Here is a 101,645-nt window from a genome sequence, read left to right on the forward strand (position 1 = left end):
TGGTGATCACCTCACCTGCTGGATGCCACGGGTTATCAGACAGGTCAAGATGAGGAAAGTAGATGTCTGAAGAATGCTGGATTATATATTACTCTGTTATTTATGTCTGGGAGATAACTGCTTCCAATATTTTTACCGAAATTCCAACTCCGGTCTTGAAAAGACTTCCAGTCAGATAAAAAAATGAGAGAGGAACATTCCTCATAAATCCCATTATCCTGTCTCTCCAAGTTGTGCCAGCCAGGTAGACGTGATATTCAATATAATGAGTCATTACACAGCGGAGCTTGGCAGTAGGATCCAGTGGAGTTTATTATGGGAGTTCATTATTTTGGGAACTGGGAAAAGGAGATAGGCCTGTCACACTGGGCACACACTGGTTGAATCAACGTGGAATAGACGTTGAATTGACGTCTGTTCCCAGTGGGATGTTGTTGCCCGTAAAATTCTGATAGTGAAGAAAACTATGCATCTTCTCTTCATAATTCATGTGAGTCCAGCAGAACTTTTATGGAATTGAGTGAAGAAAGAGGACAAATCAAATCAAATACAATGTTTTTGGTCACGTACACATATTTTGCAGATGTTATCACGGGTGTCGTGAAATGCTTACATTCCTGGCTCCAACAGTGCAGTAATACCTAACAATACAAAACGATACACACAAATCCCCAAATTAAAATGAAAGAAATGAACAAATATAGAAATATTAGAACGAGCAATGTCAGAGTCCAGAATATAAATATATAGTATAGGATGTGGTATGTAGATGGTATGGACAGTATATGAATAGAAAAGGAGTGTACAGTCATGGCCAAAAGGTTTTGAGAATGACACAAATATAAATTTTCACAAAGTCTGCTGCCTCAGTGTCTTTCGGTATTTTTGTCAGATGTTACTATGGAATACTGAAGTATGATTACAAGCATGTCTTAAGTGTCAAAGGCTTTTATTGACAATTGCATGAAGTTGATGCAAAGAGTCAATATTTGCAGTGTTGACCCTTCTTTTTCAAGACCTCTGCAATCCGCCCTGGCATGCTGTCAATTAACTTCTGGGCAGCCCATTCTTGCATAATAAATGCTTGGAGTTTGTCAGAATTTATGGGTTTTTGTTTGTCCACCCGCCTCTTGAGGATTGACCACAAATTCTCAACGGGATTAAGGTCTGGGGTGTTTCCTGACCATGGACCCAAAATATCGATGTTTTGTTCCCCGAGCCACTTAGTTATCACTTTTGCCTTGTGGCAAGGTGCTCCATCATGCTGGAAAAGGCATTGTTCGTCACCAAACTCTTCCTGGATGGTTGGGAGAAGTTGCTCTCGGAGGATGTGTTGGAACCATTCTTTATTCATGGCTGTGTTCTTAGGCAAAATTGTGAGTGAGCCCACTCCCTTGGCTGAGAAGCAACCCCACACAAGAATGGTCTCAGGATGCTTTACTGTTGGCATGACACAGGACTGATGGTAGCGCTCACCTTGTCTTCTCCGGACAAGCTTTTTTCCAGATGCCCCAAACAATCGGAAAGGGGATTGACTTCACCCCAGTCAAAATGACTTTACCCCAGTCCTCAGCAGTCCAATCCCTGTACCTTTTGCAGAATATCAGTCTGTCCCTGATGTTTTTCCTGGAGAGAAGTGGCTTCTTTGCTGCCCTTCTTGACACCAGTCTTTGCCTCACTGTGCGTGCATATGCACTCACACCTGCCTGCTGCCATTCCTGAGCAAGCTCTGTACTGGTGGTGCCCCGATCCCATAGCCTGTGAAGCCCTTTTTGTGCAAAGCAATGATGACGGCACATGTTTCCTTGCAGGTAACCATGGTTGACAGAGGAAGAACAATGATTCCAAGCAACACCCTCCTTTTGAAGCTTCCAGTCTGTTATTTGAACTCAATCAGCGTGACAGAGTGATCTCCAGCCGTATCCTCATCAACACTCACACCTGTGTTAACGAGAGAATCATTGACATGTCAGCTGGTCCTTTTGTGGCAGGGCTGAAATGCAGTGGAATTTTTGGGGGGGATTCAGTTCATTTGCATGGAAAAGAGGGACTTTACAATTAATTGCAATTCATCTCATCACTCTTCATAACATTCTGAAGTATATGCAAATTACCATCATACAAACTGAGGCAGCAGACTTTGTGAAAATGTATATTTGTGTCATTCTCAAAACCTTTGGCCATGACTGTACAGCAGTAGTTATATAGGATGAGCCTCAACTAGAATACAGTATATACATATTGAGTAAAAAAGTATTATAATTTTTATTAAAGTGACCAGTTGTTAAATGACTATGTAAAGTACATTGGGCAGCAGTCTCTAAGGTTCAGTGTAGAGTATCGGGTGGTAGCCGGCTAGTAGCTGTGACTAAAGTTCAGGGCAGGGTACTGGGTGGAGGCCGGCTAGTGGTGAGTGTTTAAAAGTCTGATGGCCTGGAGATAAAGTGAGTCTACTGCCCAATTTGCACTTCATCAGGTACCCCAAAAATTTGTGGTGATGTTTTTCAATCTGAAAAGCATGATTACACACATGCATTATGTTATGATGCATAGAATCACTAGGAATTCTGTGTTTGCCAAAGCACTGCGATGGCAGCCTTGGATGATTACTCCTGTACATTTACTCGTTATTCACTTTTTTAAGTGTGTGTGTGGGGGGGGGGGTGATTCGATTTAGGAAGCGGATTAAGAGTAGGTTACTTTGATCTCGACAATCTGAGAATATATCCGTCTGATTCAAATTAGCTCAACAATGACAACCTGCACCTAAGTGATTGTAACATGCGTGGGAGTCTGTGGGGTGGCCCATGGAAGAGCCTGAAAGTGCTGCAGCCTTATATCAGTGACCAATGGGGCTTTGTCAGACCTAAGCCTCCCAATCCTTCGTCCCAACTCGAAGCACATGTGGAGCTAGCCTCATTCGGTGCGCAGCTCCACTCCTCATTAACATGTTTATTTTCTCGCACTTGGAGAAAATTGAGCATTAGGAGTGGTGAGAAGGCTAGCCTGGGTGTCAGCAGTCAGACCTGTTAGCTACACTCAAAACCCAAACTATAAGGTACCCCAACTTCAAGTGTTGAAAAGTACTTTAAATAAAAATACTTTAAAGTACTTCTTAAGTAATTTTGGGGGGGTATCTCTACTTTACTATTTTTAATCTTTGCCAACTTTTACTTTTACAACATTCCTCAAGAAAATATTGTACTTTTTACTCCATGCATTTCCCTGACACCCAAAAGTACTCTTTACATTTTGACAGGAAAATGGTCCAATTCACACACTTATCAAGAGAACATGCCTGGTCATCCCTACTGCCTCTGATCTGTCAGATTCACAAAGCACAATTTCTTTTGTAAATTAGTTTGAGTGTGCCCCTGGCTGTCTGTCAATAAAAAATTTAAATCGTGTCGTCTGGTTTGCTTAATAAGGAATATGAAATAATTTGTACTTTTACATTTACTTTTGATACTTAAGTATATTTAAAACCAAATACCTTTAGACTTTTACTCAAATAGTATTTTACTGGGTGACTTTCACTTTTACTTGAGTCATTTTCTATTTTGGTACGGTATCTTTACTTTTACTCAAGTATGACAATCAAGTACTTTTCCACCACTGCAAAACTTACCCCTTCCCTTATACCTACCTCATCTACCTACCTCACCTACCTCTTCCCCATACTGTTTTTATTTACTTCTCTGCTCTTTTGCACACCACTCCAGTGTTAATCTGCTAAATTGAAATTATTCGCTCCTATGGCCTATTTATTGCCCACCTCCTCATGCCTTTTGCACACAATGTATATAGACTTTCTCTTTTTTTCTACTATGTTATTGGCTTGTTTATTGTTTACTCCATATGTCATGCAGGTGAAAGAGGACCCAAAAGCGACTTGGCGAAAACAGAGTCTTTAATCCAGTAAAGTAAATACAAACAAAAAACACAACTTTCACTCGAAATGACGAGGACAAACTGGAGACTCGATCTTGAACAGCAGGTGAACAGCAGGTTGCCTCGGGAAGGCACTTGAACCAGACAGACTCAGACACCTGCTCACCACGCAGCATCTGAGGAAAACACGACACGACAGGGCGATACACAAACACAGCACGGTGAATTCTAGACAAGGAACCGACAGGACAGGAACGGAACACAAAGGAAGAAATAGGGACTCTAATCAGGGGAAAGGATCGGGAACAGGTGTGGGAAGACTAAATGATTGATTAGGGGAATAGGAACAGCTGGGAGCAGGAACGGAACGATAGAGAGAAGAGAGAGCGAGAGAGTGAGAGAGGGAGGGGGAGAGAGAGGGATAGAAAGAGGGAAAGAACCTAATAAGACCAGCAGAGGGAAACGAATAGAATGGGAAGCACAGGGACAAGACAAGATAATAAATGACAAAACATGACAGTACCCCCCCACTCACCGAGCGCCTCCTGGCGCACTCGAGGAGGAATCCTGGCGGCAACGGAGGAAATCATCAATGAGTGAACGGTCCAGCACGTCCCGAGACGGAACCCAACTCCTCTCCTCAGGACCGTAACCCTCCCAATCCACTAAGTATTGGTGACCCCGTCCCGAGAACGCATGTCCATGATCTTATGTACCTTGTAAATAGGTGCGCTCTCGACAAGGACGGGAGGGGGGGAGGGAAGACGAACGGGGGTGCGAAGAAAGGGCTTAACACAGGAGACATGGAAGACAGGATGGACGCGACGAAGATGTCGCGGAAGAAGCAGTCGCACAGCGACAGGATTGACGACCTGGGAGACACGGAACGGACCAATGAACCGCGGAGTCAACTTACGAGAAGCTGTCGTAAGAGGAAGGTTGCGAGTGGAAAGCCACACTCTCTGGCCGCAACAATACCTTGGACTCTTAATCCTGCGTTTATTGGCGGCTCTCACAGTCTGTGCCCTGTAACGGCAAAGTGCAGACCTCACCCTCCTCCAGGTGCGCTCACAACGTTGGACAAACGCTTGAGCGGAGGGAACGCTGGACTCGGCAAGCTGGGATGAGAACAGAGGAGGCTGGTAACCCAGACTACTCTGAAACGGAGATAACCCGGTAGCAGACGAAGGAAGCGAATTGTGAGCGTATTCTGCCCAGGGGAGCTGTTCTGCCCAAGACGCAGGGTTTCTGAAAGAAAGGCTGCGTAGTATGCGACCAATCGTCTGATTGGCCCTCTCTGCTTGACCGTTAGACTGGGGATGAAACCCGGAAGAGAGACTGACGGACGCACCAATCAAACGACAAAAGGAACGGTCGCCCCCTCCAACCACTGTCGCCATTCGCCTAGGGCTAAGCGGATGGCGAGCAGTTCACGGTTACCCACATCATAGTTGCGCTCAGATGGCGACAGGCGATGAGAAAAATAAGCGCAAGGATGAACCTTATCGTCAGACTGGAAGCGCTGGGATAGAATGGCTCCCACGCCTACCTCTGAAGCGTCAACCTCGACAATGAATTGTCTAGTGACGTCAGGAGTAACGAGGATAGGAGCGGACGTAAAACGTTCTTTTAGAAGATCAAAAGCTCCCTGGGCGGAACCGGACCACTTAAAACACGTCTTGACAGAAGTAAGAGCTGTGAGAGGGGCAGCAACTTGACCGAAATTACGAATGAAACGCCGATAGAAATTAGCGAAACCTAAAAAGCGCTGCAACTCGACACGTGACCTTGGAACGGGCCAATCACTGACAGCTTGGACCTTAGCGGAATCCATCTGAATGCCTTCAGCGGAAATAACGGAACCGAGAAAAGTAACGGAGGAGACATGAAAAGAGCACTTCTCAGACTTTACGTAGAGACAATTCTCTAAAGGCGCTGTAGAACACGTCGAACGTGCTGAACATGAATCTCGAGTGACGGAGAAAAAATCAGGATATCGTCAAGATAGACAAAAACAAAGATGTTCAGCATGTCTCTCAGAACATCATTAACTAATGCCTGAAAAACAGCTGGCGCATTGGCGAGACCAAACGGCAGAACCCGGTACTCAAAATGCCCTAACGGAGTGTTAAACGCCGTTTTCCACTCGTCCCCCTCTCTGATGCGCACGAGATGGTAAGCGTTACGAAGGTCCAACTTAGTAAAGCACCTGGCTCCCTGCAGAATCTCGAAGGCTGATGACATAAGGGGAAGCGGATAACGATTCTTAACCGTTATGTCATTCAGCCCTCGATAATCCACGCAGGGGCGCAGAGTACCGTCCTTCTTCTTAACAAAAAAGAACCCCGCCCCGGCCGGAGAGGAAGAAGGCACTATGGTACCGGCGTCAAGAGACACAGACAAATAATCCTCGAGAGCCTTACGTTCGGGAGCCGACAGAGAGTATAGTCTACCCCGAGGAGGAGTGGTCCCCGGAAGGAGATCAATACTACAATCATACGACCGGTGAGGAGGAAGGGAGTTGGCTCGGGACCGACTGAAGACCGTGCGCAGATCATGATATTCCTCCGGCACTCCTGTCAAATCGCCAGGTTCCTCCTGAGAAGTAGGGACAGAAGAAACGGGAGGGATGGCAGACATTAAACACTTCACATGACAAGAAACGTTCCAGGATAGGATAGAATTACTAGACCAATTAATAGAAGGATTATGACATACTAGCCAGGGATGACCCAAAACAACAGGTGTAAACGGTGAACGAAAAATCAAAAAAGAAATAGTCTCACTGTGGTTACCAGATACTGTGAGGGTTAAAGGTAGTGTCTCAAATCTGATACTGGGAAGATGACTACCATCTAAGGCGAACATGGGCGTAGGCTTCTCTAACTCTCTGAAAGGAATGTCATGTTTCCGAACCCATGCTTCGTCCATGAAACAACCCTCAGCCCCAGAGTCTATCAAGGCACTACATGTAGCACCCGAACCGGTCCAGCGTAGATGGACCGACAAAGTAGTACAGGATCTTGATGGAGAGACTTGAGTAGTTGCGCTCACCTGTAGCCCTCCGCTTACAGATGAGCTCTGGCTTTTACTGGACATGAATTAACAAAATGTCCAGCAACTCCGCAATAGAGGCACAGGCGGTTGGTGATCCTCCGTTCCCTCTCCTTAGTCGAGATGCGAATCCCTCCCAGCTGCATGGGCTCAGACTCTGAGCCAGAGGAGGGAGATGGTTGCGATGCGGAGCAGGGAAACACCGTTGATGCGAGCTCTCTTCCACGAGCCCGGTGACGAAGATCTACCCGTCGTTCTATGCGGATGGCGAGAGCAATCAAAGAGTCCACATCTGAAGGAACCTCCCGGGAGAGAATCTCATCCTTAACCACTGCGTGGAGTCCCTCCAGAAAACGAGCGAGCAGCGCCGGCTCGTTCCACTCACTAGAGGCAGCAAGAGTGCGAAACTCAATAGAATAATCCGTTATGGACCGTTCACCTTGGCATAAGGAAGCCAGGGCCCTAGAAGCCTCCCTACCAAAAACTGAACGGTCAAAAACCCGAATCATCTCCTCTTTAAAGTTCTGGAACTTGTTAGAGCAATCAGCCCTTGCCTCCCAGATAGCTGTGCCCCATTCTCGAGCCCGGCCAGTAAGGAGTGAAATGACGTAAGCAACCCGAGCTCTCTCTCTAGAGTATGTGTTGGGTTGGAGAGAGAACACAATCTCACACTGCGTGAGAAAGGATCGGCACTCAGTGGGCTGCCCGGAGTAGCAAGGTGGGTTATTAACCCTAGGTTCTGGAGGCTCGGCAGGCCAGGAAGTAACAGGTGGCACGAGACGTAGACTCTGGAACTGTCCAGAGAGGTCGGAAACCTGAGCGGCCAGGTTCTCCACGGCATGGCGAGCAGCAGACAATTCCTGCTCGTGTCTGCCGAGCATGGCTCCTTGGATCTCGACGGCAGTGTAACGAGCGTCTGAAGTCGCTGGGTCCATTCCTTGGTCGGTTCCTTCTGTCATGCAGGTGAAAGAGGACCCAAAAGCGACTTGGCGAAAACAGAGTCTTTAATCCAGTAAAGTAAATACAAACAAAAAACACAACTTTCACTCGAAATGACGAGGACAAACTGGAGACTCGATCTTGAACAGCAGGTGAACAGCAGGTTGCCTCGGGAAGGCACTTGAACCAGACAGACTCAGACACCTGCTCACCACGCAGCATCTGAGGAAAACACGACACGACAGGGCGATACACAAACACAGCACGGTGAATTCTAGACAAGGAACCGACAGGACAGGAACGGAACACAAAGGAAGAAATAGGGACTCTAATCAGGGGAAAGGATCGGGAACAGGTGTGGGAAGACTAAATGATTGATTAGGGGAATAGGAACAGCTGGGAGCAGGAACGGAACGATAGAGAGAAGAGAGAGCGAGAGAGTGAGAGAGGGAGGGGGAGAGAGAGGGATAGAAAGAGGGAAAGAACCTAATAAGACCAGCAGAGGGAAACGAATAGAATGGGAAGCACAGGGACAAGACAAGATAATAAATGACAAAACATGACACCATATGTAACTCTGTGTTGTTGTCTGTGTCACACTGCTTTGCTTTATCTTGGCCAGGTCGCAGTTGTAAATGAGAACTTGTTCTCAACTAGCCTACCCTGGTTAAATAAAAGTGAAATTAAAAATACATTTAAAAAATAAATACCTGTGGGGTACAGACTGGAGTTTACAGTTTAGTCGGCCAGCCATTTCCCAGTAGGTTGGGCAGCAGAGATATCCCTTAAATCCCAAACCAACTCCTATCTCCTACCTCCTTGACACTTGTAGAGATCTGAGATGACTCGATCCGTGTCCACTTCTACCGTCAGGAGACCCAGTGTGTGCACCCATAATCTATTCACAGGAGAGAAACGTACTTTAGAGCCCTTCCTTCTACACTGTAGAGGACAAAACACACACTAGCCTGACTATTCAAAACATGTCAGCTTGGTAGGCACTTAGGAGTACTATACCTCACACACTGTTTAATTAAATAAATGGTGGTCTTCAGTTTCTGTTGAAAGTATAGAGGCAAGGCCAAAGTGAAGGCTTACTTCAGTATTTGATACAAACAAATCATTTCCTGAGTAGGAATGAAGACTACAGTCCTAAAGCCCACTCGGTACTCTGCATGACAGCGAGCATAACCCACTACCCTCCCCTCCTTTAAAAAGTTCACAGCTAATAATCTCTCATCATAAAAAACAAGATGAGAAATGGTACCAATTTGTCTTCCAAAATAACAACCTAACGCCCACAGAGGTCAAGTCCCTTCCATTAAACCCAGTTGTGATTCATTGGGCTGGAGAGAGAGAGAGTTAGAGCTGTCATGGAAAAAGCCATGACCAGACGGAAAGGTAAAGCTTATACAATGACCCGACCGACCAACTCTTCCCCACCCTGTTTTGCACACACACACTATGTCGACTACGCCAACATCTGTCCGCAATCACAGGTCTCTCAAATCAAATTCAAATTCAGGATGACTATATGGCTAAAGTGTGTGTGTGTGTGTGTGTGTGTGTGTGTGTGTGTGTGTGTGTGTGTGTGTGTGTGTGTGTGTGTGTGTGTGTGTGTGTGTGTGTGTGTGTGTGTGTGTGTGTGTGTGTGTGTGTGTGTGTGTGTGTGTGTGTGTGTGTATTCAATATTATGTACGATGATACATTACTGTACCCATAAAAATAACGATGAGAGCGCAGAGAGATCTTCACTGAACTTTACTGGGGAAGTAGACTTGTATTTCCTTGTAGACTCTTTATTTTCTTCTTCCACAGATCAAGTGCTTGGCTAGATATGGCTACTCGGATCTGAGTAAAGGGTAAGGGCCACTTCTGGATTTAACAATGGGTTTAATCCCTTCCTTTCTCTGTGAACCAGACAACCCCGGACTTCCCCTCTCTGCCTCAAAGAGGAGTAAACACAAACAACGTGTAGCAAATGAAACGATGCCAAATCGCAACCTTCGGCAGCCATTTTGATTGGCGGTAAGCTCCTGTAACTGTTCCCAGACCTGTGTGACAGTATCAGATTTAGCTAGGTTGTTGTTGTTTCTCCACTAGTGCTGCACCCTTATAAGTACAGCACCAATTGACGGCTGGACAAGGCGGCCATCCAAAAGCTTGAGTTCTGATCTTCGAGCCAGTTGAGTCTTTTGAAGATCCAGTGAGTGTTTCCGTAAAATGAAGGGCGAGAGCAGAGAAAGACGTTATGCTCACTTCAAAAGAAGCATCATCCACACCAACTCGTCAGACCAGACTCCAACACTGTCAGAAGGCATCAGTATCAGGAAAACAGCAATGCTGTGAACATGAATAACCATGGTCAGTGGTTTTCAGATATACATATAAATGGATTGTGTAGAACGGTCATAGCGCCAAATTCCACGGCCTCTGTCCTTGTAAATTGCCGACCTGCCCTACAAGGGTTCTGGTTTTCACCTCTAGGGGCAGAATCCCTTGCTCTAATAAGAATGTAATGTCAGTCAATAACTGCAGGGTGAGCAGAGGGGACCAGGGGGGGTAGCTATTACTTGAGGGTAGAGACCAGGCAGCGAAGGTACATTTTCCACCTAATTCATGCCTCAAACCTATTAAATCAGAGTATTGTATTGGATACTCTGTCTCAGCTAATTTGTTTACATTTCCCATTGTTCAACCTAAACTGTCCTTGGTTACGAAACTCACAAACAAGTACATCTTAGTCCCTTCATGCCAACAAATACTTTGTGAAGGCAGATGACATATAAATGGCATTTTCTTTTGTTTTTCCTTCAAAGCACATCCGTTTTCTGAAGCACTATATCAAGGATTCAGGTACAGAAAGATGTGATCATTGAGAAGAATGCAAAATGACACAGCACTCATTTCACTTTATGAAGCTGGTTATAGAACTAAATGCTACCCAGTAAAGGTTCATTGAGTAACATTTCAAACTGTTTTCAACAGATTTACTAGTGTATTCAAATCACCTCTGTGTGTCTTGTTAAACACTATGGGAACAACCTTTGATTTGCCATCTAGAACTGGGAACTAACCACAGTTGCACCATGCCAATTTGTAAGTCGCTCTGGATAAGAGCGTCTGCTAAATGACTTAAATGTAAATGTAAATGTAATGTCCCCTGCCAAACAATATAAACATCACTGAATTGTATAACTCTAAATGTGCAATTCTTTAATTAGCTCATGTTAAGAGTGCAGTTTTGTTCATGTTGCGTGTTTATTTCTTGACATGTCAGATAGAGCTAAACTGAATCCTACCTTCACAATAACCCTAGAATTTGTGTCATACTACAGCTATTTTAACAGCATTTTATAAATCATATTTCAGATTGAAGTAGAATTTCAGATCTGAACTCCATCATGACAATAATGGAACCGTGCTTCAAATGAATGTCAAAACAGAGATGGTTTTTATCAACTCCATTTGTTCTCACTACAAACAGTCGATTCTTCATTTTAAATCATACAATTTACACGCCCTCTGCAATCTACATAATTACAGTGCTACCGAGACAGCTTCACTAACTAAGGTCTGTGTGTCAGTTTCCTGTATGTTATCCGGACAGATTCTCTTTATTTCAAGTCAAACTTTAATTTAACTGGATGTATTTCTGACCGTAAAAGTCATTTAATGGTGCCAGATTGTGGTACTTGTTATTGGTTTGTTTATAAGCACCAACAACAGTGGCTCTATGGTAACAAAATAGGTTTCCCCATGTGTTCATTTGTTCTTCGCTATGGCAGAAACGTTCCCTCCAGTGGCTATGACGGTGATTTCAAATACTTGCTTGGATGGGACCCTTTAATAGGCAGCTATGCCAAATGATTTCTGGTGAGTGCTGTTCATAGGGGGGAAACAGACGCAGAAAAACAGGCACAAAATAACCAACTGGTGTTAGCTCTGGAATTGCACTCAATTTAAGCCCTGTGTTTTTATCACTGTGTTTCTCAACATACATGTGTCACCATTTTTATTCAATTAAGCTTTAGGACCACAGTAATGTTGACTGATTTCATGCGCTCAAAGTTTCCATTAGAGTGTCAACCCCAATACATTGCTCCAGTCGACAATTGGGCAAATATTTTGTTGATATGTGGATCCACACATTAACAGTGGTTATGAAAGATGTAGGAACGCTATGTCATTGCCAGCAGCTGGATATATGAAGCCAAAACACATTGCGATTGACTGATTAATCAACAGGAACAAGAACAAGAGAGAACTTTTCAATCCCAATCCTCTATTCAGTGTTCACTGACAAGGTGTAGGAGTAAAGGGTGACAGATTGAACAGTAATGAAGGGTATAGATTGAACTCCTACTTTTTCAAAGACGTTAACTTGCGACCACGGCCAAGTCAAAGCTGTCAGCTATTCTGTGGTGTGCTTCACTGTCCTTTCTGTGGCTGTTTCTTTTTACTGACACTGTTTCAATGTGTGCGCTGCAGATGGTTCATGCTCCGTGGTCAATGTGGTCGGTCAGAGGCTGTGTGTGTTTTTCCACTCCCTGTCAGACAGCAACACCTGGGCGACCCAACCAAACCAATCACAGTCTGGGGTGTCAACATCACTGCAGCCTGAGTACAGGACATATCAACGTGTTAGCAAACATTGGCCTCCCTGGCCCAGTCCACATGGTGGGTCGTGGCAAAGTCATGATAGAATGAGGCTCTATTTTTTATTCTATCCTATTCTATTAGTTTCTATTCTATGTGATTATAATCCTGTCCCTTGTGTCTCCTTGAAGTTGTCGAATATTTACCCGTCCCTCTTGGCAGTGTTAATCATTCACTTCAGTTTCCCTCAGAATTGAATGATCCAATATGATCATGTCCTGGAAATACTGTCCTACTACTAGGATCCATTGGCCAAGCTAAGCCGTCACAGAGGAAAGAGGAGATGGAATAAAACAAGGCATTTTACAAAAACTGTCCATAGTTTGCAAGTGTATTTATTGGATTGTGGTTTGGGGAGTTTCAAAAGCACATGGACATGACAGCATTTCTTTGTTGAAATCAACAACAACAAAAAAACTCTCCAAGACAACCATAGGCAACCATTACCACGTTCATCATTGAACCAGAAGCAATAAGTCATCTTTATGGGAAGAGTGTCTGAAAAGCTCCCAGCATCATTGAACCATGCACAACCACATGGTAACAGGGTAATGGCAGAGCCCTGTAGCCCGGGAATACCTGGCTATCTATTATATACTATTGCATGGGAGAAAGTGGCTTTGGAAATGTTTGGTTGCCAAAGTTCATGCACTAACATAAACATGATCTGAAATTGTGTATATTAAAAATGTTTTAACCAGGACAATAGCCAGCATTTCAATTGAAATGAGTTATTGCACATAGCTCTGAGGGCGTTCTCCATGATATCAAAGGTTGCAAACGATTATGTAAGTACAATACGTACAGTTTGTCCTCGTTGTATATATCATAAAAAACTCCGCCTTTAAAGGGGCAATCTGCACTTTGTAAACCAATTTTTAAAATGTAAATGAATGATACTGTATATATATATATACTCATTGATTCTTGAATAATGTAATCTCTTGAGCTTAGTTCAACTGTCGTACTCCATCAGACCCAACATATAAGCTTGTTTTACTCTTTTGTTTGTAAACAATGTCATTAGAAACGATCAATCACCTCAAAACATGGTTACAACTATAATTTTGATAACATGGATACTCAGTCCTTGAGTCCATAGCGCTGTGCCTCTGTCTATGAATTTCAGAGTGGATACATTTCTCCAGCCCCATCCCTCAGATGTTTACCAAAACAGTGGCGGGGAAGAAATGCAGATTGCCTCTTTAAAGGTACATCTCTCAATTCAATTCAAGGGGCTTTATTGGCATGGGCAACGTATGTTTTAACATTCTCAAATCAAGTGAAGTAGATAATAAATAAAAGAGAAATAAACAATAAAAATTAACAGTAGACACAAAACTCTCTCTCTCTCTCTCTCTCTCTCTCTCTCTCTCTCTCTCTCTCTCTCTCTCTCTCTCTCTCTCTCTCTCTCTCTCTCTCTCTCTCTCTCTCTCTCTCTCTCTCTCTCTCTCTCTCTCTCTCTCTCTCTCTCTCTCTCTCTCTCTCTCTCTCTCTCTCTCTCTCTCTCTCTCTCTCTCTCTCTCTCTCTCTCTCTCTCTCTCATATTTCCTGAAAGCGCTTTGCACCAATAGCGAGCAGCCCCACTGTACCTGGTGCAGTGAACCAGCGCTCTGGATTGGTTCGAGCAGCAGAAAACGCAGCCTTTACGTTCGCCCAACTGGAGGAGTGTACAGTATGTTAATGCATTAGGGATGACAGCATAACAAATATATAAAAAAGGAAGGAGTCAATTGTGTTCGGTTCACGCACGACATTTCTAGCTGCTGTGCAGTTTGAAAAGTTTGTCTAACTTTTTACAATCAAAAAGCTATTTTGGATGTATCGGTCTGGTATACCAAGAGGAATAGTGTCTGCGCATATTTGGAGCTTCGACGTATGAGACGTTCTGTACATCGGAACGGAGTCCTTGTGGATATTTACATGATACGGAGCTTTATCAGGTCGTGTGTCTTCGAAAACTATCTGCAAGAATAAGAGGGAAACGTATTGGATAGTCTTATTCTGTAGACTTTCTTAGTGAGATAGATATACATCATGTTGGGGAGTACGGCGCAGTATGCAGCTAAGAAACGGAAGAAGCCTGTTCAGAAAATGTAAGCAACTCTGAATATAATTTTCAAGTTTAAAGATACGGCTAATTTGTGTAAAGGAAATATTACATTACATTGCTTCACTAAATCAAGTTACGCAAATAAGACCGATGTGCACGTTCACTGCCTTTTGTCATAATTTTATGGGTGAATGCATTTTTACGATACACACATTGATTGACGTGTTATGTATCAATCTACAATTGATCATATTCTATGAATAATATGCATATAATAATATGCATATTATGATACTGGTTTTGTGTTTAAGTTGTGCGTAAAGTTGGTATAGCTCTGGGTATCTGCAGTGATTCTGCAGATACAACGATGCCCGACTCATTTGAGACTACTGTCTCGTTCCAAACCATTTGTATTCGATTTGTTATCTATACAATCTCTATTTAAGTTCTCAGTATTTTCCACAATAGCCTGCTATAAATGCTTCCTCAAGTCTTTAGGGTTACCTTAAGATTGAGGTTTGGTGTGTAGTTATGGTCTGGCATGGAAATGGTAGTCTTGCATTAGTCATAATCAAGTTGAAAATGGTCTGCGCTCTCATGCAATAGTTACATGGGGGAGGGAGAGCAGGGAAAACGGGGTCGAAATTTTGTAATTTAATAGACCTGCGTTTTTTTTCCAGTCATGAGGAACAAACTTTTTTCCATTTAAAAAAAAATTCCTCTGCAAATTACCATATTTCGAAGTTACACAAAGTTATACAGTTGTATTCTCTGGCAAAATACTTGAACAATATATTGCACTATTCAGAACATTTTGGTCCCAAGATTCCAGCAAAAGTCTAATTTTAGTTAATCTGACTTTCATTTATCTGCATGTCCAGCCCTTATATTTACATAAAGAGTTGCATTTATGAGATGTCAATAAAAAAATAAGATCCGTCTAAGCATGAACTTATTGATTTAAAAAATGAATTTATATGAATGCTGTAAGTACATCAATTGTTTGCTCACTGGGAAATGAATATCCAACTTGTCAGTGACAACTGTATTTGGAGTTTTTGTCAGCAATTCATTGAGCATATTACAGTGTTATTGACACATTGTCAATGGGATTTCCAATGATCTTCTATATAGAAGAACCCCTTACCTTCTAATGACTCTTACGTAGCTTGGTGAGCAACATAGATCAAAAAACATGTGTGTGTGTTTGTGAGAGTCGTAGCGTTTCATAGAATGCATTTAATAGTTTGTAGCTCAAACCATTCGGACTCTACAGACATTTCTGCATAAAGAACCTGCCCCGGGCCCCTTCGGGTTCCGCCCTTGTCTCACAAATACTGCTCTAGCTCAGCCACCGGTAATCAAACAGACTAATGGTTGGTATTTACGGATGCAGGAGAATTAGACGATTCCAATGGTACAAGAAGACTGTAGCTCAGACGCACAATGTTTTAAAGGAGTTCGAAGTCCGAAACGCACCAGCGATACTGTGGGACCCATTGAGTTAATCATTATGAGTAATTACTTTATTATTACCTAGTTATAACCTTATGACCCTATTCAGCAAGTATTTTACTCCATTTTTAAAAAGTATTTTCTTCCTCCAATCTCCACACTTTCTACCAGCCCGATATGTAAACATGATCTTTTCATTGCTCTCTCCCTCTATCAGATTTCCAGAAGGTTGGAACAATGGCACAGGGTAACCTGTTGGCCTTTTATAAAGAGAAGATTGATGATATAACATTACCTACGGCAGGAGACAGTGTCTACAGTTCCATAATGTCCAATAGTTTGAGCTTTTTCTACCTCCACAATGATATCATTGTGTGGCTGCTGTGTGCAGACCAGGCTTAATCTGCCTCTCAAATGGCACTCTATTCCGTATACAGTATAGTGCACTACTTTTGACCAGGGCTCATAGGGTTCTCTGGTAAAAAAATGTAGTGTACTATATATGGAATAGGATGCCATTTGGGATGCATCACTAGTGTTTTAGTAGACATTCCTCTGAGTATGATACTCAGTCCGCCACTCTCACTAGGTCACTGACTTATAGTTGGTGATTTTCCGTTTCAGAACAGAAAAAGCCTGACTCTGTGAATCAAATGAGAGTGACAGACAGACAGACAGACAGACAGACAGACAGACAGACAGACAGACAGACAGACAGACAGACAGACAGACAGACAGACAGACAGACAGACAGACAGACAGACAGACAGACAGACAGACAGACAGACAGACAGACAGACAGACAGACAGACAGACAGACAGACAGACAGACAGACAGACAGACAGACAGACAGACAGACAGACAGCCTAGACCCTGGCTCTCCAGTCCACACCAGACCCTGGCCTGCCACTTGTCAGTGGCGTCACAATGCTACATTAACCGTAACGGACCTCACCAGAAGCTCATTATGGTAACACTTGAGCCGGAAGTGACTCGGCTATTTTCGGCAGCAAGTATGTCAACGGATTAATATGACTTTGATGGTGATGACCATGCATTCACATCCGCACATTTTAAAGATTTACTTTAAGGGACCCCTATTCCCCATCCACAGATGTGGCTACTACCTTCACCATTACTTCACAGACAGTGTCCTGGCAGTTTGGAAAGAATGTTAGACAGTATTTAGCTTGTCTGTTTCTCTTCTTTAGCAAACAGTTTAGAAAGAATGCTAGACAGTTTTGATGTACTTGTTATTTTAGACATAGAACCTAATCTTATTCAGGGGTTGTTGCTAGACTGACTCAGACAAAGTACCTTTGTTTGGGAGTCTGGGAAAGCAGTCTTGCAATAAGATGGTAAAACTCTGCCAAGATAGATAACATAAGACTACACATCCATTGTTTTAAGAATTGGACCTACAGCATGAGTCATGGTGAGATGGCTAGCGAGGTGGGCAAGGCGAACGCTCCAGGTTGAGCCATCCGAGTTTAATTCCAGTCTTGTTTTGTTGTGGTGGACCAGAGACAGATAGAGTTCTACTGGAGGTTATCAGGGTGGGAATGACCTTACCAGAGCCGGGCTCAAATAGTATTTGTGCATTTTCAAATACTTTAGCTGCCCTTGGTTGAGCTTGCCTGGCGCAAAGTAACCAATAGAATAGGCCCAAAAGGCAAAACCCTGCCCATCTGGCACTCCGTGATGGCTATGTCAAATGTTGAAAGTATTTGATGGAAAACAAATACTATTTGAATCCAGGCCTGGGCCCCGCTATTTCCAAACGTGCACAGGCCTCTCGTGTCATGTGTCGGTTACAACACTCAAAATCAGATGACCTAGATCTGGTTCCTCTATCACTCCCCCTCTGTTCAGCCATCAGGTTGACCTTTGGAAGACTGGCCTGTTATCTATTTAGGTTCAGATCTCGTCAGTCTGGTTTGAACTGTTTATGGAAAGGTTGGCCATTTTAATGATGTGAGCCAAAATGCTACAAGAAGCTAGCACTTATCTCATTATAAATACGTAAGTATGTAAACATCACTGTGTGGTCCTTGCAGTGATTAAGAGTACACTACTGTACCATTGAACTTCGTGCACCCGTATCAAAACATGCTAATGACACTTGGAATTTGTCATTAACATGTGATATCACCTGTGCTACAACAATGAAGGTACCTTTGTCTGTGTGAGGTATCCAAGATGTAATCCAAGATGGTGGACGGACAGAGATGGTCTGAATGAAGGGCCTATTGTCCCCAAAGCCAGTCTCGGGTGTCATCACTTTCCCTTGTTTTCTGGGAATGTATAATTTGGTTCCAAACCTCTGGCTTGAGTTACTGTTGAAATCCCTTCGGGTAAGCCCTTGGTGGTGAAAATACAGCGTTGGGTTACAACAGACCTCCATTTGACAACAATGGCTTGGTTTCTCAAGACAAGGTTCTCCCAAACATTGAACCAGGAAATTCTGAAGTGGGAGAACTTGATGGTTTTAAGGATTGGTAAGAGTAGACAATGACACACTATGTTAACAACATTATAAGGTTTAGGGTTTGAAATGTCATCTAAGTCTATGACAATTCATTTCTAATAAATTTTTCAGTTTTTCTTATATGTCTGAAAGTTCATTTCCGATAACATTTTTCACATAGTTGTTTTTGATGGAATAGATTGTTATGATGTACAGTATACTTGACACACAAAGCTATTATTGCCTTGCTTATCAAATGCCTAAAACAACTCTGACCAGCCTAATACAAGCTCTTGGACTTAAGGCCTATTGTTGTTAGTTGAACATTATAATGGATTAATTATGCTATTTGACAGTTTACAAAGAGAGTTAAGTACATTTCTAGGAATATGCCAGAGGGATTGCAGTAGCTGTGACCCAAAGGTGCTTGGTGAGACTTAATCTAAGACAAAATACCTGGTACACAGAGGCCTGTATTTGTGAGGAATCAGGATGACGTCGTACTGCACCAATGACGTGGTTCTTTACTTGAGGTTGAGAATCACATCTGTTTCAGCTACTCTTCAACTATCAATGGGGAACGAGTCTCTGTATGTATCTGAAATGACACCGTATTCCCTGTAGTTCACTACTTTTGATGCTATAGGCCCGGGGTGTCATACAAATGTTCCACGCGGGCCGCTTTCGATCTTCACCGAGGTCCGGAGGGCCGCAGTTTAAACTGAGCTTGGCGTCAAAATTGCTTTAAAAAACTTGTCCTCTACCTATCACTTTCGGAATGTTCGATGCTTATTGACTGTCAAGCTTTTGTTTCGATGACTGTTAGCTAGCTGGACAGAGTGAAGAGACTATTCTGTATGTACTGAACAAAACGTTAAGCGCAACTTATAAAGTGTTGGTCCCATGTTTCATGAGCTGAAATAAAAGATCCCGGAAATTGTCCACATGCACAAAAAAAAATGTCTCTCAAGTTCTGTGCACAATTTTTTTATATCCCTGTTGGTGAGGATTTCTCCTTTGCCAAGATAATCCATCCACCCGACAGGTGTGGCATATCAAGAAGCTGATTAAACAGCATGATCATTACACAGGTTCACCTTGTGCTAAGGGACAATAAAAGGCAACTTAAATGTGCAATTTTGTCGCACAACACAATGCCACAGATGTCTCAAGTTTTGAGGGAGCGTGCAATTGGCATGCTGACGACAGAAATGTCCATCTGAGCTGTTAACAGAGAATTTAATGTTAATTTCCCTAACATAAGTCGCCTCCAACGTTACATTTTTGGGGGAGGGCAGTATGTCCAACCGGCCTTACATCCGCAGACCACCTGTAACCACGTGTAACCATGCCAAACCCGGACCTCCACATCCGGCTTCTTCACCTGCGGGATTGTCCGAGACCAGACACCCAGACAGCTGATAAAACTGAGGAGTATTTATGTCTGTAATAAAGCCCTTTTGTGGGAGAAAAAACAAATTCTGATTGGCTGCGCTCCTGCCCAGTCATGTGAAATCCATAGTTTAGGGCCTAATTCATTTATTTAAATTGACTGATTTCCTTATATGAACTGAAACTCGGTAAAATTGTCGAAGTTGTTGCATGTTGCGTTTATATTTTTGTTCAGTAAATATATTTATTTACTCAAACCGCACGCTGGCCTTGAGTTTGACACATGCTATAGGGAATAGGGTGCCATTTTGTACATTTGTAAACTTGAGACATCTCTATAAAAGACAATTGTTCTTGGAGGTTTTGGGGCCTGGATCACATTTCATTTCCTGAAGTGGCCCTATGTATGTTTCTCAACAGCCTTAGAGTCTTCTTTAGTGCCAGAACTCACTTCAACAGAAACCCGACAGTGGACAGGGGAATACCCTAACCCGAATAGCACACAGCTAAACTCATAGAGTAGATCCACCTTCATTAAGGACTAAATTGATCAGGCATTTTCACATTACAATAAAAGGAAATCGGATTCCATGTAAGGTATGCACTACTATTCCATTTTCTTCTTTACCAAAATATTTCCAACAAGATGGTTTCATCATCACCAGAGAAACCAGACTGTTTAGCAGAGACCCGGGGCTGCTTGTCACACTTTCTACTCTTGTGTGTAATTCTCAGCACCAGTCTGTCTTAGAAGACTCTCTTCAGCAATAATAGAAAGACCAAGTTCTTGGGTTGAAAAACCCTGCATCAATTTTAAACCTCCATCAACGAACCGTAACTTATTTTTCTCTCTTTTTCAGTCCTAAACCCCCTCCTACAGATGGCATCAAATCGAATCCGTCAAAGCGCCACAGGGATCGTCTGAACGGAGAGCTGGACAAGTTGACCGGGCTGTTGCCGTTCTCGGAGGATGTACGTGCGAGGCTGGACAAGTTGTCTGTGCTTCGGCTCAGTGTGGGATACCTCAAGGTCAAGAGCTTCTTCAGTGGTGGGTGGCACATACTCTGACTCATAGATAAACCAACACTTTAGCTGCCTCATAGCCATAACTCTTACGACAGAGGTGAAGACTGTTAGATTGAGACCTGTTTGGTTTGAGGCTTCTTTTTCTCCCTTCTTTTCGCCTCGCTTCTCAACTCTGACTGCTAGTCTCTCTCTCTCTCTCTCTCTCTCTCTCTCTCTCTCTCTCTCTCTCTCTCTCTCTCTCTCTCTCTCTCTCTCTCTCTCTCTCTCTCTCTCTCTCTCTCTCTCTCTCTCTCTCTCTCTCTCTCTCTCTCTCTCTCTCTCTCTCTCTCTCTCTCTCGCTCTCTCTCTCTCTCTCTCTCTCTTCCTCTCTATTCTCTCTCTCTCTCTCTCTCTCTCTCTCTCTCTCTCTCTCTCTCTCGCTCTCTCTCTCTCTCGCTCTCTCTCTCTCTTCCTCTCTATTTCTCTCAGGAAACGGTTTATATCTGTGTTGCCGTGTTAATTGCACTTTGAGTCTCTGAGGCCGAGTGTTGAGTAGAGGACAGACAGAAATATTACCTCAGAGTGTCACATGGCCAGACGCAAGCTTCCTTTTCCTGTCGAGTGGCAACACATGTTGTAAATATCATCACACACACACCCATCCCCCCACAGCCCGGCCCCTCTTAACTTTCCGGCCCCTCTTAACTCCCAAAACAGCAGAGGATGTTCTTGTGGTCGGAGATGTTAGCTAGCACTGCACATACACGCATGCACATACACACCAGAAGGGTTGACTGTCCTTGCTAGTTTCTGCCACACATAACTTTTCCTCAAACAGTTCCTGCCCTGTCCAAAATAGCATCAATTAGAAGAAGACTGTAGTCTCGTTGCAAGCCAGGCCCTGACGAGAGCTAACAGACACTCCGACAATTATTATAATTTTTTTTGGTCTGGGCATCCACCGACATAGCAGTTAGCGATAAACACTCTACATCAACAACAAAGGCAAATCAGACAAGGCCCTTTGCATATTGTATGTTTTGGACATAACTTCCTTGGCAACCAAAGGTGTTAATTGTAACGAATGGAGACATGCGTTTATTGCGTTACTAAGTAAACGTTGCCAGGGCGATGGCCATACACGAGTAGTCATAATGAGCGAGTAGTTATGAGCTACAAGCCCCAAAGCAGTTAGGAGATCCCGTTTTGTTTTTCGAATCCTCTTTTACACCACAACAACACACACAGCAGCAGCAGCAGAGCCTCTCACCCTCTCTCTCTTTCTCCCCTCACTCTCTATCCTCCCCTCTCTCTTTCTCTTATGGAGCAACAGAGAGGGTCAGAAGGACAGAGAGGGTCAGAAGGACAGAGAGGGTGTGTGGAGGGAGCTGGAAATCAGGCGTTGAACTCTGACTCCACCCGCACTCTACTTCCTGTGCAACCCCTTACCCTCCTTTCCTTCTTCTGTTCCCTCCCTTCCTCCTTCCTCATCGGCCTGTGTGAAGTTCAAGTTCACAAACACCCCCTCCCCTCAAACAAACGCAACAGGATCCTAGTAGAGTGGTGTACTGTGCTTGCACAGCATGGTCCAAAAAGGAGTCGTCTTATACATTCTATATGAGCATTTTTACATTATTAGTTGCTATTAAAGATACTAGAACTTTAGTTCAACTCTATTTAAAGTGGGCTTTGTATATTTTATACACACATTTTCTCGGTGATGCAATTTTGGTCAACCTCAAACATGCTGTGGAGGTCACTGCCCTTTGGTCATCCTCAAACATGCTGTGGTGGTCACTGCCCTTTGGTCATCCTCAAACATGCTGTGGTGGTCACTGCCCTTTGGTCATCCTCAAACATGCTGTGGTGGTCACTGCCCTTTGGTCATCCTCAAACATGCTGTGGTGGTCACTGCCCTTTGGTCATCCTCAAACATGCTGTGGCGGTCACTGCCCTTTGGTCATCCTCAAACATGCTGTGGTGGTCAACTCCCCTTGTCCGCTTTTAATTTCATGACCGCAAAACGCTTTGGTCAGGCCTGAGCTATGTAGATGTATGGAGAGCTCAGAGTAGGTTGAAGTGGCTGGATGTTTGGCTCAGGAGAAAGAAACCTCTGTACTCTTGAGGTCCAAGCTGGACCTGCTCTTTTATTTTTTTATTTTTTATTTTAACTTGGCAATTCAGTTAAGAACACATTCTTATTTACAATGACGGCCTACCCCGGCCAAACCCGGACGACGCTGGGCCAATTGTGCACCGCCCTATGGGACTCCCAATCACGGCCAGATGTGATGCAGCCTGGATCGTCCCTGCTCTGTCTTGCCCCTTGTCTCAATCATAGACCACTGAAGGATGATGGGAAGGAGGCCGGCCTAGGTGAGGTGTCGCGGTTGATGAGAAAAGCCCTAGGGTTGTGTCCCACGCCTCCCATGGCGCTCCACATAAGCAGCACATTGCAGCTTCCCCATGATCGTCAACCTACTGGCCCACCAGGCCAAAATGTGCTCTCTCTCTTCCTGTCTGCTGAATGTACGGTGTTTTAGTCTCCCCCAGATGTCTGCTCTCTGCAGGGGCCCCACTGCTACACAATCTATCTGTTGTCCATCTGGGCCGCCCCCAGGTGATGAGGGTAGGAAACAACTCTCCACCCCGCTGATCCTCAACACTGGGGCCCCACAAGGGTGCGTTCTCAGCCCTCGCCTGTACTCCCTGTTCACCCATGACTGCGTGGCCATGCACGCCTCCAACTCAATCATAAAGTTTGCAGACAACACTACAGTGGTAGGCTTGATTACCAACAACAACGAGACGGCCGGAAAATAAACTCACACTCAACGTCAACAAAACAAAGGAGATGATCGTGGACTTCAAGAAACAGCAGAGGGTGCAACCCCTATCCACATCAACAGGACAGTAGTGGAGAAGGTGGAAAGTTTTAAGTTCCTCGGCGTACACATCACGGACAAACTGAAATGGTCCACCCACACAGACAGCATGGTGAATAAGGCGCAACAGCGCCTCTTCAACCTCAGGATGCTGAAGAATTTTGGCTTGTCACCAAAAACACTCACAAACGTTTACAGATGCACAATCGAGAGCATCCTGTCGGGCTGTATCACCGCCTGGAACGGCAACTGCTCCGCACACAACCGTAAGGCTCTCCAGAGGGTAGTGAGGTCTGCACAACACATCATCGGGGGCAAACTACCTGCCCTCCAGGACACCTACACCACCCGATGTCACAGGAAGGCCATAAAGATCATCAAGGACAACAGCCACCGGAGCCACTGCCTGTTCACCCCGCTATCATCCAGAAGGCGAGGTCAGTACAGGTGCATCAAAGCTGCGACCGAGAGACTGAAAAACAGCTTCTATCTCAAGGCCATCTGACTGCTAAACAGCCATCATTAACATTGAGTGGCTGCTGCCAACATACTGACTCAAATCTCTAGCCACTTTAATAATTAATAATTGGATGTAATAAATGTATCGCCAGTCACTTTAAACAATGCCACTTTATATAATGTTTAACTACCCTACATTACTCATCTCATATGTATATACAATACTCTATACAATCTACTGCATCTTGCCTATCGCTCATCCATATATTTATATGTACATATTCTTATTCATTCCTTTGTTATTGTGAAATTGTTTGATTACTTGTTAGATATTACTGCACGGTCGGAACTAGAAGCACAAGCATTTCGCTACACTCGCATTAACATCTGCTAACCACGTGTATGTGACAAATTAAATTGTACTTGATTTGATTTGGTCTCACCATGGTGGTTATCTTTAGTGTGGGACCCCAGTTCAGAGTAGAAGTGTCAACCAACCATTTCCACACTTGATATCGCTCAGATATCTTCTGATTGAGAATGAATAAGAATGTGCGTGACCTCACAAAACAGCTTGTAGTTGCAACATTATTCCTATATCAACAATATCCACACATGGGGAACAACGGTGAATGTTACTAGATGTGTGTGGCTGAGCTCACCATGCGTTCTCGACTGCAATATGAACCGTGGTCTTTCAAGGCCGTCTTCACACCACCTGCTTCCTATCTCTGTGTTTGACTCGGTGGACCCTGTGAAGTAAGGGAGTGTCAGTGATAGTGTGGGAATAGAGGTTTGACACTGTACGACTCAGGGCTGAGGGTCAGTAAAGTCGAAAGGTCACCAGCCGTGAATCCATGTGACTCTATGTTGACACAACAGACACACTGTATTAGTGGGGCCCATGCAGAGTGCAGAAACCCGGGGGAGATAAACACTGTGTGTGTGTGTGTGTTTGTGTTTGTGTGTTGTGTGTGTGTGCGTGTGCCTGTGTGTGTGCGTGTGTGCGCGTGCGCGTACTGTCAGCAGACAGGGAGAAGGCATACTGGGATCTAGTGGGCCAGTAATTCTGATCATGTTGTATCACTGGATCTATGGTTCCTGACAGTGGTCTTTGTTGATGACGAACAGCACTTCACCCAGAGAAGAACTCAGAGACAGTCGTGAAAAAAAACACACTGAAGCATCGCTTTTCCTTTATCCGTCACACACAACACACACATCCATCTTTCCACCTCCTCCCTGTGCGTTGTCTCCCTGCTGAGCTCTCTGGCCTCTGTCTCTGTGAAGCCTGTTTATCATCTCTGGGATCTGAGGCTGCCTGCCTGCTGGGCGTGGAAGGGTGGAGGGGCACGTTTGGGGAGGGAAGCTCTGGAGCATTGCTGGCTGGCTGCACAACCACAACACGAGGGACTGCTGTCGGAGTCAGCTGTGTTTGCCTAGTGATGGATCTGACATATATATTATTGGTAGGCTTAAACCCTGTCACATTCCAGCTCTACTTATTGGAGCAGTGTTTAAATAAAAACGAGAAATAGGCCGTGTCCCATTATAACTGAAATATACCTGTCGTGTTCTTCATGTTCCTGTGGACCTGCAAGGTGTGCAGGTTTCTGTAATCCTAGCATAGCACTACTAACAATCAACTCTTCATTATAAGTTGTATTTTAGTTGAATTTGTGTTGGTGCTGGGCTAGAGCAAAAGCCTGCACACCTTGTGGGTTCCTAGGAAACAGGTTTGAAGAGCACTCCTCCATTATGTAAAGTCCTATGAAATAAATCTGGGGCCATGCCTCCCAAATTTATCTCCGTTAGCGATGCCATTACCCCCCCCCTCGCTGAATCCTGTATTGGGCCTCTGTGACGATTTCACACACCTTCCCCCACCACCGTCCATGGCTTTCCCAGATGTTTTTCCAGCGTTGGGATTTTGCTTTGGGGAATAGGGAGTAGTGCAGGTTGGGTCGCTAGCATTCCCCAACAGAGAGAGGCTGTAAAACAGGCTAAACAAGCTACTGAGAGTCACCTTTGACCCCTCCATGCAAACCAATCTCACATTCTCCTGAGGTCATGATAAGGTTGTACTGAGGTTGTAATAAGGTTGGACTATGGCAACTATGATTCATTCCACTTCCCGTGTGACATACATTTGGTCGTATTTGTTATTATTCTGAACTGAAACCGTTTTTGAATGGATCTCTTTCAGTTACTGTTGTTTTGTTACGAAGTGTTGACAGAGTGACATGGAGCAGCTTGGCACTCAGGGATGGTGTTGAGTTGTGTGGGTGTTACTGTTGGTGAGATAGATACAACACAGGGTTGGACTCAACATTAGTGCAAAAAGTAGAAAGACAGGGCTGCCATTTTGCTGAGAAACAAATGCTCCCACGGAGACTAAACACACACTAAATGCTAAATCCTAAAACCAAAACAGAACAATATTGGGATAACACAGATTTTCCTAATCCGTGCACGGAGAAATCATGAAACAGATTCAGTATTGACACAGTTGTGACATCTCAGGCCCAGGTTAGAGAAGTATGTGTTTATATGTTCATACACTCAAATGACTGTAATGCACTGTCATCTCAACATTGACCTTGTATTTTAATTTTTTTCTGTATTTAACTAGGCAAGTCAGTTAAGAACAAATGCTTATTTTCAATGACGGCCTAGGAACAGTGGGTTAACTGCCTTGTTCAGGGGCAGAACGACAGATTCGTACCTTGTCAGCTCAGGGACTCGATCTTGCAACCTTTCGGTTACTAGTCCAACGCTCTAACCACTAAGCTACGCTGCCGCCCCGATACACCCCATATCCCTTTGTTGATTTTGAAGTCATCATAAATAGCTGCCAGAAGGATGGATGCAATTTGTAAAGTGCATGATCACACACCAGATCAATTTGCATTGCTATTGCCATTCTTCTAGCCGGTCTATGTGACGCCATTATAACTGCAGTGAGTAAGCTGTGTTATTGAATGGGATGGTGTCTGGACATGTTCAGCTGGGTAGTGTTTGACATTGTAGACACATTGAGGGCTACGCACACACACACACACACACATGCACGCACGCATGCACACACACGCACACGCACACACACACACACATGAACAAACACACACACACGCACGCACGCACACACACACACACACACACACACACACACACACACACACACACACACACACACACACACACACACACACACACACACACACACACACACACACACACACACACACACACACACACACCAACAAACACACACACAAATGCAAACACTGCTCCAGGACATAACATGATAAAATGGAGTGAGGAGAAGTCACAGAGACAGGGAGGAATGTTCCCTGTCACCATTAGCAGTGACCTCTAACCCCTGACCTCCCAGAACAACCTCACAGGCTCTGGCAGGCTCAAGGTTTTGACATGTTGTTGTTGACTACCTAGACACAAGGGTTTCCCAAACTCGGTCCTGGGGCCCCAGTCTGTCCTCTACCCAACACTCGGCCTCAGAGACTCAAAGTGTAATTGCCCTAACACTACATAGGTGATTCAAATAACCAACTCATCATCAAGCTTTGAATATTTGAAATCCTGTGTGTAGTGCTAGGGCAAAAAAAAACTAAACGTCCACCTGGAGGGTGAGGGGCCCCGGAGTGTCATGCAGGTGAATGAGGACCCAAAAGCGACTTGGCGAAAACAGAGTCTTTAATCCAGTAAAGTAATTCTACAAACATAAGACATAATTCCACTCGTAATGACGAGAACAGACTGGAGACTCGATCAAGAACTGCAGGTTGCCTCGGGAAGGCACTTAAACCTAGCAGACTCAGACACCTGCTCTCCACGCAGCATCTGAGGGACACACGACACGACAGGGCGATACACAGACACAGCACGGTGAACAATAGACAAGGATCCGACAGGACAGGAACGGAAAACAAGGGAAGAAATAGGGACTCTAATCAGGGGAAAAGATAAGGAACAGGTGTGGGAAGACTAAATGATTGATTAGGGGAATAGGAACAGCTGGGAGCAGGAACGGAACGATAGAGAGAAGAGAGAGAGGAAGGGAGAGAGAAAAAGGGGAACGAACCTAAAAAGACCAGCAGGGGGAAAAAGCAAAATGACAAGACAATCTAAGACAAAACATGACAGTACCCCCCCACTCACCGAGCGCCTCCTGGCGCACTCGAGGAGGAATCCTGGCGGCAACGGAGGAAATCATCAATGAGTGAACGGTCCAGCACGTCCCGAGACGGAACCCAACTCCTCTCCTCAGGACCGTAACCCTCCCAATCCACTAAGTATTGGTGACCCCGTCCCGAGAACGCATGTCCATGATCCTACTTACCTTGTAAATAGGTGCGCTCTCGACAAGGACGGGAGGGGGGGAGGGAAGACGAACGGGGGTGCGAAGAAAGGGCTTGACACAGGAGACATGGAAGACAGGATGGACGCGACGAAGATGTCGCGGAAGAAGCAGTCGCACAGCGACAGGATTGACGACCTGGGAGACACGGAACGGACCAATGAACCGCGGAGTCAACTTACGAGAAGCAGTCGTAAGAGGAAGGTTGCGAGTGGAAAGCCACACTCTCTGGCCGCAACAATACCTAGGACTCTTAATCCTGCGTTTATTGGCGGCTCTCACAGTCTGTGCCCTGTAACGGCAAAGTGCAGACCTCACCCTCCTCCAGGTGCGCTCACAACGTTGGACAAACGCTTGAGCGGAGGGAACGCTGGACTCGGCAAGCTGGGAAGAGAACAGAGGAGGCTGGTAACCCAGACTACTCTGAAACGGAGATAACCCGGTAGCAGACGAAGGAAGCGAGTTGTGAGCGTATTCTGCCCAGGGGAGCTGTTCTGCCCAAGACGCAGGGTTTCTGAAGGAAAGGCTGCGTAGTATGCGACCAATCGTCTGATTGGCCCTCTCTGCTTGACCGTTAGACTGGGGATGAAACCCGGAAGAGAGACTGACGGACGCACCAATCAAACGACAGAACTCCCTCCAAAACTGTGACGTGAATTGCGGGCCTCTGTCTGAAACGGCGTCTAACGGGAGGCCATGAATTCTGAACACATTCTCGATGATGATTTGTGCCGTCTCCTTAGCGGAAGGAAGTTTAGCGAGGGGAATGAAATGTGCCGCCTTAGAGAACCTATCGACAACCGTAAGAATCACAGTCTTCCCCGCAGACAAAGGCAGACTGGTAATGAAGTCTAGGGCGATGTGAGACCATGGTCGAGAAGGAATGGGGAGCGGTCTGAGACGACCGGCAGGAGGAGAGTTACCCGACTTAGTCTGCGCGCAGTCCGAACAAGCAGCCACGAAACGGCGCGTGTCACGCTCCTGAGTCGGCCACCAAAAGCGCTGGCGAATAGACGCAAGAGTGCCTCGAACACCGGGATGACCAGCTAACTTGGCAGAGTGAGCCCACTGAAGAACAGCCAGACGAGTGGAAACAGGAACGAAAAGGAGGTTACTAGGACAAGCGCGCGGCGACGCAGTGTGCGTGAGTGCTTGCTTAACCTGTCTTTCAATTCCCCAGACTGTCAACCCGACAACACGCCCATAAGGAAGAATCCCCTCGGGATCAGTAGAAGCCACAGAAGAACTAAACAGACGGGATAAGGCATCAGGCTTGGTGTTTTTGCTACCCGGACGGTAAGAAATCACAAACTCGAAACGAGCGAAAAACAACGCCCAACGAGCTTGACGGGCATTAAGTCGTTTGGCAGAACGGATGTACTCAAGGTTCTTATGGTCTGTCCAAACGACAAAAGGAACGGTCGCCCCCTCCAACCACTGTCGCCATTCGCCTAGGGCTAAGCGGATGGCGAGCAGTTCGCGGTTACCCACATCATAGTTGCGTTCAGATGGCGACAGGCGATGAGAAAAATAAGCGCAAGGATGAACCTTATCGTCAGACTGGAAGCGCTGGGATAGAATGGCTCCCACGCCTACCTCTGAAGCGTCAACCTCGACAATGAATTGTCTAGTGACGTCAGGAGTAACGAGGATAGGAGCGGACGTAAAACGTTCTTTTAGAAGATCAAAAGCTCCTGGGCGGAACCGGACCACTTAAAACACGTCTTGACAGAAGTAAGAGCTGTGAGAGGGGCAGCAACTTGACCGAAATTACGAATGAAACGCCGATAGAAATTAGCGAAACCTAAAAAGCGCTGCAACTCGACACGTGACCTTGGAACGGGCCAATCACTGACAGCTTGGACCTTAGCGGAATCCATCTGAATGCCTTCAGCGGAAATAACGGAACCGAGAAAAGTAACGGAGGAGACATGAAAAGAGCACTTCTCAGCCTTCACGTAGAGACAATTCTCTAAAAGGCGCTGTAGAACACGTCGAACGTGCTGAACATGAATCTTGAGTGACGGTGAAAAAATCAGGATATCGTCAAGATAGACAAAAACAAAGATGTTCAGCATGTCTCTCAGAACATCATTAACTAATGCCTGAAAAACAGCTGGCGCATTGGCGAGACCAAACGGCAGAACCCGGTACTCAAAATGCCCTAACGGAGTGTTAAACGCCGTTTTCCACTCGTCCCCCTCTCTGATGCGCACGAGATGGTAAGCGTTACGAAGGTCCAACTTAGTAAAGCACCTGGCTCCCTGCAGAATCTCGAAGGCTGATGACATAAGGGGAAGCGGATAACGATTCTTAACCGTTATGTCATTCAGCCCTCGATAATCCACGCAGGGGCGCAGAGTACCGTCCTTTTTCTTAACAAAAAGAACCCCGCCCTGGCCGGAGAGGAAGAAGGCACTATGGTACCGGCGTCAAGAGACACAGATAAATAATCCTCGAGAGCCTTACGTTCGGGAGCCGACAGAGAGTATAGTCTACCCCGAGGAGGAGTGGTCCCCGGAAGGAGATCAATACTACAATCATACGACCGGTGAGGAGGAAGGGAGTTGGCTCGGGACCGACTGAAGACCGTGCGCAGATCATGATATTCCTCCGGCACTCCTGTCAAATCGCCAGGTTCCTCCTGAGAAGTGGGGACAGAAGAAATGGGAGGGATGGCAGACATTAAACACTTCACATGACAAGAAACGTTCCAGGATAGGATAAAATTACTAGACCAATTAATAGAAGGATTATGACATACTAGCCAGGGATGACCCAAAACAACAGGTGTAAAAGGTGAACGAAAAATCAAAAAAGAAATAGTCTCACTGTGGTTACCAGATCCTGTGAGAGTTAAAGGTAGTGTCTCAAATCTGATACTGGGAAGATGACTACCATCTAAGGCAAACATGGGCGTAGGCTTGTCTAACTGTCTGAAAGGAATGTCATGTTTCCGAGCCCATGCTTCGTCCATGAAACAACCCTCAGCCCCCGAGTCAATCAAGGCACTGCATGTAGCACCCGAACCGGTCCAGCGTAGATGGACCGACATAGTAGTACAGGATCTAGATGAAGAGACCTGAGTAGTAGCCCTCACCAGTAGCCCTCCGCTTACTGATGAGCTCTGGCCTTTTACTGGACATGAATTGACAAAATGTCCATCAAATCCGCAATAGAGACACAGGCGGTTGGTGATCCTCCGTTCCCTCTCCTTAGTCGAGATGCGAATACCTCCCAGCTGCATGGGCTCAGTCTCTGAGCCAGAGGAGGGAGATGGTTGCGATGCGGAGCAGGGAAACACCGTTGACGCGAGCTCTCTTCCACGAGCTTGGTGACGAAGATCTACCCGTCGTTCTATGCGGATGGCGAGAGCAATCAAAGAGTCCACACTGGAAGGAACCTCCCGAGAGAGAATCTCATCTTTGACCACTGCGTGGAGTCCCTCCAGAAAACGAGCGAGCAGCGCCGGCTCGTTCCAGTCACTAGAGGCAGCAAGAGTGCGAAACTCTATAGAGTAATCCGTTATGGATCGATCACCTTGGCATAGGGAAGCCAGGGCCCTAGAAGCCTCCCTACCAAAAACTGAACGGTCAAAAACCCGAATCATCTCCTCTTTAAAGTTCTGGTAATTGTTTGAACAATCAGCCCTTGCCTCCCAGATAGCTGTGCCCCACTCTCGAGCCCGGCCAGTAAGGAGTGAAATGACGTAAGCAACCCGAGCTCTCTCGCTAGAGTATGTGTTGGGTTGGAGAGAGAACACAATATCACACTGGGTGAGAAAGGAGCGGCACTCCGTGGGCTGCCCGGAGTAGCAAGGTGGGTTATTAACCCTAGGTTCCGGAGGCTCGGCAGGCCAGGAAGTAACAGGTGGCACGAGACGAAGACTCTGGAACTGTCCAGAGAGGTCGGAAACCTGAGCGGACAGGTTCTCCACGGCATGGCGAGCAGCAGACAATTCCTGCTCGTGTCTGCCGAGCATGGCTCCTTGGATCTCGACGGCAGTGTTACGAACGTCTGTAGTCGCTGGGTCCATTCTTTGGTCGGATCCTTCTGTCATGCAGGTGAATGAGGACCCAAAAGCGACTTGGCGAAAACAGAGTCTTTAATCCAGTAAAGTAATTCTACAAACATAAGACATAATTCCACTCGTAATGACGAGAACAGACTGGAGACTCGATCAAGAACTGCAGGTTGCCTCGGGAAGGCACTTGAACCTAGCAGACTCAGACACCTGCTCTCCACGCAGCATCTGAGGGACACACGACACGACAGGGCGATACACAGACACAGCACGGTGAACAATAGACAAGGATCCGACAGGACAGGAACGGAAAACAAGGGAAGAAATAGGGACTCTAATCAGGGGAAAAGATAAGGAACAGGTGTGGGAAGACTAAATGATTGATTAGGGGAATAGGAACAGCTGGGAGCAGGAACGGAACGATAGAGAGAAGAGAGAGAGGAAGGGAGAGAGAAAAAGGGGAACGAACCTAAAAAGACCAGCAGGGGGAAAAAGCAAAATGACAAGACAATCTAAGACAAAACATGACACGGAGGGGCCCAGGACCGAGTTTGGAGAACCCTAACCTAGACCAAGGACAGGTACAGTCATTACAAAGCTTTAGTTCAAATACCTGTTTGAGAGGGATAACAATCGCTGCTAGTCTAACTCTATGACAGAATGAGGCCCCAGTCTTAGGACTGACGGTGTGTACTGAGTTTTACCTTAGATGACTAGTGCTCTCTCTGTTTCTCCCTCCTTGCCGCTCTCTTTCACCTTCATTTTCTCACTCTTTTTTTTATTCCACTCACCCCCTCGACCCGCTCTTTACCAAGCAAAGTATGAAAGCAGACCAATACCTGAAGCATTATAATGGGATTTCTATAACCGATTCAGGCAACGGTGAGACACGCCATCCTTTTTTCAGATGGGTAAATATCCTAGGACATGTGACAATGATGAAGCTGTTGTGTGAATCACACTGACAGAGTGGTTTATGAGCCTATAATGTCACAACCTGACTAAAACACAAGTCACTCTGTAAAAGTTGAAATCTGTTTTTGAAGAACTGGACTAGTCACATGAATTCTTTCACTATGACACATAGTTATAGTGTTGTAGGAATGTCCCCGTGGGCACCGCAATAAGAATAACAACAATGGTGATTATTTAACCACAGTGATATTACCAACCTCCACCCATTTAACACAACGATGTCAAGACCGGCTTGTGATTTACAGCCCAGTACACACTGAGTAAACCCCAAAAAAAGACATATCGCCATGAAAGCCAAACTTTAATGACATGCTCTTTTTCTCTTTTTTTTTCGACTGGAGTCGTTTTCTTCTCTCCGTTTTTCTTCTCTCTGTTTTCTTGTGGCACGGTGGGTCTTTGGCGGGTACTTTGGGCATGTTCCTACTTGAGCAGCTAGCCGCTTGCTGCTGTGTTTTGACTGGGGTTGTGCTGAAGAGGGTAAGCCAATAGTCATGGCCCTGTGCAAGCTGAGATGGCTAGGATGGAGTCCTGCATTGGGTGGGTTGGGTGGACCTGGAAAGATCCGGAAGAATCTAGCTTTGTACAGGAGTGCAGTTCAGTGGCTGCCACAGACCAAGGGCTCTGTAATTTACTCCATTGTTGCTTCATGCCCGTCTTGTTCATCTCGCTGGCTTGCTTAGATTGGGCACAGGGTGAACAGGCCCCACCCCTGCCATAAAAATACAAAATCCAATTTATTGAGCAACGCCCTCTCTGCAATGTAAACAAACACAAGGCCAAACAGTTGGTACATGTACAATATCTGTGTCTGGTTAGCGTGAGCTCCTCTACTTTCCAGATGGTGTCGAGGTCCTGTGTTTGAGTTATGATCATGTTCCATTGCAGGCGAAATGCCAAGACTTGAGGAATCTGCCACATGCCTACTAAGCCATATCACGAACCCAGCAGATTCCTCCAGGTATACCGACCGCTAGCTAGCTCTGAAATACTAGCCCTGTGCCGTATTTGAACTAAAATGTCACTGGAGTCTCTGCTCGTAGTTGGGATTGAGTTTAACAAGAGATTTCTATCTGTAAATTCCCCAAATAAAGAGTTATGCATTGTAAGGCATTGATTGCTACAATGTCTACATATGACATTTTTGAGTAAACGGTGGTCAGAGATGAGTAAGGGGAGGGTTACTGTTAGGGTTAACCTCTCTTGGGTAGGGGGCAGTATTTTCACATCCGGATAAAAAGCGTGCCCAAAGTAAACTGCCTGTTACTCAGTCCCAGAAGCTAGGATGTGCATATAATTGGTAGATTCCCCCCTTCCCATAAGAAGTTAAGGTGTGCATTGAACCAGTCACAGCAGTTGAGAGGTTTGTAGAACCAATCACAGGATGACCACAGGGGTCATAATGTCAGACAGTGGTAAGCAGCAGTCGAGTAAAGCTGTCTCAATCAGGCCAGGTTAAAGGTCACCATGCAGGACAGGTTGAGACTGGCCCTAATGACCTACAGCTTTCAATCTCTTTCAATTAATGTTCCTTGTAGAGCTCAAGCCCTATTTGTGTGTGTGTGTGTGTGTGTGTGTGTGTGTGTGTGTGTGTGTGTGTGTGTGTGTGTGTGTGTGTGTGTGTGTGTGTGTGTGTGTGTGTGTGTGTGTGTGTGTGTGTGTGTGTGTGTGTGTGTGTGTGTGTGTGTGTGCGTGCGTGCGTGCGTGCGCGTGTGCGTGCGTGCGTTTTTGTGTTTGAGTGAGTGGAATTTCCTTTTTTTCCACATAAGAAATTACTGTAAGAACTTTACAATTACGACAGAATGAATGACTCCAGCCAAAACAAATATTGATGTTCTGCCTCCCTCTGAAACGAACTGCCTCTTTTTTTCCTACCAACAATGGAGAAGCCGTCAAACTTTCTCTCTATGGAAGAATACAATGGTTGGAAAACAAATAGGCCCAGGAAAAGCAATGCTTGGGGAAGTCAATGTCAAAAGTTTCTTTTGTAATTTGAAGTAAGTAAGTAAAAGAAAAAGGGGTTTTCGTATTAGCTCCCCGCACTAGTTGAAAAGGAGTCATCTGTTGAGAGTGAAAGTCAAAAGGGGTTCTCATAGAGCAAGGGACTTGTAGGTCTACTCCTTATCATTTCCGTAGACCTACTCCTTATCATTTCTGTAGACCTACTCCTTATCATTTCTGTAGACCTACTCCTTATCATTTCTGTAGACCTACTCCTTATCATTTCTGTAGGTCTGCTCCTGTTTCTTTCTGTTGACCTACCCCTTATCATTTCTGTAGACCTACTCCTTATCATTTCTGTAGACCTACTCCTTATCATTTCTGTAGACCTACTCCTTATCATTTCTGTAGACCTACTCCTTATCATTTCTTTAGGTCTGCTCCTGTTTCTTTCTGTCGGTCTGCTCTTGTTTCTTTCTGTAGGTCCTACTCCTGTTTCTTTCTGTAGACCTACTCCTTATCATTTCTGTAGACCTACTCCTTATCATTTCTGTAGGCCTGCTCCTGTTTCTTTCTGTAGACCTACTCCTTATCATTTCTTTAGACCTACTCCTTATCATTTCTGTAGACCTACTCCTTATCATTTCTGTAGACCTACTCCTTATCATTTCTGTAGACCTACTCCTTATCATTTCTGTAGACCTACTCCTTATCATTTCTGTAGACCTACTCCTTATCATTTCTGTAGACCTACTCCTTATCATTTCTGTAGACCTACTTCTTATCATTTCTGTAGACCTACTCCTTATCATTTCCGTAGGCTTGCTCCTGTTTCTTTCTGTGGGTCCTACTCCTGTTTCTTTCTGTGGGTCCTACTCCTGTTTCTTTCTGTGGGTCCTACTCCTGTTTCTTTCTGTGGGTCCTACTCCTGTTTCTTTCTGTGGGTCCTACTCCTGTTTCTTTCTGTAGTTCTATTCCTGTCTTTCACTGAGTAATAACAGAAGCAGCTGCATGATAAGCACAAGAAAAGAGCAGCAGACAATAGGGCACTTTAGTCTACTATTACGTTGTTCTCTTTAGCAGACCTACACCAACCTGAAAGGTATCGGCTGGTCCATTACGTCCAGTTGAGTTGTTTTGATGCGTTTCCTTATTATTGAGAGATCGGATTGAGATTGGTGGGAACCGAGGGTATTAGGGGTTGTGTGGTTTTATAAGGGTGGGGGGGGGGGGGGGGGTTTGGTGAAACATCACTTCTCGTTTCTGATGCATGAGTTCAACTTCTGGCGAGACGCGAGGAAACGGAGAGAGACTTCATCACTCTGAAGGACAGCTGTTATGTTTTCGCCCTTTTTTATAAACCTCCAGTGTTATTCAGCTGTCACTGAGTCACACACTCTGAAACTAACAACCCCACAACAGAAGAGATAGTCTAGGAGGGGGGGGGGGAACGGTTCCTTTATTTTCATTGAATACACAGAGGATGTATAATAGAGTTCTCCTTTTACAATGTGTCATGAGAACGGTGCGAGTTTACAAAAGAAATACCGCTAGGGACCCCCCCCCCCCTTCAAGTCAAAACTAGTCATTTTGGCTCCAACATTCTAACAGCCTAATAAATACATTTCATATATTCCGTCGGAAAAATACTCCTTTGTTTGTGTTTTATGAAGGTCTTGGGTAACATTAGAATATGAAAAAAATATGTTTTTCAAAGAACACCATCATTTTCATTTGTTTATGTTACTGTAGGCCATCCGTTGCCACATGCTCAAGTGTGGAGCTCATGAAACAGTGGTTATTCTTGGAAAAGGTGTATTGTGAAATAAAGCTCATCTCTTACATTTTGTAAGAGTTCTTCGGAAATGTTAAGTGTTTTGGAAACGTCAGGACCTGCTCTTTCTTGATACTATATAGAAATGTCAAAATGTCTTACCAGCATGTGACTCTGTAGGAGGATTTGAAGAAGTCCTCTTCAACTGGTTAGAACACAAATTATGTTTGTGATATCGAAATGCTAACAACATATGTGTCTTTAATATAATTATTTTGGAAAAGTTACAGATGGAGGTGGGTCATGACTTTAAGAAATGGCATAGATATGTCAATTTGAAATTCATGTTAAGTCAAAATGACTCACTTGGCTTGTCTAGTGTTAAAGGAATTTGTTAGAATTAGTGGTTAGAATTAGTGTTAGAATTAGTGTAAGGGGAGTGGCGCAGCGGTCTAAGGCGCTGCATCGCAGTGCTTGAGACGTCACTACACCCCTTGGTTTGATCGGTCGTGACCGGGAGACCCATGGGGCGGCGCACAATTGGCCCAGCATCGTCCGGGTTAGGGGATGATTTGGCCGGCCTGGATTTCCTTGTCCCATTGTGCTCTAGTGACTTCTTGTGGCTGGCCGGGTGCCTTCAAGCTGACATGGTCACCAGTTGGATGGTGTTTCCTCCGACACATTGGTGCGGTTAGCTTCCTGGTTAAGCAAGCATTGCTGCTTTGCAGGCTCAGGTTTTGGAGGATGCATGGATTTCGACCTTCGCCTCTCCCGAGTCCATAGGGGAGTTGCAGCAATGGGAGAACACCATAACTACCAATTGGGGAGAATTGTTTATATTTTTTATAATTAGTGTAAGGATTAGATTTGGGGTTTTGAATGGAAATACATTTTAGGTCCACACAAGGATAGTAAAATGTGTGTGTGTGTGTGTGTGTGTGTGTGTGTGTGTGTGTGTGTGTGTGTGTGTGTGTGTGTGTGTGTGTGTGTGTGTGTGTGTGTGTGTGTGTGTGTGTGTGTGTGTGTGTGTGTGTGTGTGTGTGTGTGTGTGTGTGTGTGTGTGTGTGTGTGTGTGCGAGCGTTTGCTCAAGCGTCTGTGCCAGTATGTGTTAGTTGTGTGGCGCACAATTTGCCCTGGTTTGGCTGGGGTAGGCTGTCATTGTAAATAAGAATTTGTTCTTAACTGGCTTGCCTAGTTAAATACATTAAAGTATGTGTGTTTGTGTGTGTGTGCGTGCGTGCGTGCGTGTGTGTGTGCGTGTGTGTGTGTGCGCAGTCAGTTCTCAGGGGAAACCTGGTGAGCATGTTGAGTAATCTCCTTTATGTATACAGGAAGCTCTCTTTGTTCAGACTGAGTGGATCAACATAAGTCAGGCAGAATAGGAATGCCTCATTGATGCCTGGTGTCTCAGAGCAGCAAGGTGTCTGCTAACCTCCGCTCCAACCCTTCACCTCTGATCTAGCGCTGGCTCTCTCCCTGCTCTTCTGGCGAGAGACGGGGATTAGATGCAGGATGTCGGATGGTCATCCAGCTGGGCTGGATAGGACTGGACTGTGACTTTATTGTTCAGTTAGCGGCAGTTCTAATTGTGTCCCTCAGGTGATGACATGGCTCAGGAAGGGAATATCCATTTCCAACAGTCCACTTCCCTGAGTTTGTTCAAACAGCTGAGTGTGTTCCTATCCAGAAGACTGTTGAATAAGAATGTGCATCAGGATACATACCTGCAATGATAATTCATAAGAGCAGCGATGATCTAGTGTTTCTGGGAGGAAAAATATGTTTCCTGACTATGGCTGTATCACATCCAGACATCCAGGCTGTATCACAACCGGCCATGATTGGGAGTCCCATAGGGCGGTGCACAATTGACCCAGCATCGTCCGGGTTTGGCCGGTGTGGGCTGTCATTGTAAATAAGAATTTGTTCTTAACAGACTTTTCTAGTTAAATAAAGGTTAAATAGGGGCCTCCCGGGTGGCACTGTGGTCTAAGGCGCTAGCTGTGCCACCAGAGACCCTGGGCTCCAACGCAGCCGGCCGTGACCGGGAGGCCCATGGGGCGATGCACAATTGCCCTAGCATCGTCCGGGTTAGGGAGGGCTTGGCCGGTAGGGATATCCTTGTCTCATCACACACTACCGACTCCTGTGGCGCAGTGCACGCTGACCAGGTCACTAGGCGTACGGTGTTTCCTCCGACACATTGGTGCGGCTGGCTTCCATGTTGGATGCGCGCTGTGTTAAGAAGCAGTGCAGCTTGGCTTGGTTGGGTTGTGTTTCAGAGGACGCATGGCTCTTGACCTTTGTCTCTCCCGAGCCCGTACAGGAGTTGTAGCGATGATACAAGACAGAAACGACTAACAATTGGATACCACGAAAAAGGGGGTAAAATAAAAATAAATAAATGAAGGTTAAATAATATTATAAATGATAAAATAGGGCTGTGGCGGTCACAGTGTTGTCAGCCGGTGGTTGTCAAGCAAATAACTGTCGGTCTTAACTTAAACACATTTAGCATCTCCTGGCTTCCACACATAGCCTACAAGCCACAGATGCAGACCTCTGGAACATCTACATTTTAACAGCCCTCATTCAACTTCTTTTTTTTAATAAGCAATGTTTGCCTCTTCAGATTTTCTGAGTTTCTGAGAAATGTTTTCTCAGTTTCTTCCATGAAGACTTCCTTCTGAAACTCAAACACAGGTCTTTCTGGTAAATGGGAATTTTGCTTAAATTCATCAAAAAAGGTTAGTTTATAACACTGAACCTTTTTTTGTGGGAGACACATAAGGCAATTCAATGGAATTGCAACCCTCTGCATGCACAGTGCATTCTTCCATCACATATACAGCGGATTCTCAAGATCTTGCACACTAATGAGATGCTATTAAGCCCACAGTACTACACTGTCTGAGCCAAGGACTACATGCTTTCTGGTAAGTTTTGATTACCATACTGGGTGGGGTGAATATATTTTATATGACATACATGATTTTTTGTTGACTAGTAAATAGTAGCCTAAAGAAAAGTGTGTTTAAATCATTTCTAACTTGTTGACAATATCTGCTAGTTAGTTTTTGCTACCATGTGGGTTTTAGGTTGCTTGAGCCTGCTAACTGAGGAGTTTTATTTCACCTGTTTCCATATATGTTTCATTTTGAAACATTTATCTTACAAAGGAGTTGTTTAATCTAACTGCTTAACTATTTATCTGTACATGGAATTGTATTTGTTGTTTTTTTACTATTTTTTTTTCTAATCTTTACAGGAAAATTCCACGGTGTGGAGACATTTCACTGCAGCTAATGTAGAAGGAAAAGCTGTGTACATTTGCAAATACTGTGCCAAATCATATGAGAAGAATGCAACAAGATGCAGAATCATCTGGCCAAGTGCATAAAGTTCCCTCAGCGTTCACAACAAGAAACTTCTGACAAAAGTCACTCTACTTCTATTCGAGGTGAAAATGATGAATCAGACACCTTATCGATAGCAACAGCTCATGTTTTTTTTTACTCAATGGAGGAACATAGTCAGGGAAATGCTGATGAATTTCTTGCTTGAGCTATGTATGCAGCTGGTTCACATCTGATGCTCACAGACAATGTGTATTGGAAGAGATTTCTGAATGTTATTCGCCCAGCATACACCCCTCCAACCAGACATGCTTTATCTACTCATTTGCTGGATGCAGAGTTCAACAGAGTTCAAGTGAAGGTCGAGCAAATCATAGAGAAAGCAGACTGTAATTGCAATCATCTCTGATGGGTGGTCGAATGGTGGGCATGGAATAATTAACTACATCATCTCCACCCCTCAACTAGTATTCTTCAAGAGCACAGACACCAGGGACAACAGACACACCGGTCAATACATTGCAGATGAGCTGAAGGCAGTCACCAATGACCTTGGACCACTGAAGGTATTTGCACTGGTGAAAGACAATGCTGCGAACATGAAGGCTGCTTGGTCTAAAGTGGAGGAGTCCTACCCTCATGTCACACCCATTGGCTGTGCTGCTCATGCATTGAATCTGCTCCTCAAGGACATCATGGCACTGAAAACAATGGATACACTCTACAAGAGAGCCAAGGAAATGGTTATGTATGTGAAGGGTCATGAAGTTATAGCAGCAATCTACCTCACCAGGCAAAGTGAGAAGAATAAGAGCACCACATTGAAGCTGCCCAGCCTCACCCGTTGGGCTGGTGTTGTCATCATGTTTGAAAGTCTCCTAGGGGGGAATGAGTCTCTCCAAGAAATGGCCATATCACAGTCTCCCGATATGGACAGCCATCCTTGTTTGGGAACACACAAAGCACGCAACAGGCTAACCAATACAATGGTTGAAGAATTGGTGGCCATCCGGGCAAATGTGAGTCTTTGTGAGCCAGACAATGAGCCATCCTCAACAAGGCTGGAAAGTGACAGTGAAGATGGGGCCTCAGAGTCTGATGTTCAAGAGGTGGACTTTGAGGAGGTCCAGGGAGAAGACAAGCCTGAGAGAAAGACAACCAAAGCTTTTGTTTCTAGACTATCATTTTACAGATGTATGTTGAAACCGTTTTTGAGAGATGCAATGGATCATTGGGATCGTTCAATATTCCTTTTCTTTTGTGGTTCTGTGAACTCATCCCATGTGAAAGGTCAACTCATTTAATTAAAGTTCAATTCATTACTAAATGTTTAACTAAAATGTTTATTTGTATTTATATTGGAAGCATTTAATCATTTGCAATTATATAAGGTAAAAGGTTTATGTGTCTGTCTCCAAATGATATGGTAAATATTTCCAAAGCTAAACAACACCTACATTTAAATTGTATTAATATCAATTCCCATATAATCCCATTAATTCCCACGGGAACTTTCCACCTCTGAATATTCCCCAAAATGTGCAAACCTACTCAGTTCATCCTTTATTTGAGATTTAAAGGCCTAATATTTGACAATGTGTCATGAGCAAACATGAGCCTCGAGCCTGTCTGTTCTTCCAATGACACAAAATGACAGAACAGTTTCACCCACTGTCATGGCACGGACCACTAAACATGTTGCACCGGGCTGCACGTATCCCCTGAATGACTGTATACAGTACACTTCGAGCTCACCTGACACATCGTCAAGACACAGGGAAGTGATTTGGATTAACATCATGGTGGTGGAAAATTACTGGCAGGCATTCCCCTCCCCCGGAGTTGTGAATGAACATTTACATAGGCAGAGCCCCACGTGGGCTCTTAGAATAAAGAGGTGGAGAAGTGGAAATCTGTCACGAAGGTAAGAAGTAAAACATAACAAACCAGCCTGCATGTCTTGTCAGAATCCAATGTTTGTTTGTTCTACCCTCTTCCACCTCTCTCTCGTTCGCTGTCTTTGTTTGTCCCTTTTCTCCCTCTCCCCCTGTCTCTCTCTCCCCCTATCTCTCTCTCCCCCTATCTCTCTCTCTCTCTTCCATTCTCGCTCTCTCTTTTTCTCTGTCTTTCTTTCTCTCCCTTATCAAATATTTGCACCTCTTTCGCCCTATTCTGCTCGGTCTAACTAACGTCTTTGAAGTGAACACACTGACACTGAAAAACCTGTCGGAGCAGATTACAGAATTCCCCAGTGGAGTGTGATAGCTGTTTCCCGACATAGCGTTAATCTGTGTAATCAAAAGTCATAATTCATGGGGAAATGTACTTCTGTGGAAATAACACAGTATGGGCTTGTTGGGCAAAGATAATAGTTTATATTTCACTACCAAGCTTGTGTAAATGGATTGCGGTTCCCTGCTCTTGTTGCAGTACTATATCTCTTTTAAAAAGCAGAAACGTGAATTTTGGCTACCAATTTCCCCCTTTGCAAGAGTTGTGCAAAACAAACTTGAGGCAAACTTGAAGTAGAGAAAATAACTCCAGCAGCGACAATATGTGCAATGTAAGAAGTGACTGATGGATACTTAGAATGTCTGTTCTGCCAGAGAGAAACGCTTGCTTTTGCTCGGGCCACCGCTTCCTCAGCAGAATCACTCTGGACACCTGGTCATGTCCGCTCTCCACTCTTCTCTTCCTGTCTTCCGCAACCTCTACGCCCTCTTCAGTTTAATGTTCCCTTCAGACCAAGTCAGAGTCGTACTGTGCTGTGCTGTAGTGTCGTAGGGTGGGTTTTATCGGCGCTGCAGCGAGCGAGGCACACAGGAAGAGATAGGGCTCTCTTTCCTCTTGGCAGCCGTGGGTCCCCAGGGGAGGCATGCTTGCGTGAGAGCAGGGCCCGCGATCTGTCAGTGGAGCAGGGGCTGGGGAGGGGGGCGAGGAGGTGGGTGGGGTCTCTCAATCAGTTCTCTCTCTCTCTCTCTCTCTGCCTCTCAAGGTCTCCTGTGTTAGTGCTGGGAAGACACATAGACGAGGTGTCCTTGTCTGTCAGCGAACCTCAAGAACACACACGTGAATGCACACACACACACACAGCGCAACACAGGGTGTTGATGTCAGAAATCCAGGAGGCCCTTTTCAGCAGGGGTACTTGGTGTTGCTGGGATGTGGCGACAGGGAGGGTGTGTGTGAGGAGGGGTGTGTGTTCATTTCCAGGGCTCCCTTCTTCTTCGTCTTCTTCTTCTTCAGCTTCCTCAAGGACAGGTCCTGTTGGCTGTCACTGGAGGATGAGCGTTTTCCCAAAGGAAAACACACACCTAGAGGGAGAGACTGAGAGGGGGAGGGAACGAGAGAGCGAGGGAGAGGGAGAGAGAGAGAGAGAGAGATATTACAGGCCTTATTTCAGCTGGCGCGTCATCGTTCTGCTTGACGCATTGAGCAGGACAGATCCAGTGGCAGAGAATGAGGCAGGAGTGTCCATGGGCCTGGTTGGCTGGCCTTGATGTTGAGACCAACTGTCGCCAGCGTTTTATCACTCAGTTACTTTAGCCCCTGTTGATTGGTGCAGGCATCCCCTGGCTGTGGTTACGGGATGGTATGGGGACCCAAATGATTACTCAGGACACCTCCGATAACGAGACCATTACATTACCCAGATGCATATCAGATGTACTGCTACGTTTCAAACGGCGCCCTATTCCCTACGTAGTGCACTGCATGGTGTCATTTGGGACGTAGCCCAGAGATGTGTTTTGGTTTATTGGAGATGATGAATCCTTTTCTTTGTCTTTTGATATGAAGATTAAACAGACACATTTAACTCTTTACACTCGTGGGAACTGGCCTATATGGATAGGGTTCAAATGAAACGTTTCTTACAAAAGAAATATACATAAGCGCGGGAGCAATTATAAGGGACGAGATTGAAGGTTATGGGGAAATTATTATCGTGTGTTTTGTGATATGGAATGTGATGTTCACATTTGGACTGATGTTTGGGTTCGCTTGTATGACATCAAAGCGCTCTTTCTTGTGATCCTCAGCGTCTCCTCTTTTAAAATACGTCGAGCCCTCTTCATTTACCGTATTTCCCCTCACGCAGACGGCGAAACATCAGCAAACGTTGCCCAATTAGCAGGAGGGATGGCGGCAGCTCCCTGTCGCGTGCAGTGCTCAGAGTTCAGAGTGGCTGTCAGTCAAAACCCATACGGCGCTGTGACGCGCAGAGCTGTGACGTCATGTACAGAATGTTACTGTACATTCACGCGCTCCAATTTAGGCGCTTATCAGTGTCCAAATCGGCCATTTTCAACCCGTATTCGGGTAAGAGTGTAAAGGGCTACGACAAGTTGGACAAGAATGAGTGGGTCGGGCAGAGAACATGAAGATGTATTTACACGTAAGCAGCCAGAGCCAGGCCTCGGTAGGCCTGCAGACATGGCATTAGTGTGTGTGTGTGTGTGTGTGTGTTTCTGCATAACCACTCAAGGTTAACCATTAACCAGGCTAAACCAAAACCAAAAACCCAAACCGTAAACCCTAACCAACAACCATAACCTCATCTCAACCTCTCTCTCACCCCAGTGGTGAACACCAGTCGTCTGTGGTCCCGTGTAGTTCAGTTAGTGGAGCACGGCGCTTGTGACTACCGGGGGTTGTGGGATCAATTCCCGCGGGGGACCAGTATGAAAAGGATATGAAAAAGCATCTGTTAAAATGACAAGACTGTCTATGAAGGCTCATGACTATTGGGCTATAGTGACTCAATAATGTACATGTCTTCATTTCCTGCCTTGATTAAGACTTCCTACATACAGGATATTTGATTCTCTCTAACTGCTATGATCTTTTGAACAAAGACGTACGCCGTGAACGTGAGCTGTGGGCTATCTGACAAACGAACACACACACTCCATGCAGGTGCCTTACAGTACAGTTAAGTCTACCCTATCATACTGTAACCAGACAGGACAGGCTTCGTTCCACTGTGTAGCAATTACACAAACCCTCCATTTTTATTTATTTATTTGCCTGCGGCGGGCCGGCGGGCGGGCACGGAGAAGGGCTAGTGCGAGCAGTTCTCCAACATGTCTGTGCGGGGAAGGCGCAGGCCCCGCTTTCAAGTACCGCCCCAAGTATGTAAACAGGATACCCTGCGCCGCCGGAGAAGAAAGGCAAGGCATGGAATCATTCAAAGTTAAAAGACAAAACTGGGGCCTAGAAAAAAGCAGCATCTCCTTTTCTACCTCCCCTCCTCTCCTCCCTCGTTCTTTTTTTCTGTATTACTACTGGACATGAGGTATCAACCCCCGTGCTCCTCTTGCAACAGAGTGAAGCTAATTTGCTGGTTTTAATTACGTTCTGTTTGCGTTCCCCTATGGGCCCTGGTGGAAAGTAGTGTACTATGTAGGGAATAGGGTGACATTTTTTACTACTAATTCATGCAGCAGCTGAGAGAGACGGAATCTTCTTGAATCAATAAATGCACAGCTGTTCCACAATTGTAAGCCCGAGTAGAAACACATTTAGACTCGTGTTTATTTTTAGGGAGAGCAATTTAGAAATACCAAATAAAACAGTTTGGGAATGTGTCACGTGTTGCATTCCTGAAGCAACAGAAATAGATTGCGGAGTAGTCCTTGAATACATTTGACTGTAAGTCTAAATGGGTGTGAATGGTTGTTATAAGCATATGACATGTATGTGTGTAATTCATGGATTGGTTTGCATACTGTTTACTTGGTTTGCATACCTTCACTGTATGTCGAGCTTTGTGCTTACACAACGTGTGCTTCTCGTGAAAATAGGTTTCCCTTTTGTGCAATGTGCAGTACTTCCTGGTGAATTGAAGCTGGTGTGGTTCTCTCTTGAACACGGTCAATCAGTCACCTCCATAATGCATGGTTTGTTTTCTCTCCAGTCACTTACTGTATGCAAAACTCAGAGCAAAAACAAACAGTTCATTGACACAAAGGCGCCGGTCGATATGGGTCAGGTGTTGGACTGCTGGAGAGTAGGGTTACTGCGCTCTCTCTCTCTCTCTCTCTCTCTCTCTCTCTCTCTCTCTCTCTCTCTCTCTCTCTCTCTCTCTCTCTCTCTCTCTCTCTCTCTCTCTCTCTCTCTCTCTCTCTCTCTCTCTCTCTCTCTCTCTCTCTCTCTCTCTCTCTCTCTCTCTCTCTCTCTCTCTCTCTCTCTCTCTCTCTCTCTCTTTCTCTCTCTCTCTCTCTCTCTCTCAATTCTATTCATGGGGCTTTATTGGCATGGGAGACATACGTTTACATTGCCAAAGTAAGTGAGTGCGTCGTCCCCCAACTCCCCCAACCGATTGGTTCCTTTATCTCTGACTCAGGCTACTTCCCAAGACCCTGCGTGCAAGGACAAATCTATAGTCTGGCTCTAGTGGAACTAAATGTCTTCAGATTAAGATAGTATCCCTACTGAATATCTGGAGCGTTTTATTTTCTACCCCCCTCGCCTCTCGCTTCAACCTTCGGTCCTCTACTACTCTCTTTCAATCTTCCGTCTTTTCACCTCACCCCTCCTCAACCCTCTTCTCTCGTCACGTCTTTCTCACTTTCTCTCTCTGCCTCTCTCCCCCTCGGAGCAAAAACAAACATGACTCTTTGGCACGGACTTGACTGTGGAGGCGAGGCTGTGTCCGAGGAATCTTCCACTTCCAGATGTGCGCTCACTGCTCGCCGGGGTTTTATTTCACTTTAAGATCTATGTGGTTTCCTCACTGTCTCGTCTCCTCTTATTTTATTTCCCCCTGTTTCATTTAAAGTGCTGAATGAATAGAAAGCCAGCAGCATCCCACTGCTAGTTTGCTTCTGAAGCTAAGCAGGGTTGGTCCCTGGATGGGAGACCAGATGCTGCTGGAAGTGGTGTTGGAAGGCCAATAGGAGGCACTCTTTCATCTGGTCTATAAAAAAATATCCCACTACCCCAGGGCAGTGTTTGGAGACATTGCCCTGCATCGGGTGTTGTCTTTTGGATGGGATGTTAATTTGGTTGCGCTGACTCTCTGTGGTCACTAAAGATCCCATGGCACTTCTTGGAAGAGTAGGGGTGTTAACCTGGGCTAAATTCCATGTTCACCTAATCATCCTCCAGCTTACAATTGGCTCATTCTTCCTCTCCCCTGTAACTATTCCCCAGGTTGTTGCTGCAAATGAGAATGTGTCCTCAGTCAACTTACTTGGTATAATAAGGGTTTAAAAAAAAACTCCTAGCTATTTCTTATTCTTGGAGACCATACAATCCCATCGAGTAGTCATGCGATTCAATGCCTTATGTGATGTCTGTCCAAGTGATTTAGACTTGCGCAAGTCATGTATTACCACATGTATTTAGCCCAGTGTAAAGAGGAAAGGCCATTGTGGTCTGACCAAAGACTCTAGTTAATGAGGTACATGTGTGTCCATGGAGACATGGGAGAGTTGCTGTGATCTATGTCTGTTTAACATAGCGGCCTGTGATGCATCATCCTTTGATACGTAACACAACATACAACTTTATTGTTCGTCGAAACGGAAACGGATATGTGCGGTCTGTTGTCATCATGAAACCATTGAGGCGGTTAGAGAAGAGAGTCACATTTGATGATATGAATTGAAGATGTATGTTTCGTGTATTTTTTTCACATTTTCTTTGTGTCATTGGTGCTCTCCGTTGGTTCCATTCTCTGCAACAACAGGTACGCCTTTGTCAACGAATAACACACACACACGGTCATAGGAGAGGACAGGGGGAAGTGGAGGAGAGGAGAGGAGAGGAGAGGGAAGTGGTGGAGGAGAGGAGAGGAGAGGAGAGGAGAGGAGAGGAGAGGAGAGGAGAGGAGAGGAGAGGAGAGGAGAGGAGAGGAGAGGAGAGGAGAGGAGAGGAGAGGAGAGGAGAGGAGAGGAGAGGAGAGGAGAGGAGAGGAGAGGGGTGAGGTCAGTCATCCAGAAACGGAAGAAACATCCCAGCAGCTGCTTCATTAGTCTATAGCCAACAATAATTTTCCATGGCTCCCTCCGCCACCATGGCAACCTGTTGTGTGGCACACACACCCCACACACTCACACGTGCACACACACACACACACACACACACACACACACACACACACACACACACACACACACACACACACACACACACACACACACACACACACACACACACACACACACACACACACACACACACACACACACACACACACACACACACATCCCCTCCAGTCATTGTGGCATGCAAAAGCAGTCGGCCACTTATATCTCCATCTCTTCTTCTCTCTTTCTCTATCGTTCCCTTCATATTCCTCTCTGTCTCTCTCTTCCTCTCTCTCATCCTCTTCCTCTGCTTTCGATTGGATTCATCACATCAAGGCATCACTTCCTATTTCCATGTTATTGAACTCTGCTCCAAGAAGACAGGGGTGGCTGGGTGGGAGGGTGATTAGGGCCTAGCTGCTAAAAATAGTCCACCGTGTTAGATCCCATTCACTACCTTCTTCCCTGAGAGGAGACCCGGGGGGGAGGTGGGATGGAGAAACGAATGGAGGAGAAAGGGGAGTATGTGCAGTATGTAGATTACTATTTGCATTCCCACACTGTGTTTAAAACAGGCTGGATATGAATGCCGGGAAATCTGGAGCAAGAAGGCCTTATGAAGTCATGTTTGGCTCAGTTGGTAGATCATGGCACTTGCAATGGTTGTGGGTTCGATTCCTGCCGGTGCCACTCATATGTAAAATGTAAGCATGCATGACTCTCAACCGGTTCGGATTAAAGTGTCTGCTAAATGGTGTACGTTATAGTTATATGATGGTCTTTCGAAAGGAGAGGAATGAGAAGCCTATACTGTCAGATCTCCCCAAGGAGATGTGGGTGTGGAGTCAGACGCAGGAGAAACAAGTTCCAAAGCAAAGGGTGTTTTATTTAACTGGCTCAAAAAAACAACAGGACACCGGACTAGAGTAGTAGCCACAGTAGTAGCCACAGTAGTAGCCACAGTAGTAGCCACAGTAGTAGCCACAGTAGTAGCCACAGTAGTAGCCACGAAAACCCCCCACTCAGACACAGTCCATGGAAAACCACCTGTAGAACATGAGCTAACTAAACAAAACCCAGACTCACTGACAGTTCAAACGAAAACAATCCCGCACAAAACCCCAAAGGAAATGTCGAATTAAATACCACCCCCCAATTAACCAAAATGAAACCCGGTGAGACACAAAACAGACATAACCAAAAGAAAAGGAAAAAGGATCGGGGGCAGCTAGTAGACCGGCGACGACGACCGCCGAGCGCTGTCCGAAAAGGGAGAGGAGCCACCTTCGGTGGAAGTCGTGGCTTACACTTTTTTTTTTAAACAATGCTATCTCGAACCCAAAAAAGTGTTCTTCGGCTGTCCCCATAGGAGATCCCTTTGTAGAACACTTTTTTGTACTACCATTTCCACAAAGGTTTCTACATGGAACCCAAAAGGTTCGACCTGGATCCAAAAAGGGTTCTCCTAAGGGGACGACAGCCAAATCACCTTTTAGGAACCCTTTTTTCCCTAAGATTATACAGTTGTCTGTAAACACAATCACAATCACTCCCAGAGTGCCTCCTATGAGGTCCATGGTAGCCTGAGGAACACGTCATTGGTTATGTCTATGTGTGACACTGTCATAGAAATGACGAATGGCCACCTGCTTCCGGTTGTTGGATGACCCAGTTTGTGGCTTAACCTTTCACTGCAGTGGGCTAAACTAGGGCCACACAGAGTGATTCTCAGTAGTCTTAAACAAGTCTACTTTGAAACAGAAGTATACACCTCACAGACATGGTTGTGGGCTTAAAAAAACAAGACACCTGTACCATGTCCGATATAGAGTTGAAATGTATTACATTTTGAGTTTGCATCCCAAATATTACACTTTATATACACCACAGACTGTTTCAAGACTGAAATATAACAAAATACTTTTGACATAGAAACAGCGGATTTTCATTAGGTTCTTTGAAATAATCTTGATTAATTATCAAATTAGGAAAAAGATTGATAACTGTCACGTTCTGACCTTTATTTCCTGTGTTTTGTATTTAGTTAGTATGGTCAGGGCGTGAGTTGGTTGGGTGGGCAGTCTATGTTTGTTTTTCTAGGTTTTGGGAATTTCTATGTTTCGGCCTAGTATGGTTCTCAATCAGAGGCAGGTGTCATTAGTTGTCTCTGATTGAGAATCATACTTAGGTAGCTTGGGTTTCACTGTGTGTTTGTGGGTAATTGTTCCTGTCTCTGTCTTTGCACCAGATAGGACTGTTTTGAGTTTTCATATTTCTTGTTTTTTGTAGTCAGTTGTTCATGTGTACCTTAACGTATTAAAAAGAACCATGGACACTTACCACGCCGCGTATTGGTCCTCTGATCCGTTTCGCCTCTCCTCTTCGGAAGAAGAGGAGGAAATTCATTACAATAACATTCCACACATGAGGCCAAAGAGGCCTGCTACACATCAACCAACATCACACTTCCTGGTTTTAATCAATATATATATTTTTTAATTTTACCTTTATTTTACTAGGCAAGTCAGTTAAGAACAAATTCTTATTTTCAATGACGGCTAAGGAACATTGCCTGTTCAGGGGCAGAACGACAGATGTGTACCTTGTCAGCTCGGGGATTCGAACTTGCAACCTTTCGGTTACTAGTCCAATGCTCTAACCACTAGGCTACCCTGCCGAAATATGTGTTGTTGTCGGGAATCTGATTGGGAATGAATGGACAACTGGATATGATGAATGTTGAATTGAATTGAATCATCTTTCTTGAGAGGGTAAACTGTCACTACAGAAGTTACATCCTTCAGCTGCTGGTCTACACTGTGCTATGTTCTGTTATCTCAACCTTATCCAAGCCCTCTTGTTTTATGTAACCACCACTACAAACCAGGAAACCGGTGTGTGAGGAAATACGTACGGATAAGTATGCTGCTTTTGGAGGATGGAATGTTCTATGGAGTAGATTTGACAAGACCGTTAGCTGTGTTTAATGTGTTGTGTACACACACACACACACACACACACACACACACACACACACACACACACACACACACACAGGTGCGTGTGCGTTTGCGTGTGCGTGTGCAGGTTCACTGCGTGTCAGTGTTCTGGTTCACTGCGTCAGCTGCAGCTGTGCTGTGCCTACAGGCTTCACACACACACACACACACACACACACACACACACACACACACACACACACACACACACACACACACACACACACACACACACACACACACACACACACACACACACACACACACACACACACACACACACACACACACACACACACACACACACACACACACACACAGCTGTTTCAGCCCCATTGACTTTATGGATAACTATTAACAACCTGTTGCATTTCTCAATACACCTGCTTGTCAAACATCTCATTCCAAAATCATGGGCATTAATATGGAGTTGGTCCCCCCACTAGATGTTGGAACATTGCTGCGGGGACTTGCTTCCATTCAGCCACAAGAGCATTAGTGAGGTCGACTGATGTTGGTTGATTAGGCATGGCTCGCAGTCGGCGTTCCAAATCATCCCCAAGGTGTTCAATGGGGTTGAGGTCAGGGCTTTGTGCAGGCCAGTCAAGTTCTTCCACACCAATCTCGACAAACCATTTCTGTATGGACTTCGTGCATGAGAGCATTGTCATGCTAAATCTGGAAAGGGCCTTCCCCAAACTGTTGCCACAAAGTTGGAAGCACAGGGTCGTCTAGAATGTCATTGTATGCTATAGCATTAAGAATTCCCTTCACTGGAACTAAGGAGCCTAGTCCGAACCATGAAAAACTACCCCAGACCATTATTTCTCATCCACCAAACTGTACAGATGGCACTATGCATTGGGGCAGGTAGCGTTCTCCTGGAATCTGCCAAACCCAGATTCGTCCATCAGACTGCCTCCTGGCATCTGCCAAACCCAGATTCGTCCATCAGACTGCCAGATGGTGAAGCGTGATTCATCACTCCAGAGAGCGTGTTTCCACTGCTCCAGAGTCCAATAGCGGCGAGCTTTACACCACTCCAGACGATGCTTGGCATTGTGCATGGTGATGGTAGCATTGTGTGCGGCTGCTTGGCTATGTAAACCCATTTCATAACGAACAGTTATTGTGCTGACGTTGCTTCGAGAGGCGGTTTGGAACTCGGCAGTGAGTTTTGCAACCGAGGGCAAACGATTTTTACGCGCCTCAGCACTCGCCGGTCCCGTTCTCGGGAGCTTGTGTCACCTAACACTACGCGGCTGAGCCGTTGTTGCTCCTCGTGGTTTCCACAATAACACGACTTACTGGTGACCGGGGCAGCTCTAGCAGTGCAGACCAACTGACTTGTTGGAAAGGTGGCATCCATTGACGGTGCCACTTTGAAAGTCACTGAGCTCTTCAGTAAGCCCATTCTAATGCCAGTGTTTGTCTATGGAGATTGCATGTCTGTGTGCCCGATTTTATACACTTGTCAGCAACGGGTGAAGCTGAAATAGCTGAATCCGCTAAGTTGAAGGGGTGTCCACATACTTTTGTATATATAGTGTATCTATAGTGCGTCTATAGTGTGTCTATAGTTGTCAAGACTTCCACCAAAGTCGGCTCCTCTCCTTGTTCGGGCGGCGTTTGGCGGTCGACGTCACCGGCTTTCTAGCCATCACTGCTCCATTTTTCATTTATCCATTTGTTTTGTCTTGTTCCCTGCACACCTGGTTTTCATTCCCAATCACACATCATGTATTTATTCCTCCGTTCCCCCTCATGTCTTTGTGTGAAATTGTTTGTTTATTACGTGTAGCCCGTATTAGGCTGTTTAGCACGGTGTGTGTTGGTTTGTACCATTTCGTGTACTTTGGGCGTATATTGCTTTTTTTCATTGGATATGAATAATGTGTGCCTATTATCACCCATCTCTGCTCTCCTGTACCTGACTTACCTTCAACCAGTAGCGCACACCGTGACAATACTGTGTCTATAGTGTCTATATAGTGTATCTCTATAGTGTGTCTATATTGTGTCTCTATAGTGTGTCTATAGTGTGTCTCTATATAGTGTGTTTATTGTGTGTCTATAGTGTGTCTCTATATAGTGTGTCTATAGTGTGTCTATAGTGTGTCTGTATAGTGTGTCTCTATAGTGTGTCTGTAGTGTGTCTCTATATAGTGTGTCTCTATAGTGTGTCTGTATAGTGTGTCTCTATAGTGTGTCTGTAGTGTGTCTCTATATAGTGTGTCTCTATAGTGTGCCTCTATATAGTGTGTCTCTATATGTGTCTATACAGTGTGTCTCTATAGTGTGTCTATATAGTGTGTCTCTATATAGTGTGTCTCTATATAGTGTGTCTCTATATAGTGTGTCTCTATAGTGTGTCTCTATAGTGTGTCTATATAGTCTGTCTATAGATTGTCTCTATATGTGTCTATATAGTGTGTCTATAGTGTATCTTTAGTGTGTCTATAGTGTGTCTATAGTTTGTCTCTATAGTGTGTCTATAGTGTGTCCCTATATAGTGTGTCTATAGTGTGTCTGTATAGGGTGTCTCTATAGGGTGCCTGTAGTGTGTCTATTTAGTGTGTCTCAATATAGTGTGTCTATATGTGTCTATATAGTGTTTCTATATAGTGTGTCTATAGTGTGTCTATAGTGTCTCTATATAGTATGCCTCTATAGTGTGTCTCTATATAGTTTGTCTATAGTGTGTCTATATGGTGTTTCTATAGTGTGTCTATATATTGTGCCTCTATAGTGTGTCTATAGTGTGTCTATATAGTGTGTCTTTATATAGTGTGTCTATAAGTCTCTATATAGTATGCCTCTTTAGTGTGTCTATAGTGTGTGTCTATAGTGTGTCTATAGTGTATCTCTATATAGTATCTCTATAGTGTATCTCTATAGTGTATTTATAGTGTATCTACAGATGAAGCCACTTGAAGCTACTATATGTGGATCATAGAATAAAATCCAAGCCCTTTCTATGGATTCTATTTCTATGATATGGATCCCTATTTCTACGTTCGACCATTTGCCTGACATGGCCTTTTTTCCTTCCGTTTCCTTTGCTTCTGTCATTTGAGTATTGTATAAGAAAGAGTATGACACATCATTAGAATATTGTATAAGAAAATATGTCATGGACCTTTCTGATGCGGTGTGATAGCTGTGAAGTTTGAAACGTAGTCAAATGTATGAGTCACCACACCACCAGGGAAAGTCCCTCAGAAGCCCGCATGCAGCCACCTCTATCCAGCAGTGTCACTAGAGAGAGTGCCATGCTTACCACAGGGCCATGCAGCCACCTCTACCCAACAGTGTCACTAGAGAGAGTGGAATGCTTACCACAGGCCCAGCCTGGTACCACTACAACAGAGCACTATATGCCCTACTATTCGTCTTTCTATTGTCTCTGTTTCACATCCTCCTCTCTTTGCCTGAAAGTAGACACTTCATATTTTTGTGTAATGACAATTTCAGGGGAATCCAAATCAGTGATGACATTGCTTCAGACTTGTAGAGTTGCAAATTGGAAATTGTCCATCTCCGTCTGTGGGAGGTAGGTAGCTTAGCGTTTGACGTGCGTGGATTTTTCCCTCCATGCTGATCAAGGTCTGAAATCACCTACTGACTCACGTCACAGTAAACACGGTGTCAACACCCACCGCACTGATGCCTACGGGAACTTTACCTTACCTTTACCCATGGCAAAATTAAAAGTGTATCAAAAATATTTTGAAACTCCCCTGTGAGTGCTAATTTGAAATGCAGTTAGCATGCCCTGAGGTTGAGAGAACGCGAGGGTACATTTATGAATGAACCAGAGGAGTACATTCTCAGTTTGGAGAGCAATAATACCTCACACCTTTTTTTTATATAGAATAACAAACGAGCCACACCTTGTCCTTACTTTAACTGTCGTGATACAACAACATGAATTCGTCTCGTCAGCCGTGAAAGCCTCTCACAATGTGCTTCGGTGACTTCAAAATGGCCGAAAGCTTAAGAAGAGGAAGTACAGTATGTGATGAACTGCTTGGTCAGAGAAGCGTGGGTCGACACTGTCCTGCAGATGCTGCTGCTGCTATATAAACCGAGAGCAGATGGCTGTCAAACACGGAAGTGTTGGCGCTGTGCAGAGCAGAACCGATGCAGTTCAGTTAGCATTCATGTCACAGCCACTTTACAATACATCCTTTTAAGGGGGGTGAGAAGGATTGTTCTAGGTATTCGATTTCACAATCTCCGGAGTTTGTAGCAGTTTTGACTGAGCGGGAACTGAACTTCCTCAGTGTCCCCACGTGTTTATTAAGCCTGGAGGTTTTTCCCCTCTCTAGGCAAGCACCATGGTCTCGGATCTCTGGAAGCCAGTCTCTCTCAGTCTCTCTGTTCTCTCTCTCTCTCTGTTGTCCCCAGGTGTTTATTAAGTTTTTTTCTCTCTCTCTCTCTCTCTCTCTCTCTCTCTCTCTCTCTCTCTCTCTCTCTCTCTCTCTCTCTCTCTCTCTCTCTCTCTCTCTCTCTCTCTCTCTCTCTCTCTCTCTCGTCTCATTGCCACAGCGGCTTGAAATGTCTTTTGTATACTTTGTGTTCTTAGCACCGGCGTCCTTCCTGGCCGTGACGCTGAGTGACACTGCCTGGCCCTCTATCAGTTGCCAGCTTGAACTCACACCTGGCTGGTGCAGACCTGGGTTCATCAACGAGTCAGTGTTTCTAATGCTGGTGCTTCTAATACTAGTACAACATCTAGTGTTTGCTCTAGCCTGCCTGGAGCCTGCCTGAAGTGTCAGATGGAAGGGGTTTGCAGTTTGGGACTACTCTATTTGTCCATTCAGCCAGGCAAGTGCAATCAAGCACAGATAAAGTATCTGAAATAATTTCAAATAGTAATTGAACCCAGGTCCCCTGGTGTACATGTGCATGCTAGAGTTGAGCTGGGTTATTTGGGCTAGGAGGGTTAGGTTGGAGATAGAGAGGAGAAGTACAGTAAACATGTCTGCTCGGCCCGCTCTCCTGTCCAAGCAAGGAAATGAGGAACTATGTTCACTTACGCTAATAGAGTGGCAATTGCGTCGTTGTATTGCCTGTAACAACCCAGAAAAACAAATGTAGTATTCAAACTGAAAACAAACCATTTTGAATTTGTGCTGTCCTTTGCAGGAGAAGGAAGTTGTTGTTGTTGTTGTTTATCTCTCAGCTTGTCAACTGGTCTGCCACAGAGCAGACTGTTTTTCGCATGGTTCCATGGAGGTTTGGAGTCAGTCATGGCAGCCAGAGCCAGGCAGAGGCCTCACGACAGACAGGGGGTTAGAGGGGTGGAGGGTTGACAGTTCGGAGGGTTACCAGATGGTTCGGGGGAGCCGAGCCAGTGGCAGGCAGGGCAGGGCGTGGAGGTGGGAGAGAGAGAGAAGGAGAGAAGGAGGGAGGGGAGTCAACCGAGGTTCCATGTTGCATTCTGGGAACGTCAGCATCATATTAATGGTCTATTCGGTCCCTCCAGCTCCAGAGGCCCAGTAGCTCTCCCAGTCCAAACCACCGGCCCCTAAAGGCCCCAACCACTCATAACAAAACTCCCCAACCCTTCCCTCCAATCTGTTATTTTCCTTCCACGCTCTGTCCGCGTCCCACATAGCACCCTGTTTCCTATATAGTGCGCTACAGATATGGATCTGTTCAAAAGTAGTACACTAAATGGGAACAGGGTGCCATTTGGGATGCTGCATCTCTCTGGGATGCTGTCTTTCTCTCACATAGTTTTCGCGATATCCAATTTTAGCTGACCACTTGGCCCTCCTTTCCTCCTCCTTCCCTGGCCTCTCCCCTCCCCACGTGTCCCCCTGATTCATAGGAACTAGTAGAGGTTTTAAAGGGGGCGGCAGTATTTAGGCTGGGCCAGCCCACCCGGAGGTTGGCCTGCTTGAGCCCTGCTTTCTTCCCAAAAGGCCTCTTGGAGCTGTTGACTGACAGTAATTGGCAGAAGAAACGGCATTGCGTGTAAAGATTTTATTTAGCGAAAGAGAAAGAGGGAGACGGGGGGGTGGGGGTGGAAAGAGAGGATAGAGTTTAGAAAGTGCTGTAGTAGTAGAGCGGGATAATTTAATGTCATATACACCAAATATGTGCAGTGAAATGTTTTTTTTTTACAGGGTCAGACATTGTCGTATGGAGCCCCCAGAGCAAATGATAGTTAAATGCCTTAATCAAGGGCACGTCGAGTTGTTTCACCTTGTCAGCTCAGGTATTCAAACCAGCGACCTTTCGGTTACTGGCCCAATGGTCTAACCGCTAGGCTACCTGCCATGTCTTTGGTGTCAGTAAACCTGGCTGTTATCCAGCCGTAGGCTATACTCTTGTCAAACAGCATTTGGACTGTAAGCCCCTCTAGTCTGCTCCACACTATCATTAACTCAGTACCTTCAGTACCTACAGTACCAGTACCTACAGTACCAATACCGGGTGCACAACTTGTCCAGATCAGATCCGATGGCTGGCATACCCTGCCTGGCGTGACCTCGTTTTGTTATCCTCGTCATACCAGTGTCTCCGTTGGCACGAGTGCATAGCTGACAGCCTTCATTAATGGGCTTTGCCCCGATGAATTCCAGTCACCCTGCAGAATGGACGGCTTGTTCAGACTCACTGCGTCCCTTGTGTAAAACCATGCTGCACTTTGGTAAAGCACCCGCAGCCATTATTGAAGCATTCAACTACCTTCTAAGTGCCTGGCTGGCTGACACAGTGGAAGAGGTAGAATAGGTGTGTGGGTGTACAGTTGGGGGTCTCTCGTCTGCACACGTGTGTACGCGTTTTACTCTACTTGTGAGTACCAGAAGTCCTTATAAACCAACAAAAATGTGACATTTTGCCAGTCTTCACTTGTAAAAAGGCTATTTTTAGGTGTTTGGTTTATGGTTAGGATGTGAATTAGGGTTAGGGTTAGATTTAAGGGTTAGGGGTTAAGGTTTTATTAGTCGACAATGCAACAACAATAAGAAATAATAAAAGATAAGAATACGAACATAAAGTAAATGGCAGTAGAATAGAATAAACATTTTATTCAAGTGTAATATGGGCATATAAACTGAGCAGTACAATAAGAGTGGTAGCAGCAGTGTGTGTGTGTGTGTGTGTGTGTGTGTGTGTGTGTGTGTGTGTGTGTGTGTGTGTGTGTGTGTGTGTGTGTGTGTGTGTGTGTGTGTGTGTGTGTGTGTGTGTGTGTGTGTGTGTGTGTGTGTGTGTGTGTGTGTGTGTGTGTGTGTGTGTGTGTGTGTGTGTGTGTGTGTGTGTGAGAGCAAGTACATGTGTGTGTGCTAAGGTGCAGAGAATCAGTCCAGTTCAGGCATTCAGCAGTCTGATGGACATAGAAACCGTCTCTGAGCCTGTTGGTATCAGACCTCATGTTCTGAGGCCTTCTGTGTAGGGTTAAGGTTAGCGTAAGGTTGAGGTTTAGGGGTTAGGGAAAATAGGATTTTGAATGGGAATCAGTTGTCGGTCCCCAAAAAGTCCTCACAAGTATAGTAAGACTTAGTTGTGTGTGTGTGTGTGTGCCCGCTTGAGTGTGTGCCTGTGTCTTAGAATGTGTCTGGTGTTTCTCAGTAATCTTCCTCTTCCTCCCTCCCTCTGAGTCCTGCAGAGATCGGTTTCAAGTCCCAAGCCCCCAGCTTTGGTTGTCCCTTTCTCAGCTCTGTGTGCAGCTGGTGCTGCAGCTAGGCTGCATCCCAAATGGCACCCTATTCCCTATATTGTGCACTACTTTTGACCAGCCTTGGTCAAAGGTTGTATACTATATATATAGGGAAGCTGGTCAAAAGTAGTGCACGCCATAGGGAATAGGATGCCATTTGGGACGCAGGTCTACAGTATCAGTCAGAAGCCAGCTGCTCTGCTCTGTACTGTAGGAAACCAAGCTGCCCTCAGCACAGAGCAGCACTCCCCTGGCACAGCACCAGCATTTACCTAACCTTACGGAGATGAATCAAGAAACCGAGCCATGTTTACATAAGCTAAGTGTCTTCAGGCACAAATCCACCATCCACAAGAAAACACCCTTCAGGTTAGAGGTAGAGAGGAGACTCAGTGACATTAAGAAAACATTGGCTTCATCCCAAATGGCACTCTATTCCCTATAGAGTGCAGTGTGCGCTACTTGTGACCAGGGGCAATAGGGCTTTGGCAAAAAGTTGTGCACTATGTAGGCAATAGACGTAGCCAAAGAAACATTCTCCTCTTGGCTGGCTGGAAGAAGTGTGTTTCGTGATGCTTTGTACTGTTATATGAGCGAGAAGAAGAGAATGGAATCCTCTGAGTTCACTGACTGGTTACATGTGAAGTGGTGTGGTCATGAATATACATGAATATACATGAAGCCCAGGGAGAAGTGACAGATGGAGGGATGGATGGATGGGTTAGTGTTGTAATACAAGGTGCTAGTGTGAGTGTATCTTGGTTGGGTTGCAAATAAGAGAGAGAGATAGAGAGTGAGAGTGGGAGGGAGGGAGAAATCCTGAGATTCTCCATCACCCCCCCACCAATTGTTTCTGTCTTACCCCAGTTTTTATGAAGCAGCCAAGTATGAGCGCTTGGGTCTCAGCCAACTCCTGGAACAATGAGAGGCTTTGTGTCACTACCTGATGCTGTCTGTCTGGCTGACTGCTAACTGCCTTCCTCAGCAGAACAGGGAGGAGCGGGAGAGGAGGTGTGTGTGTCTCGTGTTCTGCGGTGTGAGTGTGATGACGGGTCATGGTGTGTGTGTTGGCTGCAAAACGATTTTGATGAACAAGATCTAGGAGTGGGAGGTGTCGTGTTGAGTTGTGAACAGCGTGGGTGAAAATGTGTGTGATGGAAAGGAGTGTGTGTTTCGAGGTAGAGTGTTGATGCAGTAACGCAGGCTGGGAGGTTGTGTTGACTAGTGGAGTTTGTGTTTGTTAAAAGTTGTTAATTAATGTGTGTGTGCTTTGTGTTGCATCTGTGCATGTGTTTGTGTGCTTGTGCAACGTGCACATGTATGCGTGTGTGTGTGTGTGTGTGTGTGTGTGTGTGTGTGTGTGTGTGTGTGTGTGTGTGTGTGTGTGTGTGTGTGTGTGTGTGTGTGTGTGTGTGTGTGTGTGTGTGTGTGTGTGTGTGTGTGTGTGTGTGTGTGTGTGTGTGTGTGTTTGCTGCTGAGTGCAGTTGAGTGGGAGCTGTGCCAAGTCTAACAGGGGAAGTGAGATTGAGTACAGAGTACATCTCTGCCCAATCCCCTCGCCTTTCCTTCCTTCGCCTTGCGTGAGGAGAAGGCGTGCAAACTTTCAACCCTGGCAGTCGAGATTGAAGTTTTGGGAAAGGGAGAGTGCAAGAGAGCACAGAGGAGGGGGAACGGAGGGGGACGGCGAGGGGAAGTGGACAAGGGGGTGGGGGAGGGGTTGGGGGTGGAGGGGCGGATCAGGGTAAAGTGTTTGGTTACACAAGGATATGGAGCTTGGTAATTAACATCAGCAGGGAACCAAATGGAAGATCCACTTGCCAAGAAAAAGACTGCCCTCTTATTTTCAGGCTGCTTTTTCTGCTTCAGCCTGTGGTCGGGTGGGCAGGAGAGGGAGAGACCAGGGAGAGCGAGAGAGAGAGACCAGAGAGAGCAAGAGAGAGAAACCAGAGAGAGCGAGAGAAGGAGAGAGAGTTACCAGAGAGAGCAAGAGAGAGACCAGAGAGAGAGAGAGCGAAAAAGAGAGGGTGTGTTGAAGGTAGAGAGGCCTAGAAAGTGGGAGACAAGAACGAATAAATGGCAATGAGGGGAGAAAAGAAAATTGTGTGATGGTAGAGGGAGAAGAAGAAGGGAGAAAGAGTGAAAAAGTGAAAGAGGGAGTCTGACCTGAGTAGCCTTGCAGTGCGGTGTCGTGCCACGAAGTGATTTAGAATAGGAAACAAGCCACAGTTTAACTCAACGGCTGCCAGAAACGCGACATTAGAGCTGAAAAATGTTCCGTTGGCTTATCGAAAGTGTTGAAAGTAAACACCAGATATTAATAACTTGCCCGGAGATTTCGCCCTGAATAAAAAAAAAAACGCCCTTCGACAATGGTTGTTGCTGGGGAAAGGGGGATTGGGGAGACGGGCCGAGGCAGAGACTCTTGTGTTTAGCTTTACGAGATGTGTGTGTTTGGTTTTTCACACTCAACAGTTTCCCGTGTCTATCAAGAATGATCCACAACTCAAATGACACCGAGCCAACCTGACACAACTGTGGGAAGCATTGGAGTCAACATGGGCCAGCATCCATGTGGAACGCTTTCGACACCTTGTAAAGGCCCATGCCCCCGAAGAATTGAGGTTGTTCTGAGGGTAAAATAGGGTGCAACTCAATATTATGAATGTGTTCCTAATGTTTTGTTCACTCTGTGTGTATGTATATGTTCCACTGGATGTCATAAGGTGAATGCACCAATTTGTAAGTCGCTCTGGATAAGAGCGTCTGCTAAATGACTTAAATGTAAATGTAAAATGTATATGTATATATACAGTGCCTTCAGAAATTATTCATACCCCTTCACTTATTCCACATTTTGTTACTTTACAGCCTGAATTCCAATTTCTCTCACACATTTACACACAATACCCCATAATGACAATGGTGAAAATGTGTTTTTAGAAATGTTTGCAAATGTATTGAAAATGAAATACAGAAATATCTCATTCACATCAGTATTCACACCCCTGAGTCAATATATGTTAGAATAACCTTTGCCAGTGATTAATGCTGTAAGTCTTTCTGGGTAAGTCCTTAAGAGCTTTGCACACCAGGATTGTACAATATTTGCACATAATCCTTTTTCAAGTCTTGCCATAGATTTTCAAGCCATTTTAAGTCAAAACTGTAACTAGGCCACTCAGGAACATTCAATGTCATCTTGGTAAGCAACTCCAGTGTATATTTGGCTTTGTTCTTTAGGGTATTGTCCTGCTGAAAGATGAATTTGTCTCTCAGTGTCTGTTGGAAAGCACACTGAACCAGGTTTTCCTCTAGGATTTAGCCTGTACTTTGCTCTATTCCGTGTATTTTTATCCTAAAAAAACTCCCTAGTCCTTGCCAATGACAAGCATACCCATAACATGATGCAGCCACTACTTTGCTTGAAATTTTGAAGAGCGGTACTCAAGGATGTGTTCACCACGGTCAAAGGGATATTCTGTGTCTGTTTAAAAAAACATTTTTTTACCCATCTACCAATAGGTGCCCTTCTTTTCTAGGCATTGGAAAAGTTCCCTGGTCTGTGTGGTTGAATCTGTGCTTGGAATGCACTGCTTGACTGAGGAACCTTACAGATAATTGTATGTGTGGGGTGCAGAGATGAGGTAGTCATTCCAAAATCCTGTAAAACACTATTATTGCACACAGAATGAGTTCATGCAATTGGTTATGTGACAGGTTAAGCAAATGTTTACTCCTGAACTTATTTAGGCTTGCCATAACAAAGAGGTTGAATACGTATTGACTCAAGACATTTCAGCTTTTCATTTTTGATTAATTTCCTAAAATTCCACTTTGATGTTGTGGGGTATTAGTGCAGTGTAGGCCCGTGACGCAATATCTAAGTGTAATCCATTTTAAATCCAGGCTGTCTCCCTGTTTTTCCTCTCTCTCCACCTCAATCTCCTATGTCACCTTTCCCTTCCTCACTGCTTCCTTGTCTTTGTATTTCTTCCTGGTCTCCCTCTTCTCCCTGTCTCCTTCCCTCCCCCTGAGCTCGTCCGTGCTTCTTCTCTGGCATCACTGGCACAGGCTTTAGCTTGCTCTCTCTCTCTCTCTCTCTCTCTCTCTCTGACTGTTGGCTTTGACATTGAAGGCTAATTATGTTGTATCCATCCATTCATTAACGATCCAGACAACAGTATAAACGGACCTCCAGCGATGCCTGTCCGTGGATTGCAGTCTCTTTGGAGTGTCTCTCTCTCTCTCTCTCTCTCTCTCTCTCTCTCTCTCTCTCTCTCTCTCTCTCTCTCTCTCTCTCTCTCTCTCTCTCTCTCTCTCTCTCTGTCTAACTCTCTCTCCCTCAATCTATTTCCCTCGCTCTCTCTGTTGATGAAACAAAAATACTTGTTTGTCAGATGATTCGGGTGCTGCTGGCTCCAACCACACTTTAGCTCTGCATTTATCTACTCTGCATAAGTGGAGAGCTGGATAGGATCCATGCAGCTATAAAATAGGTATTGCTGGTGCCAAGGGGGCCTGTCATGAACCATTAATTCAACATTACCTAAACTGGAGTACAGTATTGAATCTCACTGTACAATTCCACAGAAGACGCGTAGAAGGTGTTACGTGAAAAAAACATGTTTTATGATATTGATTTACTTGTAGTATTTGAAGAATACTGAATACTGAACAAATTCTTCTCACACTAGACTTGATCATAACTTCATGGAACCTGACTCAAATGTTTTATATTCTGTCCGAACTTCTGTTTTCAAGGTCTGTACGGTTTCCTCCTAACTCATAGTTTGTCGTTAATTACTTACGTCCTTCACTCAGAATTCATTGCAAAAAAAAAAAAAACATTAACACACTCGCCGAGTGGTGAAACGTCAGGGGGGGGGGACAGAGAGAAAAACAGAGTTTGTATTTCTTTAGCAGCAAGAGGCTAGAAGTTAGCTGCTTCTAGCTCTGGTCTAGCCTGTCATTGGGGTGGGTGGCAGCATGAATACGGCCTATCAACAAGTGAAACAACGGCCCGAATGTGACATCGCATGGAGACAGGGGAATGTTAACAGAGGGATGTCTGGGCCGTACTCTGCGCTCTTCTAAAACCTTATCCCACTGCACACCGGGGTCAAGGGTCAGGGTCTGTTTGTGCAGCAGGTCTATGGTGCCCACATAAGCAGATAGAGTTCTACATGGACATGTGGTGTGAAGATAGGATCCAAATGGGATCAGATTCCAGTAAATCCAGTTATAACAAAGGCTCTTTATTGTGACACCAAAATGCAAGACCTCTCGCACACCATGTCGCTCACTCGCTCGCTCACTCTCTCTCTCTCTCTCTCTCTCTCTCTCTCTTACTCACTCTCTCTTTCTCCTTCTCCTCTCTAGATCTCTCTCTCTCTCTCTCTCTGTCTCTCTGTCTCTTCTCTCTCTCTCTCCCTCTCTCTCTCTCTCTCTCTCTCTCTCTCTCTCTCTCTCTCTCTCTCTCTCTCTCTATATATATATATATATATATATATATATATATATATATATATATATATATATATATATATATATATATATATATATATATATATATTTATATATATATTTATATATATATATCCACATATCTATCTCTTTCTCTCTCTCAGGGAAGGGAGTTGTATGTGTTTCCTCAAACAGGAAATAGCTCTGTAAACAGAGTACAGTTTGTCCCATGATCCCTCAGTGTTTAAGGTGTACTGGAGATTGTAGGAGACTGTCTGATGGTTGATTGATAATGGAGTAGTATTATATAGGTCTTTGTTCCGCTTCAACGTAGGTCCATAGTTTGGTTCATTGACCTTTAGTCTCTATGACTATTTTAGACGTACCCTAGCCTTCACAGTATACATCCCTCAAAGTCAAATCTGGACCTTGAAGTCAGTTCCACTGCTTTTTGTAATTCTTCCCCTCTAACCAGGGAATGATTTAGACCTGGGAGCTCAGGTGGGTGCAGTTAATCATCAGGTAGAACAGAAAACAAGCAGGATAGGATCTGAATACCTCTGTTATAGCCTATGGGGAATGAATTATTCCCATGTTGTATAATGTACAGTAGGTTCATATTCTGCTGTGGAACCTTGAATAGCAATGTGCAGTAACGTATACCTTAGGGTGACCTTTTGGGAACATGCCTGCTGTGACCTGTTCTGTAGAGGGTGCTGTTTATGTCACCCAATGTGGGTCTTCAAGGTCCACAGTTGCATTTGAGGGCTTTATTCTGGAGTAAATCTCTGTCCCACCTGCTCCATGACAAACCATAGCTCTGTCCCAAATAGCACCCTATTCCCTTCATAGGCAAACGTGTTGCACTACCTAGGGAGTAGGGTGCCATTTGGGATTAACCCTGATGTGGCCTAGGCATTTGCCGCCATGTCAGACCGTTATGCTACACCACACAGACGTACAAGATACCTGACCCGGTCTCAGGGAGGGCTAACTCTAGAGATCCCTTCCATCTCCACTCAAACTACATCCACTGATTTAGATCAACTAACTCCACTGAGTTAGATCAAACTACGTCCACTGAGTTAGATCAACTAACTCCACTGAGTTAGATCAAACTACCTCCACTGAGTTAGATCAAACTACCTCCACTGAGTTAGATCAAACTACCTCCACTGAGTTATATCAAACTACCTCCACTGAGTTAGATCAAACTACCTCTACTGAGTTAGATCAAACTACCTCCACTGAGTTAGATCAAACAACTCCACTGAGTTTGATCAACTAACTCCACTGAGTTAGATCAAACTACGTCCACTGAGTTAGATCAACTAACTCCACTGAGTTAGATCAAACTACGTCCACTGAGTTAGATCAACTAACTCCACTGAGTTAGATCAATCTGCTTTTCGTTTTTTTAGCACCTTACTTGTGGAATGAAGGCGCTCCGAAACTGGATGAATCGGTGCCTCTAGGGCCGATTATGGACCTTCTTTTTTTTACTGAAGAATATGTTTGTTTTCTACGATTGCTGTGTATTGGCGTGTATACAGACGTCATTCTCAGCATGACTCCCTGTCAAAATAATGACTCCCTGTGAAATAAAAATGAAAACGCTATGTATACGTAGCACACCCATAGTCCATCATCGGACAGCTACAGCCTACTCCTGTTTATGTGTTCTGTAACAAAGTATGCCACAGGACACATATACAGTCCCATGAGTGCACATGAATGAGGGCCAGAGGGGAGACAGTAATGTCTGCAAATCGCTCATTGGGCATAAGGACGGTTCATATTGAGAGGCGTAACGTTGAGATGATCCTATGCTCGTTGACCACATGGAGTCAGAGGAAGCTAAGGAGCCTTTGTGCTTACCTGGGGGCAACTGTCGGACCTTTGTCAAGCCGTATAACAAATGCATAGATACCTTGTCAGAATATCTTGCTGGAGGTACAATATGTTAAGACATATTTCGGGAGAACAAGTATGCTAATAGGGAATTGATTAAATAATTCCAAGTCACTCTTCAAAAGTGTTGTGTGAACTGGGCCTGTATACTGTATTGTACTGTACTATACAAGGGAACCAAGGGGGTCTGTATGTTCCACTGCTGAAGAGAGAGTGTTGATCTACAGATAGATAGAGCACTGGGCTCCTCCAGAGCTCTGCAAGTTATGACCTGCCCTTAAACAAGAAAGAGAGAGAGAGAGATATGAGAGAGGCTGGATGAGGTTGTGCTAGCCGGCCAGACGACGAGGCAGGCAGGGAAAACAATGGTTCAATTCAGCTCTTAGGTTTCAAAGTCTTCAAAAACCCCAGTGAATGGGTGTGGGGGAGAAGGTAGGGAGAGACAGGGGAAGGATAAGGGAGGGTCAGAGGGTTTGTAGATACAGAGAGAGAGAGAGAGAGAGAGAAGATAGGGTGGGGGAATGTAGGGGTGCAGGGGGCTTAAATGGTTTCTTTTCCTCTACTGTATGTACAGTGTCTGATGCCAGGAGAAGTTGTAGTAGAATCTCGAGAGCACTTAGCATAGAGCCTAGGGGAACCCCTAGCGGCTGAGGAGGCCCCATCGCTTTACCTCTTTATTTTAAAGGCCCGGCAAACGAGATGTACAGAGAGAGGGGGGAGAGATAGGAATGGGGTCTGTCGTTTTATTAGGGAACTGACTGGGGGTTTGCTAGCTGCTTTCCCCAGTCCAGCTGGTTCTAATTAACATCATAGGTAGTGCTACAGTGCAGTGTGAGATGGATGAAACAGAGTTGGCTTGTTTTCCTGCATCAGAATCTGAACCAGTCCAGTTGAGTTCCCACGGTGCTACTACTTCCCCACAGCCATTCCCTCTTTCTTTCTTTCTTCCCTCCTTCCCCCTCTTTCTCTCCCTCTGTTCTCCTTGTGTGTTTCCTTCGCTCACTGTTTCCTTCTTTCTCCCTAAATCTGAAGTCCTGCGCAAATGGAAAACAGCTCCGGGTTGCCCACAGAGGGCAGAGTCAGGACGTGGAGGCAGAGAGAAGCGGAGAGAAGTTCCAAGTGCGTAGACTGGGGGTATTACAGAGGAGGTCCACTGAGCATGCCCCAACACGCCCACAACACAAAGCCTAGCCTACTAAAGCATTCCTGTAATACAGAGTACTACACTTACTAGTATACAGTACACTAGTACAGAGTACTTGTCTTACTGTATATCATTATAACGTTCTTTCTAACTCAGTAACACATTGGCACTGTTTTGGAGTTGTTTTTTTTGTTGTTGCTAGTGTGAACTGTTGAAAATGACTTTTGCAGTTAACTGATTTCTCACCAGAAAGAAAGTTGCTCGGGAACCGAAGAGTTTTACAAACCAATGTGTGCTTAGCTTAGACCCCGAGGAAATCAACCGGCCGTAGCCTACATTGTGTTTCACGCATTTCGCAATCTCTAACATAGCTCAGCCGCACGAACAGAGAAAAAGGTGGGAAGAAAAGGTCGCAGATGCCTTATGTGAAATTGCAGAGTGCATCAAATCTACCTGTAGCGTTATGTTTTGCTGTAAATTATGTTAAGCATAGGAGCCGAGCGCGCCATGAGAGAAATTACAACGTTTTGGCACGGCTCAGAAAAAAAAACTCCAGAGTTGAGAAACGAACAAGTCGTTATTTAGAAGTACATGTTTATACATCCCACACACTGGAGCTCTCCTCTCTCTCTCCCTGGGCTTTGAGCGTACCATCGGGGCAGAACCTCACACGCCGCACGCACATACATACACACGTACACAATCCTCTGTCTCATGTTGTGCACAGTACTTAACTTAAACGGCTACTAAAAGGACATGCAAAAAATTACGTTGTTGTATTGTCGACTTTCTCCCAGTTTGAGTCAAGAGGTCGACAACAGGATATGGACCCTTTGTGTGGGTCTCTCGTTACCCCTGACTGGTCTTGGTATTGTAGTCCACCCACAGTGAGTGCTAAGGGCACTATCACACATTGGTTTACCTATGAAGTGCATGAAGCTCTTTATGTTTAGGTCAGCAAGTGGGAGGGAGTCATTAGTGCCAAACACCATTTACACACAAAAACGAGAGCAAAGAAAATACCGGGAAGTGGTCCAGTTTGTTAGCTAATAGGGTTCAGGTGCTGTCAAGGATGCAGTCTCGCTCTGCACGCGATGGTCATTAACTAGACGACCATACAAGAGCAAGAACAGATAGGGGAGGATGGGCTTCCTCTCTCTCTCTCTCTCTCTCTCTCTCTCTCTCTCTCTCTCTCTCTCTCTCTCTCTCTCTCTCTCTCTCTCTCTCTCTCTCCCACCTCCCTCTCCCTTTCTTACCCCGTTTCTCTTTCCTCTTTTTATCTCCTCCCAGTCGCTCTTCTCCCTGTATTACCCCCTCTCTCTCCTCCTGCTTTCTCTCCTCTCCCTCTCTTCCCCCTACCTCGCTCTCTCCTCCCTCGCCCTCTCCTCCCTCGCCCTCTCCTCCCTCGCTCTCTCCTCCAGTGTAAAGAGTCTGAGTCATGGCTCCCTGGCTCTGTCTGGGAAACATCAGCCGTTAGAAGGGGGATGAGCTAGTCACACGGCAGTCGGTGTGTGTTCCTATACTATACACCAGAGTTGGAGGGAGCGAGGGAGGGAGGGAGGTAAAAGAGGGAAGGAAAGAGTGAGTGAAAGAGGGAGCTGGAGGCGTGGTAAAGAGGGAGGTAGAGAGGGGGTGAAAGAGGGATGGAGGTAGAGAGGTACAGTACAACACAGCTGAACTGCACTATAGGTGGCTTGTATGGGGATGTATATAAGTATTTGTGCATGTAGACTTTTTGTGGGTTGAACATTTCCACTTCGGTGTGACAGGAAGCCGTTTATATTGGGTGTCATTATTCTATCTGTATTGTAGCAGTCCAAGAGAGGCCCTGCTCTGTAGTGATTAGATGTGTGTGCTTTCAGAGACACTTCTGTATACCGGTTGAACATCTGCAAGTGTATTATATAATTCACACACACACACACACACACAGCATTTTACCCTTTAACCTTTTGGCAGGTAGCTCGAACCTGGTCATTCACACACACTCATACCCACGCACGCACACACACAATCATACATACAAACTACTGTTGCCTAAGCACGTCCTCAACAAGGCATACAGAATCATCCTTCCACCGCCTGATGACATTACAGTGAGACAACAAATAAAGACAGTTTGTTTGTATCCTAAATAGCACCCAATTCCTTATATATAATGTACTACCTACCTTGGTAGGCTACTTGTTGATGGGGTAGACTACTTGTTGATTGGGTAGACTACATATCCCATTACTGTCACCCTGAGATTATATATATATATATATATATATATATATATATATATATATACATATATATATAGACCATGCTGATCCATTAGGTGCCCAGACCATCCCTGGCTCCCTGACTCCCTGGCTCCCTAACTCCCTGACTCCCTGGCTCCCTGGCTCCCTGACTCCCTGACTCCCTGACTCCCTGACTCCCTGACTCCCTGGCTCACTGACTCCCTGACTCCCTGACTCTCTGACTCCCTGGCTCACTGACTCCCTGGCTCCCTGACTCCCTGGCTCCCTGACTCCCTGGCTCTCTGACTCCCTGGCTCTCTGACTCTCTGACTTCCTGGCTCCCTGGCTCCCTGACTCGCTGGATCCCTGACTCTCTGACTCCCTGACTCGCTGACTCTCTCTCTCTCTGAGTAGATCTGGTTATAGCGGTGGGTGGGTAGATTGCATTCCCCTTGAAATTAGAGACCTTTTATGGTTCTGTTTGGTTCTACAGGAGACAAGACTGACTGGTGGGTTGACCTTCTAATACTAAAATAATGATGAGACTAGACTGCTGCCCTCTGCCCAGTGTGGACAGCTGTGGTCGGCGGACCAGCTGCCTGCCCTGGGGTGTTGAGGTGGCGGTGTGTGTGTGTGTGTGTGTGTGTGTGTGTGTGTGTGTGTGTGTGTGTGTGTGTGTGTGTGTGTGTGTGTGTGTGTGTGTGTGTGTGTGTGTGTGTGTGTGTGTGTGTGTGTGTGTGTGTGTGTGTGTGTGTGTGTGTGTGTGTGTGTGTGTGTGTGTGTGTGTGTGTGTGTGCGCGTGACTCTGTCTTACACTCTCTACTCTCTCTCCATCACTAGGTTGAGTAGCGATGGCTTGAATGTGAGAGTGCCAACGTTGTGGTTTTGAAGGGTTATGTTGGCATTTCCCCAGTATTGGAAGCATTCAAAAGAAAATATCAATGGAATATTTTGTTTTGAAGTAAAAATGACGAGAAATGATGACGAGCGTAGAAGGCGTACAAAGTGCATAGAAGGCATACGATGGTCGGTGACAGGCGATCATTAGGAAAGAAGAACTGGAGCTAGATGACTCCAAAGCCTCTGACCATAGGCTACTCTCCATAATGTACACTGGCAGCAGTAGGAATATCATTTGAATGGTAATTCAGTCCTGATGGATTGAGTTCCGCGGGCCGGGGCAGAGCTCCCACTGTACAGTCCTACACTGACCAAACCACTTCAGACCATTCTCATTTTTAAAACTTGGTGACTCCTGTCCATTTCCAGCTCTCGGGGCTACAGTCAGCCAGTCAGTCAGGACAGAATAGAGGAATGTGGTGTTGCTTTTGCTGCTATCTGACCGGCCAAGTGGCAATTTTGCGGCCTGGTCTGTTTTCCTCGTTTGGCCTCCCCTCTGTGGAGGCCTGAGTGTGTGTGTGTGTGTGTGTGTGTGTGTGTGTGTGTGTGTGTGTGTGTGTGTGTGTGTGTGTGTGTGTGTGTGTGTGTGTGTGTGTGTGTGTGTGTGTGTGTGCGTGCGTGCGTGCGTGCGTGCGTGCGTGCGTGCGTGCGTGCGTGCGTGCGTGCGTGCGTGCGTGTGGACCGGGCTGAGCCAGCCCTGCCAGTCATTCCTTTGCTGTGTAGTCAGAGCTTCACGTCAGTTTCAAGGTTAACCCCACAGACCAGGCCACAGAAGCTTGTTTGACTGGTTAAACCCAATGAACTGCTCCAAGGGTTTGGTTTGGTCTCTGTGCTCCAGTAACAGCAGCAGGATAACAGCACCACATCACATCTAGTCCTGCCAGGGCTGGCTCCCTTTACGTGGAACAGGCAACTGCTATATTGGAGTTCTGGGCCCATATTCATAAAGCATCTCAGAGTGCTTTATATATAATCATATTCATTATGATCTAAGAGGAAACATTAAGCCTAATCAGCACTCTGATGCTGAGACTCCCTGGCCCATATTCTCTTGTTGGTTCACTGAATTAAACAGCAGTCTCCCTGGTTCACACGCCAGCTACACATCATATATATGCCATTTAGCAGACATTTTTATCAAAAGTGAATGCTTGCATACATTTTATGTACCGTGCTCCCAGGAATCAAAACTCACTGTTCTGGCATTGCAAGTGTCACGCTCTACCAGCTGAGCTATGGGGTCACAGTCAAGACCCAGTCACGAGCGCTCATTGTCAGCCCAAATAGAAACACTGTCTTCTCTTCCTCCCTTAGTCATTACTGGAACAAACATGGGAAAGTAACCATACCGCATAGCCACATACTGTACATGTCTGCCAAACCCTGAAACGGTGCTCTCTCTCTTCCTCCTACCCCTCTCTCTCTCTTTATTTTTGTATCTTTCTCTCTCTCTCTCTCTCTCTCTCTCTCTCTCTCTCTCTCTCTCTCTCTCTCTCTCGTTCGCTCTCTCTCCATCCTAACCCTGATGTATGCTACGTAGTTAAGTACTCTGCAATTTACTGGGCCATATCGATAGTCCATCGTCCTTTTAAATGGTTTGCTTTTGACTTTGCATTTCCTCCAAAATTATCTCCCAACATCTGTGTCCTGTGGGAAAGGTATTTTCGGGTTTTGTTGCTGGAAAGAAACACGGTTGTTTTTGTTCTTCTCTCTCTCTCTCTCTCTCGCTCTCTCACTCGCTCGCTCTCTCTTGATTTCACTCCCTTTCTTTTTTCTATATTCTTCTTCTTGTGGTACAGAGGGCTTGATAACGGCTGAGGATCCAGAAATAGCATTAGCTGCAGCCTGTAGCTCACAACACACACAGGAAATGACTGGGCGCCCCACCCAGCCTGCAGCCGACCATACCTCAGGGGCAGAGCTTGCTCCAGGCTAGCCTGTGCAGCAACCACACACTCTAGCCAACTCCATTGTAAACTATAGCAGTCAGCCAAACCGTACCTCAGAGCCAGGGTTAGCTCTGTGATATAGCCTAATGTTTGCCTGGCTACCCAGATTCCTTTCACGCCCACAGGCATTAGTTTCTTCTCCGCAATGAGTCTGAATCTGAGTACCCCCCCGACCCTTCACCGAATGCAAATCATATTCGGGGCTGTGTGACTGGTCCATAAATTGATAGGTTGGGCCAGAGGCAGAACACACGTGGGTAAAGCATTAGCTTTGATACTCTGATTGGTTTGAGACGATCCAATCACTGTTGACTTTGTCTTGTGTATAACACCCCTCGTTCCCCTCGTCACCACAGACGATGAAAGTATGTAGGGAACGACAGAGCAACGTAAGAATTCAGTGTGAATTGTCAGGCAAGCCTAATGTAGCCTACAGCAGCCAATCTCCCAAGCTAGCTCTGTTCTAGCCAGTGTACAGCAGCCACCCTCTCTAGCTAGCTCTGGGCTAGCCAATGTACAGCAGCCACTCTCTCTAGCTAGCTCTGGGCTAGCCAATGTACAGCAAGCCATTCTGTCTAGCTAGCTCTGGGTGTCACTTATCTCTGTGATTGAAAGAATTTGTGTTGGTGAAGCAGCTCCCAGCCAGGCCCAGCCCAGCCAGGCCAAACCAGCCCAGCCAGGCCCAACCAGCCCCAACCAGCCCAGCCAGGCCCAGACCAAGCTGTAGTTCAGGCTGAGCAACATGCTTTATTGATTTAAGATCTGTGGTGAAGGAAGAGAAAGCCCCCGGCTCTTCCAGCCCTCATCAGAAGTGGCTGAGCACAGTGGGTGTGCTGTGTCCAGCCGGGTATGAGGGTCGAGGGGAGGCTACGAGTGGGAACAAGGAGGCTCTTGTTCTGGTCTGAAGCTACACACGGGAAAGGGGAAGGGGAGAGACGGGAAAGACGAGAGCTCTACGGTTCAGTCTGGACTGGAGTCTGGTGGAGTCAGTCACCAGTGTGTCTGACTCCAGTATGTACAGCTATTTGTCACTGTCTGTCTCCGTTTGTTTGTCTCCTTCTCTGTCACTCTGTCTTTGTCTGTCAGCCTCTCTCTTCCTCTCTCTCTCTCGTCTCGCATTCTCTCCCCTTTTCTCTTTCTTTCTTTATCTCTCGCTCTTTTCGATTCTGACCTATTTTAAGAAGACCACCTCTGAGATATTAGACTAATGGACAGAAATAGTCGTAGCTCATCCGGCAATTCTGAAAAGAATTGGCTATGTTTTTTTCCCCCGCAAACATACTTGGTGTCTGCTGCTCTGCTTTTAGTGGACACACATATAGATTAGAGGCCTTTGGACATCTGGAGTATGTCTCAAGTCTCCAGTTGAAACATATGACGTACACACCCGCACTTAGTCCCCTATGAGCCTCGCTCGCTGTCAGGGCTTCTCCTGGGGACGAAAACAAATGAACAAGGGAAGGAGAAAATGGAGTTAGACAAATTGGGAGGGAGGTCTTATAATCCCATCTATTAAGTCTGAAGTCAAAGTTAAGTCCCAAATGAGCCCAAAGCCAATCCTGGCTGACACACAGACACATGCAAGCAAGCGCATGCACACAGACCATATGTTTTACTATCCTTGTGGGGACCCAAAATGTATTTACATTGAAAATCCTATTTTTCCTAAACCTAACCCTAACCTTAACTCCACCTTTAACCCCTAACCCTAATTCTAACCCTTAACCTAATTATAGACCCTAAACAAACCCTTTAACTAAGCTTAAAATAGCCTTTGTTCTCGTGGGGACTGTCTTTTACAAGCCTGTACTCTCCTTGTGGTGACCTTTGAAGATTTCCGGTACCTTGTATAGGAATACAAGCCCAGACAGACACACACACACACACACACACACACACACACACACACACACACACACACACACACACACACACACACACACACACACACACACACACACACACACACACACACACACACACACACACACACACACACACACACACACACACACACACACACATACATACATACATACATACATACATACATACATACATACATACATACATACATACATACATACATACATACATACATACATACATACATACATACATACATACATACATACATACATACACAACCACACACATATACACACACAACAACAACAATAGCAGGGGTTGGAGAGAGGGAGGGAGAGCTGCCAGAGTGGCTGTAGGAAGCAGCTCTCCTTCCCTCTCTCCAACCCCCGCTGTTGTTGTTGTGTGTGGCTGTGTGCGTATATATGTGTGTGTGTGTGTGTGTGTGTGTGTGTGTGTGTGTGTGTGTGTGTGTGTGTGTGTGTGTGTGTGTGTGTGTGTGTGTGTGTGTGTGTGTGTGTGTGTGTGTGTGTGTGTGTGTGTGTGTGTGTGTGTGTGTGTGTGTGTGTGTGTGTGTGTGTGTGTGTGTGTCTGGGCTTGTATTACCATCCTCATTGGTTTGGAAAAATAAGAAGAGAAAGAGTTGCAGACGTTAGCAGAGAGCATGTCAACAAAATATTTGGGAAGTCAGTTCCATGCTGCTTTCTCCCACTGTCCGGACGCGTGTTGCTTTCAGGATTGTGTGAAGTTATGTTTCTCTCTCTGTTCTGTTTTGCAGCGACCATGAAGAAAGGCAGTCCAGGGTGGGGAGTGGAGAGAGCGGTGGGGTTCGGAGGGAATGGACCGATCACTCTAGCGAAGAGCACAACCGCCACAACCTCTGTGGATGCGGTCATGTTTTCCGAGGGAAACCTCCTGCTCCAGGTATACAGTATGTCTACTGTATGTTTACAGTGTCTGTCTGTCTGCCTGCCTGCCTGTCTGTCTGTCTGTCTCTCCCCCCAGACCTAGGCATCTCTCTCTCTCTCTGTCCCTCTGGGGTTTACCTGAGGAAGTTTAGCTGATGTGAGGGGCAAGCACCGACCTGTCCCCCAGTTCACACACACTATATGACGGCTCTCATACCTATCTACATGTAAAGAAACCAACCTCACTCCTTCCCCTCCAGTTATACGAGAAGCTATTTGTTTTACGTCTTGACATGACCGAAACTCCTCCACCTCGCCGAGAGTTAGGGATTACTGTCTCACGTTATCAGCCCAAATATCACGCAAACTGTATACCATAGATATAGAACCCCTGTATACAGTCTCGAACAAGTATGCCCGATTATAAACTCTTTGATATTTTGACAACCTCCATAGAATGATAACCTCTCGCACATGTATGTTCAATGCCATCAAAGGAGGGAAAAAGAGGAAGCGGATTCAACCACTTGTCCACAAGAGGTATATGGCAGGGTCTACAGTCAATCACGGATTACAAAAAGAAAACCAGCCCAGTTACGGACCAGGATGTCTTGCTCCCAGGCAGACTAAATAACTTTTTTGCCCGCTTTGAGGACAATACAGTGCCACTGACACGGCCCGCAACCAAAACATGCGGACTCTCCTTCACTGCAGCCGAGGTAAGTAGAACATTTAAACGTGTTAACCCTCGCAAGGCTGCAGGCCCAGACTGCATCCCCAGCCGCGCCCTCAGAGCATGCGCAGACCAGCTGGCTGGTGTGTTTATGGATATATTCAATCAATACTTATCCCAGTCTGCTGTTCCTACATGCTTCAAGAGGGCCACCATTGTTCCTGTTCCCAAGAAAGCTAAGGTAACTGAGCTGAACGACTACCGCCCCGTAGCACTCACTTCCGTCATCATGAAGTGCTTTGAGAGACTACCTGACACCCTAGACCCACTCCAATTTGCTTACCGCCCAAATAGGTCCACAGAAGATGCCATCTCAACCACACTGCACACTGCCCTAACCCATCTGGACAAGAGGAATACCTATGTGAGAATGCAGTTCATCGACTACAGCTCAGCATTTAACACCATAGTACCTTCCAAACTCGTCATCAAGCTCGAGACCCTGGGTCTCGACCCCACCCTGTGCAACTGGGTACTGGACTTCCTGACGGGCCGCCCGCAGGTGGTGAGGGTAGGTAACAACATCTCCACCCCGCTGATCCTCAACACTGGGGCCCCACAAGGGTGCGTTCTGAGCCCTCTCCTGTACTCCCTGTTCACCCACGACTGTATGGCCACACACACCTCCAACTCAATCATCAAGTTTGCGGACGACACAACAGTGGTAGGCTTGATTACCAACAACGACGAGACGCAACAACGAGACAGCCTACAGGGAGGAGGTGAGAGCCCTCGAAGTGTGGTGTGAGGAAAATAACCTCACACTCAATGTCAACAAAACTAAGGAGATGATTGTGGACTTCAGGAAACAGCAGAGGGAACACCCCCCTATCCACATCGATGGGACAGTAGTGGAGAGGGTAGTAAGTTTTAAGTTCCTCGGCGTACACATCACAGACAAACTGAATTGGTCCACCCACACAGACAGCATTGTGAAGAAGGCGCAGCAGCGCCTCTTCAACCTCAGGAGGCTGAAGAAATTTGGCTTGTCACCAAAAGCACTCACAAACTTCTACAGATGCACAATCAAGAGCATCCTGTCAGGCTATATCACCGCCTGGTACGGCAACTGCTCCGCCCACAACCGTAAGGCTCTCCAGAGGGTAGTGAGGTCTGCACAACGCATCACCGGGGGCAAACTACCTGCCCTCCAGGATACCTACACCACCCGATGTCACAGGAAGGCCATAAAGATCATCAAGGACAACAACCACCCGAGCCACTGCCTGTTCACCCCGCTATCATCCAGAAGGCGTGGTCAGTACAGATGCATCAAAGCTGGGACCGAGAGACTGAAAAACAGCTTCTATCTCAAGGCCATCAGAATGTTAAACAGCCACCACTAACATTGAGTGGCTGCTGCCAACACACTGACTCAACTCCAGCCACTTTAATAATGGGAATTGATGGGAATTGATGTAAAATATATCACTAGCCACTTTAAACAATGCTTCTTAATATAATGTTTACATACCCTACATTATTCATCTCATATGTATACGTATATACTGTACTCTATATCATCTACTGCATCTTTATGTAATACATGTATCACTAGCCACTTTAAACTATGCCACTTTGTTTACATACCCTACATTACTCATCTCATATGTATATACTGTACTCGATACCATCTACTGCATCTTGCCTATGCCGCTCTGTACCATCACTCATTCATATATCTTTATGTACATATTCTTTATCCCTTTACACTTGTGTGTATAAGGTAGTAGTTTTGGAATTGTTAGTTAGATTACTCGTTGGTTATTACTGCATTGTCGGAACTGGAAGCACAAGCATTTCGCTACACTCGCATTAACATCTGCTAGCCATGTGTATGTGACAAATACATTTGATTTGATTTGATTTAAAGCACACATATAGAGTCATCTTCCTGGAGTAAACACCCCAGAGTCCCTGCACTCCTGACTAAATCCTGAGTTTGACTCTCTCATTTCATTACCCGTGGGGCAATGCCTCTGACAGCACTGTCCCATTTCTCATTGGGGGATAATGCTAGCAGTATTAGCGTGCTGTCCCATTTCTCAGTAAGGGCTATACTAGTTCTCATTAGCATTAGCTTTATTGCTAAAGATAACCATCGCCATCTCCAGGGAGGTCTCAACGCAGACCACACACAGCACAATTCTCTCCAGTAGGGACTGGTCTAATGGAGGATGGTGCTAGACTGATTTATGACGGATTCTCTGCCTTGATAGTTTGGTAGTGCTGGGCAGTTTGTAGTTTAGTCTTAACTGTCTTCCCCAGTCGCTGTCCTGGTGACTACAGCGTTTGTTCTCTCCACACAGAGAACAAACGCTGCTCTTAAGAGACACAATTGTGTGTTGTATTATTTTTTGTATTTTTTGTAGGCCAGACAAAGATTAATGGGGATAGTTTTTTCACTGTGTGTCACAATGTGGTTGATTCACCATGCAGAAAACTTGTTCAGTGCAATCTGGGAGCATATATCGTGAAGATGTTACAAACCACGTTATCGTCTTGTTGTCCTGTAGTCTTTTTCTGGAAATAATAGTAGGTGGGTTAGAATCACTCACTATTACCCTCAAAAAGTACTTAAGTAAAACATACTTTAAAGCACTACTTAAGTTGTTTTTTTAGGTATCTGTACTTTACTTTACTATTTATATTTTTGACAACTTTTACTTTTACTTCACTACATCCCTAAAGAAAATATAGTACGTTTTACTTCATACATTTTCCCTGACACCCAAAAGTAGTCATTACATTTTTAATGCTTAGCAGAATTGGAAAATGGTCCAATTCACCCACTTATCAAGAGAGCATCCCTGGTCATCCCTACTGCCTCTGATCTGGAGAACTCCCGAAACACAAATGCTTTGTTTGTAAAAAATCTTTTCACATTTAACCTTAATTTAACTAGAAAAAATACAAAAAATCTCTTATTTACACTGGGGGGGAAATTGTGCGCCGCCCTATGGGACTCCCGATCACAGCTGGGTGTGATATAGCCTGGATTTGAACCAGGGACTGTAGTGACACCTCTTGCACTGAAATGCAGTACCTTAGACCGCTGTGCCACTCGGGAGCCCCGGAGAGACTCAATGATGTCTGGTTTGCTTAATATAAGCAATCTGAAATGACTTGTACTTTAGATACTTGAGTATATTTTTGCAATTACATGTACTTTTGATACTTAAGTATATTTAAAACCAGACTTTTACTCAAGTAGTTCACTTTTACTTGAGTCATTCTTGCAGCAGCTTCCGGTAAATCCAGATAGGCCCTTTTTTGTGATACCAAAATGCAGGACCTCTCGCACACTCTCTGTCTGTCTGTCTGTCTGTCTGTCTGTCTGTCTGTCTGTCTGTCTGTCTGTCTGTCTGTCTGTCTGTCTGTCTGTCTGTCTGTCTGTCTGTCTGTCTGTCTGTCTCTCTCTCACTCACTCACTCACTCACTCACTCACTCACTCACTCACTCACTCACACACACTCTGGTGGTCTATTGTTTACAAGATCCAGGATCCTGTGCGTGACAAGAAGCTATATTCCCCCCTGCTCCGTTGTATTGTCACATTTAACACCTGAACAAAGGAATGGCTAATTACATGGGTTGTTTACCCAAACCTCAACAAATACATAGACACACACACACCATGGCTACTTCTCCCTTCTTCAACAGCCGACCAGAATTCCTCCTCTAATTTAATTTGACTCGCTTATTGCCCCTTATCATTCACTACGTCATGGAATTCATTCTTCTTTCTTTCAGTTTAAGTTTATTTGCCCATCTTCATGTCAAATAACAAAGTGTGTCTTGTTTGACGTGTGAAGTATGAACATATGTTAACTTCATAATAATATAATACTATTAATTTCATAAATAGTAAGTTCATAGTGTTTATTTTTGTCTGACTGTGCCTCTGTGTCTCTAGGCCCTGAACGGCTTTGTGCTGGTGGTCACGGCGGAGGGATACGTGTTCTACTCCTCTCCTACTGTTCAGGACTATCTAGGCTTCCACCAGGTAAAATAGGGCCTTTTGATCCATGCTGACTGACACACAGACAGTACACCCACATCATGCATATACTGCTTATAAATGTGATATGTATGGGTTATTCAGGTTTTATGAAGACCCTATGTAGCTACATTTCAAGTCACCTCATAGCAGCCGCATCACCTAGCTAGCTAATGGTATCATACCTGTTACCTCATAGTAGCCGTATCACCTAGCTAGCTAATGGTATCATACCTGTCACCTCATAGTAGCCGCATCACCTAGCTAGCTGATGGTATCATACCTGTTACCTCATAGTAGCCGTATCACCTAGCTAGCTAATGGTATCATACCTGTTACCTCATAGTAGCCGTATCACCTAGCTAGCTAATGGTATCATACCTGTCACCTCATAGCAGCCGCATCACCTAGCTAGCTGATGGTATCATACCTGTCACCTCATAGCAGCCCATATCACCTAGCTAGCTAATGGTATCATACCTGTCACCTCATAGTAGCCGTATCACCTAGCTAGCTGATGGTATCATACCTGTCACCTCATAGTAGCCGTATCACCTAGCTAGCTGATGGTATCATACCTGTCACCTCATAGCAGCCGTATCACCTAGCTAGCTAATGGTATCATACCTGTCACCTCATAGTAGCCGTATCACCTAGCTAGCTAATGGTATCATACCTGTCACCTCATAGTAGCCGTATCACCTAGCTAGCTAATGGTATCATACCTGTCACCTCATAGTAGCCGTATCACCCAGCTAGCTAATGGTATCATACCTGTCACCTCATAGTAGCCGTATCACCTAGCTAGCTAATGGTATCATACCTGTCACCTCATAGCAGCCGTATCACCTAGCTAGCTAATGGTATCATACCTGTCACCTCATAGCATCCCATATCAACTACCTAGCTAATTACACCATCACATATACACTAAAGATAAATGTCAGTATTGTCACAGTTGAATAATTTGCTGGCCAGTTGACTTTGTTGGACATTCTAATGTGACGCCTCAACTTTGATCATCCCCATAGCATATCAGTCAAATCTGAAGTAGCAAGGCTATAATCGGAAGCAGAAGTGCATGGAGTTGAGATTCATATGCCCTCGGCTCGCTTTCCCATCACAGATATTTATACAGACCACGTTTAAATGGATGTGTTTATAAGTCAGAAATTCATCGACAAACAAACTCCAAATTCCCAGAGAGAGACCTTGACTGAGGCCAAGTACACGTTTTTAGGGAGCCTAAGGGAGAAAATGGAACAGAGAACGAGCATCTAATCACATCGCTCTCTCTCCGTCAAGACCTACGTTCCCGGCGTTTTTTTCCCATGGCGGAGCCATTAATGGATCGAAGGGAATGAGAAAACACATGAGTCATGTGTGCTGGGAACAATAAAGTGTAGCGTGACTGCCGCTTGGCACATTGGGCCCAGAAGCACTGCTTGCCCTCTGTGCAACACTATGCATGAACCCGGGTCATTGGCCCATACACACACTTAACAGTACACACACACATACACACACACACACACACATTTACAGCCAGGGGTGAACGTAAGGCGGTCCGGTATGGCATCCCGGTAAAATTCTATGATTAGGCCCATAAGCGTGTGCACACATAGGACGTCCCGGGAAGAAATTAAATTAAATTACTGGGAAGAAATTAAACATACGTTCACCCCTGTTTTACAGTGCACACACACTTATACACACACACACACACGGTGCATGGCCAGGTCACGAGCCTAAAGACAGACAGACGTTACACTGCAGGAGAGAGGCTCTAATGAATATGTTTTTTAATATGTTGATGACTCATGCTCCAAACAACAACACACACGTACGCACACACACCCACAGAGAGTCCTCTTGGAATATGGAAGTTGTTTGTGCCTCTGGACCTGGTGAGCTTTGCTCTTTAACGAGAGATGTACAACCCATCCCACTCCTTTCCCCTTCCCACAAAACATTGAATGAAGCAGACGGTGGAGTATTATGGCTTCCAAACCACTAGAGGGCAGCACCTGTTAGTTCGTATTATCAGGAGACATTTGGAAATGACTGAATCTCTTGCACTTCATATATTCCTCTGGACTCTGTACTGTAGCTGCTGTATATCGTCTTTTACACTCTTGTCTCCCTCTTTGTCCTGTCTCCCACAGTCAGATGTGGTTCACCAGAGTGTGTTTGAGTTGATCCACACGGACGACAGGGCCTTGTTCAGACGTCAGCTCCACTTCGCCCTTAACCCCAACCAGTTTGATACAGAGCCAGGGACAACAGAGAGTGAGTAATGCACTATGTTAGTACACTATTCTGCTATGTTAGTACTCACACCCTGGTTTTTTCCAACTGCCTAAGCCAGGGGTGTCAAACTCATTCCACGGAGGGCCGAGTGTCAGCGGGTTTTGGGTTTTTCCTTTCACTTAAGACCGATACAACCAGGTGAAGGGAGTTCCTTACTAATTAGTGACCTTAATTCAGCAATAACGTACAAGGACGGACACTCGGCCCTCCGTGGAATGACTTTGACACGTGGACTAAGCCAACCTTTGTGGAAAGATTTGATTTAGCTTGAAAAAACGTTTTGTACAGTTAGCTGAATATACAGGATAATAAACAGGCGGCCTAGCTGTTAAAAGCATTTGGCCAGTAACTGAAAGGTCTCTGGTTCGAATCCCAGAGACAACTTCGTGAAAAATGTGCCCTTGAGCAAGGCACTTAACCCTAATTGCTCTTGTCAGTTACTCTAGATAAGAGTGTCTAATAAATTACTAAAATATAAAATATATTTAAATATACATGTGTCTGTACCGTAACTGTGTGTACTGTAGGCCTGCAGCCTAACAACAGCAGTGACATCACCAGCAACATAGTGAGCTACAACCCGCAGCACATTCCCCCTGAGAACTCCTCCTTCCTGGAGAGGAGCTTTGTCTGTCGCTTCCGCTGTCTCCTGGACAACTCCTCTGGCTTCCTGGTACAGTAAAACTAACAGTCCAACCCCACACGTCAAGAGGCCTAAAGTCTACAGATTAACTTTGTATTAGTAGGTCGTGGTTAAAATACGACTTTTGCCTCTACAGAATGAGGCAATACTCAAAACGAAAGCTTAGTGTAGTTGTATTTATGATTTATGTTTATCCTCATGTGATCACACAGATTGAGAAGTCCCTTACCTTTCCTCCTTATTTCCCTGTGTCTCAACTCCAGGCCCTAAACTTCAATGGGCGTCTGAAGTACCTCCATGGCCAGAACAAGATGTCAGATGACGGGACCATAGACCATCCCCAGCTGGCCCTGTTTGTGGTGGCTACCCCCATCCAGACCCCCTCTATCCTGGAGATCAGGACCAAGACACTTATATTCCAGACCAAACACAAGCTGGACTTCACCCCCACGAATGTTGATACACGGTAACACTCCCATCCAGTGTTATTATTAAAGTACACTACAGTATGTGCACATCCCTTAGGGGATTCGACCATTTCAGCCACACCCGTTGCTGACAAGTGTATAAAATCGAGCACACCGCCATGCAATCTCCATAGAGAAACATTGGCAGTAGAATGGCCCGTACTGAAGAGCTCAGTGACTTTCAACAAGTCAGTTCATCAAATTTCTGCCCCAGTCAACTGTAAGTGCTGTTATTGTGAAGTGGAAACGTCTAGGAATAACAACGGATTAGCTGCAAAGGAGTAGGCCACACAAGCTCATAGAACGGGACCGTTGAGTGCTGAAGCGCGCAGCGCAAAAAATTGCCTGTCCTCAGTTGCAACACACACTACAGAGTTCTAAACTGTTCGTCGGGAGCTTCATGAAATGGGTTTCCATGGCCGAGCAGCCGTACACAAGCCTAAGCTTGCCACCATTGGTCTCTGGAGCAGAGGAAATGCGTTCTCTGGAGTGATGGATCACGCTTCACCATCTGGCAGTCCAACGGATGAATCTCGGTTTCGCGGATGCCAGGAGAACACTACCTGCCCCAATGCATAGTGTCAACTGTAAAGTTTGGTGGAGGAGGAATAATGGTCTGGAGCTGTTTTTCATGTCTTGGGCTAGGCCCCTTAGTTCCAGTGAAGGGAGTTCTTAACGCTACATCATACAGTGGCATTCTACGCAATTCTGTGCTTCCAACGTTGTGACAACAGCTTGGGGAAGGCCCTTTCCTGTTTCAGCATGACAATGTCTCCGTGCAGAAAGCGAGGTCAATACAGAAATAATTTATAGAGATCGATGTGGAAGAACTTGACTGGCCTGCACAGAGCCCTGACCTTAACCCCATCGAACACCTTTGGGATGAATTGCAACGCTGACTGCGAGCCAGGCCTAATCGGCCAATATCCCTGCCCGACCTCAGTAATGCGCTTGTGTCTGAATGGAAGCAAGTCCCCTCAGCAATGTTCCAAGATCTAGTGGAAAGCCTTCCCATAAGAGTAGAGGCAGTTATAGGCGGGGACCAACTCCATATTAACGCCCATGATTTTGGAATGAGATGTTCGACGAGTGGGTGTCCACATACTTTTGGCCACGTGGTGTATATCTAACGATGGCGTTATTCCTTTGTGTGCATTATAACATTGACATTAATTTCTAAATGATTTATAAGCATTTGTGATGACTTATTCATGAACGTCACTATGAATAGTAACCACAAACTGTAGAGAACCCCCCAAAAAAACAGAGTAATTATCGAGCGTTTCTGATGTTATTCCTCCTGTGCGTTATTGTATGTCAGAGGGAAGGTGGTTCTGGGCTACACTGAGCTGGAGTTGTGTATGAGAGGCTCTGGATACCAGTTCATCCACGCTGCTGACATGATGTACTGTGCCGACAACCATGTCAGAAGTAAGTCGTTATCACGTTTCCCAATTAATATTACGACTTTTCTCTTTGGAGGTTTGAATTAACTAACGAGTGATTGAACGGACGAATGAACGAACGACTGAACTAACAAATGGATTAAACAACGAATGAATGAAATGAACAAAAACAAACGAGTTCTCTGTATTTGCTGTACCCTTCCCTGTTGTTGACAGTTCCCTCGTGTCTGTTTTCCTCCTTAGTGATAAAGACAGGTGAGAGTGGTCTGACTGTGTTTAGGCTTCTGGCCAAGAATGGTGTGTGGGTCTGGGTTCAGGCTAATGCCAGACTGATCTACAAGGGAGGGAGGCCTGACTTCATCATGGTCAGACAGAGACCGTTATCGTGAGTAGAGTCATTATCTGGACAATCCAATCCAAGATTACTCTGCTCTGTACTCTGCTGTACTCTATTCTATTTTGTTCTAACACTCCTTTTTATCCCTCAAGAAATAAGGAGGGTGAGGAGCAGCTTCGCCAGCGGAGACTCCAGCTGCCCTTTAACTTCGCCACTGGGGAAGCTGTTCTCTACGAGGTGGGCCTCTCTCTGGACGTAGCTGACGTTCCAACCCAGAGCAAGGGCCCTAAGATCAGGAAGATGGCCGAAGAAATGGCCCTTGACCCCGACTCCCTGCTGGGCTCCATTCTGAAGCAGGACCAGTCCGTCTATATGCAGGTACAGCAATTTACTCTGTTGTACCGTATTCCCTACATTATGCACTATGTTTGACCAGGGCCAATAGGTCTCTAGTATACTATGTAGGGAATAGGTTGCCATTTTGAGCACTGACAATGTGTCAAATAATCCCGTAAGGGATGGGTCGCTAAGGATGACTTGACACGGAAAGTATTTTATTCATTTAATTTATTCATCCATACAGACCAGCCCCAGCGAGCCCTCCAGCGAGCCCCCCAACCCTCAGGAGCTGTGCTCCTGGGAAGACCAGGCCTTCAGCAACAGCCACGCAATGGCCAACGTGCCTGGTGATTCCTGGCAGTCCCAACACCACACTGTGCCCAAGCCGGACGCGGGCATCAGGGAGGTGTCCACTGTCCACGACCTGATGGAAACACTGCAGCAGATCATCGGGGACAACAGCCTGTGTTCAAGGTTTGACTTCTACCATAAAATAAATAATAGAAATGAATAAAAAACAATAGTAGATTATAAAATTGAAAGGTGAAGGTAGTTGCTTTGTCTAGCAACACTATCACAACTATAGCAAGTACGTAGGTTTTGTGTGTCAGAGTGCAGTATTTATTTAGTTGCACAGCACAAACGTTTGTTAGCACGTTTCTCACGCTGGCTTTAGCCACAGAGGGAGCAGGCCTGCCTAGGCAAGTGTAGGTGGGTTGCCTAGCAACGTGTGCCTGGAGGGAGTCAACTTCTGCATAGCGCCACAAATTTGTGAATTTGCTCGGACCGAACAGCTAACATGACAGCTAAAATAGCTTTGAAAAAATATGTTTTCAGCTAATAGGGAGAAGTATGTAACTATTTACATATAATGAAAATGTGGGTACATTTGTGGACAGAACTTACTCAACCTTTCATTTGTTTTACTTCATCAACTACCGCAACATATTTTCCTCACTAACAAACTTCTAATCTTCTTCCACTAGATGCATCATCATACTTCTCTCTCCAAATTATAACCTAAAACATTTCTAATTCCTTATGATTAAAAGTGTAGTAGTCTTAGTGTAATTATTTGTGATTAAATATGTGCCCCACAGTCCAAAGTAATGAGGTTGACACAGTCTATCAAAGTAATCAGACCAGATATTTTAATAAATTGAACTTCGAATATATTTCATCGCTTCACTTGAGTAAAATGTTTAAACTTCTTGTACTACCACAAGAAGCAAGTCTACCTGTACTACCTGAAGCAAGTCACACAATTTTTGTTCATGGAAAATTACCATCTATTTTCTATTATTTATTGTATCTATTTCAAAAAAAATAGGGGAAGCACATTATATTGTATTGCTATACTATAGCTTGTATGAAATGTGCTATACAAATAAAGTTGGATTTGATGTGATTGCGGCCTGGAAGTGGACCTTATCTGATCTTATCTTGTTGCAGCCTGGATGTGGACCCCACAGAGCTGAAGGACTGGGAGAACACTCTGCTGAAGATGAACTCCAGCAACTGTGAGATGTCCGAGGACCTTGATGACATCCTCAACCATGACATCCTGTCATATGTGGAGGAACATCTCTTCAAGGAGAAGGGAGGACTCAAGATGCCCGAGCATCTGGGCTCAATGCTGGGGTCCGTCAGTGTCAACAACCCCCTCCTGGAGGTACCAGAGTGCCTTACAAATGTCGACCTGCAGGGGAATACCATGATGCCTGGAGGGAAGGGCTTCAACTGGGGGGTTGATCCCCAGCAGAACCAGTTGCTTGGGATGGGAGGCTTGAGTGGGGCTGAAACAGTGAGTAACGTTCGGGGCATGATGAAGCTGACACACATGGGCTCTCAGATGGGATTAAACAGCCCCACACTCCAGGAGGCTTCCTCCAGGAACATGTTTGCCCAATCCCTGGGAAAGAACCTGGGCCTGGAGAGCAACGCTAACCCTCTGGCCTTTAACCCTTCACTGACTGGCTCCTGTGCCCAGGTGCGGCAGAACCAAGCCAAAGGTAGGCAGCAAGGCCTCCAGGCCTCTCAGATGCTGTCCAGCCCTGGTAACGGGCTGGCGTCTTATTCCCTGAGACAACAGATGCAGTCAGGCCTTGCCAATCAGAGCTCTGCCACTCAGGTCATCCCTGCTCCTATGGGTCTGCCAATCCAGAGCCAGCTGCTAGGGTGGAACATGAATGATCAGCCAATGAGATTCCAGGACCAGAGCTCCATAAGCCAATCAGATCCCTTTGCAGTGCCCGGTCAGGAAACCATGTGGATGCCCTTGCCCTCCATGCCCAATACCAACATGGTGGCCGACACCCTGTTGGAAACCTTTGCCCAGAATATTTCAAATCAACCAAAAGACGTCATTCTAGATCCCAACCCGGTTAGCTGCCTACAAGGACACTTTTCCCTGCACACCCACCAACAGCAGCAGCAGAAAATGCTGCCCACGATGTTACACCAACAAAATGGACACCAACACAATGTCATGGGCAGCTTTTATAACAGCCAGGTGTCTGACTTCCAAATTGCTCCCCAGCTCCCTATCCCTGGGCTCAAGGCCCAGCCACAGCAGAACTCTCAGGCCCAGAACTACAACAGGGATCAAACAATATCAGGCCAGTATAGGCCTCAAAAGACCTCTGCTCAAGTCACCCCTCCTCTCGTCTCTTCCAACAGCTGCATGTTCAGCAGCACCAACCCCCACTTGGTTCCTGTCAACGGGGTCTGTTTAACCCCCAATACAGCCCTTGGTTCCCTGGTCCCATCCTCCTGTCAGAGGGCCACGGCCCTCCTCCACGACCACAGTCCCTCCCAGGCCTCCTGCTACTTCCAGGGGAACTCCAGCGGGCCCATCGTGGGGTCCTCGGCAATCCCACAAGGTGACACCAACATCAGCCCTCTGTCCTGTCAGGTGGGGCCTGGTCTAACCCCTGGGGGCCTCACACCAGACAGCCTGCTGGTCCAGCAGCAGTACCTCAACTGCAACGGGCAGACACAGGTAATACAGGCACCAGTATTTGAATGTAACCTTTATTTGAACAGATTGAGGTAAAAATACCTATTTTTCAAGGGAGACTTGTTTCATTATTACAACCAGATTACAGCGTTTCTAATTGCACCAGTATTTAGGGTTTTACTAGTAGGACAATTATTACGAGCCACGAAGGGGCCTTTGGGAAGAAGGTATCTGTTTCATATTTGTCTTTGACGTATATTGAAGCATTTAGAGCTAATTACTCTGTTGTATGTACTTCTACACAAATTTGCAGATTTTCTTTGTCCATTGTTGGTGGTTTCTTTGAGAAGGGTATAATGAGGATTTTGAAAGCACTCAAACTGTCATGCAGGTGAAAGAGGACCCAAAAGCGACTTGGCGAAAACAGAGTCTTTAATCCAGTAAAGTAAATACAAACAAAAAACACAACTTTCACTCGAAATGACGAGGACAAACTGGAGACTCGATCTTGAACAGCAGGTGAACAGCAGGTTGCCTCGGGAAGGCACTTGAACCAGACAGACTCAGACACCTGCTCACCACGCAGCATCTGAGGAAAACACGACACGACAGGGCGATACACAAACACAGCACGGTGAATTCTAGACAAGGAACCGACAGGACAGGAACGGAACACAAAGGAAGAAATAGGGACTCTAATCAGGGGAAAGGATCGGGAACAGGTGTGGGAAGACTAAATGATTGATTAGGGGAATAGGAACAGCTGGGAGCAGGAACGGAACGATAGAGAGAAGAGAGAGCGAGAGAGTGAGAGAGGGAGGGGGAGAGAGAGGGATAGAAAGAGGGAAAGAACCTAATAAGACCAGCAGAGGGAAACGAATAGAATGGGAAGCACAGGGACAAGACAAGATAATAAATGACAAAACATGACAGTACCCCCACTCACCGAGCGCCTCCTGGCGCACTCGAGGAGGAATCCTGGCGGCAACGGAGGAAATCATCAATGAGTGAACGGTCCAGCACGTCCCGAGACGGAACCCAACTCCTCTCCTCAGGACCGTAACCCTCCCAATCCACTAAGTATTGGTGACCCCGTCCCCGAGAACGCATGTCCATGATCTTATGTACCTTGTAAATAGGTGCGCTCTCGACAAGGACGGGAGGGGGAGGGAAGACGAACGGGGGTGCGAAGAAAGGGCTTGACACAGGAGACATGGAAGACAGGATGGACGCGACGAAGATGTCGCGGAAGAAGCAGTCGCACAGCGACAGGATTGACGACCTGGGAGACACGGAACGGACCAATGAACCGCGGAGTCAACTTACGAGAAGCTGTCGTAAGAGGAAGGTTGCGAGTGGAAAGCCACACTCTCTGGCCGCAACAATACCTTGGACTCTTAATCCTGCGTTTATTGGCGGCTCTCACAGTCTGTGCCCTGTAACGGCAAAGTGCAGACCTCACCCTCCTCCAGGTGCGCTCACAACGTTGGACAAACGCTTGAGCGGAGGGAACGCTGGACTCGGCAAGCTGGGATGAGAACAGAGGAGGCTGGTAACCCAGACTACTCTGAAACGGAGATAACCCGGTAGCAGACGAAGGAAGCGAATTGTGAGCGTATTCTGCCCAGGGGAGCTGTTCTGCCCAAGACGCAGGGTTTCTGAAAGAAAGGCTGCGTAGTATGCGACCAATCGTCTGATTGGCCCTCTCTGCTTGACCGTTAGACTGGGGATGAAACCCGGAAGAGAGACTGACGGACGCACCAATCAAACGACAGAACTCCCTCCAAAACTGTGACGTGAATTGCGGGCCTCTGTCTGAAACGGCGTCTAACACGGGAGGCCATGAATTCTGAATACATTCTCGATAATGATTTGTGCCGTCTCCTTAGCGGAAGGAAGTTTAGCGAGGGGAATGAAATGTGCCGCCTTAGAGAACCTATCGACAACCGTAAGAATCACAGTCTTCCCCGCAGACAAAGGCAGACCGGTAATGAAGTCTAGGGCGATGTGAGACCATGGTCGAGAAGGAATGGGGAGCGGTCTGAGACGACCGGCAGGAGGAGAGTTACCCGACTTAGTCTGCGCGCAGTCCGAACAAGCAGCCACGAAACGGCGCGTGTCACGCTCCTGAGTCGGCCACCAAAAGCGCTGGCGAATAGACGCAAGAGTGCCTCGAACACCGGGATGACCAGCTAACTTGGCAGAGTGAGCCCACTGAAGAACAGCCAGACGAGTGGAAACAGGAACGAAAAGGAGGTTACTAGGACAAGCGCGCGGCGACGCAGTGTGCGTGAGTGCTTGCTTAACCTGTCTTTCAATTCCCCAGACTGTTAACCCGACAACACGCCCATAAGGAAGAATCCCTCGGGATCAGTAGAAGCCACAGAAGAACTAAACAGACGGGATAAGGCATCAGGCTTGGTGTTCTTGCTACCCGGACGGTAAGAAATCACAAACTCGAAACGAGCGAAAAACAACGCCCAACGAGCTTGACGGGCATTAAGTCGTTTGGCAGAACGGATGTACTCAAGGTTCTTATGGTCTGTCCAAACGACAAAGGAACGGTCGCCCCCTCCAACCACTGTCGCCATTCGCCTAGGGCTAAGCGGATGGCGAGCAGTTCACGGTTACCCACATCATAGTTGCGCTCAGATGGCGACAGGCGATGAGAAAAATAAGCGCAAGGATGAACCTTATCGTCAGACTGGAAGCGCTGGGATAGAATGGCTCCCACGCCTACCTCTGAAGCGTCAACCTCGACAATGAATTGTCTAGTGACGTCAGGAGTAACGAGGATAGGAGCGGACGTAAAACGTTCTTTTAGAAGATCAAAAGCTCCCTGGGCGGAACCGGACCACTTAAAACACGTCTTGACAGAAGTAAGAGCTGTGAGAGGGGCAGCAACTTGACCGAAATTACGAATGAAACGCCGATAGAAATTAGCGAAACCTAAAAAGCGCTGCAACTCGACACGTGACCTTGGAACGGGCCAATCACTGACAGCTTGGACCTTAGCGGAATCCATCTGAATGCCTTCAGCGGAAATAACGGAACCGAGAAAAGTAACGGAGGAGACATGAAAAGAGCACTTCTCAGACTTTACGTAGAGACAATTCTCTAAAAGGCGCTGTAGAACACGTCGAACGTGCTGAACATGAATCTCGAGTGACGGAGAAAAAATCAGGATATCGTCAAGATAGACAAAAACAAAGATGTTCAGCATGTCTCTCAGAACATCATTAACTAATGCCTGAAAAACAGCTGGCGCATTGGCGAGACCAAACGGCAGAACCCGGTACTCAAAATGCCCTAACGGAGTGTTAAACGCCGTTTTCCACTCGTCCCCCTCTCTGATGCGCACGAGATGGTAAGCGTTACGAAGGTCCAACTTAGTAAAGCACCTGGCTCCCTGCAGAATCTCGAAGGCTGATGACATAAGGGGAAGCGGATAACGATTCTTAACCGTTATGTCATTCAGCCCTCGATAATCCACGCAGGGGCGCAGAGTACCGTCCTTCTTCTTAACAAAAAAGAACCCCGCCCCGGCCGGAGAGGAAGAAGGCACTATGGTACCGGCGTCAAGAGACACAGACAAATAATCCTCGAGAGCCTTACGTTCGGGAGCCGACAGAGAGTATAGTCTACCCCGAGGAGGAGTGGTCCCCGGAAGGAGATCAATACTACAATCATACGACCGGTGAGGAGGAAGGGAGTTGGCTCGGGACCGACTGAAGACCGTGCGCAGATCATGATATTCCTCCGGCACTCCTGTCAAATCGCCAGGTTCCTCCTGAGAAGTAGGGACAGAAGAAACGGGAGGGATGGCAGACATTAAACACTTCACATGACAAGAAACGTTCCAGGATAGGATAGAATTACTAGACCAATTAATAGAAGGATTATGACATACTAGCCAGGGATGACCCAAAACAACAGGTGTAAACGGTGAACGAAAAATCAAAAGAAATAGTCTCACTGTGGTTACCAGATACTGTGAGGGTTAAAGGTAGTGTCTCAAATCTGATACTGGGAAGATGACTACCATCTAAGGCGAACATGGGCGTAGGCTTCTCTAACTCTCTGAAAGGAATGTCATGTTTCCGAACCCATGCTTCGTCCATGAAACAACCCTCAGCCCCAGAGTCTATCAAGGCACTACATGTAGCACCCGAACCGGTCCAGCGTAGATGGACCGACAAAGTAGTACAGGATTTTGATGGAGAGACTTGAGTAGTTGCGCTCACCTGTAGCCCTCCGCTTACAGATGAGCTCTGGCTTTTACTGGACATGAATTAACAAAATGTCCAGCAACTCCGCAATAGAGGCACAGGCGGTTGGTGATCCTCCGTTCCCTCTCCTTAGTCGAGATGCGAATCCCTCCCAGCTGCATGGGCTCAGACTCTGAGCCAGAGGAGGAGATGGTTGCGATGCGGAGCAGGGAAACACCGTTGATGCGAGCTCTCTTCCACGAGCCCGGTGACGAAGATCTACCCGTCGTTCTATGCGGATGGCGAGAGCAATCAAAGAGTCCACATCTGAAGGAACCTCCCGGGAGAGAATCTCATCCTTAACCACTGCGTGGAGTCCCTCCAGAAAACGAGCGAGCAGCGCCGGCTCGTTCCACTCACTAGAGGCAGCAAGAGTGCGAAACTCAATAGAATAATCCGTTATGGACCGTTCACCTTGGCATAAGGAAGCCAGGGCCCTAGAAGCCTCCCTACCAAAAACTGAACGGTCAAAAACCCGAATCATCTCCTCTTTAAAGTTCTGGAACTTGTTAGAGCAATCAGCCCTTGCCTCCCAGATAGCTGTGCCCCATTCTCGAGCCCGGCCAGTAAGGAGTGAAATGACGTAAGCAACCCGAGCTCTCTCTCTAGAGTATGTGTTGGGTTGGAGAGAGAACACAATCTCACACTGCGTGAGAAAGGAGCGGCACTCAGTGGGCTGCCCGGAGTAGCAAGGTGGGTTATTAACCCTAGGTTCTGGAGGCTCGGCAGGCCAGGAAGTAACAGGTGGCACGAGACGTAGACTCTGGAACTGTCCAGAGAGGTCGGAAACCTGAGCGGCCAGGTTCTCCACGGCATGGCGAGCAGCAGACAATTCCTGCTCGTGTCTGCCGAGCATGGCTCCTTGGATCTCGACGGCAGTGTAACGAGCGTCTGAAGTCGCTGGGTCCATTCCTTGGTCGGTTCCTTCTGTCATGCAGGTGAAAGAGGACCCAAAAGCGACTTGGCGAAAACAGAGTCTTTAATCCAGTAAAGTAAATACAAACAAAAAACACAACTTTCACTCGAAATGACGAGGACAAACTGGAGACTCGATCTTGAACAGCAGGTGAACAGCAGGTTGCCTCGGGAAGGCACTTGAACCAGACAGACTCAGACACCTGCTCACCACGCAGCATCTGAGGAAAACACGACACGACAGGGCGATACACAAACACAGCACGGTGAATTCTAGACAAGGAACCGACAGGACAGGAACGGAACACAAAGGAAGAAATAGGGACTCTAATCAGGGGAAAGGATCGGGAACAGGTGTGGGAAGACTAAATGATTGATTAGGGGAATAGGAACAGCTGGGAGCAGGAACGGAACGATAGAGAGAAGAGAGAGCGAGAGAGTGAGAGAGGGAGGGGGAGAGAGAGGGATAGAAAGAGGGAAAGAACCTAATAAGACCAGCAGAGGGAAACGAATAGAATGGGAAGCACAGGGACAAGACAAGATAATAAATGACAAAACATGACACAAACAAGCATAGTTTGCTGTGGGTTGCAGGCATTACATCACCCCCTTGTCTTTCTGATCTGTTGTGGCTAACTTGTTCCTAATTGGTCCATTATTTACCATCCAGGTTACAAGCTGTCCAATGGAGGAAAACGTGTCGTTCCAGTTCCCGCCCCTGCCCCTGCCTAACGGAACCACGTACTTCTCAGAGAACAATCAAACCAACTGTTGCGACTTCTAGAAGGTTCTACGAGGAGGAAGAACCCGCCTTTTGCGCGGCTGAATGGAATATGTTAAGATACTGATGATGAGCCCTGTTCGCTAAACAAATATATACACGGACACATACAGACTCACACAGCCACGTGCCTTTGGGGATTCTATCACCACCATGCCTTACTTCACCAAGGAGACTGGCCAAGATGGCTTCCTTCATTTTCTCTTCTATGCGTCTCAAATCGTATGTTTGGATGCAAGATACAAGGCGTTTGGACCAGAGGGTCGCGTGGCTTATTTTTCTTCTGCAACCAGACTGACTGTCACTGGAGCTCCTCCTTGACTTGCTTTCACCTTGGGTGTGCATGCCCTGGTTAAAAGTAGTGCACTATATAGGGAAGAGAGTGCCATTTCGGACCTACACTCACGTCTGGTGGATGTGGAGAAAAGACAGAATATATTTATTGGTTGTTTTGAATTGTACCCCCCTTTTGAATTGTGCTTCGTTGTGCCTCGGATGTTAAAGAATTTCCAGAAGATTTTGGAAAGGGAAGACGAAAGATGATGAAGTAAGCAGTAATATGGAAGAAGAGAGAGTGAGACGTTGAATGAGATTCCTGGGATTACTTTTAAAGTTGTTTTTTTTTTTTATCCCGAAATGCATTTGAATATATAGGATCTAGACGAATTCCAAAAGGAAAGGTGAGATAGTCGATGCCTGGTAAATTGACTACAATATGACCATACGGGCAAGAAGAAGAGTGTTTGCATTTGGAAAATGCTAAATATGTTGGCATATGATATTATGGACAGGATGGATATCATTACATCCTGTACAATATGTATGTATGAATGATATACAGTTTAAACTGTATCAAATCCTTATTTTGATACGGGGGAGAAAAACTATTCCCCGGCAATCATAATACTTCAATGGCCTGAACGAGAATTGAAAGACAGTTTCCCTCAGTTTGCCTTGTGATGACTTTTGAGACTTGCCTCATGTTCTGGCATCACAAACCATGCTCCATTTGGATATATCCTATTATTACAAGGAGATATGTTAATCAGAATGTAATGACAACAACAAAAAAATACATTTATTTACTCAGCTTTGTTTCGTTTTTTTTTTTTTTTTTTTTAATGCATCTTTTGTATTTTTATAAGCATTTAACCAAAACTATAAATATGTAATTGAGCCAGTTTAGTCTTTTCTGTTATTTTGTGAAGTGTCCACTGGGCACACACTGGTTGAATAAACGTCGTTTCCACGTCATTTCAATGAAATGATGTTGAACCAACTTGGAATAAACGTTGAATTGACGTCTGTGCCCAGTGGGATTCCTGTGCACCTGCCGTTTTATCCGCTTCCATTGTGCTTCTATTGATACAAAACACCCAAGAAGGGGAGGTGCCTTGGTAAAGTATTCATGCAGAAATGCATCAGATAGTTTAAGTGCCTCATTTGCATAGATATGCAGATGAGAAACACATTTCCAGATGAGAAACTGATGAACCAATCATGGAAAAGCATATGATCACCAGTCATTTTGAAAAGAAAAAGTAGAGCCACTGTTCAAACTGCATTGTTGATATGCTCTCCTATGCCTATGTGGGAATATCTTTCACTTTACTTGACTTTCTTTGATGAATTATTTTATTGCCCTGCAGTTCTACAGGGAAGTAATACAATATTGGCAGCTACAGTTTCAGAATGATCAATGATCCAATTCAATGTGGATTATTCAATGTATTCTAGGGGGATCGAGTGCTTTTAAAAAATTGTACAAAAATACAGAATCTTTAATGAACACCGTAAGTGTCATATTGAAAGTATATTTGTCTGTGTTCTTGTCTGCATGCTTCTGCAGAATGTAGGCACTATATAACTATTGCACTGAGGCCAAGGCGCCTTTCTATACGCAGTACCATTTTAATGCGTACATACTATTTTTAATTTGTATTTTTAAGTAACGTGGCCTTTATAAGATTCACACCTATTATTATACTCTATTTTATATGTATGTTTTCCGCACACAGAACAGTTAATGTCTGTAAAGCCCTTTTTGACCTGTTTCCTCAGAACAGTATTTATAAATATCCACCTTGTGGCTTTTGTTGTTGCTGTTTTTCTGCCTCTAACAATGTGTCAGCCATGGCGCTTACGCCTCAATTGTTATATTTCATCTCCACATTATGAAAGGGGGTTAATGACTTTTCATAGGTTTGTCTGTTCTTATCAGAATCACTTTTACTTGTCAAGTACATTTACATGTATCGGGAATTTGACCTGGTGAGATTTATGTTGTGTTTTTTGGAAAATGTTTTTTTTGTTTTTAATTGATTTTCACAATATTCAATAAATCTTTAATGTGATGGTCAATGGTACAATTTTATCAGCAGAGCAAATAAATACACATTGACCGCAAGAAACCTAAACAGATAATAGTATTTGACTAAAGCGTAATCATTTCAAACCTTGATTACATTTGGGAACATTGTCCTGCGTAGGGTGCCGTCTTTCGGATGGGATGTTAAAATGTGTGTCCTGGCTCTGTGGTCATTCAAAATCCCATTGCACTTATTGTAAGGATAGGGGTATTCATCCCGGTGTCAAGGCTAAATTCCCAACCTGGCCACATTCCATCATGGCCACCTAACCATCCCTCTCATTATTAATTATTATTATTTGTTTACGATCACATACCGTATGTCTCTCTATTATGCATGGAATGCATGGGAATGCATGGGAATGCATGGGAATGGGAACAGATTTCCAAAATCACTTGGAGCAGATTTCCTGTTGTTTTACGTCCAACAAAAAAAAATTGTAATATTTTTTTTGCTCAGAAAACTTAGGGGACCAAATTAAACCACCCACGGGCCGCCAGTCGGGGTACCCTGTTCAAGATCACACCAGTTGGGGTACCCTGTACCTCAAATCACACACCATAAACCCAACAATGATCAAATATTTATAATAGCTCTATGTATTCTATCCAGGAATCCCACATTTTATGAAAGGACTGTGGCATACAAGAACTGAGCTCATTAATCCATTGAGTGATATTGGGAGGATCCACATCGTTCCACTTAAAAGTTATACATCTTTTGGCCTCAGTCATAGCTACGCTAACGAAATTATTAATTCCCTGAGAGGGGAGTTGTAAATCGTATATAGATCACCAAGGATCGTCATCATGGAAGTTAGATGTACTTCCTTATGAAGGACCTTGTGTGAAATACTTTCAATCTCCAGCTACGATTGTTCAAGTTCAGAGCAGACGCATGTCCTGTGTAATAGAGAACCTGTCTCTGTTTTACAGCGAGGGCAGTGTGGGGACAAGTCTTTTTTTAAAAGAGGTTCATTCTTTCAGGTGTAAGATAAGCTTTATGAATGAATATGTACTGACAAAGTTTGTATCTTGTGTTAATGTAAACTCTCTGGGATCGCTCATTCATTTCAGACCATTGATCTTCTGTGATCTGGGTCCCAAGACACCTCTCCCATTTATTTTTTACCCTTGTGGTATATTTTGAATATTCTATTAATAAGCTATAAGGGGGTGAAAAATGATTTCTGATTTTCTCTATGTTTGCATATTTTTCATACTAAATATGATCAGTTTCTTGTAGTTGTTGATCAGTCTCTCACATCGTTGTGGAGGAATTTAGGCCCACTCTTGCATGCAGAACTGCTTTAACTTAGCAACATTTGTGGGTTTTTAAGCATGAACTGCTCTTTTCAAGTCCTGACACAACATCTCAATTGGGATAAGGTCTGGACTTTGACTAGGCCGTTCCAGAACTTCATATGTGTTGCTTTTTAACCATTTTCATGTAGACTTGATTGTGTGTTTTGGATCATTGTCTTGCTGCGTGATCCAGCTGTGCTTCAGTTTCAGCTCACAGACCGATGGGCTGACATTCTCCTGCAGAATTCTCTGATACAGAGCAGAATTCATGGTTCCTTCTATTATGGCAAGTTGTCCAGGTCCTGAGGCAGCAAAGCATCCCTAAACCATCACACTACCACCACAATGCTTGACCGTTGGTATGAGGTTCTTAGTGTGGAATGCAGTGTTTGGTTTTCACCAGACATAATGGGACCCATCTCGTCCATAAAGTTGACTCAAGTTTGCCAAAAAGCACCTGGAAGTACCTGGATGGTCATCAAGACACGTGGAAGAATGTTCTATTGACAGATGAGTCAAAAGTATAAGCTTGGTCTCAGACCTGTTGTAAATGTAGTATTGAGTGAAAATGGGATATAGGGGACAAATAAGTATCCTGCCCCATATTTCGATGAACATCATTCCATACATTTACATTTACATTTAAGTCATTTAGCAGACGCTCTTATCCAGAGCGACTTACAAATTGGTGCATTCACCTTATGACATCCAGTGGAACAGCCACTTTACAATAGTGCATCTACATATTTTAGGGGGGGGGGGGGGGTGAGAAGGATTACTTTATCCTATCCTAGGTATTCCTTAAAGAGGTGGGGTTTCAGGTGTCTCCGGAAGGTGGTGATTGACTCCGCTGTCCTGGCGTCGTAAGGGAGTTTGTTCCACCATTGGGGAGCCAGAGCAGCGAACAGTTTTGACTGGGCTGAGCGGGAACTGTACTTCCTCAGTGGTAGGGAGGCGAGCAGGCCAGAGGTGGATGAACGCAGTGCCCTTATTTGGGTGTAGGGCCTGATCAGAGCCTGGAGGTACTGAGGTGCCGTTCCCCTCACAGCTCCGTAGGCAAGCACCATGGTCTTGTAGCGGATGCGAGCTTCAACTGGAAGCCAGTGGAGAGAGCGGAGGAGCGGGGTGACGTGAGAGAACTTGGGAAGGTTGAACACTAGACGGGCTGCGGCGTTCTGGATGAGTTGTAGGGGTTTAATGGCACAGGCAGGGAGCCCAGCCAACAGCGAGTTGCAGTAATCCAGACGGGAGATGACAAGTGCCTGGATTAGGACCTGCGCCGCTTCCTGTGTGAGGCAGGGTCGTACTCTGCGGATGTTGTAGAGCATGAACCTACAGGAACGGGCCACCGCCTTGATGTTAGTTGAGAACGACAGGGTGTTGTCCAGGATCACGCCAAGGTTCTTAGCGCTCTGGGAGGAGGACACAATGGAGTTGTCAACCGTGATGGCGAGATCATGGAACGGGCAGTCCTTCCCCGGGAGGAAGAGCAGCTCCGTCTTGCCGAAGTTCAGCTTGAGGTGGTGATCCGTCATCCACACTGATATGTCTGCCAGACATGCAGAGATGCGATTCGCCACCTGGTCATCAGAAGGGGAAAGGAGAAGATTAATTGTGTGTCGTCTGCATAGCAATGATAGGAGAGACCATGTGAGGTTATGACAGAGCCAAGTGACTTGGTGTATAGCGAGAATAGGAGAGGGCCTAGAACAGAGCCCTGGGGGACACCAGTGGTGAGAGCGCATGGTGAGGAGACAGGTTCTCGCCACGCCACCTGGTAGGAGCGACCTGTCAGGTAGGACGCAATCCAAGCGTGGGCCACGCCGGAGATGCCCAACTCGGAGAGGGTGGAGAGGAGGATCTGATGGTTCACAGTATCGAAGGCAGCCGATAGGTCTAGAAGGATGAGAGCAGAGGAGAGAGAGTTAGCTTTAGCGGTGCGGAGCGCCTCCGTGATACAGAGAAGAGCAGTCTCAGTTGAATGACTAGTCTTGAAACCTGACTGATTTGGATCAAGAAGGTCATTCTGAGAGAGATAGCGGGAGAGCTGACCAAGGACGGCACGTTCAAGAGTTTTGGAGAGAAAAGAAAGAAGGGATACTGGTCTGTAGTTGTTGACATCGGAGGGATCGAGTGTAGGTTTTTTCAGAAGGGGTGCAACTCTCGCTCTCTTGAAGACGGAAGGGACGTAGCCAGCGGTCAGGGATAAGTTGATGAGCGAGGTGAGGTAAGGGAGAAGGTCTCCGGAAATGGTCTGGAGAAGAGAGGAGGGGATAGGGTCAAGCGGGCAGGTTGTTGGGCGGCCGGCCGTCACAAGACGCGAGATTTCATCTGGAGAGAGAGGGAGAAAGAGGTCAGAGCACAGGGTAGGGCACTGTGAGCAGAACCAGCGGTGTCGTTTGACTTAGCAAACGAGGATCGGATGTCGTCGACCTTCTTTTCAAAATGGTTGACGAAGTCATCTGCAGAGAGGGAGGAGGGGGAGGGGGAGGAGGATTCAGGAGGGAGGAGAAGGTGGCAAAGAGCTTCCTAGGGTTAGAGGCAGATGCTTGGAATTTAGAGTGGTAGAAAGTGGCTTTAGCAGCAGAGACAGAGGAGGAAAATGTAGAGAGGAGGGAGTGAAAGGATGCCAGGTCCGCAGGGAGGCGAGTTTTCCTCCATTTCCGCTCGGCTGCCCGGAGCCCTGTTCTGTGAGCTCGCAATGAGTCGTCAAGCCACGGAGCGGGAGGGAGGACCGAGCCGGCCTGGAAGATAGGGGACATAGAGAGTCAAAGGATGCAGAAAGGGAGGAGAGGAGGGTTGAGGAGGCAGAATCAGGAGATAGGTTGGAGAAGGTTTGAGCAGAGGGAAGAGATGATAGGATGGAAGAGGAGAGAGTAGCGGGGAGAGAGAGCGAAGGTTGGGACGGCGCGATACCATCCAGTAGGGGCAGTGTGGGAAGTGTTGGATGAGAGCGAGAGGGAAAAGGATACAAGGTAGTGGTCGGAGACTTGGAGGGGAGTTGCAATGAGGTTAGTGGAAAAACAGCATCT

The 101,645-nt window shown here is 45.7% G+C and overlaps 1 protein-coding gene and 1 long non-coding RNA gene across 2 annotated transcripts; one reads left to right on the forward strand and one right to left on the reverse strand.

Annotated features, from left to right (window-relative positions):
- Positions 1-8,079: 8,079 nt before the first annotated feature.
- On the reverse strand, positions 8,080-12,431 carry LOC124011526. Its single transcript, XR_006834592.1, has 3 exons — positions 12,251-12,431; positions 8,700-8,782; positions 8,080-8,106 (listed from the first exon to the last, which is right to left on the reverse strand). It is a non-coding gene; the product is annotated as an uncharacterized LOC124011526 (long non-coding RNA).
- A 1,768-nt stretch (positions 12,432-14,199) lies between these two features.
- Positions 14,200-97,301, forward strand: LOC124011525 (aryl hydrocarbon receptor-like). The gene is made up of 13 exons (XM_046324975.1): positions 14,200-14,639; positions 20,772-20,959; positions 75,653-75,798; positions 80,432-80,521; positions 82,681-82,804; positions 83,353-83,498; positions 83,732-83,934; positions 85,257-85,366; positions 85,585-85,726; positions 85,831-86,056; positions 86,262-86,491; positions 87,470-89,018; positions 94,830-97,301. Exons 1-13 carry the CDS (start codon positions 14,581-14,583, stop codon positions 94,941-94,943), a joined length of 3,327 nt encoding a protein of 1,108 aa, XP_046180931.1. The 5' UTR covers positions 14,200-14,580; the 3' UTR covers positions 94,944-97,301.
- Positions 97,302-101,645: the final 4,344 nt, after the last annotated feature.

This window comes from Oncorhynchus gorbuscha, linkage group LG23 (assembly GCF_021184085.1).
Source record: "Oncorhynchus gorbuscha isolate QuinsamMale2020 ecotype Even-year linkage group LG23, OgorEven_v1.0, whole genome shotgun sequence".
Lineage (NCBI taxonomy): Eukaryota > Metazoa > Chordata > Actinopteri > Salmoniformes > Salmonidae > Oncorhynchus > Oncorhynchus gorbuscha.

Excerpts from the sequence above, each read along its gene's own strand:
- LOC124011525 (XM_046324975.1), top strand. The coding sequence starts at position 14,581 with ATGTTGGGGAGTACGGCGCAGTATGCAGCTAAGAAACGGAAGAAGCCT. Across the intron at positions 75,799-80,431 it reads AGGGAAACCTCCTGCTCCAG|GCCCTGAACGGCTTTGTGCT; the intron begins GTATACAGTATG and ends CTGTGTCTCTAG. Across the intron at positions 85,367-85,584 it reads TGCCGACAACCATGTCAGAA|TGATAAAGACAGGTGAGAGT; the intron begins GTAAGTCGTTAT and ends TTTCCTCCTTAG.